This window comes from Psittacula echo (genome assembly GCF_963264785.1).
Source record: "Psittacula echo genome assembly, chromosome: 19".
Taxonomy (NCBI): domain Eukaryota; kingdom Metazoa; phylum Chordata; class Aves; order Psittaciformes; family Psittacidae; genus Psittacula; species Psittacula echo.
The window spans coordinates 311749-450732 of NC_137755.1; positions in this window are offsets into that span (position 1 = coordinate 311749).

The window sequence follows — 138984 nt, forward strand, 5'->3', positions numbered from 1 at the left end:
TCTACTCCCTGGGACGCTGGTCAGCCGAGCACGGGTGCCAAAGAGGTTCCATTGTAATGGACTTTGAGTTGGGAAATCGAGGAGCGACAGCCATGCGGATGGCAGCGTTGCAAAGCTGACTTTCTGCAGAAGAGGCACAGCTCAAGTTTTTTGCCCTGGCTCTTCGGCTGTGGGAGCAGAGGCCAACCATTCGTGCTCTACTCCCTGGGATGCTGGGCAGCCGAGCACGGGTGCCAAAGAGGTTCCATTGTAATGGACTTTGAGTTGGGAAATGGAGGAGCGACAGCAATGCGGATGGCACCGTTGCAAAGCTGACTTTCTGCAGAAGAGGCCCAGCTCAAGTTTTTTGCCCTGGCTCTTCGGCTGTGGGAGCAGAGGCCAACCGTTCGTGCTCTACTCCCTGGGATGCTGGGCAACCGAGCACGGGTGCCAAAGAGGTTCCATTGTAATGGACTTTGAGTTGGGAAATCGAGGAGCGACAGCCATGTGGATGGCAGCGTTGCAAAGCTGACTTTCTGCAGAAGAGGCCCAGCTCAAGTTTTTTGCCCTGGCTCTTCGGCTGTGGGAGCAGAGGCCAACCGTTCGTGCTCTACTCCCTGGGATGCTGGGCAGCCCAGCACGGGTGCCAAAGAGGTTCCATTGTAATGGACTTTGAGTTGGGAAATCGAGGAGCGACAGCCATGCGGATGGCACCGTTGCAAAGCTGACTTTCTGCAGAAGAGGCACAGCTCAAGTTTTTTGCCCCGGCTCTTCGGCTGTGGGAGCAGAGGCCAACCATTCGTGCTCTACTCCCTGGGATGCTGGGCAGCCGAGCACGGGTGCCAAAGAGGTTCCATTGTAATGGACTTTGAGTTGTGAAATCGAGGAGCGACAGCAATGCGGATGGCAGCGTTGCAAAGCTGACTTTCTGCAGAAGAGGCACAGCTCAAGTTTTTTGCCCTGGCTCTTCGGCTGTGGGAGCAGAGGCCAACCGTTCGTGCTCTACTCCCTGGGATGCTGGGCAGCCGGGCACGGGTGCCAAAGAGGTTCCATTGTAATGGACTTTGAGTTGGGAAATCGATGAGCGACAGCAATGCGGATGGCACCGTTGCAAAGCTGACTCTCTGCAGAAGAGGCACAGCTCAAGTTTTTTGCCCTGGCTCTTCGGCTGTGGGAGCAGAGGCCAACCGTTCGTGCTCTACTCCCTGGGATGCTGGGCAGCCGAGCACGGGTGCCAAAGAGGTTCCATTGTAATGGACTTTGAGTTGGGAAATCGAGGAGCAACAGCCATGCGGATGGCACCGTTGCAAAGCTGACTTTCTGCAGAAGAGGCACAGCTCAAGTTTTTTGCCCTGGCTCTTTGGCTGTGGGAGCAGAGGCCAACCGTTCGTGCTCTACTCCCTGGGATGCTGGGCAGCCCAGCACGGGTGCCAAAGAGGTTCCATTGTAATGGACTTTGAGTTGGGAAATCGAGGAGCGACAGCAATGAGGATGGCAGCGTTGCAAAGCTGACTTTCTGCAGAAGAGGCACAGCTCAAGTTTTTTGCCCTGGCTCTTCGGCTGTGGGAGCAGAGGCCAACCGTTCGTGCTCTACTCCCTGGGATGCTGGGCAGCCCAGCACGGGTGCCAAAGAGGTTCCAATGTAATGGACTTTGAGTTGGGAAATCAAGGAGCGACAGCAATGCGGATGGCAGCGTTGCAAAGCTGACTTTCTGCAGAAGAGGCCCAGCTCAAGTTTTTTGCCCTGGCTCTTCGGCTGTGGGAGCAGAGGCCAACCGTTCGTGCTCTACTCCCTGGGATGCTGGGCAGCCGAGCACCGGTGCCAAAGAGGTTCCATTGTAATGGACTTTGAGTTGGGAAATCGAGGAGCGACAGCAATGCGGATGGCAGCGTTGCAAAGCTGACTTTCTTCAGAAGAGGCACAGCTCAAGTTTTTTGCCCTGGCTCTTCGGCTGTGGGAGCAGAGGCCAACCGTTCGTGCTCTACTCCCTGGGATGCTGGGCAGCCCAGCACGGGTGCCAAAGAGGTTCCATTGTAATGGACTTTGAGTTGGGAAATGGAGGAGCGACAGCAATGCGGATGGCAGCGTTGCAAAGCTGACTTTCTGCAGAAGAGGCACAGCTCAAGTTTTTTGCCCTGGCTCTTCGGCTGTGGGAGCAGAGGCCAACCGTTCGTGCTCTACTCCCTGGGATGCTGGGCAGCCCAGCACGGGTGCCAAAGAGGTTCCATTGTAATGGACTTTGAGTTGGGAAATCGAGGAGCGACAGCAATGCGGATGGCACCGTTGCAAAGCTGACTTTCTGCAGAAGAGGCAGAGCACAAGTTTTTTGCCCTGGCTCTTCGGCTGTGGGAGCAGAGGCCGAATGTTCGTGCTCTACTCCCTGGGATGCTGGGCAGCCCAGCACGGGTGCCAAAGAGGTTCCATTGTAATGGACTTTGAGTTGGGAAATCGAGGAGCGACAGCAATGCGGATGGCAGCGTTGCAAAGCTGACTTTCTGCAGAAGAGGCCCAGCTCAAGTTTTTTGCCCTGGCTCTTTGGCTGTGGGAGCAGAGGCCAACCGTTCGTGCTCTACTCCCTGGGATGCTGGGCAGCCGAGCACGGGTGCCAAAGAGGTTCCATTGTAATGGACTTTGAGTTGGGAAATCGAGGAGCGACAGCAATGAGGATGGCAGCGTTGCAAAGCTGACTTTCTGCAGAAGAGGCACAGCTCAAGTTTTTTGCCCTGGCTCTTCGGCTGTGGGAGCAGAGGCCAACCGTTCGTGCTCTACTCCCTGGGATGCTGGGCAGCCCAGCACGGGTGCCAAAGAGGTTCCAATGTAATGGACTTTGAGTTGGGAAATCAAGGAGCGACAGCAATGCGGATGGCAGCGTTGCAAAGCTGACTTTCTGCAGAAGAGGCCCAGCTCAAGTTTTTTGCCCTGGCTCTTCGGCTGTGGGAGCAGAGGCCAACCGTTCGTGCTCTACTCCCTGGGATGCTGGGCAGCCGAGCACGGGTGCCAAAGAGGTTCCATTGTAATGGACTTTGAGTTGGGAAATCGAGGAGCGACAACAATGCGGATGGCAGCGTTGCAAAGCTGACTTTCTGCAGAAGAGGCACAGCTCAAGTTTTTTGCCCTGGCTCTTCGGCTGTGGGAGCAGAGGCCAACCGTTCATGCTCTACTCCCTGGGATGCTGGGCAGCCCAGCACGGGTGCCAAAGAGGTTCCATTGTAATGGACTTTGAGTTGGGAAATGGAGGAGCGACAGCAATGCGGATGGCAGCGTTGCAAAGCTGACTTTCTGCAGAAGAGGCACAGCTCAAGTTTTTTGCCCTGGCTCTTCGGCTGTGGGAGCAGAGGCCAACCGTTCGTGCTCTACTCCCTGGGACGCTGGTCAGCCGAGCACGGGTGCCAAAGAGGTTCCATTGTAATGGACTTTGAGTTGGGAAATCGAGGAGCGACAGCCATGCGGATGGCAGCGTTGCAAAGCTGACTTTCTGCAGAAGAGGCACAGCTCAAGTTTTTTGCCCTGGCTCTTCGGCTGTGGGAGCAGAGGCCAACCATTCGTGCTCTACTCCCTGGGATGCTGGGCAGCCGAGCACGGGTGCCAAAGAGGTTCCATTGTAATGGACTTTGAGCTGGGAAATCGAGGAGCGACAGCAATGCGGATGGCACCGTTGCAAAGCTGACTTTCTGCAGAAGAGGCACAGCTCAAGTTTTTTGCCCTGGCTCTTCGGCTGTGGGAGCAGAGGCCAACCGTTCGTGCTCTACTCCCTGGGATGCTGGGCAACCGAGCACGGGTGCCAAAGAGGTTCCATTGTAATGGACTTTGAGTTGGGAAATCGAGGAGCGACAGCAATGTGGATGGCAGCGTTGCAAAGCTGACTTTCTGCAGAAGAGGCACAGCTCAAGTTTTTTGCCCTGGCTCTTCGGCTGTGGGAGCAGAGGCCAACCATTCGTGCTCTACTCCCTGGGATGCTGGGCAGCCCAGCACGGGTGCCAAAGAGGTTCCATTGTAATGGACTTTGAGTTGGGAAATCGAGGAGCGACAGCAATGCGGATGGCAGCGTTGCAAAGCTGACTTTCTGCAGAAGAGGCACAGCTCAAGTTTTTTGCCCTGGCTCTTCGGCTGTGGGAGCAGAGGCCAACCGTTCGTGCTCTACTCCCTGGGATGCTGGGCAGCCGGGCACGGGTGCCAAAGAGGTTCCATTGTAATGGACTTTGAGTTGGGAAATCGATGAGCGACAGCAATGCGGATGGCACCGTTGCAAAGCTGACTCTCTGCAGAAGAGGCACAGCTCAAGTTTTTTGCCCTGGCTCTTCGGCTGTGGGAGCAGAGGCCAACCGTTCGTGCTCTACTCCCTGGGATGCTGGGCAGCCGAGCACGGGTGCCAAAGAGGTTCCATTGTAATGGACTTTGAGTTGGGAAATCGAGGAGCAACAGCCATGCGGATGGCACCGTTGCAAAGCTGACTTTCTGCAGAAGAGGCACAGCTCAAGTTTTTTGCCCTGGCTCTTCGGCTGTGGGAGCAGAGGCCGAATGTTCGTGCTCTACTCCCTGGGATGCTGGGCAGCCCAACACGGGTGCCAAAGAGGTTCCATTGTAATGGACTTTGAGTTGGGAAATCGAGGAGCGACAGCAATGCGGATGGCAGCGTTGCAAAGCTGACTTCCTGCAGAAGAGGCACAGCTCAAGTTTTTTGCCCTGGCTCTTCGGCTGTGGGAGCAGAGGCCAACCGTTCGTGCTCTACTCCCTGGGATGCTGGGCAGCCCAGCACGGGTGCCAAAGAGGTTCCATTGTAATGGACTTTGAGTTGGGAAATCGAGGAGCGACAGCCATGCGGATGGCACCGTTGCAAAGCTGACTTTCTGCAGAAGAGGCACAGCTCAAGTTTTTTGCCCTGGCTCTTCGGCTGTGGGAGCAGAGGCCAACCGTTCGTGCTCTACTCCCTGGGATGCTGGGCAGCCCAGCACGGGTGCCAAAGAGGTTCCATTGTAATGGACTTTGAGTTGGGAAATCGAGGAGCGACAGCAATGCGGATGGCACCTTTGCAAAGTTGACTTTCTGCAGAAGAGGCACAGCTCAAGTTTTTTGCCCTGGCTCTTCGGCTGTGGGAGCAGAGGCCGAATGTTCGTGCTCTACTCCCTGGGATGCTGGGCAGCCGAGCACGGGTGCCAAAGAGGTTCCATTGTAATGGACTTTGAGTTGGGAAATCGAGGAGCGACAGCAATGCGGATGGCAGCGTTGCAAAGCTGACTTTCTGCAGAAGAGGCACAGCACAAGTTTTTTGCCCTGGCTCTTCGGCTGTGGGAGCAGAGGCCGAATGTTCGTGCTCTACTCCCTGGGATGCTGGGCAGCCCAGCACGGGTGCCAAAGAGGTTCCATTGTAATGGACTTTGAGTTGGGAAATCGAGGAGCGACAGCAATGCGGATGGCAGCGTTGCAAAGCTGACTTTCTGCAGAAGAGGCACAGCTCAAGTTTTTTGCCCTGGCTCTTCGGCTGTGGGAGCAGAGGCCAACCGTTCGTGCTCTACTCCCTGGGATGCTGGGCAGCCCAGCACGGGTGCCAAAGAGGTTCCATTGTAATGGACTTTGAGTTGGGAAATCGAGGAGCGACAGCAATGTGGATGGCAGCGTTGCAAAGCTGACTTTCTGCAGAAGAGGCACAGCTCAAGTTTTTTGCCCTGGCTCTTCGGCTGTGGGAGCAGAGGCCAACCGTTCGTGCTCTACTCCCTGGGATGCTGGGCAGCCCAGCACGGGTGCCAAAGAGGTTCCATTGTAATGGACTTTGAGTTGTGAAATCGAGGAGCGACAGCCATGCGGATGGCACCGTTGCAAAGCTGACTTTCTGCAGAAGAGGCACAGCTCAAGTTTTTTGCCCTGGCTCTTCGGCTGTGGGAGCAGAGGCCGAATGTTCATGATCTACTCCCTGGGATGCTGGGCAGCCGAGCACGGGTGCCAAAGAGGTTCCATTGTAATGGACTTTGAGTTGGGAAATCGAGGAGCGACAGCCATGCGGATGGCAGCGTTGCAAAGCTGACTTTCTGCAGAAGAGGCCCAGCTCAAGTTTTTTGCCCTGGCTCTTCGGCTGTGGGAGCAGAGGCCAACCGTTCGTGCTCTACTCCCTGGGATGCTGGGCAGCCGAGCACGGGTGCCAAAGAGGTTCCATTGTAATGGACTTTGAGTTGGGAAATCGAGGAGCGACAACAATGCGGATGGCACCGTTGCAAAGCTGACTTTCTGCAGAAGAGGCACAGCTCAAGTTTTTTGCCCTGGCTCTTCGGCTGTGGGAGCAGAGGCCAACCGTTCGTGCTCTACTCCCTGGGATGCTGGGCAGCCCAGCACGGGTGCCAAAGAGGTTCCATTGTAATGGACTTTGAGTTGGGAAATGGAGGAGCGACAGCAATGCGGATGGCAGCGTTGCAAAGCTGACTTTCTGCAGAAGAGGCACAGCTCAAGTTTTTTGCCCTGGCTCTTCGGCTGTGGGAGCAGAGGCCAACCGTTCGTGCTCTACTCCCTGGGATGCTGGGCAGCCCAGCACGGGTGCCAAAGAGGTTCCATTGTAATGGACTTTGAGTTGGGAAATCGAGGAGCGACAACAATGCGGATGGCACCGTTGCAAAGCTGACTTTCTGCAGAAGAGGCACAGCTCAAGTTTTTTGCCCTGGCTCTTCGGCTGTGGGAGCAGAGGCCAACCGTTCATGCTCTACTCCCTGGGATGCTGGGCAGCCCAGCACGGGTGCCAAAGAGGTTCCATTGTAATGGACTTTGAGTTGGGAAATCGAGGAGCGGCAGCAATGCGGATGGCAGCGTTGCAAAGCTGACTTTCTGCAGAAGAGGCACAGCTCAAGTTTTTTGCCCTGGCTCTTTGGCTGTGGGAGCAGAGGCCAACCGTTCGTGCTCTACTCCCTGGGATGCTGGGCAGCCGAGCACGGGTGCCAAAGAGGTTCCATTGTAATGGACTTTGAGTTGGGAAATCGAGGAGCGACAGCAATGCGGATGGCACCGTTGCAAAGCTGACTTTCTGCAGAAGAGGCACAGCTCAAGTTTTTTGCCCTGGCTCTTCGGCTGTGGGAGCAGAGGACGAATGTTCGTGCTCTACTCCCTGGGATGCCTGGCAGCCCAGCACGGGTGCCAAAGAGGTTCCATTGTAATGGACTTTGAGTTGGGAAATCGAGGAGCGACAGCAATGCGGATGGCACCGTTGCAAAGCTGACTTTCTGCAGAAGAGGCACAGCACAAGTTTTTTGCCCTGGCTCTTCGGCTGTGGGAGCAGAGGCCGAATGTTCGTGCTCTACTCCCTGGGATGCTGGGCAGCCCAGCACGGGTGCCAAAGAGGTTCCATTGTAATGGACTTTGAGTTGGGAAATCGAGGAGCGACAGCAATGCGGATGGCACCGTTGCAAAGCTGACTTTCTGCAGAAGAGGCACAGCTCAAGTTTTTTGCCCTGGCTCTTCAGCTGTGGGAGCAGAGACCAACCGTTCGTGCTCTACTCCCTGGGATGCTGGGCAGCCCAGCACGGGTGCCAAAGAGGTTCCATTGTAATGGACTTTGAGTTGGGAAATCGAGGAGCGACAGCAATGCGGATGGCAGCGTTGCAAAGCTGACTTTCTGCAGAAGAGGCACAGCTCAAGTTTTTTGCCCTGGCTCTTCGGCTGTGGGAGCAGAGGCCAACCGTTCGTGCTCTACTCCCTGGGATGCTGGGCAGCCCAGCACGGGTGCCAAAGAGGTTCCATTGTAATGGACTTTGAGTTGGGAAATCGAGGAGCGACAGCAATGCGGATGGCACCGTTGCAAAGCTGACTCTCTGCAGAAGAGGCACAGCTCAAGTTTTTTGCCCTGGCTCTTCGGCTGTGGGAGCAGAGGCCAACCGTTCGTGCTCTACTCCCTGGGATGCCTGGCAGCCCAGCACGGGTGCCAAAGAGGTTCCATTGTAATGGACTTTGAGTTGGGAAATCGAGGAGCAACAGCCATGCGGATGGCAGCGTTGCAAAGCTGACTTTCTGCAGAAGAGGCACAGCTCAAGTTTTTTGCCCTGGCTCTTCGGCTGTGGGAGCAGAGGCCGAATGTTCGTGCTCTACTCCCTGGGATGCTGGGCAGCCCAGCACGGGTGCCAAAGAGGTTCCATTGTAATGGACTTTGAGTTGGGAAATCGATGAGCGACAGCAATGCGGATGGCACCGTTGCAAAGCTGACTTTCTGCAGAAGAGGCCCAGCTCAAGTTTTTTGCCCTGGCTCTTCGGCTGTGGGAGCAGAGGCCAACCGTTCGTGCTCTACTCCCTGGGATGCTGGGCAGCCGAGCACGGGTGCCAAAGAGGTTCCATTGTAATGGACTTTGAGTTGGGAAATGGAGGAGCGACAGCAATGCGGATGGCAGCGTTGCAAAGCTGACTTTCTGCAGAAGAGGCACAGCTCAATTTTTTTGCCCTGGCTCTTCGGCTGTGGGAGCAGAGGCCAACCGTTCGTGCTCTACTCCCTGGGATGCTGGGCAGCCCAGCACGGGTGCCAAAGAGGTTCCATTGTAATGGACTTTGAGTTGGGAAATCGAGGAGCGACAGCAATGCGGATGGCACCGTTGCAAAGCTGACTTTCTGCAGAAGAGGCACAGCTCAAGTTTTTTGCCCTGGCTCTTCGGCTGTGGGAGCAGAGGCCAACCGTTCGTGCTCTACTCCCTGGGATGCTGGGCAGCCCAGCACGGGTGCCAAAGAGGTTCCATTGTAATGGACTTTGAGTTGTGAAATCGAGGAGCGACAGCCATGCGGATGGCACCGTTGCAAAGCTGACTTTCTGCAGAAGAGGCACAGCTCAAGTTTTTTGCCCTGGCTCTTCGGCTGTGGGAGCAGAGGCCGAATGTTCGTGCTCTACTCCCTGGGATGCTGGGCAGCCGAGCACGGGTGCCAAAGAGGTTCCATTGTAATGGACTTTGAGTTGGGAAATCGAGGAGCGACAGCCATGCGGATGGCAGCGTTGCAAAGCTGACTTTCTGCAGAAGAGTCACAGCTCAAGTTTTTTGCCCTGGCTCTTCGGCTGTGGGAGCAGAGGCCAACCGTTCGTGCTCTACTCCCTGGGATGCTGGGCAGCCGAGCACGGGTGCCAAAGAGGTTCCATTGTAATGGACTTTGAGTTGGGAAATCGAGGAGCGACAGCAATGTGGATGGCAGCGTTGCAAAGCTGACTTTCTGCAGAAGAGGCACAGCTCAAGTTTTTTGCCCTGGCTCTTCGGCTGTGGGAGCAGAGGCCAACCGTTCGTGCTCTACTCCCTGGGATGCTGGGCAGCCCAGCACGGGTGCCAAAGAGGTTCCATTGTAATGGACTTTGAGTTGGGAAATCAAGGAGCGACAGCCATGCGGATGGCAGCGTTGCAAAGCTGACTTTCTGCAGAAGAGGCACAGCTCAAGTTTTTTGCCCTGGCTCTTCGGCTGTGGGAGCAGAGGCCAACCGTTCGTGCTCTACTCCCTGGGATGCTGGGCAGCCGGGCACGGGTGCCAAAGAGGTTCCATTGTAATGGACTTTGAGTTGGGAAATCGAGGAGCGACAGCAATGCGGATGGCACCGTTGCAAAGCTGACTTTCTGCAGAAGAGGCCCAGCTCAAGTTTTTTGCCCTGGCTCTTCGGCTGTGGGAGCAGAGGACGAATGTTCGTGCTCTACTCCCTGGGATGCCTGGCAGCCCAGCACGGGTGCCAAAGAGGTTCCATTGTAATGGACTTTGAGTTGGGAAATCGATGAGCGACAGCAATGCGGATGGCACCGTTGCAAAGCTGACTCTCTGCAGAAGAGGCACAGCTCAAGTTTTTTGCCCTGCCTCTTCGGCTGTGGGAGCAGAGGCCAACCGTTCGTGCTCTACTCCCTGGGATGCTGGGCAGCCGAGCACGGGTGCCAAAGAGGTTCCATTGTAATGGACTTTGAGTTGGGAAATCGAGGAGCAACAGCCATGCGGATGGCACCGTTGCAAAGCTGACTTTCTGCAGAAGAGGCACAGCTCAAGTTTTTTGCCCTGGCTCTTCGGCTGTGGGAGCAGAGGCCGAATGTTCGTGCTCTACTCCCTGGGATGCTGGGCAGCCCAACACGGGTGCCAAAGAGGTTCCATTGTAATGGACTTTGAGTTGGGAAATCGAGGAGCGACAGCAATGCGGATGGCAGCGTTGCAAAGCTGACTTCCTGCAGAAGAGGCACAGCTCAAGTTTTTTGCCCTGGCTCTTCGGCTGTGGGAGCAGAGGCCAACCGTTCGTGCTCTACTCCCTGGGATGCTGGGCAGCCCAGCACGGGTGCCAAAGAGGTTCCATTGTAATGGACTTTGAGTTGGGAAATCGAGGAGCGACAGCCATGCGGATGGCACCGTTGCAAAGCTGACTTTCTGCAGAAGAGGCACAGCTCAAGTTTTTTGCCCTGGCTCTTCGGCTGTGGGAGCAGAGGCCAACCGTTCGTGCTCTACTCCCTGGGATGCTGGGCAGCCCAGCACGGGTGCCAAAGAGGTTCCATTGTAATGGACTTTGAGTTGGGAAATCGAGGAGCGACAGCAATGCGGATGGCACCTTTGCAAAGTTGACTTTCTGCAGAAGAGGCACAGCTCACGTTTTTTGCCCTGGCTCTTCGGCTGTGGGAGCAGAGGCCGAATGTTCGTGCTCTACTCCCTGGGATGCTGGGCAGCCGAGCACGGGTGCCAAAGAGGTTCCATTGTAATGGACTTTGAGTTGGGAAATCGAGGAGCGACAGCAATGCGGATGGCAGCGTTGCAAAGCTGACTTTCTGCAGAAGAGGCACAGCACAAGTTTTTTGCCCTGGCTCTTCGGCTGTGGGAGCAGAGGCCGAATGTTCGTGCTCTACTCCCTGGGATGCTGGGCAGCCCAGCACGGGTGCCAAAGAGGTTCCATTGTAATGGACTTTGAGTTGGGAAATCGAGGAGCGACAGCAATGCGGATGGCAGCGTTGCAAAGCTGACTTTCTGCAGAAGAGGCACAGCTCAAGTTTTTTGCCCTGGCTCTTCGGCTGTGGGAGCAGAGGCCAACCGTTCGTGCTCTACTCCCTGGGATGCTGGGCAGCCCAGCACGGGTGCCAAAGAGGTTCCATTGTAATGGACTTTGAGTTGGGAAATCGAGGAGCGACAGCAATGTGGATGGCAGCGTTGCAAAGCTGACTTTCTGCAGAAGAGGCACAGCTCAAGTTTTTTGCCCTGGCTCTTCGGCTGTGGGAGCAGAGGCCAACCGTTCGTGCTCTACTCCCTGGGATGCTGGGCAGCCCAGCACGGGTGCCAAAGAGGTTCCATTGTAATGGACTTTGAGTTGTGAAATCGAGGAGCGACAGCCATGCGGATGGCACCGTTGCAAAGCTGACTTTCTGCAGAAGAGGCACAGCTCAAGTTTTTTGCCCTGGCTCTTCGGCTGTGGGAGCAGAGGCCGAATGTTCATGATCTACTCCCTGGGATGCTGGGCAGCCGAGCACGGGTGCCAAAGAGGTTCCATTGTAATGGACTTTGAGTTGGGAAATCGAGGAGCGACAGCCATGCGGATGGCAGCGTTGCAAAGCTGACTTTCTGCAGAAGAGGCCCAGCTCAAGTTTTTTGCCCTGGCTCTTCGGCTGTGGGAGCAGAGGCCAACCGTTCGTGCTCTACTCCCTGGGATGCTGGGCAGCCGAGCACGGGTGCCAAAGAGGTTCCATTGTAATGGACTTTGAGTTGGGAAATCGAGGAGCGACAACAATGCGGATGGCACCGTTGCAAAGCTGACTTTCTGCAGAAGAGGCACAGCTCAAGTTTTTTGCCCTGGCTCTTCGGCTGTGGGAGCAGAGGCCAACCGTTCGTGCTCTACTCCCTGGGATGCTGGGCAGCCCAGCACGGGTGCCAAAGAGGTTCCATTGTAATGGACTTTGAGTTGGGAAATGGAGGAGCGACAGCAATGCGGATGGCAGCGTTGCAAAGCTGACTTTCTGCAGAAGAGGCACAGCTCAAGTTTTTTGCCCTGGCTCTTCGGCTGTGGGAGCAGAGGCCAACCGTTCGTGCTCTACTCCCTGGGATGCTGGGCAGCCCAGCACGGGTGCCAAAGAGGTTCCATTGTAATGGACTTTGAGTTGGGAAATCGAGGAGCGACAACAATGCGGATGGCACCGTTGCAAAGCTGACTTTCTGCAGAAGAGGCACAGCTCAAGTTTTTTGCCCTGGCTCTTCGGCTGTGGGAGCAGAGGCCAACCGTTCATGCTCTACTCCCTGGGATGCTGGGCAGCCCAGCACGGGTGCCAAAGAGGTTCCATTGTAATGGACTTTGAGTTGGGAAATCGAGGAGCGGCAGCAATGTGGATGGCAGCGTTGCAAAGCTGACTTTCTGCAGAAGAGGCACAGCTCAAGTTTTTTGCCCTGGCTCTTTGGCTGTGGGAGCAGAGGCCAACCGTTCGTGCTCTACTCCCTGGGATGCTGGGCAGCCCAGCACGGGTGCCAAAGAGGTTCCATTGTAATGGACTTTGAGTTGGGAAATCGAGGAGCGACAGCAATGCGGATGGCACCGTTGCAAAGCTGACTTTCTGCAGAAGAGGCACAGCTCAAGTTTTTTGCCCTGGCTCTTCGGCTGTGGGAGCAGAGGACGAATGTTCGTGCTCTACTCCCTGGGATGCCTGGCAGCCCAGCACGGGTGCCAAAGAGGTTCCATTGTAATGGACTTTGAGTTGGGAAATCGAGGAGCGACAGCAATGCGGATGGCACCGTTGCAAAGCTGACTTTCTGCAGAAGAGGCACAGCACAAGTTTTTTGCCCTGGCTCTTCGGCTGTGGGAGCAGAGGCCGAATGTTCGTGCTCTACTCCCTGGGATGCTGGGCAGCCCAGCACGGGTGCCAAAGAGGTTCCATTGTAATGGACTTTGAGTTGGGAAATCGAGGAGCGACAGCAATGCGGATGGCACCGTTGCAAAGCTGACTTTCTGCAGAAGAGGCACAGCTCAAGTTTTTTGCCCTGGCTCTTCAGCTGTGGGAGCAGAGACCAACCGTTCGTGCTCTACTCCCTGGGATGCTGGGCAGCCGAGCACGGGTGCCAAAGAGGTTCCATTGTAATGGACTTTGAGTTGGGAAATCGAGGAGCGACAGCAATGCGGATGGCAGCGTTGCAAAGCTGACTTTCTGCAGAAGAGGCACAGCTCAAGTTTTTTGCCCTGGCTCTTCGGCTGTGGGAGCAGAGGCCAACCGTTCGTGCTCTACTCCCTGGGATGCTGGGCAGCCCAGCACGGGTGCCAAAGAGGTTCCATTGTAATGGACTTTGAGTTGGGAAATCGAGGAGCGACAGCAATGAGGATGGCACCGTTGCAAAGCTGACTCTCTGCAGAAGAGGCACAGCTCAAGTTTTTTGCCCTGGCTCTTCGGCTGTGGGAGCAGAGGCCAACCGTTCGTGCTCTACTCCCTGGGATGCCTGGCAGCCCAGCACGGGTGCCAAAGAGGTTCCATTGTAATGGACTTTGAGTTGGGAAATCGAGGAGCAACAGCCATGCGGATGGCACCGTTGCAAAGCTGACTTTCTGCAGAAGAGGCACAGCTCAAGTTTTTTGCCCTGGCTCTTCGGCTGTGGGAGCAGAGGCCGAATGTTCGTGCTCTACTCCCTGGGATGCTGGGCAGCCCAGCACGGGTGCCAAAGAGGTTCCATTGTAATGGACTTTGAGTTGGGAAATCGATGAGCGACAGCAATGCGGATGGCACCGTTGCAAAGCTGACTTTCTGCAGAAGAGGCCCAGCTCAAGTTTTTTGCCCTGGCTCTTCGGCTGTGGGAGCAGAGGCCAACCGTTCGTGCTCTACTCCCTGGGATGCTGGGCAGCCGAGCACGGGTGCCAAAGAGGTTCCATTGTAATGGACTTTGAGTTGGGAAATCGAGGAGCGACAGCAATGCGGATGGCAGCGTTGCAAAGCTGACTTTCTGCAGAAGAGGCACAGCTCAATTTTTTTGCCCTGGCTCTTCGGCTGTGGGAGCAGAGGCCAACCGTTCGTGCTCTACTCCCTGGGATGCTGGGCAGCCCAGCACGGGTGCCAAAGAGGTTCCATTGTAATGGACTTTGAGTTGGGAAATCGAGGAGCGACAGCAATGCGGATGGCACCGTTGCAAAGCTGACTTTCTGCAGAAGAGGCACAGCTCAAGTTTTTTGCCCTGGCTCTTCGGCTGTGGGAGCAGAGGCCAACCGTTCGTGCTCTACTCCCTGGGATGCTGGGCAGCCCAGCACGGGTGCCAAAGAGGTTCCATTGTAATGGACTTTGAGTTGTGAAATCGAGGAGCGACAGCCATGCGGATGGCACCGTTGCAAAGCTGACTTTCTGCAGAAGAGGCACAGCTCAAGTTTTTTGCCCTGGCTCTTCGGCTGTGGGAGCAGAGGCCGAATGTTCGTGCTCTACTCCCTGGGATGCTGGGCAGCCGAGCACGGGTGCCAAAGAGGTTCCATTGTAATGGACTTTGAGTTGGGAAATCGAGGAGCGACAGCCATGCGGATGGCAGCGTTGCAAAGCTGACTTTCTGCAGAAGAGTCACAGCTCAAGTTTTTTGCCCTGGCTCTTCGGCTGTGGGAGCAGAGGCCAACCGTTCGTGCTCTACTCCCTGGGATGCTGGGCAGCCCAGCACGGGTGCCAAAGAGGTTCCATTGTAATGGACTTTGAGTTGGGAAATCGAGGAGCGACAGCAATGTGGATGGCAGCGTTGCAAAGCTGACTTTCTGCAGAAGAGGCACAGCTCAAGTTTTTTGCCCTGGCTCTTCGGCTGTGGGAGCAGAGGCCAACCGTTCGTGCTCTACTCCCTGGGATGCTGGGCAGCCCAGCACGGGTGCCAAAGAGGTTCCATTGTAATGGACTTTGAGTTGGGAAATCAAGGAGCGACAGCCATGCGGATGGCAGCGTTGCAAAGCTGACTTTCTGCAGAAGAGGCACAGCTCAAGTTTTTTGCCCTGGCTCTTCGGCTGTGGGAGCAGAGGCCAACCGTTCGTGCTCTACTCCCTGGGATGCTGGGCAGCCCAGCACGGGTGCCAAAGAGGTTCCATTGTAATGGACTTTGAGTTGGGAAATCGAGGAGCGACAGCCATGCGGATGGCAGCGTTGCAAAGCTGACTTTCTGCAGAAGAGGCACAGCTCAAGTTTTTTGCCCTGGCTCTTCGGCTGTGGGAGCAGAGGCCAACCGTTCGTGCTCTACTCCCTGGGATGCTGGGCAGCCCAGCACGGGTGCCAAAGAGGTTCCATTGTAATGGACTTTGAGTTGGGAAATCGAGGAGCGACAGCAATGCGGATGGCACCGTTGCAAAGCTGACTCTCTGCAGAAGAGGCACAGCTCAAGTTTTTTGCCCCTGCTCTTCGGCTGTGGGAGCAGAGGCCAATCGTTCGTGCTCTACTCCCTGGGATGCTGGGCAGCCCAGCACGGGTGCCAAAGAGGTTCCATTGTAATGGACTTTGAGTTGGGAAATCGAGGAGCGACAGCAATGCGGATGGCACCGTTGCAAAGCTGACTTTCTGCAGAAGAGGCACAGCACAAGTTTTTTGCCCTGGCTCTTCGGCTGTGGGAGCAGAGGCCAACCGTTCGTGCTCTACTCCCTGGGATGCTGGGCAGCCCAGCACGGGTGCCAAAGAGGTTCCATTGTAATGGACTTTGAGTTGGGAAATCGAGGAGCGACAGCAATGCGGATGGCACCGTTGCAAAGCTGACTTTCTGCAGAAGAGGCCCAGCTCAAGTTTTTTGCCCTGGCTCTTCGGCTGTGGGAGCAGAGGACGAATGTTCGTGCTCTACTCCCTGGGATGCCTGGCAGCCCAGCACGGGTGCCAAAGAGGTTCCATTGTAATGGACTTTGAGTTGGGAAATCGAGGAGCGACAGCAATGCGGATGGCACCGTTGCAAAGCTGACTTTCTGCAGAAGAGGCACAGCACAAGTTTTTTGCCCTGGCTCTTCGGCTGTGGGAGCAGAGGCCGAATGTTCGTGCTCTACTCCCTGGGATGCTGGGCAGCCGAGCACGGGTGCCAAAGAGGTTCCATTGTAATGGACTTTGAGTTGGGAAATCGAGGAGCGACAGCAATGCGGATGGCACCGTTGCAAAGCTGACTTTCTGCAGAAGAGGCACAGCTCAAGTTTTTTGCCCTGGCTCTTCAGCTGTGGGAGCAGAGACCAACCGTTCGTGCTCTACTCCCTGGGATGCTGGGCAGCCCAGCACGGGTGCCAAAGAGGTTCCATTGTAATGGACTTTGAGTTGGGAAATCGAGGAGCGACAGCAATGCGGATGGCAGCGTTGCAAAGCTGACTTTCTGCAGAAGAGGCACAGCTCAAGTTTTTTGCCCCTGCTCTTCGGCTGTGGGAGCAGAGGCCAATCGTTCGTGCTCTACTCCCTGGGATGCTGGGCAGCCCAGCACGGGTGCCAAAGAGGTTCCATTGTAATGGACTTTGAGTTGGGAAATCGAGGAGCGACAGCAATGCGGATGGCACCGTTGCAAAGCTGACTTTCTGCAGAAGAGGCACAGCACAAGTTTTTTGCCCTGGCTCTTCGGCTGTGGGAGCAGAGGCCAACCGTTCGTGCTCTACTCCCTGGGATGCTGGGCAGCCCAGCACGGGTGCCAAAGAGGTTCCATTGTAATGGACTTTGAGTTGGGAAATCGAGGAGCGACAGCAATGCGGATGGCACCGTTGCAAAGCTGACTTTCTGCAGAAGAGGCCCAGCTCAAGTTTTTTGCCCTGGCTCTTCGGCTGTGGGAGCAGAGGACGAATGTTCGTGCTCTACTCCCTGGGATGCCTGGCAGCCCAGCACGGGTGCCAAAGAGGTTCCATTGTAATGGACTTTGAGTTGGGAAATCGAGGAGCGACAGCAATGCGGATGGCACCGTTGCAAAGCTGACTTTCTGCAGAAGAGGCACAGCACAAGTTTTTTGCCCTGGCTCTTCGGCTGTGGGAGCAGAGGCCGAATGTTCGTGCTCTACTCCCTGGGATGCTGGGCAGCCGAGCACGGGTGCCAAAGAGGTTCCATTGTAATGGACTTTGAGTTGGGAAATCGAGGAGCGACAGCAATGCGGATGGCACCGTTGCAAAGCTGACTTTCTGCAGAAGAGGCACAGCTCAAGTTTTTTGCCCTGGCTCTTCAGCTGTGGGAGCAGAGACCAACCGTTCGTGCTCTACTCCCTGGGATGCTGGGCAGCCCAGCACGGGTGCCAAAGAGGTTCCATTGTAATGGACTTTGAGTTGGGAAATCGAGGAGCGACAGCAATGCGGATGGCAGCGTTGCAAAGCTGACTTTCTGCAGAAGAGGCACAGCTCAAGTTTTTTGCCCTGGCTCTTCGGCTGTGGGAGCAGAGGCCAACCGTTCGTGCTCTACTCCCTGGGATGCTGGGCAGCCCAGCACGGGTGCCAAAGAGGTTCCATTGTAATGGACTTTGAGTTGGGAAATCGAGGAGCGACAGCAATGCGGATGGCACCGTTGCAAAGCTGACTCTCTGCAGAAGAGGCACAGCTCAAGTTTTTTGCCCTGGCTCTTCGGCTGTGGGAGCAGAGGCCAACCGTTCGTGCTCTACTCCCTGGGATGCTGGGCAGCCCAGCACGGGTGCCAAAGAGGTTCCATTGTAATGGACTTTGAGTTGGGAAATCGAGGAGCAACAGCCATGCGGATGGCACCGTTGCAAAGCTGACTTTCTGCAGAAGAGGCACAGCTCAAGTTTTTTGCCCTGGCTCTTCGGCTGTGGGAGCAGAGGCCAACCGTTCGTGCTCTACTCCCTGGGATGCTGGGCAGCCCAGCACGGGTGCCAAAGAGGTTCCATTGTAATGGACTTTGAGTTGGGAAATCGAGGAGCGACAGCAATGCGGATGGCACCGTTGCAAAGCTGACTTTCTGCAGAAGAGGCCCAGCTCAAGTTTTTTGCCCTGGCTCTTCGGCTGTGGGAGCAGAGGCCAACCGTTCGTGCTCTACTCCCTGGGATGCTGGGCAGCCGAGCACGGGTGCCAAAGAGGTTCCATTGTAATGGACTTTGAGTTGGGAAATGGAGGAGCGACAGCAATGCGGATGGCAGCGTTGCAAAGCTGACTTTCTGCAGAAGAGGCACAGCTCAATTTTTTTGCCCTGGCTCTTCGGCTGTGGGAGCAGAGGCCAACCGTTCGTGCTCTACTCCCTGGGATGCTGGGCAGCCCAGCACGGGTGCCAAAGAGGTTCCATTGTAATGGACTTTGAGTTGGGAAATCGAGGAGCGACAGCAATGCGGATGGCACCGTTGCAAAGCTGACTTTCTGCAGAAGAGGCACAGCTCAAGTTTTTTGCCCTGGCTCTTCGGCTGTGGGAGCAGAGGCCAACCGTTCGTGCTCTACTCCCTGGGATGCTGGGCAGCCCAGCACGGGTGCCAAAGAGGTTCCATTGTAATGGACTTTGAGTTGTGAAATCGAGGAGCGACAGCCATGCGGATGGCACCGTTGCAAAGCTGACTTTCTGCAGAAGAGGCACAGCTCAAGTTTTTTGCCCTGGCTCTTCGGCTGTGGGAGCAGAGGCCGAATGTTCGTGCTCTACTCCCTGGGATGCTGGGCAGCCGAGCACGGGTGCCAAAGAGGTTCCATTGTAATGGACTTTGAGTTGGGAAATCGAGGAGCGACAGCCATGCGGATGGCAGCGTTGCAAAGCTGACTTTCTGCAGAAGAGTCACAGCTCAAGTTTTTTGCCCTGGCTCTTCGGCTGTGGGAGCAGAGGCCAACCGTTCGTGCTCTACTCCCTGGGATGCTGGGCAGCCGAGCACGGGTGCCAAAGAGGTTCCATTGTAATGGACTTTGAGTTGGGAAATCGAGGAGCGACAGCAATGTGGATGGCAGCGTTGCAAAGCTGACTTTCTGCAGAAGAGGCACAGCTCAAGTTTTTTGCCCTGGCTCTTCGGCTGTGGGAGCAGAGGCCAACCGTTCGTGCTCTACTCCCTGGGATGCTGGGCAGCCCAGCACGGGTGCCAAAGAGGTTCCATTGTAATGGACTTTGAGTTGGGAAATCAAGGAGCGACAGCCATGCGGATGGCAGCGTTGCAAAGCTGACTTTCTGCAGAAGAGGCACAGCTCAAGTTTTTTGCCCTGGCTCTTCGGCTGTGGGAGCAGAGGCCAACCGTTCGTGCTCTACTCCCTGGGATGCTGGGCAGCCCAGCACGGGTGCCAAAGAGGTTCCATTGTAATGGACTTTGAGTTGGGAAATCGAGGAGCGACAGCCATGCGGATGGCAGCGTTGCAAAGCTGACTTTCTGCAGAAGAGGCACAGCTCAAGTTTTTTGCCCTGGCTCTTCGGCTGTGGGAGCAGAGGCCAACCGTTCGTGCTCTACTCCCTGGGATGCTGGGCAGCCGAGCACGGGTGCCAAAGAGGTTCCATTGTAATGGACTTTGAGTTGGGAAATCGAGGAGCGACAGCAATGCGGATGGCACCGTTGCAAAGCTGACTCTCTGCAGAAGAGGCACAGCTCAAGTTTTTTGCCCCTGCTCTTCGGCTGTGGGAGCAGAGGCCAACCGTTCGTGCTCTACTCCCTGGGATGCTGGGCAGCCCAGCACGGGTGCCAAAGAGGTTCCATTGTAATGGACTTTGAGTTGGGAAATCGAGGAGCGACAGCAATGCGGATGGCACCGTTGCAAAGCTGACTTTCTGCAGAAGAGGCACAGCACAAGTTTTTTGCCCTGGCTCTTCGGCTGTGGGAGCAGAGGCCAACCGTTCGTGCTCTACTCCCTGGGATGCTGGGCAGCCGAGCACGGGTGCCAAAGAGGTTCCATTGTAATGGACTTTGAGTTGGGAAATCGAGGAGCGACAGCAATGCGGATGGCACCGTTGCAAAGCTGACTTTCTGCAGAAGAGGCACAGCTCAAGTTTTTTGCCCTGGCTCTTCGGCTGTGGGAGCAGAGGCCAACCGTTCGTGCTCTACTCCCTGGGATGCTGGGCAGCCCAGCACGGGTGCCAAAGAGGTTCCATTGTAATGGACTTTGAGTTGGGAAATCGAGGAGCGACAGCAATGTGGATGGCACCGTTGCAAAGCTGACTTTCTGCAGAAGAGGCACAGCTCAAGTTTTTTGCCCTGGCTCTTCGGCTGTGGGAGCAGAGGCCAACCGTTCGTGCTCTACTCCCTGGGATGCTGGGCAGCCCAGCACGGGTGCCAAAGAGGTTCCATTGTAATGGACTTTGAGTTGGGAAATCGAGGAGCGACAGCCATGCGGATGGCACCGTTGCAAAGCTGACTTTCTGCAGAAGAGGCACAGCACAAGTTTTTTGCCCTGGCTCTTCGGCTGTGGGAGCAGAGGCCGAATGTTCATGATCTACTCCCTGGGATGCTGGGCAGCCGAGCACGGGTGCCAAAGAGGTTCCATTGTAATGGACTTTGAGTTGGGAAATCGAGGAGCGACAGCCATGCGGATGGCAGCGTTGCAAAGCTGACTTTCTGCAGAAGAGGCACAGCTCAAGTTTTTTGCCCTGGCTCTTCGGCTGTGGGAGCAGAGGCCAACCGTTCGTGCTCTACTCCCTGGGATGCTGGGCAGCCCAGCACGGGTGCCAAAGAGGTTCCATTGTAATGGACTTTGAGTTGGGAAATGGAGGAGCGACAGCAATGCGGATGGCAGCGTTGCAAAGCTGACTCTCTGCAGAAGAGGCACAGCTCAAGTTTTTTGCCCTGGCTCTTCGGCTGTGGGAGCAGAGGCCAACCGTTCGTGCTCTACTCCCTGGGATGCTGGGCAGCCCAGCACGGGTGCCAAAGAGGTTCCATTGTAATGGACTTTGAGTTGGGAAATCGAGGAGCGACAGCAATGCGGATGGCACCGTTGCAAAGCTGACTCTCTGCAGAAGAGGCACAGCTCAAGTTTTTTGCCCTGGCTCTTCGGCTGTGGGAGCAGAGGCCAACCGTTCGTGCTCTACTCCCTGGGATGCTGGGCAGCCGAGCACGGGTGCCAAAGAGGTTCCATTGTAATGGACTTTGAGTTGGGAAATCGAGGAGCAACAGCAATGCGGATGGCACCGTTGCAAAGCTGACTTTCTGCAGAAGAGGCACAACTCAAGTTTTTTGCCCTGGCTCTTCGGCTGTGGGAGCAGAGGCCGAATGTTCGTGCTCTACTCCCTGGGATGCTGGGCAGCCCAGCACGGGTGCCAAAGAGGTTCCATTGTAATGGACTTTGAGTTGGGAAATCGAGGAGCGACAGCAATGCGGATGGCACCGTTGCAAAGCTGACTTTCTGCAGAAGAGGCACAGCTCAAGTTTTTTGCCCTGGCTCTTCGGCTGTGGGAGCAGAGGCCAACCGTTCGTGCTCTACTCCCTGGGATGCTGGGCAGCCCAGCACGGGTGCCAAAGAGGTTCCATTGTAATGGACTTTGAGTTGGGAAATCGAGGAGCGACAGCAATGTGGATGGCAGCGTTGCAAAGCTGACTTTCTGCAGAAGAGGCACAGCTCAAGTTTTTTGCCCTGGCTCTTCGGCTGTGGGAGCAGAGGCCAACCGTTCGTGCTCTACTCCCTGGGATGCTGGGCAGCCCAGCACGGGTGCCAAAGAGGTTCCATTGTAATGGACTTTGAGTTGGGAAATCAAGGAGCGACAGCCATGCGGATGGCAGCGTTGCAAAGCTGACTTTCTGCAGAAGAGGCACAGCTCAAGTTTTTTGCCCTGGCTCTTCGGCTGTGGGAGCAGAGGCCAACCGTTCGTGCTCTACTCCCTGGGATGCTGGGCAGCCGAGCACGGGTGCCAAAGAGGTTCCATTGTAATGGACTTTGAGTTGGGAAATCGAGGAGCGACAGCCATGCGGATGGCAGCGTTGCAAAGCTGACTTTCTGCAGAAGAGGCACAGCTCAAGTTTTTTGCCCTGGCTCTTCGGCTGTGGGAGCAGAGGCCAACCGTTCGTGCTCTACTCCCTGGGATGCTGGGCAGCCCAGCACGGGTGCCAAAGAGGTTCCATTGTAATGGACTTTGAGTTGGGAAATCGAGGAGCGACAGCAATGCGGATGGCAGCGTTGCAAAGCTGACTTTCTGCAGAAGAGGCACAGCTCAAGTTTTTTGCCCTGGCTCTTCGGCTGTGGGAGCAGAGGCCGAATGTTCGTGCTCTACTCCCTGGGATGCTGGGCAGCCCAGCACGGGTGCCAAAGAGGTTCCATTGTAATGGACTTTGAGTTGGGAAATCGAGGAGCGACAGCAATGCGGATGGCACCGTTGCAAAGCTGACTTTCTGCAGAAGAGGCACAGCTCAAGTTTTTTGCCCTGGCTCTTCGGCTGTGGGAGCAGAGGCCGAATTTTCGTGCTCTACTCCCTGGGATGCTGGGCAGCCGAGCACGGGTGCCAAAGAGGTTCCATTGTAATGGACTTTGAGTTGGGAAATCGAGGAGCGACAGCCATGCGGATGGCACCGTTGCAAAGCTGACTTTCTGCAGAAGAGGCACAGCTCAAGTTTTTTGCCCTGGCTCTTCGGCTGTGGGAGCAGAGGCCGAATGTTCGTGCTCTACTCCCTGGGATGCTGGGCAGCCGAGCACGGGTGCCAAAGAGGTTCCATTGTAATGGACTTTGAGTTGGGAAATCGAGGAGCGACAGCCATGCGGATGGCAGCGTTGCAAAGCTGACTTTCTGCAGAAGAGTCACAGCTCAAGTTTTTTGCCCTGGCTCTTCGGCTGTGGGAGCAGAGGCCAACCGTTCGTGCTCTACTCCCTGGGATGCTGGGCAGCCGAGCACGGGTGCCAAAGAGGTTCCATTGTAATGGACTTTGAGTTGGGAAATCGAGGAGCGACAGCAATGTGGATGGCAGCGTTGCAAAGCTGACTTTCTGCAGAAGAGGCACAGCTCAAGTTTTTTGCCCTGGCTCTTCGGCTGTGGGAGCAGAGGCCAACCGTTCGTGCTCTACTCCCTGGGATGCTGGGCAGCCCAGCACGGGTGCCAAAGAGGTTCCATTGTAATGGACTTTGAGTTGGGAAATCAAGGAGCGACAGCCATGCGGATGGCAGCGTTGCAAAGCTGACTTTCTGCAGAAGAGGCACAGCTCAAGTTTTTTGCCCTGGCTCTTCGGCTGTGGGAGCAGAGGCCAACCGTTCGTGCTCTACTCCCTGGGATGCTGGGCAGCCCAGCACGGGTGCCAAAGAGGTTCCATTGTAATGGACTTTGAGTTGGGAAATCGAGGAGCGACAGCCATGCGGATGGCAGCGTTGCAAAGCTGACTTTCTGCAGAAGAGGCACAGCTCAAGTTTTTTGCCCTGGCTCTTCGGCTGTGGGAGCACAGGCCAACCGTTCGTGCTCTACTCCCTGGGATGCTGGGCAGCCGAGCACGGGTGCCAAAGAGGTTCCATTGTAATGGACTTTGAGTTGGGAAATCGAGGAGCGACAGCAATGCGGATGGCACCGTTGCAAAGCTGACTCTCTGCAGAAGAGGCACAGCTCAAGTTTTTTGCCCCTGCTCTTCGGCTGTGGGAGCAGAGGCCAACCGTTCGTGCTCTACTCCCTGGGATGCCTGGCAGCCCAGCACGGGTGCCAAAGAGGTTCCATTGTAATGGACTTTGAGTTGGGAAATCGAGGAGCGACAGCAATGCGGATGGCACCGTTGCAAAGCTGACTTTCTGCAGAAGAGGCACAGCACAAGTTTTTTGCCCTGGCTCTTCGGCTGTGGGAGCAGAGGCCGAATGTTCATGATCTACTCCCTGGGATGCTGGGCAGCCGAGCACGGGTGCCAAAGAGGTTCCATTGTAATGGACTTTGAGTTGGGAAATCGAGGAGCGACAGCCATGCGGATGGCAGCGTTGCAAAGCTGACTTTCTGCAGAAGAGGCACAGCTCAAGTTTTTTGCCCTGGCTCTTCGGCTGTGGGAGCAGAGGCCAACCGTTCGTGCTCTACTCCCTGGGATGCTGGGCAGCCCAGCACGGGTGCCAAAGAGGTTCCATTGTAATGGACTTTGAGTTGGGAAATGGAGGAGCGACAGCAATGCGGATGGCAGCGTTGCAAAGCTGACTCTCTGCAGAAGAGGCACAGCTCAAGTTTTTTGCCCTGGCTCTTCGGCTGTGGGAGCAGAGGCCAACCGTTCGTGCTCTACTCCCTGGGATGCTGGGCAGCCCAGCACGGGTGCCAAAGAGGTTCCATTGTAATGGACTTTGAGTTGGGAAATCGAGGAGCGACAGCAATGCGGATGGCACCGTTGCAAAGCTGACTCTCTGCAGAAGAGGCACAGCTCAAGTTTTTTGCCCTGGCTCTTCGGCTGTGGGAGCAGAGGCCAACCGTTCGTGCTCTACTCCCTGGGATGCTGGGCAGCCGAGCACGGGTGCCAAAGAGGTTCCATTGTAATGGACTTTGAGTTGGGAAATCGAGGAGCAACAGCAATGCGGATGGCACCGTTGCAAAGCTGACTTTCTGCAGAAGAGGCACAACTCAAGTTTTTTGCCCTGGCTCTTCGGCTGTGGGAGCAGAGGCCGAATGTTCGTGCTCTACTCCCTGGGATGCTGGGCAGCCCAGCACGGGTGCCAAAGAGGTTCCATTGTAATGGACTTTGAGTTGGGAAATCGAGGAGCGACAGCAATGCGGATGGCACCGTTGCAAAGCTGACTTTCTGCAGAAGAGGCACAGCTCAAGTTTTTTGCCCTGGCTCTTCGGCTGTGGGAGCAGAGGCCAACCGTTCGTGCTCTACTCCCTGGGATGCTGGGCAGCCCAGCACGGGTGCCAAAGAGGTTCCATTGTAATGGACTTTGAGTTGGGAAATCGAGGAGCGACAGCAATGTGGATGGCAGCGTTGCAAAGCTGACTTTCTGCAGAAGAGGCACAGCTCAAGTTTTTTGCCCTGGCTCTTCGGCTGTGGGAGCAGAGGCCAACCGTTCGTGCTCTACTCCCTGGGATGCTGGGCAGCCCAGCACGGGTGCCAAAGAGGTTCCATTGTAATGGACTTTGAGTTGGGAAATCAAGGAGCGACAGCCATGCGGATGGCAGCGTTGCAAAGCTGACTTTCTGCAGAAGAGGCACAGCTCAAGTTTTTTGCCCTGGCTCTTCGGCTGTGGGAGCAGAGGCCAACCGTTCGTGCTCTACTCCCTGGGATGCTGGGCAGCCGAGCACGGGTGCCAAAGAGGTTCCATTGTAATGGACTTTGAGTTGGGAAATCGAGGAGCGACAGCCATGCGGATGGCAGCGTTGCAAAGCTGACTTTCTGCAGAAGAGGCACAGCTCAAGTTTTTTGCCCTGGCTCTTCGGCTGTGGGAGCAGAGGCCAACCGTTCGTGCTCTACTCCCTGGGATGCTGGGCAGCCCAGCACGGGTGCCAAAGAGGTTCCATTGTAATGGACTTTGAGTTGGGAAATCGAGGAGCGACAGCAATGCGGATGGCAGCGTTGCAAAGCTGACTTTCTGCAGAAGAGGCACAGCTCAAGTTTTTTGCCCTGGCTCTTCGGCTGTGGGAGCAGAGGCCGAATGTTCGTGCTCTACTCCCTGGGATGCTGGGCAGCCCAGCACGGGTGCCAAAGAGGTTCCATTGTAATGGACTTTGAGTTGGGAAATCGAGGAGCGACAGCAATGCGGATGGCACCGTTGCAAAGCTGACTTTCTGCAGAAGAGGCACAGCTCAAGTTTTTTGCCCTGGCTCTTCGGCTGTGGGAGCAGAGGCCGAATTTTCGTGCTCTACTCCCTGGGATGCTGGGCAGCCGAGCACGGGTGCCAAAGAGGTTCCATTGTAATGGACTTTGAGTTGGGAAATCGAGGAGCGACAGCAATGCGGATGGCAGCGTTGCAAAGCTGACTTTCTGCAGAAGAGTCACAGCTCAAGTTTTTTGCCCTGGCTCTTCGGCTGTGGGAGCAGAGGCCAACCGTTCGTGCTCTACTCCCTGGGATGCTGGGCAGCCGAGCACGGGTGCCAAAGAGGTTCCATTGTAATGGACTTTGAGTTGGGAAATCGAGGAGCAACAGCAATGCGGATGGCACCGTTGCAAAGCTGACTTTCTGCAGAAGAGGCACAACTCAAGTTTTTTGCCCTGGCTCTTCGGCTGTGGGAGCAGAGGCCGAATGTTCGTGCTCTACTCCCTGGGATGCTGGGCAGCCCAGCACGGGTGCCAAAGAGGTTCCATTGTAATGGACTTTGAGTTGGGAAATCGAGGAGCGACAGCAATGCGGATGGCACCGTTGCAAAGCTGACTTTCTGCAGAAGAGGCACAGCTCAAGTTTTTTGCCCTGGCTCTTCGGCTGTGGGAGCAGAGGCCAACCGTTCGTGCTCTACTCCCTGGGATGCTGGGCAGCCCAGCACGGGTGCCAAAGAGGTTCCATTGTAATGGACTTTGAGTTGGGAAATCGAGGAGCGACAGCAATGTGGATGGCAGCGTTGCAAAGCTGACTTTCTGCAGAAGAGGCACAGCTCAAGTTTTTTGCCCTGGCTCTTCGGCTGTGGGAGCAGAGGCCAACCGTTCGTGCTCTACTCCCTGGGATGCTGGGCAGCCCAGCACGGGTGCCAAAGAGGTTCCATTGTAATGGACTTTGAGTTGGGAAATCAAGGAGCGACAGCCATGCGGATGGCAGCGTTGCAAAGCTGACTTTCTGCAGAAGAGGCACAGCTCAAGTTTTTTGCCCTGGCTCTTCGGCTGTGGGAGCAGAGGCCAACCGTTCGTGCTCTACTCCCTGGGATGCTGGGCAGCCCAGCACGGGTGCCAAAGAGGTTCCATTGTAATGGACTTTGAGTTGGGAAATCGAGGAGCGACAGCCATGCGGATGGCAGCGTTGCAAAGCTGACTTTCTGCAGAAGAGGCACAGCTCAAGTTTTTTGCCCTGGCTCTTCGGCTGTGGGAGCAGAGGCCAACCGTTCGTGCTCTACTCCCTGGGATGCTGGGCAGCCCAGCACGGGTGCCAAAGAGGTTCCATTGTAATGGACTTTGAGTTGGGAAATCGAGGAGCGACAGCAATGCGGATGGCAGCGTTGCAAAGCTGACTTTCTGCAGAAGAGGCACAGCTCAAGTTTTTTGCCCTGGCTCTTCGGCTGTGGGAGCAGAGGCCGAATGTTCGTGCTCTACTCCCTGGGATGCTGGGCAGCCCAGCACGGGTGCCAAAGAGGTTCCATTGTAATGGACTTTGAGTTGGGAAATCGAGGAGCGACAGCAATGCGGATGGCACCGTTGCAAAGCTGACTTTCTGCAGAAGAGGCACAGCTCAAGTTTTTTGCCCTGGCTCTTCGGCTGTGGGAGCAGAGGCCGAATTTTCGTGCTCTACTCCCTGGGATGCTGGGCAGCCGAGCACGGGTGCCAAAGAGGTTCCATTGTAATGGACTTTGAGTTGGGAAATCGAGGAGCGACAGCAATGCGGATGGCAGCGTTGCAAAGCTGACTTTCTGCAGAAGAGTCACAGCTCAAGTTTTTTGCCCTGGCTCTTCGGCTGTGGGAGCAGAGGCCAACCGTTCGTGCTCTACTCCCTGGGATGCTGGGCAGCCGAGCACGGGTGCCAAAGAGGTTCCATTGTAATGGACTTTGAGTTGGGAAATCGAGGAGCGACAGCAATGTGGATGGCAGCGTTGCAAAACTGACTTTCTGCAGAAGAGGCACAGCTCAAGTTTTTTGCCCTGGCTCTTCGGCTGTGGGAGCAGAGGCCAACCGTTCGTGCTCTACTCCCTGGGATGCTGGGCAGCCCAGCACGGGTGCCAAAGAGGTTCCATTGTAATGGACTTTGAGTTGGGAAATCAAGGAGCGACAGCCATGCGGATGGCAGCGTTGCAAAGCTGACTTTCTGCAGAAGAGGCACAGCACAAGTTTTTTGCCCTGACTCTTCGGCTGTGGGAGCAGAGGCCAACCGTTCGTGCTCTACTCCCTGGGATGCTGGGCAGCCCAGCACGGGTGCCAAAGAGGTTCCATTGTAATGGACTTTGAGTTGGGAAATCGAGGAGCGACAGCAATGCGGATGGCACCGTTGCAAAGCTGACTTTCTGCAGAAGAGGCACAGCTCAAGTTTTTTGCCCTGGCTCTTCGGCTGTGGGAGCAGAGGCCAACCGTTCGTGCTCTACTCCCTGGGATGCTGGGCAGCCGAGCACGGGTGCCAAAGAGGTTCCATTGTAATGGACTTTGAGTTGGGAAATCGAGGAGCGACAGCAAGGCGGATGGCAGCGTTGCAAAGCTGACTTTCTGCAGAAGAGGCACAGCTCAAGTTTTTTGCCCTGGCTCTTCGGCTGTGGGAGCAGAGGCCGAATGTTCGTGCTCTACTCCCTGGGATGCTGGGCAGCCGAGCACGGGTGCCAAAGAGGTTCCATTGTAATGGACTTTGAGTTGGGAAATGGAGGAGCGACAGCAATGCGGATGGCAGCGTTGCAAAGCTGACTTTCTGCAGAAGAGGCCCAGCTCAAGTTTTTTGCCCTGGCTCTTCGGCTGTGGGAGCAGAGGCCAACCGTTCGTGCTCTACTCCCTGGGATGCTGGGCAGCCCAGCACGGGTGCCAAAGAGGTTCCATTGTAATGGACTTTGAGTTGGGAAATCGAGGAGCGACAGCAATGTGGATGGCAGCGTTGCAAAGCTGACTTTCTGCAGAAGAGGCACAGCTCAAGTTTTTTGCCCTGGCTCTTCGGGTGTGGGAGCACAGGCCAACCGTTCGTGCTCTACTCCCTGGGATGCTGGGCAGCCCAGCACGGGTGCCAAAGAGGTTCCATTGTAATGGACTTTGAGTTGGGAAATCGAGGAGCGACAGCAATGCGGATGGCACCGTTGCAAAGCTGACTCTCTGCAGAAGAGGCACAGCTCAAGTTTTTTGCCCTGGCTCTTCGGCTGTGGGAGCAGAGGCCAACCGTTCGTGCTCTACTCCCTGGGATGCTGGGCAGCCGAGCACGGGTGCCAAAGAGGTTCCATTGTAATGGACTTTGAGTTGGGAAATCGAGGAGCGACAGCCATGCGGATGGCACCGTTGCAAAGCTGACTTTCTGCAGAAGAGGCACAGCTCAAGTTTTTTGCCCTGGCTCTTCGGCTGTGGGAGCAGAGGCCAACCGTTCGTGCTCTACTCCCTGGGATGCTGGGCAGCCCAGCACGGGTGCCAAAGAGGTTCCATTGTAATGGACTTTGAGTTGGGAAATCGAGGAGCGACAGCAATGCGGATGGCACCGTTGCAAAGCTGACTTTCTGCAGAAGAGGCACAGCTCAAGTTTTTTGCCCTGGCTCTTCGGCTGTGGGAGCACAGGCCGAATGTTCGTGCTCTACTCCCTGGGATGCTGGGCAGCCGAGCACGGGTGCCAAAGAGGTTCCATTGTGATGGACTTTGAGTTGGGAAATCGAGGAGCGACAGCAATGCGGATGGCAGCGTTGCAAAGCTGACTTTCTGCAGAAGAGGCACAGCTCAAGTTTTTTGCCCTGGCTCTTCGGCTGTGGGAGCAGAGGCCAACCGTTCGTGCTCTACTCCCTGGTATGCTGGGCAGCCGAGCACGGGTGCCAAAGAGGTTCCATTGTAATGGACTTTGAGTTGGGAAATCAAGGAGCGACAGCAATGCGGATGGCACCGTTGCAAAGCTGACTTTCTGCAGAAGAGGCACAGCTCAAGTTTTTTGCCCTGGCTCTTCGGCTGTGGGAGCAGAGGCCGAATGTTCGTGCTCTACTCCCTGGGATGCTGGGCAGCCCAGCACGGGTGCCAAAGATGTTCCATTGTAATGGACTTTGAGTTGGGAAATCGAGGAGCGACAGCAATGCGGATGGCACCGTTGCAAAGCTGACTTTCTGCAGAAGAGGCACAGCTCAAGTTTTTTGCCCTGGCTCTTCGGCTGTGGGAGCAGAGGCCGAATGTTCGTGCTCTACTCCCTGGGATGCTGGGCAGCCGGGCACGGGTGCCAAAGAGGTTCCATTGTAATGGACTTTGAGTTGGGAAATCGAGGAGCGACAGCCATGCGGATGGCAGCGTTGCAAAGCTGACTTTCTGCAGAAGAGGCACAGCTCAAGTTTTTTGCCCTGGCTCTTCGGCTGTGGGAGCAGAGGCCAACCGTTCATGCTCTACTCCCTGGGATGCTGGGCAGCCCAGCACGGGTGCCAAAGAGGTTCCATTGTAATGGACTTTGAGTTGGGAAATCGAGGAGCGACAGCAATGCGGATGGCAGCGTTGCAAAGCTGACTTTCTGCAGAAGAGGCACAGCTCAAGTTTTTTGCCCTGGCTCTTCGGCTGTGGGAGCAGAGGCCAACAGTTCGTGCTCTACTCCCTGGGATGCTGGGCAGCCGAGCACCGGTGCCAAAGAGGTTCCATTGTAATGGACTTTGACTTGGGAAATCGAGGAGCAACAGCCATGCGGATGGCAGCGTTGCAAAGCTGACTTTCTGCAGAAGAGGCACAGCTCAAGTTTTTTGCCCTGGCTCTTCGGCTGTGGGAGCAGAGGCCAACCGTTCGTGCTCTACTCCCTGGGATGCTGGGCAGCCGAGCACCGGTGCCAAAGAGGTTCCATTGTAATGGACTTTGAGTTGGGAAATCGAGGAGCGACAACAATGCGGATGGCACCGTTGCAAAGCTGACTTTCTGCAGAAGAGGCACAGCACAAGTTTTTTGCCCTGGCTCTTCGGCTGTGGGAGCAGAGGCCAACCGTTCGTGCTCTACTCCCTGGGATGCTGGGCAGCCCAGCACGGGTGCCAAAGAGGTTCCATTGTAATGGACTTTGAGTTGGGAAATCGAGGAGCGACAGCAATGCGGATGGCACCGTTGCAAAGCTGACTTTCTGCAGAAGAGGCACAGCTCAAGTTTTTTGCCCTGGCTCTTTGGCTGTGGGAGCAGAGGCCAACCGTTCGTGCTCTACTGCCTGGGATGCTGGGCAGCCGAGCACGGGTGCCAAAGAGGTTCCATTGTAATGGACTTTGAGTTGGGAAATCGAGGAGCGACAGCCATGCGGATGGCACCGTTGCAAAGCTGACTTTCTGCAGAAGAGGCCCAGCACAAGTTTTTTGCCCTGGCTCTTCGGCTGTGGGAGCAGAGGCCAACCGTTCGTGCTCTACTCCCTGGGATGCTGGGCAGCCCAGCACGGGTGCCAAAGAGGTTCCATTGTAATGGACTTTGAGTTGGGAAATCGAGGAGCGACAGCCATGCGGATGGCAGCGTTGCAAAGCTGACTTTCTGCAGAAGAGGCCCAGCTCAAGTTTTTTGCCCTGGCTCTTCGGCTGTGGGAGCAGAGGCCGAATGTTCGTGCTCTACTCCCTGGGATGCTGGGCAGCCCAGCACGGGTGCCAAAGAGGTTCCATTGTAATGGACTTTGAGTTGGGAAATGGAGGAGCGACAGCAATGCGAATGGCACCGTTGCAAAGCTGACTTTCTGCAGAAGAGGCACAGCTCAAGTTTTTTGCCCTGGCTCTTTGGCTGTGGGAGCAGAGGCCAACCGTTCGTGCTCTACTCCCTGGGATGCTGGGCAGCCGAGCACGGGTGCCAAAGAGGTTCCATTGTAATGGACTTTGAGTTGGGAAATCGAGGAGCGACAGCAATGTGGATGGCAGCGTTGCAAAGCTGACTTTCTGCAGAAGAGGCCCAGCTCAAGTTTTTTGCCCTGGCTCTTCGGCTGTGGGAGCAGAGGCCAACCGTTCGTGCTCTACTCCCTGGGATGCTGGGCAGCCCAGCACGGGTGCCAAAGAGGTTCCATTGTAATGGACTTTGAGTTGGGAAATCGAGGAGCGACAGCCATGCGGATGGCACCGTTGCAAAGCTGACTTTCTGCAGAAGAGGCACAGCTCAAGTTTTTTGCCCTGGCTCTTCGGCTGTGGGAGCAGAGGCCGAATGTTCATGATCTACTCCCTGGGATGCTGGGCAGCCCAGCACGGGTGCCAAAGAGGTTCCATTGTAATGGACTTTGAGTTGGGAAATCGAGGAGCGACAGCAATGCGGATGGCAGCGTTGCAAAGCTGACTTTCTGCAGAAGAGGCACAGCTCAAGTTTTTTGCCCTGGCTCTTCGGCTGTGGGAGCAGAGGCCAACCGTTCGTGCTCTACTCCCTGGGATGCTGGGCAGCCCAGCACGGGTGCCAAAGAGGTTCCATTGTAATGGACTTTGAGTTGGGAAATCAAGGAGCGACAGCCATGCGGATGGCACCGTTGCAAAGCTGACTTTCTGCAGAAGAGGCACAGCTCAAGTTTTTTGCCCTGGCTCTTCGGCTGTGGGAGCAGAGGCCAACCGTTCGTGCTCTACTCCCTGGGATGCTGGTCAGCCCAGCACGGGTGCCAAAGAGGTTCCATTGTAATGGACTTTGAGTTGGGAAATCGAGGAGCGACAGCCATGCGGATGGCAGCGTTGCAAAGCTGACTTTCTGCAGAAGAGGCACAGCTCAAGTTTTTTGCCCTGGCTCTTCGGCTGTGGGAGCAGAGGCCAACCGTTCGTGCTCTACTCCCTGGGATGCTGGGCAGCCGAGCACGGGTGCCAAAGAGGTTCCATTGTAATGGACTTTGAGTTGGGAAATCGAGGAGCGACAGCAATGCGGATGGCACCGTTGCAAAGCTGACTCTCTGCAGAAGAGGCACAGCTCAAGTTTTTTGCCCTGGCTCTTCGGCTGTGGGAGCACAGGCCAACCGTTCGTGCTCTACTCCCTGGGATGCTGGGCAGCCCAGCACGGGTGCCAAAGAGGTTCCATTGTAATGGACTTTGAGTTGGGAAATCGAGGAGCGACAGCAATGCGGATGGCAGCGTTGCAAAGCTGACTTTCTGCAGAAGAGGCACAGCTCAAGTTTTTTGCCCTGGCTCTTCGGCTGTGGGAGCAGAGGCCAACCGTTCGTGCTCTACTCCCTGGGATGCTGGGCAGCCGAGCACGGGTGCCAAAGAGGTTCCATTGTAATGGACTTTGAGTTGGGAAATCGAGGAGCGACAGCCATGCGGATGGCAGCGTTGCAAAGCTGACTTTCTGCAGAAGAGGCCCAGCTCAAGTTTTTTGCCCTGGCTCTTCGGCTGTGGGAGCAGAGGCCAACCGTTCGTGCTCTACTCCCTGGGATGCTGGGCAGCCCAGAACGGGTGCCAAAGAGGTTCCATTGTAATGGACTTTGAGTTGGGAAATCAAGGAGCGACAGCCATGCGGATGGCACCGTTGCAAAGCTGACTTTCTGCAGAAGAGGCACAGCACAAGTTTTTTGCCCTGGCTCTTCGGCTGTGGGAGCAGAGGCCGAATGTTCATGATCTACTCCCTGGGATGCTGGGCAGCCGAGCACGGGTGCCAAAGAGGTTCCATTGTAATGGACTTTGAGTTGGGAAATCGAGGAGCGACAGCCATGCGGATGGCAGCGTTGCAAAGCTGACTTTCTGCAGAAGAGGCACAGCTCAAGTTTTTTGCCCTGGCTCTTCGGCTGTGGGAGCAGAGGCCAACCGTTCGTGCTCTACTCCCTGGGATGCTGGGCAGCCCAGCACGGGTGCCAAAGAGGTTCCATTGTAATGGACTTTGAGTTGGGAAATCGAGGAGCGACAGCAATGCGGATGGCACCGTTGCAAAGCTGACTCTCTGCAGAAGAGGCACAGCTCAAGTTTTTTGCCCTGGCTCTTCGGCTGTGGGAGCAGAGGCCAACCGTTCGTGCTCTACTCCCTGGGATGCTGGGCAGCCCAGCACGGGTGCCAAAGAGGTTCCATTGTAATGGACTTTGAGTTGGGAAATCGAGGAGCGACAGCAATGCGGATGGCAGCGTTGCAAAGCTGACTTTCTGCAGAAGAGGCACAGCTCAAGTTTTTTGCCCTGGCTCTTCGGCTGTGGGAGCAGAGGCCAACCGTTCGTGCTCTACTCCCTGGGATGCTGGGCAGCCCAGCACGGGTGCCAAAGAGGTTCCATTGTAATGGACTTTGAGTTGGGAAATCGAGGAGCGACAGCAATGCGGATGGCACCGTTGCAAAGCTGACTTTCTGCAGAAGAGGCACAGCACAAGTTTTTTGCCCTGGCTCTTCGGCTGTGGGAGCAGAGGCCGAATGTTCGTGCTCTACTCCCTGGGATGCTGGGCAGCCCAGCACGGGTGCCAAAGAGGTTCCATTGTGATGGACTTTGAGTTGGGAAATCGAGGAGCGACAGCAATGCGGATGGCAGCGTTGCAAAGCTGACTTTCTGCAGAAGAGGCACAGCTCAAGTTTTTTGCCCTGGCTCTTCGGCTGTGGGAGCAGAGGCCAACCGTTCGTGCTCTACTCCCTGGTATGCTGGGCAGCCCAGCACGGGTGCCAAAGAGGTTCCATTGTAATGGACTTTGAGTTGGGAAATCGAGGAGCGACAGCAATGCGGATGGCACCGTTGCAAAGCTGACTTTCTGCAGAAGAGGCACAGCTCAAGTTTTTTGCCCTGGCTCTTCGGCTGTGGGAGCAGAGGCCGAATGTTCGTGCTCTACTCCCTGGGATGCTGGGCAGCCCAGCACGGGTGCCAAAGAGGTTCCATTGTAATGGACTTTGAGTTGGGAAATCGAGGAGCGACAGCCATGCGGATGGCACCGTTGCAAAGCTGACTTTCTGCAGAAGAGGCACAGCTCAAGTTTTTTGCCCTGGCTCTTAGGCTGTGGGAGCAGAGGCCGAATGTTCGTGCTCTACTCCCTGGGATGCTGGGCAGCCGGGCACGGGTGCCAAAGAGGTTCCATTGTAATGGACTTTGAGTTGGGAAATCGAGGAGCGACAGCCATGCGGATGGCACCGTTGCAAAGCTGACTTTCTGCAGAAGAGGCCCAGCTCAAGTTTTTTGCCCTGGCTCTTCGGCTGTGGGAGCAGAGGCCAACCGTTCGTGCTCTACTCCCTGGGATGCTGGGCAGCCGAGCACCGGTGCCAAAGAGGTTCCATTGTAATGGACTTTGAGTTGGGAAATCGAGGAGCGACAACAATGCGGATGGCACCGTTGCAAAGCTGACTTTCTGCAGAAGAGGCACAGCTCAAGTTTTTTGCCCTGGCTCTTCGGCTGTGGGAGCAGAGGCCAACCGTTCGTGCTCTACTCCCTGGGATGCTGGGCAGCCGAGCACGGGTGCCAAAGAGGTTCCATTGTAATGGACTTTGAGTTGGGAAATCGAGGAGCGACAGCCATGCGGATGGCAGCGTTGCAAAGCTGACTTTCTGCAGAAGAGGCCCAGCTCAAGTTTTTTGCCCTGGCTCTTCGGCTGTGGGAGCAGAGGCCGAATGTTCGTGCTCTACTCCCTGGGATGCTGGGCAACCCAGCACGGGTGCCAAAGAGGTTCCATTGTAATGGACTTTGAGTTGGGAAATGGAGGAGCGACAGCAATGCGAATGGCACCGTTGCAAAGCTGACTTTCTGCAGAAGAGGCACAGCTCAAGTTTTTTGCCCTGGCTCTTTGGCTGTGGGAGCAGAGGCCAACCGTTCGTGCTCTACTCCCTGGGATGCTGGGCAGCCGGGCACAGGTGCCAAAGAGGTTCCATTGTAATGGACTTTGAGTTGGGAAATCGAGGAGCGACAGCCATGCGGATGGCACCGTTGCAAAGCTGACTTTCTGCAGAAGAGGCCCAGCTCAAGTTTTTTGCCCTGGCTCTTCGGCTGTGGGAGCAGAGGCCAACCGTTCGTGCTCTACTCCCTGGGATGCTGGGCAGCCCAGCACGGGTGCCAAAGAGGTTCCATTGTAATGGACTTTGAGTTGGGAAATCGAGGAGCGACAGCAATGCGGATGGCACCGTTGCAAAGCTGACTTTCTGCAGAAGAGGCACAGCTCAAGTTTTTTGCCCTGGCTCTTCGACTGTGGGAGCAGAGGCCGAATGTTCGTGCTCTACTCCCTGGGATGCTGGGCAGCCGAGCACGGGTGCCAAAGAGGTTCCATTGTAATGGACTTTGAGTTGGGAAATCGAGGAGCGACAGCAATGCGGATGGCAGCGTTGCAAAGCTGACTTTCTGCAGAAGAGGCACAGCTCAAGTTTTTTGCCCTGGCTCTTCGGCTGTGGGAGCAGAGGCCAACCGTTCGTGCTCTACTCCCTGGGATGCTGGGCAGCCCAGCACGGGTGCCAAAGAGGTTCCATTGTAATGGACTTTGAGTTGGGAAATCGAGGAGCGACAGCAATGTGGATGGCAGCGTTGCAAAGCTGACTTTCTGCAGAAGAGTCACAGCTCAAGTTTTTTGCCCTGGCTCTTCGGCTGTGGGAGCAGAGGCCAACCGTTCGTGCTCTACTCCCTGGGATGCTGGGCAGCCGGGCACGGGTGCCAAAGAGCTTCCATTGTAATGGACTTTGAGTTGGGAAATCGAGGAGCGACAGCCATGCGGATGGCACCGTTGCAAAGCTGACTTTCTGCAGAAGAGGCACAGCACAAGTTTTTTGCCCTGGCTCTTCGGCTGTGGGAGCAGAGGCCGAATGTTCATGATCTACTCCCTGGGATGCTGGGCAGCCGAGCACGGGTGCCAAAGAGGTTCCATTGTAATGGACTTTGAGTTGGGAAATCGAGGAGCGACAGCCATGCGGATGGCAGCGTTGCAAAGCTGACTTTCTGCAGAAGAGGCACAGCTCAAGTTTTTTGCCCTGGCTCTTCGGCTGTGGGAGCAGAGGCCAACCGTTCGTGCTCTACTCCCTGGGATGCTGGGCAGCCCAGCACGGGTGCCAAAGAGGTTCCATTGTAATGGACTTTGAGTTGGGAAATCGAGGAGCGACAGCCATGCGGATGGCACCGTTGCAAAGCTGACTTTCTGCAGAAGAGGCACAGCACAAGTTTTTTGCCCTGGCTCTTCGGCTGTGGGAGCAGAGGCCGAATGTTCATGATCTACTCCCTGGGATGCTGGGCAGCCCAGCACGGGTGCCAAAGAGGTTCCATTGTAATGGACTTTGAGTTGGGAAATCGAGGAGCGACAGCCATGCGGATGGCAGCGTTGCAAAGCTGACTTTCTGCAGAAGAGGCACAGCTCAAGTTTTTTGCCCTGGCTCTTCGGCTGTGGGAGCAGAGGCCAACCGTTCGTGCTCTACTCCCTGGGATGCTGGGCAGCCCAGCACGGGTGCCAAAGAGGTTCCATTGTAATGGACTTTGAGTTGGGAAATCGAGGAGCGACAGCCATGCGGATGGCACCGTTGCAAAGCTGACTTTCTGCAGAAGAGGCACAGCTCAAGTTTTTTGCCCTGGCTCTTCGGCTGTGGGAGCAGAGGCCAACCGTTCGTGCTCTACTCCCTGGGATGCTGGTCAGCCCAGCACGGGTGCCAAAGAGGTTCCATTGTAATGGACTTTGAGTTGGGAAATCGAGGAGCGACAGCCATGCGGATGGCACCGTTGCAAAGCTGACTTTCTGCAGAAGAGGCACAGCTCAAGTTTTTTGCCCTGGCTCTTCGGCTGTGGGAGCAGAGGCCAACCGTTCGTGCTCTACTCCCTGGGATGCTGGGCAGCCCAGCACGGGTGCCAAAGAGGTTCCATTGTAATGGACTTTGAGTTGGGAAATCGAGGAGCGACAGCAATGCGGATGGCAGCGTTGCAAAGCTGACTTTCTGCAGAAGAGGCACAGCTCAAGTTTTTTGCCCTGGCTCTTCGGCTGTGGGAGCAGAGGCCGAATGTTCGTGCTCTACTCCCTGGGATGCTGGGCAGCCGAGCACGGGTGCCAAAGAGGTTCCATTGTAATGGACTTTGAGTTGGGAAATCGAGGAGCGACAGCAATGCGGATGGCAGCGTTGCAAAGCTGACTTTCTGCAGAAGAGGCACAGCTCAAGTTTTTTGCCCTGGCTCTTCGGCTGTGGGAGCAGAGGCCAACCGTTCGTGCTCTACTCCCTGGGATGCTGGGCAGCCCAGCACGGGTGCCAAAGAGGTTCCATTGTAATGGACTTTGAGTTGGGAAATCGAGGAGCGACAGCAATGCGGATGGCACCGTTGCAAAGCTGACTTTCTGCAGAAGAGGCACAGCTCAAGTTTTTTGCCCTGGCTCTTCGGCTGTGGGAGCAGAGGCCGAATGTTCGTGCTCTACTCCCTGGGATGCTGGGCAGCCCAGCACGGGTGCCAAAGAGGTTCCATTGTAATGGACTTTGAGTTGGGAAATCGAGGAGCGACAGCCATGCGGATGGCACCGTTGCAAAGCTGACTTTCTGCAGAAGAGGCACAGCACAAGTTTTTTGCCCTGGCTCTTCGGCTGTGGGAGCAGAGGCCGAATGTTCATGATCTACTCCCTGGGATGCTGGGCAGCCGAGCACGGGTGCCAAAGAGGTTCCATTGTAATGGACTTTGAGTTGGGAAATCGAGGAGCGACAGCCATGCGGATGGCAGCGTTGCAAAGCTGACTTTCTGCAGAAGAGGCACAGCTCAAGTTTTTTGCCCTGGCTCTTCGGCTGTGGGAGCAGAGGCCAACCGTTCGTGCTCTACTCCCTGGGATGCTGGGCAGCCGAGCACGGGTGCCAAAGAGGTTCCATTGTAATGGACTTTGAGTTGGGAAATCGAGGAGCGACAGCAATGTGGATGGCAGCGTTGCAAAGCTGACTTTCTGCAGAAGAGGCCCAGCTCAAGTTTTTTGCCCTGGCTCTTCGGCTGTGGGAGCAGAGGCCAACCGTTCGTGCTCTACTCCCTGGGATGCTGGGCAGCCCAGCACGGGTGCCAAAGAGGTTCCATTGTAATGGACTTTGAGTTGGGAAATCGAGGAGCGACAGCAATGCGGATGGCACCGTTGCAAAGCTGACTTTCTGCAGAAGAGGCACAGCTCAAGTTTTTTGCCCTGGCTCTTCGGCTGTGGGAGCAGAGGCCAACCGTTCGTGCTCTACTCCCTGGGATGCTGGGCAGCCCAGCACGGGTGCCAAAGAGGTTCCATTGTAATGGACTTTGAGTTGGGAAATCGAGGAGCGACAGCAATGCGGATGGCACCGTTGCAAAGCTGACTTTCTGCAGAAGAGGCACAGCTCAAGTTTTTTGCCCTGGCTCTTCGGCTGTGGGAGCAGAGGCCGAATGTTCGTGCTCTACTCCCTGGGATGCTGGGCAGCCGAGCACGGGTGCCAAAGAGGTTCCATTGTGATGGACTTTGAGTTGGGAAATCGAGGAGCGACAGCAATGCGGATGGCAGCGTTGCAAAGCTGACTTTCTGCAGAAGAGGCACAGCTCAAGTTTTTTGCCCTGGCTCTTCGGCTGTGGGAGCAGAGGCCAACCGTTCGTGCTCTACTCCCTGGGATGCTGGGCAGCCCAGCACGGGTGCCAAAGAGGTTCCATTGTAATGGACTTTGAGTTGGGAAATCAAGGAGCGACAGCAATGCGGATGGCACCGTTGCAAAGCTGACTTTCTGCAGAAGAGGCACAGCTCAAGTTTTTTGCCCTGGCTCTTCGGCTGTGGGAGCAGAGGCCGAATGTTCGTGCTCTACTCCCTGGGATGCTGGGCAGCCCAGCACGGGTGCCAAAGAGGTTCCATTGTAATGGACTTTGAGTTGGGAAATCGAGGAGCGACAGCCATGCGGATGGCACCGTTGCAAAGCTGACTTTCTGCAGAAGAGGCACAGCTCAAGTTTTTTGCCCTGGCTCTTAGGCTGTGGGAGCAGAGGCCGAATGTTCGTGCTCTACTCCCTGGGATGCTGGGCAGCCCAGCACGGGTGCCAAAGAGGTTCCATTGTAATGGACTTTGAGTTGGGAAATCGAGGAGCGACAGCCATGCGGATGGCACCGTTGCAAAGCTGACTTTCTGCAGAAGAGGCCCAGCTCAAGTTTTTTGCCCTGGCTCTTCGGCTGTGGGAGCAGAGGCCAACCGTTCGTGCTCTACTCCCTGGGATGCTGGGCAGCCCAGCACGGGTGCCAAAGAGGTTCCATTGTAATGGACTTTGAGTTGGGAAATCGAGGAGCGACAGCAATGCGGATGGCACCGTTGCAAAGCTGACTTTCTGCAGAAGAGGCACAGCTCAAGTTTTTTGCCCTGGCTCTTCGGCTGTGGGAGCAGAGGCCGAATGTTCGTGCTCTACTCCCTGGGATGCTGGGCAGCCCAGCACGGGTGCCAAAGAGGTTCCATTGTAATGGACTTTGAGTTGGGAAATGGAGGAGCGACAGCAATGCGGATGGCACCGTTGCAAAGCTGACTTTCTGCAGAAGAGGCACAGCTCAAGTTTTTTGCCCTGGCTCTTTGGCTGTGGGAGCAGAGGCCAACCGTTCGTGCTCTACTCCCTGGGATGCTGGGCAGCCGGGCACGGGTGCCAAAGAGGTTCCATTGTAATGGACTTTGAGTTGGGAAATCGAGGAGCGACAGCCATGCGGATGGCACCGTTGCAAAGCTGACTTTCTGCAGAAGAGGCCCAGCTCAAGTTTTTTGCCCTGGCTCTTCGGCTGTGGGAGCAGAGGCCAACCGTTCGTGCTCTACTCCCTGGGATGCTGGGCAGCCCAGCACGGGTGCCAAAGAGGTTCCATTGTAATGGACTTTGAGTTGGGAAATCGAGGAGCGACAGCAATGCGGATGGCACCGTTGCAAAGCTGACTTTCTGCAGAAGAGGCACAGCTCAAGTTTTTTGCCCTGGCTCTTCGGCTGTGGGAGCAGAGGCCGAATGTTCGTGCTCTACTCCCTGGGATGCTGGGCAGCCGAGCACGGGTGCCAAAGAGGTTCCATTGTAATGGACTTTGAGTTGGGAAATCGAGGAGCGACAGCAATGCGGATGGCAGCGTTGCAAAGCTGACTTTCTGCAGAAGAGGCACAGCTCAAGTTTTTTGCCCTGGCTCTTCGGCTGTGGGAGCAGAGGCCAACCGTTCGTGCTCTACTCCCTGGGATGCTGGGCAGCCCAGCACGGGTGCCAAAGAGGTTCCATTGTAATGGACTTTGAGTTGGGAAATCGAGGAGCGACAGCAATGTGGATGGCAGCGTTGCAAAGCTGACTTTCTGCAGAAGAGGCACAGCTCAAGTTTTTTGCCCTGGCTCTTCGGCTGTGGGAGCAGAGGCCAACCGTTCGTGCTCTACTCCCTGGGATGCTGGGCAGCCCAGCACGGGTGCCAAAGAGGTTCCATTGTAATGGACTTTGAGTTGGGAAATCGAGGAGCGACAGCCATGCGGATGGCACCGTTGCAAAGCTGACTTTCTGCAGAAGAGGCACAGCACAAGTTTTTTGCCCTGGCTCTTCGGCTGTGGGAGCAGAGGCCGAATGTTCATGATCTACTCCCTGGGATGCTGGGCAGCCGAGCACGGGTGCCAAAGAGGTTCCATTGTAATGGACTTTGAGTTGGGAAATCGAGGAGCGACAGCCATGCGGATGGCACCGTTGCAAAGCTGACTTTCTGCAGAAGAGGCACAGCTCAAGTTTTTTGCCCTGGCTCTTCGGCTGTGGGAGCAGAGGCCAACCGTTCGTGCTCTACTCCCTGGGATGCTGGGCAGCCCAGCACGGGTGCCAAAGAGGTTCCATTGTAATGGACTTTGAGTTGGGAAATCGAGGAGCGACAGCAATGCGGATGGCACCGTTGCAAAGCTGACTCTCTGCAGAAGAGGCACAGCTCAAGTTTTTTGCCCTGGCTCTTCGGCTGTGGGAGCAGAGGCCAACCGTTCGTGCTCTACTCCCTGGGATGCTGGGCAGCCGAGCACGGGTGCCAAAGAGGTTCCATTGTAATGGACTTTGAGTTGGGAAATCGAGGAGCGACAGCCATGCGGATGGCACTGTTGCAAAGCTGACTTTCTGCAGAAGAGGCACAGCTCAAGTTTTTTGCCCTGGCTCTTCGGCTGTGGGAGCAGAGGCCAACCGTTCGTGCTCTACTCCCTGGGATGCTGGGCAGCCCAGCACGGGTGCCAAAGAGGTTCCATTGTAATGGACTTTGAGTTGGGAAATCGAGGAGCGACAGCAATGCGGATGGCACCGTTGCAAAGCTGACTTTCTGCAGAAGAGGCACAGCACAAGTTTTTTGCCCTGGCTCTTCGGCTGTGGGAGCACAGGCCGAATGTTCGTGCTCTACTCCCTGGGATGCTGGTCAGCCCAGCACGGGTGCCAAAGAGGTTCCATTGTGATGGACTTTGAGTTGGGAAATCGAGGAGCGACAGCAATGCGGATGGCAGCGTTGCAAAGCTGACTTTCTGCAGAAGAGGCACAGCTCAAGTTTTTTGCCCTGGCTCTTCGGCTGTGGGAGCAGAGGCCAACCGTTCGTGCTCTACTGCCTGGGATGCTGGGCAGCCCAGCACGGGTGCCAAAGAGGTTCCATTGTAATGGACTTTGAGTTGGGAAATCAAGGAGCGACAGCAATGCGGATGGCACCGTTGCAAAGCTGACTTTCTGCAGAAGAGGCACAGCTCAAGTTTTTTGCCCTGGCTCTTCGGCTGTGGGAGCAGAGGCCGAATGTTCGTGCTCTACTCCCTGGGATGCTGGGCAGCCGGGCACGGGTGCCAAAGAGGTTCCATTGTAATGGACTTTGAGTTGGGAAATCGAGGAGCGACAGCCATGCGGATGGCACCGTTGCAAAGCTGACTTTCTGCAGAAGAGGCACAGCTCAAGTTTTTTGCCCTGGCTCTTAGGCTGTGGGAGCAGAGGCCGAATGTTCGTGCTCTACTCCCTGGGATGCTGGGCAGCCCAGCACGGGTGCCAAAGAGGTTCCATTGTAATGGACTTTGAGTTGGGAAATCGAGGAGCGACAGCCATGCGGATGGCAGCGTTGCAAAGCTGACTTTCTGCAGAAGAGGCACAGCTCAAGTTTTTTGCCCTGGCTCTTCGGCTGTGGGAGCAGAGGCCAACCGTTCGTGCTCTATTCCCTGGGATGCTGGGCAGCCCAGCACCGGTGCCAAAGAGGTTCCATTGTAATGGACTTTGAGTTGGGAAATCGAGGAGCGACAACAATGCGGATGGCACCGTTGCAAAGCTGACTTTCTGCAGAAGAGGCACAGCTCAAGTTTTTTGCCCTGGCTCTTCGGCTGTGGGAGCAGAGGCCAACCGTTCATGCTCTACTCCCTGGGATGCTGGGCAGCCCAGCACGGGTGCCAAAGAGGTTCCATTGTAATGGACTTTGAGTTGGGAAATCGAGGAGCGACAGCAATGAGGATGGCAGGGTTGCAAAGCTGACTTTCTGCAGAAGAGGCCCAGCTCAAGTTTTTTGCCCTGGCTCTTCGGCTGTGGGAGCAGAGGCCAACCGTTCGTGCTCTACTCCCTGGGATGCTGGGCAGCCGAGCACGGGTGCCAAAGAGGTTCCATTGTAATGGACTTTGAGTTGGGAAATCGAGGAGCAACAGCAATGCGGATGGCACCATTGCAAAGCTGACTTTCTGCAGAAGAGGCACAGCTCAAGTTTTTTGCCCTGGCTCTTCGGCTGTGGGAGCAGAGGCCAACCGTTCGTGCTCTACTCCCTGGGATGCTGGGCAGCCGAGCACGGGTGCCAAAGAGGTTCCATTGTAATGGACTTTGAGTTGGGAAATCAAGGAGCGACAGCAATGCGGATGGCAGCGTTGCAAAGCTGACTTTCTGCAGAAGAGGCCCAGCTCAAGTTTTTTGCCCTCGCTTTTCGGCTGTGGGAGCAGAGGCCAACCGTTCGTGCTCTACTCCCTGGGATGCTGGGCAGCCCAGCACGGGTGCCAAAGAGGTTCCATTGTAATGGACTTTGAGTTGGGAAATCGAGGAGCGACAGCAATGTGGATGGCAGCGTTGCAAAGCTGACTTTCTGCAGAAGAGGCACAGCTCAAGTTTTTTGCCCTGGCTCTTCGGCTGTGGGAGCAGAGGCCAACCGTTCGTGCTCTACTCCCTGGGATGCTGGGCAGCCCAGCACGGGTGCCAAAGAGGTTCCATTGTAATGGACTTTGAGTTGGGAAATCGAGGAGCGACAGCAATGCGGATGGCACCGTTGCAAAGCTGACTTTCTGCAGAAGAGGCACAGCTCAAGTTTTTTGCCCTGGCTCTTCGGCTGTGGGAGCAGAGGCCAACCGTTCGTGCTCTACTCCCTGGGATGCTGGGCAGCCGAGCACGGGTGCCAAAGAGGTTCCATTGTAATGGACTTTGAGTTGGGAAATCGAGGAGCGACAGCCATGCGGATGGCACCGTTGCAAAGCTGACTTTCTGCAGAAGAGGCACAGCTCAAGTTTTTTGCCCTGGCTCTTCGGCTGTGGGAGCAGAGGCCAACCGTTCGTGCTCTACTCCCTGGGATGCTGGGCAGCCGAGCACGGGTGCCAAAGAGGTTCCATTGTAATGGACTTTGAGTTGGGAAATCGAGGAGCGACAGCAATGCGGATGGCACCATTGCAAAGCTGACTTTCTGCAGAAGAGGCCCAGCTCAAGTTTTTTGCCCTGGCTCTTCGGCTGTGGGAGCAGAGGCCAACCGTTCGTGCTCTACTCCCTGGGATGCTGGGCAGCCGAGCACGGGTGCCAAAGAGGTTCCATTGTAATGGACTTTGAGTTGGGAAATCGAGGAGCGACAGCAATGCGGATGGCAGCGTTGCAAAGCTGACTTTCTGCAGAAGAGGCCCAGCTCAAGTTTTTTGCCCTCGCTTTTCGGCTGTGGGAGCAGAGGCCAACCGTTCGTGCTCTACTCCCTGGGATGCTGGGCAGCCCAGCACGGGTGCCAAAGAGGTTCCATTGTAATGGACTTTGAGTTGGGAAATCGAGGAGCGACAGCCATGCGGATGGCAGCGTTGCAAAGCTGACTTTCTGCAGAAGAGGCCCAGCTCAAGTTTTTTGCCCTGGCTCTTCGGCTGTGGGAGCAGAGGCCGAATGTTCGTGCTCTACTCCCTGGGATGCTGGGCAGCCCAGCACGGGTGCCAAAGAGGTTCCATTGTAATGGACTTTGAGTTGGGAAATCGAGGAGCGACAGCCATGCGGATGGCACCGTTGCAAAGCTGACTTTCTGCAGAAGAGGCACAGCTCAAGTTTTTTGCCCTGGCTCTTCGGCTGTGGGAGCAGAGGCCAACCGTTCGTGCTCTACTCCCTGGGATGCTGGGCAGCCCAGCACGGGTGCCAAAGAGGTTCCATTGTAATGGACTTTGAGTTGGGAAATCGAGGAGCGACAGCAATGCGGATGGCACCATTGCAAAGCTGACTTTCTGCAGAAGAGGCACAGCTCAAGTTTTTTGCCCTGGCTCTTCGGCTGTGGGAGCAGAGGCCAACCGTTCGTGCTCTACTCCCTGGGATGCTGGGCAGCCCAGCACGGGTGCCAAAGAGGTTCCATTGTAATGGACTTTGAGTTGGGAAATCGAGGAGCGACAGCAATGCAGATGGCAGCGTTGCAAAGCTGACTTTCTGCAGAAGAGGCACAGCTCAAGTTTTTTGCCCTCGCTTTTCGGCTGTGGGAGCAGAGGCCAACCGTTCGTGCTCTACTCCCTGGGATGCTGGGCAGCCCAGCACGGGTGCCAAAGAGGTTCCATTGTAATGGACTTTGAGTTGGGAAATCGAGGAGCGACAGCCATGCGGATGGCACCGTTGCAAAGCTGACTTTCTGCAGAAGAGGCACAGCTCAAGTTTTTTGCCCTGGCTCTTCGGCTGTGGGAGCAGAGGCCGAATGTTCGTGCTCTACTCCCTGGGATGCTGGGCAGCCGGGCACGGGTGCCAAAGAGGTTCCATTGTAATGGACTTTGAGTTGGGAAATCGAGGAGCGACAGCAATGCGGATGGCACCGTTGCAAAGCTGACTTTCTGCAGAAGAGGCACAGCTCAAGTTTTTTGCCCTGGCTCTTCGGCTGTGGGAGCAGAGGCCAACCGTTCGTGCTCTACTCCCTGGGATGCTGGGCAGCCCAGCAAGGGTGCCAAAGAGGTTCCATTGTAATGGACTTTGAGTTGGGAAATCGAGGAGCGACAGCCATGCGGATGGCAGCGTTGCAAAGCTGACTTTCTGCAGAAGAGGCACAGCTCAAGTTTTTTGCCCTGGCTCTTCGTCTGTGGGAGCAGAGGCCAACCGTTCGTGCTCTACTCCCTGGGATGCTGGGCAGCCGAGCACGGGTGCCAAAGAGGTTCCATTGTAATGGACTTTGAGTTGGGAAATCGAGGAGCGACAGCCATGCGAATGGCACCGTTGCAAAGCTGACTTTCTGCAGAAGAGGCACAGCTCAAGTTTTTTGCCCTGGATCTTCGGCTGTGGGAGCAGAGGCCAACCGTTCGTGCTCTACTCCCTGGGATGCTGGGCAGCCGAGCACGGGTGCCAAAGAGGTTCCATTGTAATGGACTTTGAGTTGGGAAATGTTGGAGCGACAGCAATGCGGATGGCACCGTTGCAAAGCTGACTTTCTGCAGAAGAGGCACAGCTCAAGTTTTTTGCCCCGGCTCTTCGGCTGTGGGAGCAGAGGCCAACCGTTCGTGCTCTACTCCCTGGGATGCTGGGCAGCCCAGCACGGGTGCCAAAGAGGTTCCATTGTAATGGACTTTGAGTTGGGAAATCGAGGAGCGACAACAATGCGGATGGCACCGTTGCAAAGCTGACTTTCTGCAGAAGAGGCCCAGCTGAAGTTTTTTGCCCTGGCTCTTCGGCTGTGGGAGCAGAGGCCAACCGTTCGTGCTCTACTCCCTGGGATGCTGGGCAGCCCAGCACGGGTGCCAAAGAGGTTCCATTGTAATGGACTTTGAGTTGGGAAATCGAGGAGCGACAGCAATGCGGATGGCAGCGTTGCAAAGCTGACTTTCTGCAGAAGAGGCACAGCTCAAGTTTTTTGCCCTGGCTCTTCGGCTGTGGGTGCAGAGGCCAACCGTTCGTGCTCTACTCCCTGGGATGCTGGGCAGCCGAGCACGGGTGCCAAAGAGGTTCCATTGTAATGGACTTTGAGTTGGGAAATCGAGGAGCGACAGCAATGCGGATGGCACCGTTGCAAAGCTGACTTTCTGCAGAAGAGGCACAGCTCAAGTTTTTTGCCCTGGCTCTTCGGCTGTGGGAGCAGAGGCCGAATGTTCGTGCTCTACTCCCTGGGATGCTGGGCAGCCGAGCACGGGTGCCAAAGAGGTTCCATTGTAATGGACTTTGAGTTGGGAAATCGAGGAGCGACAGCAATGCGGATGGCACCGTTGCAAAGCTGACTTTCTGCAGAAGAGGCACAGCTCAAGTTTTTTGCCCTGGCTCTTCGGCTGTGGGAGCAGAGGCCAACCGTTCGTGCTCTACTCCCTGGGATGCTGGGCAGCCGAGCATGTGTGCCAAAGAGGTTCCATTGTAATGGACTTTGAGTTGGGAAATCGAGGAGCGACAACAATGCGGATGGCACCGTTGCAAAGCTGACTTTCTGCAGAAGAGGCACAGCTCAAGTTTTTTGCTTTGGCTCTTCGGCTGTGGGAGCAGAGGCCAACCGTTCGTGCTCTACTCCCTGGGATGCTGGGCAGCCCAGCACGGGTGCCAAAGAGGTTCCATTGTAATGGACTTTGAGTTGGGAAATCGAGGAGCGACAGCAATGAGGATGGCAGCGTTGCAAAGCTGACTTTCTGCAGAAGAGGCCCAGCTCAAGTTTTTTGCCCTGGCTCTTCGGCTGTGGGAGCAGAGGCCAACCGTTCGTGCTCTACTCCCTGGGATGCTGGGCAGCCGAGCACGGGTGCCAAAGAGGTTCCATTGTAATGGACTTTGAGTTGGGAAATCGAGGAGCGACAGCAATGCGGATGGCACCGTTGCAAAGCTGACTTTCTGCAGAAGAGGCACAGCTCAAGTTTTTTGCCCTGGCTCTTCGGCTGTGGGAGCAGAGGCCAACCGTTCGTGCTCTACTCCCTGGGATGCTGGGCAGCCGAGCACGGGTGCCAAAGAGGTTCCATTGTAATGGACTTTGAGTTGGGAAATCGAGGAGCGACAGCAATGCGGATGGCAGCGTTGCAAAGCTGACTTTCTGCAGAAGAGGCCCAGCCCAAGTTTTTTGCCCTGGCTTTTCGGCTGTGGGAGCAGAGGCCAACCGTTCGTGCTCTACTCCCTGGGATGCTGGGCAGCCCAGCACGGGTGCCAAAGAGGTTCCATTGTAATGGACTTTGAGTTGGGAAATCGAGGAGCGACAGCCATGCGGATGGCACCGTTGCAAAGCTGACTTTCTGCAGAAGAGGCACAGCTCAAGTTTTTTGCCCTGGCTCTTCGGCTGTGGGAGCAGAGGCCGAATGTTCGTGCTCTACTCCCTGGGATGCTGGGCAGCCGAGCACGGGTGCCAAAGAGGTTCCATTGTAATGGACTTTGAGTTGGGAAATCGAGGAGCGACAGCAATGCGGATGGCAGCGTTGCAAAGCTGACTTTCTGCAGAAGTGGCACAGCTCAAGTTTTTTGCCCTGGCTCTTTGGCTGTGGGAGCAGAGGCCAACCGTTCGTGCTCTACTCCCTGGGATGCTGGGCAGCCGAGCACGGGTGCCAAAGAGGTTCCATTGTAATGGACTTTGAGTTGATAAATGTTGGAGCGACAGCAATGCGGATGGCAGCGTTGCAAAGCTGACTTTCTGCAGAAGAGGCCCAGCTGAAGTTTTTTGCCCTGGCTCTTCGGCTGTGGGAGCAGAGGCCAACCGTTTGTGCTCTACTCCCTGGGATGCTGGGCAGCCGAGCACGGGTGCCAAAGAGGTTCCATTGTAATGGACTTTGAGTTGGGAAATGTTGGAGCGACAGCAATGCGGATGGCACCGTTGCAAAGCTGACTTTCTGCAGAAGAGGCACAGCTCAAGTTTTTTGCCCTGGCTCTTTGGCTGTGGGAGCAGAGGCCAACCGTTCGTGCTCTACTCCCTGGGATGCTGGGCAGCCGAGCACGGGTGCCAAAGAGGTTCCATATTAATGGACTTTGAGTTGGGAAATCGAGGAGCGACAGCAATGCAGATGGCACCGTTGAAAAGCTGACTTTCTGCAGAAGAGGCACAGCTCAAGTTTTTTGCCCTGGCTCTTCGGCTGTGGGAGCAGAGGCCGAATGTTCGTGCTCTACTCCCTGGGATGCTGGGCAGCCGAGCACGGGTGCCAAAGAGGTTCCATTGTAATGGACTTTGAGTTGGGAAATGGAGGAGCGACAGCAATGTGGATGGCACCGTTGCAAAGCTGACTTTCTGCAGAAGAGGCACAGCTCAAGTTTTTTGCCCTGGCTCTTCGGCTGTGGGAGCACAGGCCAACCGTTCGTGCTCTACTCCCTGGGATGCTGGGCAGCCGAGCACGGGTGCCAAAGAGGTTCCATTGTAATGGACTTTGAGTTGGGAAATCGAGGAGCGACAGCCATGCGGATGGCACCGTTTCAAAGCTGACTTTCTGCAGAAGAGGCACAGCTCAAGTTTTTTGCCCTGGCTCTTTGGCTGTGGGAGCAGAGGCCAACCGTTCGTGCTCTACTCCCTGGGATGCTGGGCAGCCCAGCACGGGTGCCAAAGAGGTTCCATTGTAATGGACTTTGAGTTGGGAAATCGAGGAGCGACAGCCATGCGGATGGCACCGTTGCAAAGCTGACTTTCTGCAGAAGAGGCACAGCTCAAGTTTTTTGCCCCGGCTCTTCGGCTGTGGGAGCAGAGGCCAACCGTTTGTGCTCTACTCCCTGGGATGCTGGGTAGCCGAGCACGGGTGCCAAAGAGGTTCCATATTAATGGACTTTGAGTTGGGAAATCGAGGAGCGACAGCCATGCGGATGGCACCGTTGCAAAGCTGACTTTCTGCAGAAGAGGCACAGCTCAAGTTTTTTGCCCCGGCTCTTCGGCTGTGGGAGCAGAGGCCAACCGTTTGTGCTCTACTCCCTGGGATGCTGGGCAGCCGAGCACGGGTGCCAAAGAGGTTCCATTGTAATGGACTTTGAGTTGGGAAATCGAGGAGCGACAGCAATGCGGATGGCACCGTTGCAAAGCTGACTTTCTGCAGAAGAGGCACAGCTCAAGTTTTTTGCCCTGGCTCTTCGGCTGTGGGAGCAGAGGCCAACCGTTCGTGCTCTACTCCCTGGGATGCTGGGCAGCCGAGCACGGGTGCCAAAGAGGTTCCATTGTAATGGACTTTGAGTTGGGAAATCGAGGAGCGACAGCCATGCGGATGGCACCGTTGCAAAGCTGACTTTCTGCAGAAGAGGCACAGCTCAAGTTTTTTGCCCTGGCTCTTTGGCTGTGGGAGCAGAGGCCAACCGTTCGTGCTCTACTCCCTGGGATGCTGGGCAGCCGAGCACGGGTGCCAAAGAGGTTCCATTGTAATGGACTTTGAGTTGGGAAATGGAGGAGCGACAACAATGCGGATGGCACCGTTGCAAAGCTGACTTTCTGCAGAAGAGGCACAGCTCAAGTTTTTTGCCCTGGCTCTTCGGCTGTGGGAGCAGAGGCCAACCGTTCGTGCTCTACTCCCTGGGATGCTGGGCAGCCGAGCACGGGTGCCAAAGAGGTTCCATTGTAATGGACTTTGAGTTGGGAAATCGAGGAGCGACAGCCATGCGGATGGCACCGTTTCAAAGCTGACTTTCTGCAGAAGAGGCACAGCTCAAGTTTTTTGCCCTGGCTCTTTGGCTGTGGGAGCAGAGGCCAACCGTTCGTGCTCTACTCCCTGGGATGCTGGGCAGCCCAGCACGGGTGCCAAAGAGGTTCCATTGTAATGGACTTTGAGTTGGGAAATCGAGGAGCGACAGCAAAGCGGATGGCACCGTTGCAAAGCTGACTTTCTGCAGAAGAGGCACAGCTCAAGTTTTTTGCCCCGGCTCTTCGGCTGTGGGAGCAGAGGCCAACCGTTCGTGCTCTACTCCCTGGGATGCTGGGCAGCCGAGCACGGGTGCCAAAGAGGTTCCATATTAATGGACTTTGAGTTGGGAAATCGAGGAGCGACAACAATGCGGATGGCACCATTGCAAAGCTGACTTTCTGCAGAAGAGGCACAGCTCAAGTTTTTTGCCCTGGCTCTTCGGCTGTGGGAGCAGAGGCCAACCGTTCGTGCTCTACTCCCTGGGATGCTGGGCAGCCCAGCACGGGTGCCAAAGAGGTTCCATTGTAATGGACTTTGAGTTGGGAAATCGAGGAGCGACAGCAATGCGGATGGCAGCGTTGCAAAGCTGACTTTCTGCAGAAGAGGCACAGCTCAAGTTTTTTGCCCTGGCTCTTCGGCTGTGGGTGCAGAGGCCAACCGTTCGTGCTCTACTCCCTGGGATGCTGGGCAGCCGAGCACGGGTGCCAAAGAGGTTCCATTGTAATGGACTTTGAGTTGGGAAATCGAGGAGCGACAGCAATGCGGATGGCACCGTTGCAAAGCTGACTTTCTGCAGAAGAGGCACAGCTCAAGTTTTTTGCCCTGGCTCTTCGGCTGTGGGAGCAGAGGCCGAATGTTTGTGCTCTACTCCCTGGGATGCTGGGCAGCCCAGCACGGGTGCCAAAGAGGTTCCATTGTAATGGACTTTGAGTTGGGAAATCGAGGAGCGACAGCAATGCGGATTCCACCGTTGCAAAGCTGACTTTCTGCAGAAGAGGCACAGCTCAAGTTTTTTGCCCTGGCTCTTCGGCTGTGGGAGCAGAGGCCGAATGTTCGTGCTCTACTCCCTGGGATGCTGGGCAGCCGAGCACGGGTGCCAAAGAGGTTCCATTGTAATGGACTTTGAGTTGGGAAATCGAGGAGCGACAGCAATGCGGATGGCAGCGTTGCAAAGCTGACTTTCTGCAGAAGAGGCACAGCTCAAGTTTTTTGCCCTGGCTCTTCGGCTGTGGGAGCAGAGGCCAACCGTTCGTGCTCTACTCCCTGGGATGCTGGGCAGCCCAGCACGGGTGCCAAAGAGGTTCCATTGTAATGGACTTTGAGTTGGGAAATCGAGGAGCGACAGCCATGCGGATGGCAGCGTTGCAAAGCTGACTTTCTGCAGAAGAGGCCCAGCTCAAGTTTTTTGCCCTGGCTCTTCGGCTGTGGGAGCAGAGGCCAACCGTTCGTGCTCTACTCCCTGGGATGCTGGGCAGCTGAGCACGGGTGCCAAAGAGGTTCCATTGTAATGGACTTTGAGTTGGGAAATCGAGGAGCGACAACAATGCGGATGGCACCGTTGCAAAGCTGACTTTCTGCAGAAGAGGCACAGCTCAAGTTTTTTGCCCTGGCTCTTCGGCTGTGGGAGCAGAGGCCAACCGTTCGTGCTCTACTCCCTGGGATGCTGGGCAGTCCAGCACGGGTGCCAAAGAGGTTCCGTTGTAATGGACTTTGAGTTGGGAAATCGAGGAGCGACAGCAATGAGGATGGCAGCGTTGCAAAGCTGACTTTCTGCAGAAGAGGCACAGCTCAAGTTTTTTGCCCTGGCTCTTCGGCTGTGGGAGCAGAGGCCAACCGTTCGTGCTCTACTCCCTGGGATGCTGGGCAGCCCAGCACCGGTGCCAAAGAGGTTCCATTGTAATGGACTTTGAGTTGGGAAATCGAGGAGCGACAGCAAAGCGGATGGCACCGTTGCAAAGCTGACTTTCTGCAGAAGAGGCACAGCTCAAGTTTTTTGCCCCGGCTCTTCGGCTGTGGGAGCAGAGGCCGAATGTTCGTGCTCTACTCCCTGGGATGCTGGGCAGCCCAGCACGGGTGCCAAAGAGGTTCCATTGTAATGGACTTTGAGTTGGGATATCGAGGAGCGACAGCAATGCGGATGGCACCGTTGCAAAGCTGACTTTCTGCAGAAGAGGCACAGCTCAAGTTTTTTGCCCTGGCTCTTCGGCTGTGGGAGCAGAGGCCGAATGTTCGTGCTCTACTCCCTGGGATGCTGGGCAGCCCAGCACGGGTGCCAAAGAGGTTCCATTGTAATGGACTTTGAGTTGGGAAATCGAGGAGCGACAGCAATGCGGATGGCAGCGTTGCAAAGCTGACTTTCTGCAGAAGAGGCCCAGCTCAAGTTTTTTGCCCTGGCTCTTCGGCTGTGGGAGCAGAGGCCAACCGTTCGTGCTCTACTCCCTGGGATGCTGGGCAGCCGAGCACGGGTGCCAAAGAGGTTCCATTGTAATGGACTTTGAGTTGGGAAATCGAGGAGCGACAGCCATGCGGATGGCAGCGTTGCAAAGCTGACTTTCTGCAGAAGAGGCACAGCTCAAGTTTTTTGCCCTGGCTCTTCGGCTGTGGGAGCACAGGCCAACCGTTCGTGCTCTACTCCCTGGGATGCTGGGAAGCTGAGCACGGGTGCCAAAGAGGTTCCATTGTAATGGACTTTGAGTTGGGAAATCGAGGAGCGACAACAATGCGGATGGCAGCGTTGCAAAGCTGACTTTCTGCAGAAGAGGCACAGCTCAAGTTTTTTGCCCTGGCTCTTCGGCTGTGGGAGCAGAGGCCAACCGTTCGTGCTCTACTCCCTGGGATGCTGGGCAGCCCAGCACGGGTGCCAAAGAGGTTCCGTTGTAATGGACTTTGAGTTGGGAAATCGAGGAGCGACAGCAATGAGGATGGCAGCGTTGCAAAGCTGACTTTCTGCAGAAGAGGCACAGCTCAAGTTTTTTGCCCTGGCTCTTCGGCTGTGGGAGCAGAGGCCGAATGTTCGTGCTCTACTCCCTGGGATGCTGGGCAGCCCAGCACGGGTGCCAAAGAGGTTCCATTGTAATGGACTTTGAGTTGGGAAATCGAGGAGCGACAGCAATGCGAATGGCACCGTTGCAAAGCTGCCTTTCTGCAGAAGAGGCACAGCTCAAGTTTTTTGCCCTGGCTCTTTGGCTGTGGGAGCAGAGGCCAACCGTTCGTGCTCTACTCCCTGGGATGCTGGGCAGCCGAGCACGGGTGCCAAAGAGGTTCCATTGTAATGGACTTTGAGTTGGGAAATCGAGGAGCGACAGCAATGCGGATGGCACCGTTGCAAAGCTGACTTTCTGCAGAAGAGGCACAGCTCAAGTTTTTTGCCCTGGCTCTTCGGCTGTGGGAGCAGAGGTCGAATGTTCGTGCTCTACTCCCTGGGATGCTGGGCAGCCCAGCACGGGTGCCAAAGAGGTTCCATTGTAATGGACTTTGAGTTGGGATATCGAGGAGCGACAGCAATGCGGATGGCAGCGTTGCAAAGCTGACTTTCTGCAGAAGAGGCACAGCTCAAGTTTTTTGCCCTGGCTCTTCGGCTGTGGGAGCAGAGGCCGAATGTTCGTGCTCTACTCCCTGGGATGCTGGGCAGCCCAGCACGGGTGCCAAAGAGGTTCCATTGTAATGGACTTTGAGTTGGGAAATCGAGGAGCGACAGCAATGCGGATGGCAGCGTTGCAAAGCTGACTTTCTGCAGAAGAGGCCCAGCTCAAGTTTTTTGCCCTGGCTCTTCGGCTGTGGGAGCAGAGGCCAACCGTTCGTGCTCTACTCCCTGGGATGCTGGGCAGCCGAGCACGGGTGCCAAAGAGGTTCCATTGTAATGGACTTTGAGTTGGGAAATCGAGGAGCGACAGCCATGCGGATGGCAGCGTTGCAAAGCTGACTTTCTGCAGAAGAGGCACAGCTCAAGTTTTTTGCCCTGGCTCTTCGGCTGTGGGAGCACAGGCCAACCGTTCGTGCTCTACTCCCTGGGATGCTGGGAAGCTGAGCACGGGTGCCAAAGAGGTTCCATTGTAATGGACTTTGAGTTGGGAAATCGAGGAGCGACAACAATGCGGATGGCAGCGTTGCAAAGCTGACTTTCTGCAGAAGAGGCACAGCTCAAGTTTTTTGCCCTGGCTCTTCGGCTGTGGGAGCAGAGGCCAACCGTTCGTGCTCTACTCCCTGGGATGCTGGGCAGCCCAGCACGGGTGCCAAAGAGGTTCCGTTGTAATGGACTTTGAGTTGGGAAATCGAGGAGCGACAGCAATGAGGATGGCAGCGTTGCAAAGCTGACTTTCTGCAGAAGAGGCACAGCTCAAGTTTTTTGCCCTGGCTCTTCGGCTGTGGGAGCAGAGGCCGAATGTTCGTGCTCTACTCCCTGGGATGCTGGGCAGCCCAGCACGGGTGCCAAAGAGGTTCCATTGTAATGGACTTTGAGTTGGGAAATCGAGGAGCGACAGCAATGCGAATGGCACCGTTGCAAAGCTGCCTTTCTGCAGAAGAGGCACAGCTCAAGTTTTTTGCCCTGGCTCTTTGGCTGTGGGAGCAGAGGCCAACCGTTCGTGCTCTACTCCCTGGGATGCTGGGCAGCCGAGCACGGGTGCCAAAGAGGTTCCATTGTAATGGACTTTGAGTTGGGAAATCGAGGAGCGACAGCAATGCGGATGGCACCGTTGCAAAGCTGACTTTCTGCAGAAGAGGCACAGCTCAAGTTTTTTGCCCTGGCTCTTCGGCTGTGGGAGCAGAGGCCGAATGTTCGTGCTCTACTCCCTGGGATGCTGGGCAGCCCAGCACGGGTGCCAAAGAGGTTCCATTGTAATGGACTTTGAGTTGGGAAATCGAGGAGCGACAGCCATGTGAATGGCACCGTTGCAAAGCTGACTTTCTGCAGAAGAGGCACAGCTCAATTTTTTTGCCCTGGCTCTTCGGCTGTGGGAGCAGAGGCCAACCGTTCGTGCTCTACTCCCTGGGATGCTGGGCAGCCCAGCACGGGTGCCAAAGAGGTTCCATTGTAATGGACTTTGAGTTGGGAAATCGAGGAGCGACAGCAATGCGGATGGCACCGTTGCAAAGCTGACTTTCTGCAGAAGAGGCACAGCTCAAGTTTTTTGCCCTGGCTCTTCGGCTGTGGGAGCAGAGGTCGAATGTTCGTGCTCTACTCCCTGGGATGCTGGGCAGCCGAGCACGGGTGCCAAAGAGGTTCCATTGTAATGGACTTTGAGTTGGGAAATCGAGGAGCAACAGCAATGCGGATGGCACCGTTGCAAAGCTGACTTTCTGCAGAAGAGGCACAGCTCAAGTTTTTTGCCCTGGCTCTTCGGCTGTGGGAGCAGAGGCCAACCGTTCGTGCTCTACTCCCTGGGATGCTGGGCAGCCGAGCATGTGTGCCAAAGAGGTTCCATTGTAATGGACTTTGAGTTGGGAAATCGAGGAGCGACAACAATGCGGATGGCACCGTTGCAAAGCTGACTTTCTGCAGAAGAGGCACAGCTCAAGTTTTTTGCCCTGGCTCTTTGGCTGTGGGAGCAGAGGCCAACCGTTCGTGCTCTACTCCCTGGGATGCTGGGCAGCCGAGCACGGGTGCCAAAGAGGTTCCATTGTAATGGACTTTGAGTTGGGAAATCGAGGAGCGACAGCCATGCGAATGGCACCGTTGCAAAGCTGACTTTCTGCAGAAGAGGCACAGCTCAATTTTTTTGCCCTGGCTCTTCGGCTGTGGGAGCAGAGGCCGAATGTTCGTGCTCTACTCCCTGGGATGCTGGGCAGCCCAGCACGGGTGCCAAAGAGGTTCCATTTTAATGGACTTTGAGTTGGGAAATCGAGGAGCGACAGCAATGCGGATTCCACCGTTGCAAAGCTGACGTTCTGCAGAAGAGGCACAGCTCAAGTTTTTTGCCCTGGCTCTTCGGCTGTGGGAGCAGAGGCCAACCGTTCGTGCTCTACTCCCTGGGATGCTGGGCAGCCGAGCACGGGTGCCAAAGAGGTTCCATTGTAATGGACTTTGAGTTGGGAAATCGTGGAGCGACAGCAATGTGAATGGCACCGTTGCAAAGCTGACTTTCTGCAGAAGAGGCACAGCTCAAGTTTTTTGCCCTGGCTCTTTGGCTGTGGGAGCAGAGGCCAACCGTTCGTGCTCTACTCCCTGGGATGCTGGGCAGCCGAGCACGGGTGCCAAAGAGGTTCCATATTAATGGACTTTGAGTTGGGAAATCGAGGAGCGACAGCAATGCGGATGGCAGCGTTGCAAAGCTGACTTTCTGCAGAAGAGGCACAGCTCAAGTTTTTTGCCCTGCCTCTTCGGCTGTGGGAGCAGAGGCCGAATGTTCGTGCTCTACTCCCTGGGATGCTGGGCAGCCGAGCACGGGTGCCAAAGAGGTTCCATTGTAATGGACTTTGAGTTGGGAAATCGAGGAGCAACAGCAATGCGGATGGCACCGTTGCAAAGCTGACTCTCTGCGGAAGAGGCACTGCTCAAGTTTTTTGCCCTGGCTCTTCGGCTGTGGGAGCAGAGGCCAACCGTTCGTGCTCTACTCCCTGGGATGCTGGGCAGCCCAGCACGGGTGCCAAAGAGGTTCCATTGTAATGGACTTTGAGTTGGGAAATCGAGGAGCGACAGCAATGCGGATGGCACCGTTGCAAAGCTGACTTTATGCAGAAGAGGCACAGCTCAAGTTTTTTGCCCTGGCTCTTCGGCTGTGGGAGCACAGGCCAACCGTTCGTGCTCTACTCCCTGGGATGCTGGGCAGCCGAGCACGGGTGCCAAAGAGGTTCCATTGTAATGGACTTTGAGTTGGGAAATCGAGGAGCGACAGCCATGTGAATGGCACCGTTGCAAAGCTGACTTTCTGCAGAAGAGGCACAGCTCAAGTTTTTTGCCCTGGCTCTTCGGCTGTGGGAGCAGAGGCCAACCGTTCGTGCTCTACTCCCTGGGATGCTGGGCAGCCGGGCACGGGTGCCAAAGAGGTTCCATTGTAATGGACTTTGAGTTGGGAAATCGAGGAGCGACAGCAATGCGGATGGCACCGTTGCAAAGCCGACTTTCTGCAGAAGAGGCACAGCTCAAGTTTTTTGCCCTGGCTCTTAGGCTGTGGGAGCAGAGGTCGAATGTTCGTGCTCTACTCCCTGGGATGCTGGGCAGCCGAGCACGGGTGCCAAAGAGGTTCCATTGTAATGGACTTTGAGTTGGGAAATCGAGGAGCGACAGCAATGCGGATTCCACCGTTGCAAAGCTGACTTTCTGCAGAAGAGGCACAGCTCAAGTTTTTTGCCCTGGCTCTTCGGCTGTGGGAGCAGAGGCCAACCGTTCGTGCTCTACTCCCTGGGATGCTGGGCAGCCGAGCATGTGTGCCAAAGAGGTTCCATTGTAATGGACTTTGAGTTGGGAAATCGAGGAGCGACAACAATGCGGATGGCACTGTTGCAAAGCTGACTTTCTGCAGAAGAGGCACAACTCAAGTTTTTTGCCCTGGCTCTTTGGCTGTGGGAGCAGAGGCCAACCGTTCGTGCTCTACTCCCTGGGATGCTGGGCAGCCCAGCACGGGTGCCAAAGAGGTTCCATTGTAATGGACTTTGAGTTGGGAAATCGAGGAGCGACAGCCATGCGAATGGCACCGTTGCAAAGCTGACTTTCTGCAGAAGAGGCACAGCTCAAGTTTTTTGCCCTGGCTCTTCGGCTGTGGGAGCAGAGGCCAACCGTTCGTGCTCTACTCCCTGGGATGCTGGGCAGCCGAGCACGGGTGCCAAAGAGGTTCCATTTTAATGGACTTTGAGTTGGGAAATCGAGGAGCGACAGCAATGCGGATTCCACCGTTGCAAAGCTGACGTTCTGCAGAAGAGGCACAGCTCAAGTTTTTTGCCCTGGCTCTTCGGCTGTGGGAGCAGAGGCCAACCGTTCGTGCTCTACTCCCTGGGATGCTGGGCAGCCCAGCACGGGTGCCAAAGAGGTTCCATTGTAATGGACTTTGAGTTGGGAAATCGAGGAGCGACAGCCATGCGGATGGCACCGTTGCAAAGCTGACTCTCTGCAGAAGAGGCACAGCTGACGTTTTTTGCCCTGGCTCTTCGGCTGTGGGAGCAGAGGCCAACCGTTCGTGCTCTACTCCCTGGGATGCTGGGCAGCCCAGCACGGGTGCCAAAGAGGTTCCATTGTAATGGACTTTGAGTTGGGAAATCGAGGAGCGACAGCAATGCGGATGGCACCGTTGCAAAGCTGACTTTATGCAGAAGAGGCACAGCTCAAGTTTTTTGCCCTGGCTCTTCGGCTGTGGGAGCACAGGCCAACCGTTCGTGCTCTACTCCCTGGGATGCTGGGCAGCCCAGCACGGGTGCCAAAGAGGTTCCATTGTAATGGACTTTGAGTTGGGAAATCGAGGAGCGACAGCCATGCGGATGGCAGCGTTGCAAAGCTGACTTTCTGCAGAAGAGGCACAGCTCAAGTTTTTTGCCCTGGCTCTTCTGCTGTGGGAGCAGAGGCCGAATGTTCGTGCTCTACTCCCTGGGATGCTGGGCAGTCGAGCACGGGTGCCAAAGAGGTTTCATTGTAATGGACTTTGAGTTGGGAAATCGAGGAGCGACAGCAATGCGGATGGCACCGTTGCAAAGCTGACTTTCTGCAGAAGAGGCACAGCTCAAGTTTTTTGCCCTGGCTCTTCGGCTGTGGGAGCAGAGGCCAACCGTTCGTGCTCTACTCCCTGGGATGCTGGGCAGCCGAGCACGGGTGCCAAAGAGGTTCCATTGTAATGGACTTTGAGTTGGGAAATCGAGGAGCGACAGCCATGCGGATGGCACCGTTGCAAAGCTGACTTTCTGCAGAAGAGGCACAGCTCAAGTTTTTTGCCCTGGCTCTTCGGGTGTGGGAGCACAGGCCAACCGTTCGTGCTCTACTCCCTGGGATGCTGGGCAGCCCAGCACGGGTGCCAAAGAGGTTCCATTGTAATGGACTTTGAGTTGGGAAATCGAGGAGCGACAGCCATGTGAATGGCACCGTTGCAAAGCTGACTTTCTGCAGAAGAGGCACAGCTCAAGTTTTTTGCCCTGGCTCTTCGGCTGTGGGAGCAGAGGCCAACCGTTCGTGCTCTACTCCCTGGGATGCTGGGCAGCCCAGCACGGGTGCCAAAGAGGTTCCATTGTAATGGACTTTGAGTTGGGAAATCGAGGAGCGACAGCAATGCGGATGGCACCGTTGCAAAGCTGACTTTATGCAGAAGAGGCACAGCTCAAGTTTTTTGCCCTGGCTCTTCGGCTGTGGGAGCAGAGGTCGAATGTTCGTGCTCTACTCCCTGGGATGCTGGGCAGCCGAGCACGGGTGCCAAAGAGGTTCCATTGTAATGGACTTTGAGTTGGGAAATCGAGGAGCGACAGCAATGCGGATGGCACCGTTGCAAAGCTGACTTTCTGCAGAAGAGGCACAGCTCAAGTTTTTTGCCCTGGCTCTTCGGCTGTGGGAGCAGAGGCCAACCGTTCGTGCTCTACTCCCTGGGATGCTGGGCAGCCGAGCACGGGTGCCAAAGAGGTTCCATTGTAATGGACTTTGAGTTGGGAAATCGAGGAGCGACAGCCATGCGGATGGCACCGTTGCAAAGCTGACTTTCTGCAGAAGAGGCACAGCTCAAGTTTTTTGCCCTGGCTCTTCGGGTGTGGGAGCACAGGCCAACCGTTCGTGCTCTACTCCCTGGGATGCTGGGCAGCCCAGCACGGGTGCCAAAGAGGTTCCATTGTAATGGACTTTGAGTTGGGAAATCGAGGAGCGACAGCCATGTGAATGGCACCGTTGCAAAGCTGACTTTCTGCAGAAGAGGCACAGCTCAAGTTTTTTGCCCTGGCTCTTCGGCTGTGGGAGCAGAGGCCAACCGTTCGTGCTCTACTCCCTGGGATGCTGGGCAGCCCAGCACGGGTGCCAAAGAGGTTCCATTGTAATGGACTTTGAGTTGGGAAATCGAGGAGCGACAGCAATGCGGATGGCACCGTTGCAAAGCTGACTTTATGCAGAAGAGGCACAGCTCAAGTTTTTTGCCCTGGCTCTTCGGCTGTGGGAGCAGAGGTCGAATGTTCGTGCTCTACTCCCTGGGATGCTGGGCAGCCGAGCACGGGTGCCAAAGAGGTTCCATTGTAATGGACTTTGAGTTGGGAAATCGAGGAGCGACAGCAATGCGGATTCCACCGTTGCAAAGCTGACTTTCTGCAGAAGAGGCACAGCACAAGTTTTTTGCCCTGGCTCTTCGGCTGTGGGAGCAGAGGCCAACCGTTCGTGCTCTACGCCCTGGGATGCTGGGCAGCCGAGCATGTGTGCCAAAGAGGTTCCATTGTAATGGACTTTGAGTTGGGAAATCGAGGAGCGACAACAATGCGGATGGCACCGTTGCAAAGCTGACTTTCTGCAGAAGAGGCACAGCTCAAGTTTTTTGCCCTGGCTCTTCGGCTGTGGGAGCAGAGGCCAACCGTTCGTGCTCTACTCCCTGGGATGCTGGGCAGCCCAGCACGGGTGCCAAAGAGGTTCCATTGTAATGGACTTTGAGTTGGGAAATCGAGGAGCGACAGCAATGCGGATGGCAGCGTTGCAAAGCTGACTTTCTGCAGAAGAGGCACAGCTCAAGTTTTTTGCCCTGGCTCTTCGGCTGTGGGAGCAGAGGCCAACCGTTCGTGCTCTACTCCCTGGGATGCTGGGCAGCCCAGCACGAGTGCCAAAGAGGTTCCATTGTAATGGACTTTGAGTTGGGAAATGGAGGAGCGACAGCAATGCGGATGGCAGTGTTGCAAAGCTGACTTTCTGCAGAAGAGGCACAGCTCAAGTTTTTTGCCCTGGCTCTTCGGCTGTGGGAGCAGAGGCCAACCGTTCGTGCTCTACTCCCTGGGATGCTGGGCAGCCGAGCACGGGTGCCAAAGAGGTTCCATTGTAATGGACTTTGAGTTGGGAAATGGAGGAGCGACAGCAATGTGGATGGCAGCGTTGCAAAGCTGACTTTCTGCAGAAGAGGCACAGCTCAAGTTTTTTGCCCTGGCTCTTCGGCTGTGGGAGCAGAGGCCAACCGTTCGTGCTCTACTCCCTGGGATGCTGGGCAGCCGAGCATGGGTGCCAAAGAGGTTCCATTGTAATGGACTTTGAGTTGGGAAATGGAGGAGCGACAGCAATGCGGATGGCACCGTTGCAAAGCTGACTTTCTGCAGAAGAGGCACAGCTCAAGTTTTTTGCCCTGGCTCTTCGGCTGTGGGAGCAGAGGCCAACCGTTCGTGCTCTACTCCCTGGGATGCTGGGCATCCGAGCACGGGTGCCAAAGAGGTTCCATTGTAATGGACTTTATGTTGGGAAATCGAGGAGCGACAGCCATGCGGATGGCAGCGTTGCAAAGCTGACTTTCTGCAGAAGAGGCACAGCTCAAGTTTTTTGCCCTGGCTCTTCGGCTGTGGGAGCAGAGGCCAACCGTTCGTGCTCTATTCCCTGGGATGCTGGGCAGCCCAGCACGGGTGCCAAAGAGGTTCCATTGTAATGGACTTTGAGTTGGGAAATCGAGGAGCGACAGCAATGCGGATGGCACCGTTGCAAAGCTGACTTTCTGCAGAAGAGGCACAGCTCAAGTTTTTTTGCCCTGGCTCTTCGGCTGTGGGAGCAGAGGCCAACCGTTCGTGCTCTACTCCCTGGGATGCTGGGCAGCCCAGCACCGGTGCCAAAGAGGTTCCATTGTAATGGACTTTGAGTTGGGAAATCGAGGAGCGACAGCAATGCGGATGGCACCGTTGCAAAGCTGACTTTCTGCAGAAGAGGCACAGCTCAAGTTTTTTGCCCTGGCTCTTCGGCTGTGGGAGCAGAGGCCAACCGTTCGTGCTCTACTCCCTGGGATGCTGGGCAGCCGAGCACGGGTGCCAAAGAGGTTCCATTGTAATGGACTTTGAGTTGGGAAATGGAGGAGCGACAGCCATGCGGATGGCAGCGTTGCAAAGCTGACTTTCTGCAGAAGAGGCACAGCTCAAGTTTTTTGCCCTGGCTCTTCGGCTGTGGGAGCAGAGGCCAACCGTTCGTGCTCTACTCCCTGGGATGCTGGGCAGCCCAGCACGGGTGCCAAAGAGGTTCCATTGTAATGTACTTTGAGTTGGGAAATGGAGGAGCGACAACAATGCGGATGACAGCGTTGCAAAGCTGACTTTCTGCAGAAGAGGCACAGCTCAAGTTTTTTGCCCTGGCTCTTCGGCTGTGGGAGCAGAGGCCAACCGTTCGTGCTCTATTCCCTGGGATGCTGGGCAGCCCAGCACGGGTGCCAAAGAGGTTCCATTGTAATGGACTTTGAGTTGGGAAATCGAGGAGCGACAGCAATGCGGATGGCAGCGTTGCAAAGCTGACTTTCTGCAGAAGAGGCACAGCTCAAGTTTTTTGCCCTGGCTCTTCTGCTGTGGGAGCAGAGGCCGAATGTTCGTGCTCTACTCCCTGGGATGCTGGGCAGCCCAGCACGGGTGCCAAAGAGGTTCCATTATAATGGACTTTGAGTTGGGAAATCGAGGAGCGACAGCAATGCGGATGGCACCGTTGCAAAGCTGACTTTCTGCAGAAGAGGCACAGCTCAAGTTTTTTGCCCTGGCTATTCGGCTGTGGGAGCAGAGGCCAACCGTTCGTGCTCTACTCCCTGGGATGCTGGGCAGCCCAGCATGTGTGCCAAAGAGGTTCCATTGTAATGGACTTTGAGTTGGGAAATCGAGGAGCGACAGCAATGCGGATGGCAGCGTTGCAAAGCTGACTTTCTGCAGAAGAGGCACAGCTCAAGTTTTTTGCCCTGGCTCTTCGGCTGTGGGAGCACAGGCCAACCGTTGGTGCTCTACTCCCTGGGATGCTGGGCAGCCGAGCACGGGTGCCAAAGAGGTTCCATTGTAATGGACTTTGAGTTGGGAAATCGAGGAGCGACAGCCATGCGAATGGCACCGTTGCAAAGCTGACGTTCTGCAGAAGAGGCACAGCTCAAGTTTTTTGCCCTGGCTCTTCGGCTGTGGGAGCAGAGGCCGAATGTTCGTGCTCTACTCCCTGGGATGCTGGGCAGCCGGGCACGGGTGCCAAAGAGGTTCCATTGTAATGGACTTTGAGTTGGGAAATCGAGGAGCAACAGCAATGCGGATTCCACCGTTGCAAAGCTGACTTTCTGCAGAAGAGGCACAGCTCAAGTTTTTTGCCCTGGCTCTTCGGCTGTGGGAGCAGAGGCCAACCGTTCGTGCTCTACTCCCTGGGATGCTGGGCAGCCCAGCACGGGTGCCAAAGAGGTTCCATTGTAATGGACTTTGAGTTGGGAAATCGAGGAGCGACAGCCATGCGGATGGCAGCGTTGCAAAGCTGACTTTCTGCAGAAGAGGCCCAGCTCAAGTTTTTTGCCCTGGCTCTTCGGCTGTGGGAGCAGAGGCCAACCGTTCGTGCTCTATTCCCTGGGATGCTGGGCAGCCCAGCACGGGTGCCAAAGAGGTTCCATTGTAATGGACTTTGAGTTGGGAAATCGAGGAGCGACAGCCATGCGGATGGCACCGTTGCAAAGCTGACTTTCTGCAGAAGAGGCACAGCTCAAGTTTTTTGCCCTGGCTCTTCGGCTGTGGGAGCAGAGGCCAACCGTTCGTGCTCTACTCCCTGGGATGCTGGGCAGCCGAGCACGGGTGCCAAAGAGGTTCCATTGTAATGGACTTTGAGTTGGGAAATCGAGGAGCGACAGCAATGCGGATGGCACCGTTGCAAAGCTGACTTTCTGCAGAAGAGGCACAGCTCAAGTTTTTTGCCCTGGCTCTTCGGCTGTGGGAGCAGAGGCCAACCGTTCGTGCTCTACTCCCTGGGATGCTGGGCAGCCCAGCATGTGTGCCAAAGAGGTTCCATTGTAATGGACTTTGAGTTGGGAAATCGAGGAGCGACAGCAATGCGGATGGCACCGTTGCAAAGCTGACTTTCTGCAGAAGAGGCACAGCTCAAGTTTTTTGCCCTGGCTCTTCGGCTGTGGGAGCAGAGGCCAACCGTTCGTGCTCTACTCCCTGGCATGCTGGGCAGCCCAGCACGGGTGCCAAAGAGGTTCCATTGTAATGGACTTTGAGTTGGGAAATCGAGGAGCGACAGCCATGCGGATGGCACCGTTGCAAAGCTGACTTTCTGCAGAAGAGGCACAGCTCAAGTTTTTTGCCCTGGCTCTTCGGCTGTGGGAGCAGAGGCCAACCGTTCGTGCTCTACTCCCTGGGATGCTGGGCAGCCGGGCACGGGTGCCAAAGAGGTTCCATTGTAATGGACTTTGAGTTGGGAAATCGAGGAGCGACAGCAATGCGGATGGCAGCGTTGCAAAGCTGACTTTCTGCAGAAGAGGCACAGCTCAAGTTTTTTGCCCTGGCTCTTCGGCTGTGGGAGCAGAGGCCGAATGTTCGTGCTCTACTCCCTGGGATGCTGGGCAGCCCAGCACGGGTGCCAAAGAGGTTCCATTGTAATGGACTTTGAGTTGGGAAATCGAGGAGCGACAGCAATGCGGATTCCACCGTTGCAAAGCTGACTTTCTGCAGAAGAGGCACAGCTCAAGTTTTTTGCCCTGGCTCTTCGGCTGTGGGAGCAGAGGCCAACCGTTCGTGCTCCACTCCCTGGGATGCTGGGCAGCCGAGCACGGGTGCCAAAGAGGTTCCATTGTAATGGACTTTGAGTTGGGAAATCGAGGAGCGACAGCAATTTGGATGGCAGCATTGCAAAGCTGACTTTCTGCAGAAGAGGCACAGCTCAAGTTTTTTGCCCTGGCTCTTCGGCTGTGGGAGCAGAGGCCAACCGTTCGTGCTCTACTCCCTGGGATGCTGGGCAGCCGAGCATGTGTGCCAAAGAGGTTCCATTGTAATGGACTTTGAGTTGGGAAATCGAGGATCGACAACAATGCGGATGGCACCGTTGCAAAGCTGACTTTCTGCAGAAGAGGCACAGCTCAAGTTTTTTGCCCTGGCTCTTCGGCTGTGGGAGCAGAGGCCAACCGTTCGTGCTCTACTCCCTGGGATGCTGGGCAGCCGAGCACGGGTGCCAAAGAGGTTCCATTGTAATGGACTTTGAGTTGGGAAATGGAGGAGCGACAGCAATGCGGATGGCACCGTTGCAAAGCTGACTTTCTGCAGAAGAGGCACAGCTCAAGTTTTTTGCCCTGGCTCTTCGGCTGTGGGAGCAGAGGCCAACCGTTCGTGCTCTACTCCCTGGGATGCTGGGCAGCCGAGCATGTGTGCCAAAGAGGTTCCATTGTAATGGACTTTGAGTTGGGAAATCGAGGATCGACAACAATGCGGATGGCAGCGTTGCAAAGCTGACTTTCTGCAGAAGAGGCACAGCTCAAGTTTTTTGCCCTGGCTCTTCGGCTGTGGGAGCAGAGGCCAACCGTTCGTGCTCTACTCCCTGGGATGCTGGGCAGCCCAGCACGGGTGCCAAAGAGGTTCCATTGTAATAGACTTTGAGTTGGGAAATCGAGGAGCGACAGCAATGCGGATGGCAGCGTTGCAAAGCTGACTTTCTGCAGAAGAGGCACAGCTCAAGTTTTTTGCCCTGGCTCTTCGGCTGTGGGAGCAGAGGCCAACCGTTCGTGCTCTACTCCCTGGGATGCTGGGCAGCCGGGCACGGGTGCCAAAGAGGTTCCATTGTAATGGACTTTGAGTTGGGAAATGGAGGAGCGACAGCCATGCGGATGGCAGCGTTGCAAAGCTGACTTTCTGCAGAAGAGGCACAGCTCAAGTTTTTTGCCCTGGCTCTTCGGCTGTGGGAGCACAGGCCAACCGTTCGTGCTCTACTCCCTGGGATGCTGGGCAGCCCAGCACGGGTGCCAAAGAGGTTCCATTGTAATGGACTTTGAGTTGGGAAATCGAGGAGCGACAGCCATGCGGATGGCACCGTTGCAAAGCTGACTTTCTGCAGAAGAGGCACAGCTCAAGTTTTTTGCCCTGGCTCTTCGGCTGTGGGAGCAGAGGCCAACCGTTCGTGCTCTATTCCCTGGGATGCTGGGCAGCCGAACATGGGTGCCAAAGAGGTTCCATTGTAATGGACTTTGAGTTGGGAAATCGAGGAGCGACAGCAATGCGGATGGCAGCGTTGCAAAGCTGACTTTCTGCAGAAGAGGCACAGCTCAAGTTTTTTGCCCTGGCTCTTCGGCTGTGGGAGCAGAGGCCGAATGTTCGTGCTCTACTCCCTGGGATGCTGGGCAGCCGGGCACGGGTGCCAAAGAGGTTCCATTATAATGGACTTTGAGTTGGGAAATCGAGGAGCGACAGCCATGCGGATGGCACCGTTGCAAAGCTGACTTTCTGCAGAAGAGGCACAGCTCAAGTTTTTTGCCCTGGCTCTTCGGCTGTGGGAGCAGAGGCCAACCGTTCGTGCTCTACTCCCTGGGATGCTGGGCAGCCGAGCACCGGTGCCAAAGAGGTTCCATTGTAATGGACTTTGAGTTGGGAAATCGAGGAGCGACAGCAATGCGGATGGCAGCGTTGCAAAGCTGACTTTCTGCAGAAGAGGCCCAGCTCAAGTTTTTTGCCCTGGCTCTTCGGCTGTGGGAGCAGAGGTCGAATGTTCGTGCTCTACTCCCTGGGATGCTGGGCAGCCCAGCACGGGTGCCGAAGAGGTTCCATTGTAATGGACTTTGAGTTGGGAAATCGAGGAGCGACAGCAATGCGGATGGCACCGTTGCAAAGCTGACTTTCTGCAGAAGAGGCCCAGCTCAAGTTTTTTGTCCTGGCTCTTCGGCTGTGGGAGCAGAGGCCAACCGTTCGTGCTCTACTCCCTGGGATGCTGGGCAGCCGAGCACGGGTGCCAAAGAGGTTCCATTGTAATGGACTTTGAGTTGGGAAATTGAGGAGTGACAGCAATGCGGATGGCAGTGTTGCAAAGCTGACTTTTTGCAGAAGAGGCACAGCTGACGTTTTTTGCCCTGGCTCTTCGGCTGTGGGAGCAGAGGCCAACCGTTCGTGCTCTATTCCCTGGGATGCTGGGCAGCCGAGCACGGGTGCCAAAGAGGTTCCATTGTAATGGACTTTGAGTTGGGAAATGGAGGAGCGACAGCAATGCGGATGGCACCGTTGCAAAGCTGACTTTTTGCAGAAGAGGCACAGCTCAAGTTTTTTGCCCTGGCTCTTCGGCTGTGGGAGCAGAGGCCAACCGTTCGTGCTCTACTGCCTGGGATGCTGGGCAGCCGAGCACGGGTGCCAAAGAGGTTCCATTGTAATGGACTTTGAGTTGGGAAATCGAGGAGCGACAGCAATGCGGATGGCAGCGTTGCAAAGCTGACTTTCTGCAGAAGAGGCCCAGCTCAAGTTTTTTGCCCTGGCTCTTCGGCTGTGGGAGCAGAGGTCGAATGTTCGTGCTCTACTCCCTGGGATGCTGGTCAGCCCAGCACGGGTGCCGAAGAGGTTCCATTGTAATGGACTTTGAGTTGGGAAATCGAGGAGCGACAGCAATGCGGATGGCACCGTTGCAAAGCTGACTTTCTGCAGAAGAGGCACAGCTCAAGTTTTTTGTCCTGGCTCTTCGGCTGTGGGAGCAGAGGCCAACCGTTCGTGCTCTACTCCCTGGGATGCTGGGCAGCCGAGCACGGGTGCCAAAGAGGTTCCATTGTAATGGACTTTGAGTTGGGAAATTGAGGAGTGACAGCAATGCGGATGGCAGTGTTGCAAAGCTGACTTTTTGCAGAAGAGGCACAGCTGACGTTTTTTGCCCTGGCTCTTCGGCTGTGGGAGCAGAGGCCAACCGTTCGTGCTCTACTCCCTGGGATGCTGGGCAGCCCAGCACGGGTGCCAAAGAGGTTCCATTGTAATGGACTTTGAGTTGGGAAATGGAGGAGCGACAGCAATGCGGATGGCACCGTTGCAAAGCTGACTTTTTGCAGAAGAGGCACAGCTCAAGTTTTTTGCCCTGGCTCTTCGGCTGTGGGAGCAGAGGCCAACCGTTCGTGCTCTACTCCCTGGGATGCTGGGCAGCCCAGCACGGGTGCCAAAGAGGTTCCATTGTAATGGACTTTGAGTTGGGAAATCGAGGAGCGACAGCAATGCGGATGGCACCGTTGCAAAGCTGACTTTCTGCAGAAGAGGCACAGCTCAAGTTTTTTGCCCTGGCTCTTCGGCTGTGGGAGCAGAGGCCAACCGTTCGTGCTCTATTCCCTGGGATGCTGGGCAGCCGAGCACGGGTGCCAAAGAGGTTCCATTGTAATGGACTTTGAGTTGGGAAATCGAGGAGCGACAGCAATGCGGATGGCAGCGTTGCAAAGCTGACTTTCTGCAGAAGAGGCCCAGCTCAACATTTTTGCCCTGGCTCTTCGGCTGTGGGAGCAGAGGCCAACCGTTCGTGCTCTATTCCCTGGGATGCTGGGCAGCCGAACACGGGTGCCAAAGAGGTTCCATTGTAATGGACTTTGAGTTGGGAAATCGAGGAGCGACAGCAATGCGGATGGCAGCGTTGCAAAGCTGACTTTCTGCAGAAGAGGCACAGCTCAAGTTTTTTGCCCTGGCTCTTCGGCTGTGGGAGCAGAGGCCGAATGTTCGTGCTCTACTCCCTGGGATGCTGGGCAGCCGAGCACGGGTGCCAAAGAGGTTCCATTATAATGGAATTTGAGTTGGGAAATCGAGGAGCGACAGCAATGCGGATGGCACCGTTGCAAAGCTGACTTTCTGCAGAAGAGGCACAGCTCAAGTTTTTTGCCCTGGCTCTTCGGCTGTGGGAGCAGAGGCCAACCGTTCGTGCTCTACTCCCTGGGATGCTGGGCAGCCGAGCACCGGTGCCAAAGAGGTTCCATTGTAATGGACTTTGAGTTGGGAAATCGAGGAGCGACAGCAATGCGGATGGCAGCGTTGCAAAGCTGACTTTCTGCAGAAGAGGCACAGCTCAAGTTTTTTGCCCTGGCTCTTCGGCTGTGGGAGCAGAGGCCAACCGTTCGTGCTCTACTCCCTGGGATGCTGGGCAGCCCAGCATGTGTGCCAAAGAGGTTCCATTGTAATGGACTTTGAGTTGGGAAATCGAGGAGCGACAGCAATGCGGATGGCACCGTTGCAAAGCTGACTTTCTGCAGAAGAGGCACAGCTCAAGTTTTTTGCCCTGGCTCTTCGGCTGTGGGAGCAGAGGCCAGCCGTTCGTGCTCTACTCCCTGGGATGCTGGGCAGCCGAGCACGGGTGCCAAAGAGGTTCCATTGTAATGGACTTTGAGTTGGGAAATCGAGGAGCGACAGCAATGCGGATGGCACCGTTGCAAAGCTGACTTTCTGCAGAAGAGGCCCAGCTCAAGTTTTTTGCCCTGGCTCTTCGGCTGTGGGAGCAGAGGCCAACCGTTCGTGCTCTATTCCCTGGGATGCTGGGCAGCCCAGCACGGGTGCCAAAGAGGTTCCATTGTAATGGACTTTGAGTTGGGAAATCGAGGAGCGACAGCAATGTGGATGGCAGCGTTGCAAAGCTGACTTTCTGCAGAAGAGGCACAGCTCAAGTTTTTTACCCTGGCTCTTCGGCTGTGGGAGCAGAGGCCAACCGTTCGTGCTCTACTCCCTGGGATGCTGGGCAGCCCAGCACGGGTGCCAAAGAGGTTCCATTGTAATGGACTTTGAGTTGGGAAATGGAGGAGCGACAGCAATGCGGATGGCACCGTTGCAAAGCTGACTTTCTGCAGAAGAGGCACAGCTCAAGTTTTTTGCCCTGGCTCTTCGGCTGTGGGAGCAGAGGCCAACCGTTCGTGCTCTACTCCCTGGGATGCTGGGCAGCCCAGCATGTGTGCCAAAGAGGTTCCATTGTAATGGACTTTGAGTTGGGAAATCGAGGAGCGACAGCAATGCGGATGGCACCGTTGCAAAGCTGACTTTCTGCAGAAGAGGCCCAGCTCAAGTTTTTTGCCCTGGCTCTTCGGCTGTGGGAGCAGAGGCCAACCGTTCGTGCTCTACTCCCTGGGATGCTGGGCAGCCCAGCACGGGTGCCAAAGAGGTTCCATTGTAATGGACTTTGAGTTGGGAAATCGAGGAGCGACAGCCATGTGAATGGCACCGTTGCAAAGCTGACTTTCTGCAGAAGAGGCACAGCTCAAGTTTTTTGCCCTGGCTCTTCGGCTGTGGGAGAAGAGGCCAACCGTTCGTGCTCTACTCCCTGGGATGCTGGGCAGCCCAGCACGGGTGCCAAAGAGGTTCCATTGTAATGGACTTTGAGTTGGGAAATCGAGGAGCGACAGCAATGCGGATGGCACCGTTGCAAAGCTGACTTTCTGCAGAAGAGGCACAGCTCAAGTTTTTTGCCCTGGCTCTTCGGCTGTGGGAGCAGAGGCCAACCGTTCGTGCTCTACTCCCTGGGATGCTGGGCAGCCGAGCACTGGTGCCAAAGAGGTTCCATTGTAATGGACTTTGAGTTGGGAAATCGAGGAGCAACAGCAATGCGGATTCCACCGTTGCAAAGCTGACTTTCTGCAGAAGAGGCACAGCTCAAGTTTTTTGCCCTGGCTCTTCGGCTGTGGGAGCAGAGGCCGAATGTTCGTGCTCCACTCCCTGGGATGCTGGGCAGCCGAGCACGGGTGCCAAAGAGGTTCCATTGTAATGGACTTTGAGTTGGGAAATCAAGGAGCGACAGCCATGCGGATGGCACCGTTGCAAAGCTGACTTTCTGCAGAAGAGGCACAGCTCAAGTTTTTTGCCCTGGCTCTTCGGCTGTGGGAGCAGAGGCCAACCGTTCGTGCTCTATTCCCTGGGATGCTGGGCAGCCGAGCACGGGTGCCAAAGAGGTTCCATTGTAATGGACTTTGAGTTGGGAAATCAAGGAGCGACAGCCATGCGGATGGCACCGTTGCAAAGCTGACTTTCTGCAGAAGAGGCACAGCTCAAGTTTTTTGCCCTGGCTCTTCGGCTGTGGGAGCAGAGGCCAACCGTTCGTGCTCTATTCCCTGGGATGCTGGGCAGCCGAGCACGGGTGCCAAAGAGGTTCCATTGTAATGGACTTTGAGTTGGGAAATCGAGGAGCGACAGCAATGCGGATGGCACCGTTGCAAAGCTGACTTTCTGCAGAAGAGGCACAGCTCAAGTTTTTTGCCCTGGCTCTTCAGCTGTGGGAGCAGAGGCCAACCGTTCGTGCTCTACTCCCTGGGATGCTGGGCAGCCGAGCATGTGTGCCAAAGAGGTTCCATTATAATGGACTTTGAGTTGGGAAATCGAGGAGCGACAGCAATGCGGATGGCACCGTTGCAAAGCTGACTTTCTGCAGAAGAGGCCCAGCTCAAGTTTTTTGCCCTGGCTCTTCAGCTGTGGGAGCACAGGCCGAATGTTCGTGCTCTACTCCCTGGGATGCTGGGCAGCCCAGCACGGGTGCCAAAGAGGTTCCATTGTAATGGACTTTGAGTTGGGAAATCGAGGAGCGACAGCAATGCGGATGGCACCGTTGCAAAGCTGACTTTCTGCAGAAGAGGCACAGCTCAAGTTTTTTGTCCTGGCTCTTTGGCTGTGGGATCAGAGGCCAACCGTTCGTGCTCTACTAACTGGGATGCTGGGCAGCCGAGCACGGGTGCCAAAGAGGTTCCATTGTAATGGACTTTGAGTTGGGAAATCGAGGAGCGACAGCCATGCGGATGGCACCGTTGCAAAGCTGACTTTCTGCAGAAGAGGCACAGCTCAAGTTTTTTGCCCTGGCTCTTCGGCTGTGGGAGCAGAGGCCAACCGTTCGTGCTCTACTCCCTGGGATGCTGGGCAGCCGAGCACGGGTGCCAAAGAGGTTTCATTGTAATGGACTTTGAGTTGGGAAATCGAGGAGCGACAGCCATGCGGATGGCACCGTTGCAAAGCTGACTTTCTGCAGAAGAGGCACAGCTCAAGTTTTTTGCCCTGGCTCTTCGGCTGTGGGAGCAGAGGCCAACCGTTCGTGCTCTACTCCCTGGGATGCTGGGCAGCCGAGCACGGGTGCCAAAGAGGTTCCATTGTAATGGACTTTGAGTTGGGAAATGGAGGAGCGACAGCAATGCGGATGGCACCGTTGCAAAGCTGACTTTCTGCAGAAGAGGCCCAGCTGAAGTTTTTTGCCCTGGCTCTTCGGCTGTGGGAGCAGAGGCCAACCGTTCGTGCTCTACTCCCTGGGATGCTGGGCAGCCCAGCACGGGTGCCAAAGAGGTTCCATTGTAATGGACTTTGAGTTGGGAAATCGAGGAGCGACAGCAATGCGGATGGCACCGTTGCAAAGCTGACTTTTTGCAGAAGAGGCACAGCTCAATTTTTTTGCCCTGGCTCTTCGGCTGTGGGAGCAGAGGCCAACCGTTCGTGCTCTATTCCCTGGGATGCTGGGCAGCCGAGCACGGGTGCCAAAGAGGTTCCATTGTAATGGACTTTGAGTTGGGAAATCGAGGAGCGACAGCAATGCGGATGGCACCGTTGCAAAGCTGACTTTTTGCAGAAGAGGCACAGCTCAAGTTTTTTGCCCTGGCTCTTCGGCTGTGGGAGCAGAGGCCAACCGTTCGTGCTCTACTCCCTGGGATGCTGGGCAGCCGAGCACGGGTGCCAAAGAGGTTCCATTGTAATGGACTTTGAGTTGGGAAATGGAGGAGCGACAGCAATGCGGATGGCACCGTTGCAAAGCTGACTTTCTGCAGAAGAGGCACAGCTCAAGTTTTTTGCCCTGGCTCTTCGGCTGTGGGAGCAGAGGCCGAATGTTCGTGCTCTACTCCCTGGGATGCTGGGCAGCCGAGCACGGGCGCCAAAGAGGTTCCATTGTAATGGACTTTGAGTTGGGAAATCGAGGAGCGACAGCCATGCGGATGGCAGCGTTGCAAAGCTGACTTTCTGCAGAAGAGGCACAGCTCAAGTTTTTTGCCCTGGCTCTTCGGCTGTGGGAGCAGAGGCCAGCCGTTCGTGCTCTACTCCCTGGGATGCTGGGCAGCCGAGCACGGGTGCCAAAGAGGTTCCATTGTAATGGACTTTGAGTTGGGAAATCGAGGAGCGACAGCAATGCGGATGGCAGCGTTGCAAAGCTGACTTTCTGCAGAAGAGGCACAGCTCAAGTTTTTTGCCCTGGCTCTTCGGCTGTGGGAGCAGAGGCCGAATGTTCGTGCTCTACTCCCTGGGATGCTGGGCAGCCCAGCACGGGTGCCAAAGAGGTTCCATTGTAATGGACTTTGAGTTGGGAAATCGAGGAGCGACAGCAATGCGGATGGCACCGTTGCAAAGCTGACTTTCTGCAGAAGAGGCACAGCTCAAGTTTTTTGCCCTGGCTCTTCGGCTGTGGGAGCAGAGGCCAACCGTTCGTGCTCTACTCCCTGGGATGCTGGGCAGCTGAGCACGGGTGCCAAAGAGGTTCCATTGTAATGGACTTTGAGTTGGGAAATCGAGGAGCGACAGCAATGCGGATGCCACCGTTGCAAAGCTGACTTTCTGCAGAAGAGGCACAGCTCAAGTTTTTTGCCCTGGCTCTTCGGCTGTGGGAGCAGAGGCCAACCGTTCGTGCTCTATTCCCTGGGATGCTGGGCAGCCCAGCACGGGTGCCAAAGAGGTTCCATTGTAATGGACTTTGAGTTGGGAAATCGAGGAGCGACAGCAATGCGCATGGCACCGTTGCAAAGCTGACTTTCTGCAGAAGAGGCACAGCTCAAGTTTTTTGCCCTGGCTCTTCGGCTGTGGGAGCAGAGGCCAACCGTTCGTGCTCTACTCCCTGGGATGCTGGGCAGCCCAGCACGGGTGCCAAAGAGGTTCCATTGTAATGGACTTTGAGTTGGGAAATGGAGGAGCGACAGCAATGCGGATGGCACCGTTGCAAAGCTGACTTTCTGCAGAAGAGGCCCAGCTCAAGTTTTTTGCCCTGGCTCTTCGGCTGTGGGAGCAGAGGCCGAATGCTCGTGCTCTACTCCCTGGGATGCTGGGCAGCCGAGCACGGGTGCCAAAGAGGTTCCATTGTAATGGACTTTGAGTTGGGAAATCGAGGAGCGACAGCCATGCGGATGGCACCGTTGCAAAGCTGACTTTCTGCAGAAGAGGCACAGCTCAAGTTTTTTGCCCTGGCTCTTCGGCTGTGGGAGCAGAGGCCAACCGTTCGTGCTCTACTCCCTGGGATGCTGGGCAGCCGAGCACGGGTGCCAAAGAGGTTCCATTGTAATGGACTTTGAGTTGGGAAATCGAGGAGCGACAGCAATGCGGATGGCACCGTTGCAAAGCTGACTTTCTGCAGAAGAGGCACAGCTCAAGTTTTTTGCCCTGGCTCTTCGGCTGTGGGAGCAGAGGCCGAATGTTCGTGCTCTACTCCCTGGGATGCTGGGCAGCCGAGCACGGGCGCCAAAGAGGTTCCATTGTAATGGACTTTGAGTTGGGAAATCGAGGAGCGACAGCCATGCGGATGGCAGCGTTGCAAAGCTGACTTTCTGCAGAAGAGGCACAGCTCAAGTTTTTTGCCCTGGCTCTTCGGCTGTGGGAGCAGAGGCCAGCCGTTCGTGCTCTACTCCCTGGGATGCTGGGCAGCCGAGCACGGGTGCCAAAGAGGTTCCATTGTAATGGACTTTGAGTTGGGAAATCGAGGAGCGACAGCAATGCGGATGGCAGCGTTGCAAAGCTGACTTTCTGCAGAAGAGGCACAGCTCAAGTTTTTTGCCCTGGCTCTTCGGCTGTGGGAGCAGAGGCCGAATGTTCGTGCTCTACTCCCTGGGATGCTGGGCAGCCCAGCACGGGTGCCAAAGAGGTTCCATTGTAATGGACTTTGAGTTGGGAAATCGAGGAGCGACAGCAATGCGGATGGCACCGTTGCAAAGCTGACTTTCTGCAGAAGAGGCACAGCTCAAGTTTTTTGCCCTGGCTCTTCGGCTGTGGGAGCAGAGGCCAACCGTTCGTGCTCTACTCCCTGGGATGCTGGGCAGCCGAGCACGGGTGCCAAAGAGTTTCCATTGTAATGGACTTTGAGTTGGGAAATCGAGGAGCGACAGCAATGCGGATGGCACCGTTGCAAAGCTGACTTTCTGCAGAAGAGGCCCAGCTCAAGTTTTTTGCCCTGGCTCTTCGGCTGTGGGAGCAGAGGCCAACCGTTCGTGCTCTACTCCCTGGGATGCTGGGCAGCCGAGCACGGGTGCCAAGAGGTTCCATTGTAATGGACTTTGAGTTGGGAAATCGAGGAGCGACAGCAATGCGGATGCCACCGTTGCAAAGCTGACTTTCTGCAGAAGAGGCCCAGCTCAAGTTTTTTGCCCTGGCTCTTCGGCTGTGGGAGCAGAGGCCAACCGTTCGTGCTCTATTCCCTGGGATGCTGGGCAGCCCAGCACGGGTGCCAAAGAGGTTCCATTGTAATGGACTTTGAGTTGGGAAATGGAGGAGCGACAGCAATGCGGATGGCACCGTTGCAAAGCTGACTTTCTGCAGAAGAGGCACAGCTCAAGTTTTTTGCCCTGGCTCTTCGGCTGTGGGAGCAGAGGCCAACCGTTCGTGCTCTACTCCCTGGGATGCTGGGCAGCCGGGCACGGGTGCCAAAGAGGTTCCATTGTAATGGACTTTGAGTTGGGAAATGGAGGAGCGACAGCAATGCGGATGGCACCGTTGCAAAGCTGACTTTCTGCAGAAGAGGCCCAGCTCAAGTTTTTTGCCCTGGCTCTTCGGCTGTGGGAGCAGAGGCCGAATGCTCGTGCTCTACTCCCTGGGATGCTGGGCAGCCGGGCACGGGTGCCAAAGAGGTTCCATTGTAATGGACTTTGAGTTGGGAAATCGAGGAGCGACAGCAATGCGGATGGCACCGTTGCAAAGCTGACTTTCTGCAGAAGAGGCACAGCTCAAGTTTTTTGCCCTGGCTCTTCGGCTGTGGGAGCAGAGGCCAACCGTTCGTGCTCTACTCCCTGGGATGCTGGGCAGCCGAGCACGGGTGCCAAAGAGGTTCCATTGTAATGGACTTTGAGTTGGGAAATCGAGGAGCGACAGCAATGCGGATGGCACCGTTGCAAAGCTGACTTTCTGCAGAAGAGGCACAGCTCAAGTTTTTTGCCCTGGCTCTTCGGCTGTGGGAGCAGAGGCCAACCGTTCGTGCTCTACTCCCTGGGATGCTGGGCAGCCCAGCACGGGTGCCAAAGAGGTTCCATTGTAATGGACTTTGAGTTGGGAAATCGAGGAGCGACAGCCATGCGGATGGCAGCGTTGCAAAGCTGACTTTCTGCAGAAGAGGCACAGCTCAAGTTTTTTGCCCTGGCTCTTCGGCTGTGGGAGCAGAGGCCAACCGTTCGTGCTCTATTCCCTGGGATGCTGGGCAGCCGAGCACGGGTGCCAAAGAGGTTCCATTGTAATGGACTTTGAGTTGGGAAATGGAGGAGCGACAGCAATGCGGATGGCACCGTTGCAAAGCTGACTTTTTGCAGAAGAGGCACAGCTCAAGTTTTTTGCCCTGGCTCTTCGGCTGTGGGAGCAGAGGCCAACCGTTCGTGCTCTACTCCCTGGGATGCTGGGCAGCCCAGCACGGGTGCCAAAGAGGTTCCATTGTAATGGACTTTGAGTTGGGAAATGGAGGAGCGACAGCAATGCGGATGGCACCGTTGCAAAGCTGACTTTCTGCAGAAGAGGCACAGCTCAAGTTTTTTGCCCTGGCTCTTCGGCTGTGGGAACAGAGGCCGAATGTTCGTGCTCTACTCCCTGGGATGCTGGGCAGCCCAGCACGGGCGCCAAAGAGGTTCCATTGTAATGGACTTTGAGTTGGGAAATCGAGGAGCGACAGCCATGCGGATGGCAGCGTTGCAAAGCTGACTTTCTGCAGAAGAGGCACAGCTCAAGTTTTTTGCCCTGGCTCTTCGGCTGTGGGAGCAGAGGCCAGCCGTTCGTGCTCTACTCCCTGGGATGCTGGGCAGCCGAGCACGGGTGCCAAAGAGATTCCATTGTAATGGACTTTGAGTTGGGAAATCGAGGAGCGACAGCCATGCGGATGGCAGCGTTGCAAAGCTGACTTTCTGCAGAAGAGGCACAGCTCAAGTTTTTTGCCCTGGCTCTTCGGCTGTGGGAGCAGAGGCCGAATGTTCGTGCTCTATTCCCTGGGATGCTGGGCAGCCGAGCATGGGTGCCAAAGAGGTTCCATTGTAATGGACTTTGAGTTGGGAAATCGAGGAGCGACAGCAATGCGGATGGCACCGTTGCAAAGCTGACTTTCTGCAGAAGAGGCCCAGCTCAAGTTTTTTGCCCTGGCTCTTCGGCTGTGGGAGCAGAGGCCAACCGTTCGTGCTCTACTCCCTGGGATGCTGGGCAGCCGAGCACGGGTGCCAAAGAGGTTCCATTGTAATGGACTTTGAGTTGGGAAATCGAGGAGCGACAGCAATGCGGATGGCACCGTTGCAAAGCTGACTTTCTGCAGAAGAGGCACAGCTCAAGTTTTTTGCCCTGGCTCTTCGGCTGTGGGAGCAGAGGCCAACTGTTCGTGCTCTACTCCCTGGGATGCTGGGCAGCCGAGCACGGGTGCCAAAGAGGTTCCATTGTAATGGACTTTGAGTTGGGAAATCGAGGAGCGACAGCCATGCGGATGGCAGCGTTGCAAAGCTGACTTTCTGCAGAAGAGGCACAGCTCAAGTTTTTTGCCCTGGCTCTTCGGCTGTGGGAGCAGAGGCCGAATGTTCGTGCTCTACTCCCTGGGATGCTGGGCAGCCCAGCACGGGTGCCAAAGAGATTCCATTGTAATGGACTTTGAGTTGGGAAATCGAGGAGCGACAGCAATGAGGATGGCACCGTTGTAAAGCTGACTTTCTGCAGAAGAGGCACAGCTCAAGTTTTTTGCCCTGGCTCTTCGGCTGTGGGAGCAGAGGCCAACCGTTCGTGCTCTACTCCCTGGGATGCTGGGCAGCCCAGCACGGGTGCCAAAGAGGTTCCATTGTAATGGACTTTGAGTTGGCAAATCGAGGAGCGACAGCAATGCGGATGGCACCGTTGCAAAGCTGACTTTCTGCAGAAGAGGCACAGCTCAAGTTTTTTGCCCTGGCTCTTCGGCTGTGGGAGCAGAGGCCAACCGTTCGTGCTCTACTCCCTGGGATGCTGGGCAGCCGAGCACGGGTGCCAAAGAGGTTCCATTGTAATGGACTTTGAGTTGGGAAATCGAGGAGCGACAGCAATGCGGATGGCAGCGTTGCAAAGCTGACTTTCTGCAGAAGAGGCACAGCTCAAGTTTTTTGCCCTGGCTCTTCGGCTGTGGGAGCAGAGGCCAACCGTTCGTGCTCTATTCCCTGGGATGCTGGGCAGCCGAGCACGGGTGCCAAAGAGGTTCCATTGTAATGGACTTTGAGTTGGGAAATCGAGGAGCGACAGCAGTGCGGATGGCACCGTTACAAAGCTGACTTTCTGCAGAAGAGGCACAGCTCAAGTTTTTTGCCCTGGCTCTTCGGCTGTGGGAGCAGAGGCCAGCCGTTCCTGCTCTACTCCCTGGGATGCTGGGCAGCCCAGCACGGGTGCCAAAGAGGTTCCATTGTAATGGACTTTGAGTTGGGAATTCGAGGAGCGACAGCAATGCGGATGGCACCGTTGCAAAGCTGACTTTCTGCAGAAGAGGCACAGCTCAAGTTTTTTGCCCTGGCTCTTCGGCTGTGGGAGCAGAGGCCAACCGTTCGTGCTCTACTCCCTGGGATGCTGGGCAGCCGGGCACGGGTGCCAAAGAGGTTCCATTGTAATGGACTTTGAGTTGGGAAATCGAGGAGCGACAGCAATGCGGATGGCACCGTTGCAAAGCTGACTTTCTGCAGAAGAGGCACAGCTCAAGTTTTTTGCCCTGGCTCTTCGGCTGTGGGAGCAGAGGCCAACCGTTCGTGCTCTACTCCCTGGGATGCAGGGCAGCCGAGCACGGGTGCCAAAGAGGTTCCATTGTAATGGACGTTGAGTTGGGAAATCGAGGAGCGACAGCCATGCGGATGGCAGCGTTGCAAAGCTGACTTTCTGCAGAAGAGGCACAGCTCAAGTTTTTTGCCCTGGCTCTTCGGCTGTGGGAGCAGAGGCCAACCGTTCGTGCTCTACTCCCTGGGATGCTGGGCAGCCCAGCACGGGTGCCAAAGAGGTTCCATTGTAATGGACTTTGAGTTGGCAAATCGAGGAGCGACAGCCATGCGGATGGCAGCGTTGCAAAGCTGACTTTCTGCAGAAGAGGCACAGCTCAAGTTTTTTGCCCTGGCTCTTCGGCTGTGGGAGCAGAGGCCAACCGTTCGTGCTCTACTCCCTGGGATGCTGGGCAGCCCAGCACGGGTGCCAAAGAGGTTCCATTGTAATGGACTTTGTGTTGGGAAATCGAGGAGCGACAGCAATGCGGATGGCAGCGTTGCAAAGCTGACTTTCTGCAGAAGAGGCACAGCTCAAGTTTTTTGCCCTGGCTCTTCGGCTGTGGGAGCAGAGGCCAACCGTTCGTGCTCTATTCCCTGGGATGCTGGGCAGCCGAGCACGGGTGCCAAAGAGGTTCCATTGTAATGGACTTTGAGTTGGGAAATGGAGGAGCGACAGCAATGCGGATGGCACCGTTGCAAAGCTGACTTTTTGCAGAAGAGGCACAGCTCAAGTTTTTTGCCCTGGCTCTTCGGCTGTGGGAGCAGAGGCCAACCGTTCGTGCTCTACTCCCTGGGATGCTGGGCAGCCCAGCACGGGTGCCAAAGAGGTTCCATTGTAATGGACTTTGAGTTGGGAAATCGAGGAGCGACAGCAATGCGGATGGCACCGTTGCAAAGCTGACTTTCTGCAGAAGAGGCACAGCTCAAGTTTTTTGCCCTGGCTCTTCGGCTGTGGGAGCAGAGGCCGAATGTTCGTGCTCTACTCCCTGGGATGCTGGGCAGCCCAGCACGGGCGCCAAAGAGGTTCCATTGTAATGGACTTTGAGTTGGGAAATCGAGGAGCGACAGCCATGCGGATGGCAGCGTTGCAAAGCTGACTTTCTGCAGAAGAGGCACAGCTCAAGTTTTTTGCCCTGGCTCTTCGGCTGTGGGAGCAGAGGCCAACCGTTCGTGCTCTACTCCCTGGGATGCTGGGCAGCCGAGCACGGGTGCCAAAGAGGTTCCATTGTAATGGACTTTGAGTTGGGAAATCGAGGAGCGACAGCAATGCGGATGGCAGCGTTGCAAAGCTGACTTTCTGCAGAAGAGGCACAGCTCAAGTTTTTTGCCCTGGCTCTTCGGCTGTGGGAGCAGAGGCCGAATGTTCGTGCTCTACTCCCTGGGATGCTGGTCAGCCCAGCACGGGTGCCAAAGAGGTTCCATTGTAATGGACTTTGAGTTGGGAAATCGAGGAGCGACAGCAATGCGGATGGCACCGTTGCAAAGCTGACTTTCTGCAGAAGAGGCACAGCTCAAGTTTTTTGCCCTGGCTCTTCGGCTGTGGGAGCAGAGGCCAACCGTTCGTGCTCTACTCCCTGGGATGCTGGGCAGCCCAGCACCGGTGCCAAAGAGGTTCCATTGTAATGGACTTTGAGTTGGGAAATCGAGGAGCGACAGCCATGCGGATGGCACCGTTGCAAAGCTGACTTTCTGCAGAAGAGGCCCAGCTCAAGTTTTTTGCCCTGGCTCTTCGGCTGTGGGAGCAGAGGCCAACCGTTCGTGCTCTACTCCCTGGGATGCTGGGCAGCCCAGCACGGGTGCCAAAGAGGTTCCATTGTAATGGACTTTGAGTTGGGAAATCGAGGAGCGACAGCCATGCGGATGGCACCGTTGCAAAGCTGACTTTCTGCAGAAGAGGCACAGCTCAAGTTTTTTGCCCTGGCTCTTCGGCTGTGGGAGCAGAGGCCAACCGTTCGTGCTCTATTCCCTGGGATGCTGGGCAGCCGAGCACGGGTGCCAAAGAGGTTCCATTGTAATGGACTTTGAGTTGGGAAATCGAGGAGCGACAGCAATGCGGATGGCACCGTTGCAAAGCTGACTTTCTGCAGAAGAGGCACAGCTCAAGTTTTTTGCCCTGGCTCTTCGGCTGTGGGAGCAGAGGCCAACCGTTCGTGCTCTACTCCCTGGGATGCTGGGCAGCCCAGCACGGGTGCCAAAGAGGTTCCATTGTAATGGACTTTGAGTTGGGAAATCGAGGAGTGACAGCAATGCGGATGGCAGCGTTGCAAAGCTGACTTTCTGCAGAAGAGGCACAGCTCAAGTTTTTTGCCCTGGCTCTTCGGCTGTGGGAGCAGAGGCCAACCGTTCGTGCTCTACTCCCTGGGATGCTGGGCAGCCGGGCACGGGTGCCAAAGAGGTTCCATTGTAATGGACTTTGAGTTGGGAAATGGAGGAGCGACAGCAATGCGGATGGCACCGTTGCAAAGCTGACTTTCTGCAGAAGAGGCCCAGCTCAAGTTTTTTGCCCTGGCTCTTCGGCTGTGGGAGCAGAGGCCGAATGCTCGTGCTCTACTCCCTGGGATGCTGGGCAGCCGAGCACGGGTGCCAAAGAGGTTCCATTGTAATGGACTTTGAGTTGGGAAATCGAGGAGCGACAGCAATGCGGATGGCAGCGTTGCAAAGCTGACTTTCTGCAGAAGAGGCACAGCTCAAGGTTTTTGCCCTGGGTCTTCGGCTGTGGGAGCAGAGGCCAACCGTTCGTGCTCTACTCCCTGGGATGCTGGGCAGCCCAGCACGGGTGCCAAAGAGGTTCCATTGTAATGGACTTTGAGTTGGGAAATCGAGGAGCGACAGCAATGCGGATGGCAGCGTTGCAAAGCTGACTTTCTGCAGAAGAGGCCCAGCTCAAGTTTTTTGCCCTGGCTCTTCGGCTGTGGGAGCAGAGGCCGAATGTTCGTGCTCTACTCCCTGGGATGCTGGGCAGCCCAGCACGGGTGCCAAAGAGATTCCATTGTAATGGACTTTGAGTTGGGAAATCGAGGAGCGACAGCAATGAGGATGGCACCGTTGTAAAGCTGACTTTCTGCAGAAGAGGCACAGCTCAAGTTTTTTGCCCTGGCTCTTCGGCTGTGGGAGCAGAGGCCGAATGTTCGTGCTCTACTCCCTGGGATGCTGGGCAGCCCAGCACGGGTGCCAAAGAGGTTCCATTGTAATGGACTTTGAGTTGGGAAATCGAGGAGCGACAGCCATGCGGATGGCAGCGTTGCAAAGCTGACTTTCTGCAGAAGAGGCCCAGCTCAAGTTTTTTGCCCTGGCTCTTCGGCTGTGGGAGTAGAGGCCAACCGTTCGTGCTCTACTCCCTGGGATGCTGGGCAGCCGAGCACGGGTGCCAAAGAGGTTCCATTGTAATGGACTTTGAGTTGGGAAATCGAGGAGCGACAGCCATGCGGATGGCACCGTTGCAAAGCTGACTTTCTGCAGAAGAGGCACAGCTCAAATTTTTTGTCCTGGCTCTTCGGCTGTGGGAGCAGAGGCCGAATGTTCGTGCTCTACTCCCTGGGATGCTGGGCAGCCGAGCACGGGTGCCAAAGAGGTTCCATTGTAATGGACTTTGAGTTGGGAAATCGAGGAGTGACAGCAATGCGGATGGCAGCGTTGCAAAGCTGACTTTCTGCAGAAGAGGCCCAGCTCAAGTTTTTTGCCCTGGCTCTTCGGCTGTGGGAGGAGAGGCCAACCGTTCGTGCTCTACTCCCTGGGATGCTGGGCAGCCCAGCACGGGTGCCAAAGAGGTTCCATTGTAATGGACTTTGAGTTGGGAAATCGAGGAGCGACAGCAATGCGGATGGCACCGTTGCAAAGCTGACTTTCTGCAGAAGAGGCACAGCTCAAGTTTTTTGCCCTGGCTCTTCGGCTGTGGTAGCAGAGGCCAGCCGTTCGTGCTCTACTCCCTGGGATGCTGGGCAGCCCAGCACGGGTGCCAAAGAGGTTCCATTGTAATGGACTTTGAGTTGGGAATTCGAGGAGCGACAGCAATGCGGATGGCACTGTTGCAAAGCTGACTTTCTGCAGAAGAGGCACAGCTCAAGTTTTTTGCCCTGGCTCTTCGGCTGTGGGAGCAGAGGCCAACCGTTCGTGCTCTACTCCCTGGGATGCTGGGCAGCCGAGCACGGGTGCCAAAGAGGTTCCATTGTAATGGACTTTGAGTTGGGAAATCGAGGAGCGACAGCAATGCGGATGGCACGGTTGCAAAGCTGACTTTCTGCAGAAGAGGCACAGCTCAAGTTTTTTGCCCTGGCTCTTCGGCTGTGGGAGCAGAGGCCAACCGTTCGTGCTCTACTCCCTGGGATGCAGGGCAGCCGAGCACGGGTGCCAAAGAGGTTCCATTGTAATGGACGTTGAGTTGGGAAATCGAGGAGTGACAGCCATGCGGATGGCAGCGTTGCAAAGCTGACTTTCTGCAGAAGAGGCACAGCTCAAGTTTTTTGCCCTGGCTCTTCGGCTGTGGGAGCAGAGGCCAACCGTTCGTGCTCTACTCCCTGGGATGCTGGGCAGCCCAGCACGGGTGCCAAAGAGGTTCCATTGTAATGGACTTTGAGTTGGGAAATCGAGGAGCAACAGCCATGCGGATGGCAGCGTTGCAAAGCTGACTTTCTGCAGAAGAGGCACAGCTCAAGTTTTTTGCCCTGGCTCTTCGGCTGTGGGAGCAGAGGCCAACCGTTCGTGCTCTACTCCCTGGGATGCTGGGCAGCCGAGCACGGGTGCCAAAGAGGTTCCATTGTAATGGACTTTGAGTTGGGAAATCGAGGAGCGACAGCAATGCGGATGGCAGCGTTGCAAAGCTGACTTTCTGCAGAAGAGGCACAGCTCAAGTTTTTTGCCCTGGCTCTTCGGCTGTGGGAGCAGAGGCCAACCGTTCGTGCTCTACTCCCTGGGATGCTGGGCAGCCCAGCACGGGTGCCAAAGAGGTTCCATTGTAATGGACTTTGAGTTGGGAAATCGAGGAGCGACAGCAATGCGGATGGCACCGTTGCAAAGCTGACTTTCTGCAGAAGAGGCACAGCTCAAGTTTTTTGCCCTGGCTCTTCGGCTGTGGGAGCAGAGGCCAACCGTTCGTGCTCTACTACCTGGGATGCTGGGCAGCCGAGCACGGGTGCCAAAGAGGTTCCATTGTAATGGACTTTGAGTTGGGAAATCGAGGAGCGACAGCAATGCGGATGGCACCGTTGCAAAGCTGACTTTCTGCAGAAGAGGCACAGCTCAAGTTTTTTGTCCTGGCTCTTCGGCTGTGGGAGCAGAGGCTGAATGTTCGTGCTCTACTCCCTGGGATGCTGGGCAGCCAAGCACGGGTGCCAAAGAGGTTCCATTGTAATGGACTTTGAGTTGGGAAATCGAGGAGCGACGGCAATGCGGATGGCACCGTTGCAAAGCTGACTTTCTGCAGAAGAGGCACAGCTCAAGTTTTTTGTCCTGGCTCTTCGGCTGTGGGAGCAGAGGCCAACCGTTCGTGCTCTACTCCCTGGGATGCTGGGCAGCCGAGCACGGGTGCCAAAGAGGTTCCATTGTAATGGACTTTGAGTTGGGAAATCGAGGAGCGACAGCCATGCGGATGCCACCGTTGCAAAGCTGACTTTCTGCAGAAGAGGCACAGCTCAAGTTTTTTGCCCTGGCTCTTCGGCTGTGGGAGCAGAGGCCAACCGTTCGTGCTCTACTCCCTGGGATGCAGGGCAGCCGAGCACGGGTGCCAAAGAGGTTCCATTGTAATGGACTTTGAGTTGGGAAATCGAGGAGCGACAGCCATGCGGATGGCAGCGTTGCAAAGCTGACTTTCTGCAGAAGAGGCACAGCTCAAGTTTTTTGTCCTAGCTCTTCGGCTGTGGGAGCAGAGGCCAACCGTTCGTGCTCTACTCCCTGGGATGCTGGGCAGCCCAGCACGGGTGCCAAAGAGGTTCCATTGTAATGGACTTTGAGTTGGCAAATCGAGGAGCAACAGCCATGCGGATGGCAGCGTTGCAAAGCTGACTTTCTGCAGAAGAGGCACAGCTCAAGTTTTTTGCCCTGGCTCTTCGGCTGTGGGAGCAGAGGCCAACCGTTCGTGCTCTACTCCCTGGGATGCTGGGCAGCTGAGCACGGGTGCCAAAGAGGTTCCATTGTAATGGACTTTGAGTTGGGAAATCGAGGAGCGACAGCCATGCGGATGGCACCGTTGCAAAGCTGACTTTCTGCAGAAGAGGCACAGCTCAAGTTTTTTGCCCTGGCTCTTCGGCTGTGGGAGCAGAGGCCAACCGTTCGTGCTCTACTCCCTGGGATGCTGGGCAGCCGGGCACGGGTGCCAAAGAGGTTCCATTGTAATGGACTTTGAGTTGGGAAATCGAGGAGCGACAGCAATGCGGATGGCACCGTTGCAAAGCTGACTTTCTGCAGAAGAGGCACAGCTCAAGTTTTTTGCCCTGGCTCTTCGGCTGTGGGAGCAGAGGCCAACTGTTCGTGCTCTACTCCCTGGGATGCTGGGCAGCCCAGCACGGGTGCCAAAGAGGTTCCATTGTAATGGACTTTGAGTTGGGAAATCGAGGAGCGACAGCAATGCGGATGGCACCGTTGCAAAGCTGACTTTCTGCAGAAGAGGCACAGCTCAAGTTTTTTGCCCTGGCTCTTCGGCTGTGGGAGCAGAGGCCAACCGTTCGTGCTCTACTCCCTGGGATGCTGGGCAGCCCAGCACGGGTGCCAAAGAGGTTCCATTGTAATGGACTTTGAGTTGGGAAATCGAGGAGCGACAGCAATGCGGATGGCACCGATGCAAAGCTGACTTTCTGCAGAAGAGGCACAGCTCAAGTTTTTTGTCCTGGCTCTTCGGCTGTGGGAGCAGAGGCTGAATGTTCGTGCTCTACTCCCTGGGATGCTGGGCAGCCCAGCACCGGTGCCAAAGAAGTTCCATTGTAATGGACTTTGAGTTGGGAAATCGAGGAGTGACAGCAATGCGGATGGCACCGTTGCAAAGCTGACTTTCTGCAGAAGAGGCACAGCTGACGTTTTTTGCCCTGGCTCTTCGGCTGTGGGAGCAGAGGCCAACCGTTCGTGCTCTACTCCCTGGCATGCTGGGCAGCCCAGCACGGGTGCCAAAGAGGTTCCACTGTAATGGACTTTGAGTTGGGAAATTGAGGAGCGACAGCCATGCGGATGGCACCGTTGAAAAGCTGACTTTCTGCAGAAGAGGCCCAGCTCAAGATTTTTGCCCTGGCTCTTCGGCTGTGGGAGCAGAGGCCAACCGTTCGTGCTCTACTCCCTGGGATGCTGGGCAGCCCAGCACGGGTGCCAAAGAGGTTCCATTGTAATGGACTTTGAGTTGGGAAATCGAGGAGCGACAGCAATGCGGATGGCACCGTTGCAAAGCTTACTTTCTGCAGAAGAGGCACAGCTCAAGTTTTTTGCCCTGGCTCTTCGGCTGTGGGAGCAGAGGCCGAATGTTCGTGATCTACTCCCTGGGATGCAGGGCAGCCGAGCACGGGTGCCAAAGAGGTTCCATTGTAATGGACTTTGAGTTGGCAAATCGAGGAGCGACAGCAATGCGGATGGCACCGTTGCAAAGCTGACTTTCTGCAGAAGAGGCACAGCTCAAGTTTTTTGCCCTGGCTCTTCGGCTGTGGGAGCAGAGGCCAACCGGTCATGCTCTACTCCCTGGGATGCTGGGCAGCCGAACACGGGTGCCAAAGAGGTTCCATTGTAATGGATTTTGAGTTGGGAAATTGAGGAGCGACAGCAAAGCGGATGGCACCGTTGCAAAGCTGACTTTCTGCAGAAGAGGCACAGCTCAAGATTTTTGCCCTGGCTCTTCGGCTGTGGGAGCAGAGGCCAACCGTTCGTGCTCTACTCCCTGGGATGCTGGGCAGCCGGGCACGGGTGCCAAAGAGGTTCCATTGTAATGGACTTTGAGTTGGGAAATCGAGGAGCGACAGCCATGCGGATGGCACCGTTGCAAAGCTGACTTTCTGCAGAAGAGGCACAGCTCAAGTTTTTTGCCCTGGCTCTTCGGCTGTGGGAGCAGAGGCCAGCCGTTCGTGCTCTACTCCCTGGGATGCTGGGCAGCCGAGCACGGGTGCCAAAGAGGTTCCATTGTAATGGACTTTGAGTTGGGAAATCGAGGAGCGACAGCCATGCAGATGGCACCGTTGCAAAGCTGACTTTCTGCAGAAGAGGCACAGCTCAAGTTTTTTGCCCTGGCTCTTCGGCTGTGGGAGCAGAGGCCAACCGTTCGTGCTCTACTCCCTGGGATGCTGGGCAGCCGGGCACGGGTGCCAAAGAGATTCCATTGTAATGGACTTTGAGTTGGGAAATGGAGGAGCGACAGCAATGAGGATGGCACCGTTGTAAAGCTGACTTTCTGCAGAAGAGGCACAGCTCAAGTTTTTTGCCCTGGCTCTTCGGCTGTGGGAGCAGAGGCCAACCGTTCGTGCTCTACTCCCTGGGATGCTGGGCAGCCCAGCACGGGTGCCAAAGAGGTTCCATTGTAATGGACTTTGAGTTGGGAAATCGAGGAGCGACAGCCATGCGGATGGCAGCGTTGCAAAGCTGACTTTCTGCAGAAGAGGCACAGCTCAAGTTTTTTGCCCTGGCTCTTCGGTTGTGGGAGCAGAGGCCAACCGTTCGTGCTCTACTCCCTGGGATGCTGGGCAGCCCAGCACGGGTGCCAAAGAGGTTCCATTGTAATGGACTTTGAGTTGGGAAATCGAGGAGCGACAGCAATGCGGATGGCACCGTTGCAAAGCTGACTTTCTGCAGAAGAGGCACAGCTCAAGTTTTTTGCCCTGGCTCTTCGGCTGTGGGAGCAGAGGCCAACCGTTCGTGCTCTACTCCCTGGGATGCTGGGCAGCCGGGCACGGGTGCCAAAGAGGTTCCATTGTAATGGACTTTGAGTTGGGAAATCGAGGAGCGACAGCAATGCGGATGGCACCGTTGCAAAGCTGACTTTCTGCAGAAGAGGCACAGCTCAAGTTTTTTGCCCTGGCTCTTCGGCTGTGGGAGCAGAGGCCAACCGTTCGTGCTCTACTACCTGGGATGCTGGGCAGCCGAGCACGGGTGCCAAAGAGGTTCCATTGTAATGGACTTTGAGTTGGGAAATCGAGGAGCGACAGCAATGCGGATGGCACCGATGCAAAGCTGACTTTCTGCAGAAGAGGCACAGCTCAAGTTTTTTGTCCTGGCTCTTCGGCTGTGGGAGCAGAGGCTGAATGTTCGTGCTCTACTCCCTGGGATGCTGGGCAGCCCAGCACGGGTGCCAAAGAGGTTCCATTGTAATGGACTTTGAGTTGGGAAATCGAGGAGCGACGGCAATGCGGATGGCACCGTTGCAAAGCTGACTTTCTGCAGAAGAGGCACAGCTCAAGTTTTTTGCCCTGGCTCTTCGGCTGTGGGAGCAGAGGCCAACCGTTCGTGCTCTACTCCCTGGGATGCTGGGCAGCCCAGCACGGGTGCCAAAGAGGTTCCATTGTAATGGACTTTGAGTTGGGAAATCGAGGAGCGACAGCAATGCGGATGGCACCGTTGCAAAGCTGACTTTCTGCAGAAGAGGCACAGCTCAAGTTTTTTGCCCTGGCTCTTCGGCTGTGGGAGCAGAGGCCAACCGTTCGTGCTCTACTCCCTGGGATGCAGGGCAGCCGAGCACGGGTGCCAAAGAGGTTCCATTGTAATGGACTTTGAGTTGGGAAATCGAGGAGCGACAGCCATGCGGATGGCAGCGTTGCAAAGCTGACTTTCTGCAGAAGAGGCACAGCTCAAGTTTTTTGTCCTAGCTCTTCGGCTGTGGGAGCAGAGGCCAACCGTTCGTGCTCTACTCCCTGGGATGCTGGGCAGCCCAGCACGGGTGCCAAAGAGGTTCCATTGTAATGGACTTTGAGTTGGCAAATCGAGGAGCAACAGCCATGCGGATGGCACCGTTGCAAAGCTGACTTTCTGCAGAAGAGGCACAGCTCAAGTTTTTTGTCCTGGCTCTTCGGCTGTGGGAGCAGAGGCTGAATGTTCGTGCTCTACTCCCTGGGATGCTGGGCAGCTGAGCACGGGTGCCAAAGAAGTTCCATTGTAATGGACTTTGAGTTGGGAAATCGAGGAGCGACAGCAATGCGGATGGCACCGTTGCAAAGCTGACTTTCTGCAGAAGAGGCACAGCTGACGTTTTTTGCCCTGGCTCTTCGGCTGTGGGAGCAGAGGCCAACCGTTCGTGCTCTACTCCCTGGCATGCTGGGCAGCCCAGCACGGGTGCCAAAGAGGTTCCACTGTAATGGACTTTGAGTTGGGAAATCGAGGAGCGACAGCCATGCGGATGGCACCGTTGAAAAGCTGACTTTCTGCAGAAGAGGCCCAGCTCAAGATTTTTGCCCTGGCTCTTCGGCTGTGGGAGCAGAGGCCAACCGTTCGTGCTCTACTCCCTGGGATGCTGGGCAGCCGAGCACGGGTGCCAAAGAGGTTCCATTGTAATGGACTTTGAGTTGGGAAATCGAGGAGCGACAGCAATGCGGATGGCACCGTTGCAAAGCTTACTTTCTGCAGAAGAGGCACAGCTCAAGTTTTTTGCCCTGGCTCTTCGGCTGTGGGAGCAGAGGCCGAATGTTCGTGATCTACTCCCTGGGATGCAGGGCAGCCGAGCACGGGTGCCAAAGAGGTTCCATTGTAATGGACTTTGAGTTGGGAAATCGAGGAGCGACAGCAATGCGGATGGCACCGTTGCAAAGCTGACTTTCTGCAGAAGAGGCACAGCTCAAGTTTTTTGCCCTGGCTCTTCGGCTGTGGGAGCAGAGGCCAACCGGTCATGCTCTACTCCCTGGGATGCTGGGCAGCCGAACACGGGTGCCAAAGAGGTTCCATTGTAATGGATTTTGAGTTGGGAAATTGAGGAGCGACAGCAAAGCGGATGGCACCGTTGCAAAGCTGACTTTCTGCAGAAGAGGCACAGCTCAAGATTTTTGCCCTGGCTCTTCGGCTGTGGGAGCAGAGGCCAACCGTTCGTGCTCTACTCCCTGGGATGCTGGGCAGCCGGGCACGGGTGCCAAAGAGGTTCCATTGTAATGGACTTTGAGTTGGGAAATCGAGGAGCGACAGCAATGCGGATGGCACCGTTGCAAAGCTGACTTTCTGCAGAAGAGGCACAGCTCAAGTTTTTTGCCCTGGCTCTTCGGCTGTGGGAGCAGAGGCCAACCGTTCGTGCTCTACTCCCTGGGATGCTGGGCAGCCGGGCACGGGTGCCAAAGAGATTCCATTGTAATGGACTTTGAGTTGGGAAATCGAGGAGCGACAGCAATGAGGATGGCACCGTTGTAAAGCTGACTTTCTGCAGAAGAGGCACAGCTCAAGTTTTTTGCCCTGGCTCTTCGGCTGTGGGAGCAGAGGCCAACCGTTCGTGCTCTACTCCCTGGGATGCTGGGCAGCCCAGCACGGGTGCCAAAGAGGTTCCATTGTAATGGACTTTGAGTTGGGAAATCGAGGAGCGACAGCCATGCGGATGGCAGCGTTGCAAAGCTGACTTTCTGCAGAAGAGGCACAGCTCAAGTTTTTTGCCCTGGCTCTTCGGTTGTGGGAGCAGAGGCCAACCGTTCGTGCTCTACTCCCTGGGATGCTGGGCAGCCCAGCACGGGTGCCAAAGAGGTTCCATTGTAATGGACTTTGAGTTGGGAAATCGAGGAGCAACAGCAATGCGGATGGCACCGTTGCAAAGCTGACTTTCTGCAGAAGAGGCACAGCTCAAGTTTTTTGCCCTGGCTCTTCGGCTGTGGGAGCAGAGGCCAACCGTTCGTGCTCTACTCCCTGGGATGCTGGGCAGCCCAGCACGGGTGCCAAAGAGGTTCCATTGTAATGGACTTTGAGTTGGGAAATCGAGGAGCGACAGCAATGCGGATGGCACCGTTGCAAAGCTGACTTTCTGCAGAAGAGGCACAGCTCAAGTTTTTTGCCCTGGCTCTTCGGCTGTGGGAGCAGAGGCCAACCGTTCGTGCTCTACTACCTGGGATGCTGGGCAGCCGAGCACGGGTGCCAAAGAGGTTCCATTGTAATGGACTTTGAGTTGGGAAATCGAGGAGCGACAGCAATGCGGATGGCACCGATGCAAAGCTGACTTTCTGCAGAAGAGGCACAGCTCAAGTTTTTTGTCCTGGCTCTTCGGCTGTGGGAGCAGAGGCTGAATGTTCGTGCTCTACTCCCTGGGATGCTGGGCAGCCCAGCACGGGTGCCAAAGAGGTTCCATTGTAATGGACTTTGAGTTGGGAAATCGAGGAGCGACGGCAATGCGGATGGCACCGTTGCAAAGCTGACTTTCTGCAGAAGAGGCACAGCTCAAGTTTTTTGCCCTGGCTCTTCGGCTGTGGGAGCAGAGGCCAACCGTTCGTGCTCTACTCCCTGGGATGCTGGGCAGCCCAGCACGGGTGCCAAAGAGGTTCCATTGTAATGGACTTTGAGTTGGGAAATCGAGGAGCGACAGCAATGCGGATGGCACCGTTGCAAAGCTGACTTTCTGCAGAAGAGGCACAGCTCAAGTTTTTTGCCCTGGCTCTTCGGCTGTGGGAGCAGAGGCCAACCGTTCGTGCTCTACTCCCTGGGATGCTGGGCAGCCGGGCACGGGTGCCAAAGAGGTTCCATTGTAATGGACTTTGAGTTGGGAAATCGAGGAGCGACAGCCATGCGGATGGCACCGTTGCAAAGCTGACTTTCTGCAGAAGAGGCACAGCTCAAGTTTTTTGCCCTGGCTCTTCGGCTGTGGGAGCAGAGGCCAACCGTTCGTGCTCTACTCCCTGGGATGCTGGGCAGCCCAGCACGGGTGCCAAAGAGGTTCCATTGTAATGGACTTTGAGTTGGCAAATCGAGGAGCAACAGCAATGCGGATGGCACCGTTGCAAAGCTGACTTTCTGCAGAAGAGGCCCAGCTCAAGTTTTTTGCCCTGGCTCTTCGGCTGTGGGAGCAGAGGCCAACTGTTCGTGCTCTACTCCCTGGGATGCTGGGCAGCCCAGCACGGGTGCCAAAGAGGTTCCATTGTAATGGACTTTGAGTTGGGAAATCGAGGAGCAACAGCAATGCGGATGGCACCGTTGCAAAGCTGACTTTCTGCAGAAGAGGCACAGCTCAAGTTTTTTGCCCTGGCTCTTCGGCTGTGGGAGCAGAGGCCAACCGTTCGTGCTCTACTCCCTGGGATGCTGGGCAGCCGAGCACGGGTGCCAAAGAGGTTCCATTGTAATGGACTTTGAGTTGGGAAATCGAGGAGCGACAGCAATGCGGATGGCACCGATGCAAAGCTGACTTTCTGCAGAAGAGGCACAGCTCAAGTTTTTTGTCCTGGCTCTTCGGCTGTGGGAGCAGAGGCTGAATGTTCGTGCTCTACTCCCTGGGATGCTGGGCAGCCCAGCACGGGTGCCAAAGAAGTTCCATTGTAATGGACTTTGAGTTGGGAAATCGAGGAGCGACAGCAATGCGGATGGCACCGTTGCAAAGCTGACTTTCTGCAGAAGAGGCACAGCTGACGTTTTTTGCCCTGGCTCTTCGGCTGTGGGAGCAGAGGCCAACCGTTCGTGCTCTACTCCCTGGCATGCTGGGCAGCCCAGCACGGGTGCCAAAGAGGTTCCACTGTAATGGACTTTGAGTTGGGAAATCGAGGAGCGACAACAATGCGGATGGCACCGTTGAAAAGCTGACTTTCTGCAGAAGAGGCCCAGCTCAAGTTTTTTGCCCTGGCTCTTCGGCTGTGGGAGCAGAGGCCAACCGTTCGTGCTCTACTCCCTGGGATGCTGGGCAGCCCAGCACGGGTGCCAAAGAGGTTCCATTGTAATGGACTTTGAGTTGGGAAATCGAGGAGCGACAGCAATGCAGATGGCACCGTTGCAAAGCTGACTTTCTGCAGAAGAGGCACAGCTCAAGTTTTTTGCCCTGGCTCTTCGGCTGTGGGAGCAGAGGCCGAATGTTCGTGATCTACTCCCTGGGAAGCAGGGCAGCCGAGCACGGGTGCCAAAGAGGTTCCATTGTAATGGACTTTGAGTTGGGAAATCGAGGAGCGACAGCAATGCGGATGGCACCGTTGCAAAGCTGACTTTCTGCAGAAGAGGCACAGCTCAAGTTTTTTGCCCTGGCTCTTCGGCTGTGGGAGCAGAGGCCAACCGGTCATGCTCTAATCCCTGGGATGCTGGGCAGCCGAACACGGGTGCCAAAGAGGTTCCATTGTAATGGATTTTGAGTTGGGAAATCGAGGAGCGACAGCAAAGCGGATGGCACCGTTGCAAAGCTGACTTTCTGCAGAAGAGGCACAGCTCAAGATTTTTGCCCTGGCTCTTCGGCTGTGGGAGCAGAGGCCAACCGTTCGTGCTCTACTCCCTGGGATGCTGGGCAGCCGGGCACGGGTGCCAAAGAGGTTCCATTGTAATGGACTTTGAGTTGGGAAATCGAGGAGCGACAGCAATGCGGATGGCACCGTTGCAAAGCTGACTTTCTGCAGAAGAGGCACAGCTCAAGTTTTTTGCCCTGGCTCTTCGGCTGTGGGAGCAGAGGCCAACCGTTCGTGCTCTACTCCCTGGGATGCTGGGCAGCCCAGCACGGGTGCCAAAGAGGTTCCATTGTAATGGACTTTGAGTTGGGAAATCGAGGAGCGACAGCCATGCAGATGGCACCGTTGCAAAGCTGACTTTCTGCAGAAGAGGCACAGCTCAAGTTTTTTGCCCTGGCTCTTCGGCTGTGGGAGCAGAGGCCAACCGTTCGTGCTCTACTCCCTGGGATGCTGGGCAGCCGGGCACGGGTGCCAAAGAGATTCCATTGTAATGGACTTTGAGTTGGGAAATCGAGGAGCGACAGCAATGAGGATGGCACCGTTGCAAAGCTGACTTTCTGCAGAAGAGGCACAGCTCAAGTTTTTTGCCCTGGCTCTTCGGCTGTGGGAGCAGAGGCCAACCGTTCGTGCTCTACTCCCTGGGATGCTGGGCAGCCCAGCACTGGTGCCAAAGAGGTTCCATTGTAATGGACTTTGAGTTGGGAAATCGAGGAGCGACAGCCATGCGGATGGCAGCGTTGCAAAGCTGACTTTCTGCAGAAGAGGCACAGCTCAAGTTTTTTGCCCTGGCTCTTCGGCTGTGGGAGCAGAGGCCAACCGTTCGTGCTCTACTCCCTGGGATGCTGGGCAGCCCAGCACGGGTGCCAAAGAGGTTCCATTGTAATGGACTTTGAGTTGGGAAATCGAGGAGCGACAGCAATGCGGATGGCACCGTTGCAAAGCTGACTTTCTGCAGAAGAGGCACAGCTCAAGTTTTTTGCCCTGGCTCTTCGGCTGTGGGAGCAGAGGCCAACCGTTCGTGCTCTACTCCCTGGGATGCTGGGCAGCCCAGCACGGGTGCCAAAGAGGTTCCATTGTAATGGACTTTGAGTTGGGAAATGGAGGAGCGACAGCAATGTGGATGGCAGCGTTGCAAAGCTGACTTTCTGCAGAAGAGGCACAGCTCAAGTTTTTTGCCCTGGCTCTTCGGCTGTGGGAGCAGAGGCCAACCGTTCGTGCTCTGCTCCCTGGGATGCTGGGCAGCCCAGCACGGGTGCCAAAGAGGTTCCATTGTAATGGACTTTGAGTTGGGAAATCGAGGAGCGACAGCAATGCGGATGGCACCGTTGCAAAGCTGACTTTCTGCAGAAGAGGCACAGCTCAAGTTTTTTGCCCTGGCTCTTCGGCTGTGGGAGCAGAGGCCAACCGTTCGTGCTCTACTCCCTGGGATGCTGGGCAGCCGGGCACGGGTGCCAAAGAGGTTCCATTGTAATGGACTTTGAGTTGGGAAATCGAGGAGCGACAGCAATGCGGATGGCACCGTTGCAAAGCTGACTTTCTGCAGAAGAGGCACAGCTCAAGTTTTTTGCCCTGGCTCTTCGGCTGTGGGAGCAGAGGCCAACCGTTCGTGCTCTACTCCCTGGGATGCTGGGCAGCCCAGCACGGGTGCCAAAGAGGTTCCATTGTAATGGACTTTGAGTTGGGAAATGGAGGAGCGACAGCAATGCGGATGGCACCGATGCAAAGCTGACTTTCTGCAGAAGAGGCACAGCTCAAGTTTTTTGCCCTGGCTCTTCGGCTGTGGGAGCAGAGGCCAACCGTTCGTGCTCTACTCCCTGGGATGCTGGGCAGCCCAGCACGGGTGCCAAAGAGGTTCCATTGTAATGGACTTTGAGTTGGGAAATCGAGGAGCGACAGCAATGCGGATGGCACCGTTGCAAAGCTGACTTTCTGCAGAAGAGGCACAGCTCAAGTTTTTTGCCCTGGCTCTTCGGCTGTGGGAGCAGAGGCCAACCGTTCGTGCTCTACTCCCTGGGATGCTGGGCAGCCGAGCACGGGTGCCAAAGAGGTTCCATTGTAATGGACTTTGAGTTGGCAAATCGAGGAGCGACAGCAATGTGGACGGCACTGTTGAAAAGCTGACTTTCTGCAGAAGAGGCCCAGCTCAAGTTTTTTGCCCTGGCTCTTCGGCTGTGGGAGCAGAGGCCAGCCGTTCGTGCTCTACTCCCTGGGATGCTGGGCAGCCCAGCACGGGTGCCAAAGAGGTTCCATTGTAATGGACTTTGAGTTGGCAAATCGAGGAGCGACAGCAATGCGGATGGCACCGTTGCAAAGCTGACTTTCTGTAGAAGAGGCACAGCTCAAGTTTTTTGCCCTGGCTCTTCGGCTGTGGGAGCAGAGGCCGAATGTTCGTGCTCTACTCCCTGGGATGCTGGGCAGCCGGGCACGGGTGCCAAAGAGGTTCCATTGTAATGGACTTTGAGTTGGGAAATCGAGGAGCGACAGCAATGCGGATGGCACCGTTGCAAAGCTGACTTTCTGCAGAAGAGGCACAGCTCAAGTTTTTTGCCCTGGCTCTTCGGCTGTGGGAGCAGAGGCCAAACGGTCATGCTCTACTCCCTGGGATGCTGGGCAGCCGAACACGGGTGCCAAAGAGGTTCCATTGTAATGGATTTTGAGTTGGGAAATCGAGGAGCGACAGCAAAGCGGATGGCACCGTTGCAAAGCTGACTTTCTGCAGAAGAGGCACAGCTCAAGATTTTTGCCCTGGCTCTTCGGCTGTGGGAGCAGAGGCCAACCGTTCGTGCTCTACTCCCTGGGATGCTGGGCAGCCCAGCATGGGTGCCAAAGAGGTTCCATTGTAATGGACTTTGAGTTGGGAAATCGAGGAGCGACAGCCATGCGGATGGCACCGATGCAAAGCTGACTTTCTGCAGAAGAGGCAGAGCTCAAGTTTTTTGCCCTGGCTCTTCGGCTGTGGGAGCAGAGGCTGAATGTTCGTGCTCTACTCCCTGGGATGGTGGGCAGCCGGGCACAGGTGCCAAAGAGGTTCCATTGTAATGGACTTTGAGTTGGGAAATCGAGGAGCGACAGCAATGCGGATGGCCGCGTTGCAAAGCTGACTTTCTGCAGAAGAGGCACAGCTCAAGTTTTTTGCCCTGGCTCTTCGGCTGTGGGAGCAGAGGCCAACCGTTCGTGCTCTACTCCCTGGGATGCTGGGCAGCTCAGCACGGGTGCCAAAGAGGTTCCATTGTAATGGACTTTGAGTTGGGAAATCGAGGAGCGACAGCCATGCGGATGGCACCATTGCAAAGCTGACTTTCTGCAGAAGAGGCACAGCTCAAGTTTTTTGCCCTGGCTCTTCGGCTGTGGGAGCAGAGGCCAACCGTTCGTGCTCTACTCCCTGGGATGCTGGGCAGCCCAGCACGGGTGCCAAAGAGGTTCCATTGTAATGGACTTTGAGTTGGGAAATGGAGGAGCGACAGCCATGCGGATGGCAGCGTTGCAAAGCTGACTTTCTGCAGAAGAGGCACAGCTCAAGTTTTTTGCCCTGGCTCTTCGGCTGTGGGAGCAGAGGCCAACCGTTCGTGCTCTACTCCCTGGGATGCAGGGCAGCCGAGCACGGGTGCCAAAGAGGTTCCATTGTAATGGACTTTGAGTTGGGAAATCGAGGAGCGACAGCCATGCGGATGGCACCGTTGCAAAGCTGACTTTCTGCAGAAGAGGCACAGCTCAAGTTTTTTGCCCTGGCTCTTCGGCTGTGGGAGCAGAGGCCAACCGTTCGTGCTCTACTCCCTGGGATGCTGGGCAGCCCAGCACGGGTGCCAAAGAGGTTCCATTGTAATGGACTTTGAGTTGGGAAATGGAGGAGCGACAGCAATGCGGATGGCACCGATGCAAAGCTGACTTTCTGCAGAAGAGGCACAGCTCAAGTTTTTTGCCCTGGCTCTTCGGCTGTGGGAGCAGAGGCTGAATGTTCGTGCTCTACTCCCTGGGATGCTGGGCAGCCGGGCACGGGTGCCAAAGAGGTTCCATTGTAATGGACTTTGAGTTGGGAAATCGAGGAGCGACAGCAATGCGGATGGCACCGATGCAAAGCTGACTTTCTGCAGAAGAGGCACAGCTCAAGTTTTTTGCCCTGGCTCTTCGGCTGTGGGAGCAGAGGCTGAATGTTCGTGCTCTACTCCCTGGGATGCTGGGCAGCCGGGCACGGGTGCCAAAGAGGTTCCATTGTAATGGACTTTGAGTTGGGAAATCGAGGAGCGACAGCAATGCGGATGGCAGCGTTGCAAAGCTGACTTTCTGCAGAAGAGGCACAGCTCAAGTTTTTTGCCCTGGCTCTTCGGCTGTGGGAGCAGAGGCCAACCGTTCGTGCTCTACTCCCTGGGATGCTGGGCAGCCGAGCACGGGTGCCAAAGAGGTTCCATTGTAATGGACTTTGAGTTGGCAAATCGAGGAGCCACAGCAATGCGGATGGCACCGTTGAAAAGCTGACTTTCTGCAGAAGAGGCACAGCTCAAGTTTTTTGCCCTGGCTCTTCGGCTGTGGGAGCAGAGGCCGAATGTTCGTGCTCTACTCCCTGGGATGCTGGGCAGCCGAGCACGGGTGCCAAAGAGGTTCCATTGTAATGGACTTTGAGTTGGCAAATCGAGGAGCGACAGCAATGCGGATGGCAGCGTTGCAAAGCTGACTTTCTGTAGAAGAGGCACAGCTCAAGTTTTTTGCCCTGGCTCTTCGGCTGTGGGAGCAGAGGCCGAATGTTCGTGCTCTACTCCCTGGGATGGTGGGCAGCCCAGCACGGGTGCCAAAGAGGTTCCATTGTAATGGACTTTGAGTTGGGAAATCGAGGAGCGACAGCCATGCGGATGGCACCGTTGCAAAGCTGACTTTCTGCAGAAGAGGCACAGCTCAAGTTTTTTGCCCTGGCTCTTCGGCTGTGGGAGCAGAGGCCAACCGGTCCTGCTCTACTCCCTGGGATGCTGGGCAGCCGGGCACGGGTGCCAAAGAGGTTCCATTGTAATGGATTTTGAGTTGGGAAATCGAGGAGCGACAGCAAAGCGGATGGCACCGTTGCAAAGCTGACTTTCTGCAGAAGAGGCACAGCTCAAGATTTTTGCCCTGGCTCTTCGGCTGTGGGAGCAGAGGCCAACCGTTCGTGCTCTACTCCCTGGGATGCTGGGCAGCCGGGCACGGGTGCCAAAGAGGTTCCATTGTAATGGACTTTGAGTTGGGAAATCAAGGAGCGACAGCAATGCGGATTGCACCGTTGCAAAGCTGACTTTCTGCAGAAGAGGCCCAGCTCAAGTTTTTTGCCCTGGCTCTTTGGCTGTGGGAGCAGAGGCCAACCGTTCGTGCTCTACTCCCTGGGATGCTGGGCAGCCCAGCACGGGTGCCAAAGAGGTTCCATTGTAATGGACTTTGAGTTGGGAAATCGAGGAGCGACAGCAATGCGGATGGCACCGTTGCAAAGCTGACTTTCTGCAGAAGAGGCAGAGCTCAAGTTTTTTGCCCTGGCTCTTCGGCTGTGGGAGCAGAGGCTGAATGTTCGTGCTCTACTCCCTGGGATGGTGGGCAGCCCAGCACGGGTGCCAAAGAGGTTCCATTGTAATGGACTTTGAGTTGGGAAATCGAGGAGCGACAGCAATGCGGATGGCCGCGTTGCAAAGCTGACTTTCTGCAGAAGAGGCACAGCTCAAGTTTTTTGCCCTGGCTCTTCGGCTGTGGGAGCAGAGGCCAACCGTTCGTGCTCTACTCCCTGGGATGCTGGGCAGCCCAGCACGGGTGCCAAAGAGGTTCCATTGTAATGGACTTTGAGTTGGGAAATGGAGGAGCGACAGCAATGCGGATGGCACCGTTGCAAAGCTGACTTTCTGCAGAAGAGGCACAGCTCAAGTTTTTTGCCCTGGCTCTTCGGCTGTGGGAGCAGAGGCCAACCGTTCGTGCTCTACTCCCTGGGATGCTGGGCAGCCCAGCACGGGTGCCAAAGAGGTTCCATTGTAATGGACTTTGAGTTGGGAAATCGAGGAGCGACAGCAATGCGGATGGCACCGTTGCAAAGCTGACTTTCTGCAGAAGAGGCACAGCTCAAGTTTTTTGCCCTGGCTCTTCGGCTGTGGGAGCAGAGGCCAACCGTTCGTGCTCTACTCCCTGGGATGCTGGGCAGCCCAGCACGGGTGCCAAAGAGGTTCCATTGTAATGGACTTTGAGTTGGGAAATCGAGGAGCGACAGCCATGCGGATGGCACCGTTGCAAAGCTGACTTTCTGCAGAAGAGGCACAGCTCAAGTTTTTTGCCCTGGCTCTTCGGCTGTGGGAGCAGAGGCCAACCGTTCGTGCTCTACTCCCTGGGATGCTGGGCAGCCCAGCACGGGTGCCAAAGAGGTTCCATTGTAATGGACTTTGAGTTGGGAAATCAAGGAGCGACAGCAATGCGGATGGCACCGTTGCAAAGCTGACTTTCTGCAGAAGAGGCACAGCTCAAGTTTTTTGCCCTGGCTCTTCGGCTGTGGGAGCAGAGGCCAGCCGTTCGTGCTCTACTCCCTGGGATGCTGGGCAGCCGGGCACGGGTGCCAAAGAGGTTCCATTGTAATGGACTTTGAGTTGGGAAATCGAGGAGCGACAGCAATGCGGATGGCACCGATGCAAAGCTGACTTTCTGCAGAAGAGGCACAGCTCAAGTTTTTTGCCCTGGCTCTTCGGCTGTGGGAGCAGAGGCTGAATGTTCGTGCTCTACTCCCTGGGATGCTGGGCAGCCCAGCACGGGTGCCAAAGAGGTTCCATTGTAATGGACTTTGAGTTGGGAAATCGAGGAGCGACAGCAATGCGGATGGCACCGTTGCAAAGCTGACTTTCTGCAGAAGAGGCACAGCTCAAGTTTTTTGCCCTGGCTCTTCGGCTGTGGGAGCAGAGGCCAACCGTTCGTGCTCTACTCCCTGGGATGCTGGGCAGCCGAGCACGGGTGCCAAAGAGGTTCCATTGTAATGGACTTTGAGTTGGCAAATCGAGGAGCGACAGCAATGCGGATGGCACCGTTGAAAAGCTGACTTTCTGCAGAAGAGGCACAGCTCAAGTTTTTTGCCCTGGCTCTTCGGCTGTGGGAGCAGAGGCCGAATGTTCGTGCTCTACTCCCTGGGATGCTGGGCAGCCCAGCACGGGTGCCAAAGAGGTTCCATTGTAATGGACTTTGAGTTGGGAAATCGAGGAGCCACAGCAATGCGGATGGCACCGTTGCAAAGCTGACTTTCTGCAGAAGAGGCACAGCTCAAGTTTTTTGCCCTGGCTCTTCGGCTGTGGGAGCAGAGGCCGAATGTTCGTGCTCTACTCCCTGGGATGCTGGGCAGCCGAGCACGGGTGCCAAAGAGGTTCCATTGTAATGGACTTTGAGTTGGGAAATCGAGGAGCGACAGCAATGCGGATGGCAGCGTTGCAAAGCTGACTTTCTGCAGAAGAGGCACAGCTCAAGTTTTTTGCCCTGGCTCTTCGGCTGTGGGAGCAGAGGCCAACCGGTCATGCTCTACTCCCTGGGATGCTGGGCAGCCGAACACGGGTGCCAAAGAGGTTCCATTGTAATGGATTTTGAGTTGGGAAATCGAGGAGCGACAGCAAAGCGGATGGCACCGTTGCAAAGCTGACTTTCTGCAGAAGAGGCACAGCTCAAGATTTTTGCCCTGGCTCTTCGGCTGTGGGAGCAGAGGCCAACCGTTTGTGCTCTACTCCCTGGGATGCTGGGCAGCCCAGCACGGGTGCCAAAGAGGTTCCATTGTAATGGACTTTGAGTTGGGAAATCGAGGAGCGACAGCCATGCGGATGGCACCGTTGCAAAGCTGACTTTCTGCAGAAGAGGCACAGCTCAAGTTTTTTGCCCTGGCTCTTCAGCTGTGGGAGCAGAGGCCAACCGTTCGTGCTCTACTCCCTGGGATGCTGGGCAGCCGAGCACGGGTGCCAAAGAGGTTCCATTGTAATGGACTTTGAGTTGGGAAATCGAGGAGCGACAGCAATGCGGATGGCACCGTTGCAAAGCTGACTTTCTGCAGAAGAGGCACAGCTCAAGTTTTTTGCCCTGGCTCTTCGACTGTGGGAGCAGAGGCCAACCGTTCGTGCTCTACTCCCTGGGATGCTGGGCAGCCGAGCACGGGTGCCAAAGAGGTTCCATTTTAATGGACTTTGAGTTGGGAAATCAAGGAGCGACAGCAATGCGGATGGCACCGTTGCAAAGCTGACTTTCTGCAGAAGAGGCACAGCTCAAGTTTTTTGCCCTGGCTCTTCGGCTGTGGGAGCAGAGGCCAACCGTTCGTGCTCTACTCCCTGGGATGCTGGGCAGCCCAGCACGGGTGCCAAAGAGGTTCCATTGTAATGGACTTTGAGTTGGGAAATCGAGGAGCGACAGCCATGCGGATGGCACCGTTGCAAAGCTGACTTTCTGCAGAAGAGGCACAGCTCAAGTTTTTTGCCCTGGCTCTTCGGCTGTGGGAGCAGAGGCCAACCGTTCGTGCTCTACTCCCTGGGATGCTGGGCAGCCCAGCACGGGTGCCAAAGAGGTTCCATTGTAATGGACTTTGAGTTGGCAAATCGAGGAGCGACAGCAATGCGGATGGCACCGTTGAAAAGCTGACTTTCTGCAGAAGAGGCACAGCTCAAGTTTTTTGCCCTGGCTCTTCGGCTGTGGGAGCAGAGGCCGAATGTTCGTGCTCTACTCCCTGGGATGCTGGGCAGCCGAGCACGGGTGCCAAAGAGGTTCCATTGTAATGGACTTTGAGTTGGCAAATCGAGGAGCGACAGCAATGCGGATGGCAGCGTTGCAAAGCTGACTTTCTGCAGAAGAGGCACAGCTCAAGTTTTTTGCCCTGGCTCTTCGGCTGTGGGAGCACAGGCCAACCGGTCATGCTCTACTCCCTGGGATGCTGGGCAGCCGAACACGGGTGCCAAAGAGGTTCCATTGTAATGGATTTTGAGTTGGGAAATCGAGGAGCGACAGCAAAGCGGATGGCACCGTTGCAAAGCTGACTTTCTGCAGAAGAGGCACAGCTCAAGATTTTTGCCCTGGCTCTTCGGCTGTGGGAGCAGAGGCCAACCGTTCGTGCTCTACTCCCTGGGATGCTGGGCAGCCGAGCACGGGTGCCAAAGAGGTTCCATTGTAATGGACTTTGAGTTGGGAAATCGAGGAGCGACAGCCATGCGGATGGCAGCGTTGCAAAGCTGACTTTCTGCAGAAGAGGCACAGCTCAAGTTTTTTGCCCTGGCTCTTCGGCTGTGGGATCAGAGGCCAACCTTTCATGCTCTACTCCCTGGGATGCTGGGCAGCCGAGCACGGGTGCCAAAGAGGTTCCATTGTAATGGACTTTGAGTTGGGAAATCGAGGAGCGACAGCAATGCGGATGGCACCGTTGCAAAGCTGACTTTCTGCAGAAGAGGCACAGCTCAAGTTTTTTGCCCTGGCTCTTCGACTGTGGGAGCAGAGGCCAACCGTTCGTGCTCTACTCCCTGGGATGCTGGGCAGCCGGGCACGGGTGCCAAAGAGGTTCCATTGTAATGGACTTTGAGTTGGGAAATCGAGGAGCGACAGCAATGCGGATGGCACGGTTGCAAAGCTGACTTTCTGCAGAAGAGGCACAGCTCAAGTTTTTTGCCCTGGCTCTTCGGCTGTGGGAGCAGAGGCCAACCGTTCGTGCTCTACTCCCTGGGATGCTGGGCAGCCGGGCACGGGTGCCAAAGAGGTTCCATTGTAATGGATTTTGAGTTGGGAAATCGAGGAGCGACAGCAATGCGGATGGCACCGTTGCAAAGCTGACTTTCTGCAGAAGAGGCACAGCTCAAGTTTTTTGCCCTGGCTCTTCGGCTGTGGGAGCAGAGGCCGAATGTTCGTGCTCTACTCCCTGGGATGCTGGGCAGCCCAGCACGGGTGCCAAAGAGGTTCCATTGTAATGGACTTTGAGTTGGGAAATCGAGGAGCGACAGCCATGCGGATGGCACCGTTGCAAAGCTGACTTTCTGCAGAAGAGGCACAGCTCAAGTTTTTTGCCCTGGCTCTTCGGCTGTGGGAGCAGAGGCCAACCGTTCGTGCTCTACTCCCTGGGATGCTGGGCAGCCCAGCACGGGTGCCAAAGAGGTTCCATTGTAATGGACTTTGAGTTGGGAAATCGAGGAGCGACAGCAATGCGGATGGCAGCGTTGCAAAGCTGACTTTCTGCAGAAGAGGCACAGCTCAAGTTTTTTGCCCTGGCTCTTCGGCTGTGGGAGCAGAGGCCAACCGTTCGCGCTCTACTCCTTGGGATGCTGGGCAGCCGGGCACGGGTGCCGAAGAGGTTCCATTGTAATGGACTTTGAGTTGGGAAATCGAGGAGCGACAGCCATGCGGATGGCACCGTTGCAAAGCTGACTTTCTGCAGAAGAGGCACAGCTCAAGTTTTTTGCCCTGGCTCTTCGGCTGTGGGAGCAGAGGCCAACCGTTCGTGCTCTACTCCCTGGGATGCTGGGCAGCCGGGCACGGGTGCCAAAGAGGTTCCATTGTAATGGACTTTGAGTTGGGAAATGGAGGAGCGACAGCCATGCGGATGGCACCGTTGCAAAGCTGACTTTCTGCAGAAGAGGCACAGCTCAAGTTTTTTGCCCTGGCTCTTCGGCTGTGGGAGCAGAGGCCAACCGTTCGTGCTCTACTCCCTGGGATGCTGGGCAGCCCAGCACGGGTGCCAAAGAGGTTCCATTGTAATGGACTTTGAGTTGGGAAATCGAGGAGCGACAGCAATGCGGATGGCACCGTTGCAAAGCTGACTTTCTGCAGAAGAGGCACAGCTCAAGGTTTTTGCCCTGGCTCTTCGACTGTGGGAGCAGAGGCCAACCGTTCGTGCTCTACTCCCTGGGATGCTGGGCAGCCCAGCACGGGTGCCAAAGAGGTTCCATTGTAATGGACTTTGAGTTGGGAAATGGAGGAGCGACAGCAATGCGGATGGCACCGTTGCAAAGCTGACTTTCTGCAGAAGAGGCACAGCTCAAGTTTTTTGCCCTGGCTCTTCGGCTGTGGGAGCAGAGGCCAACCGTTCGTGCTCTACTCCCTGGGATGCTGGGCAGCCCAGCACGGGTGCCAAAGAGGTTCCATTGTAATGGACTTTGAGTTGGCAAATCGAGGAGCGACAGCAATGCGGATGGCACCGTTGCAAAGCTGACTTTCTGCAGAAGAGGCACAGCTCAAGTTTTTTGCCCTGGCTCTTCGGCTGTGGGAGCAGAGGCCGAATGTTCGTGCTCTACTCCCTGGGATGCTGGGCAGCCGAGCACGGGTGCCAAAGAGGTTCCATTGTAATGGACTTTGAGTTGGGAAATCGAGGAGCGACAGCAATGCGGATGGCACCGTTGCAAAGTTGACTTTCTGCAGAAGAGGCACAGCTCAAGTTTTTTGCCCTGGCTCTTCGGCTGTGGGAGCAGAGGCCAACCGTTCGTGCTCTACTCCCTGGGATGCTGGGCAGCCCAGCACGGGTGCCAAAGAGGTTCCATTGTAATGGACTTTGAGTTGGGAAATCGAGGAGCGACAGCAATGCGGATGGCAGCGTTGCAAAGCTGACTTTCTGCAGAAGAGGCACAGCTCAAGTTTTTTGCCCTGGCTCTTCGGCTGTGGGAGCAGAGGCCAACCGTTCGCGCTCTACTCCTTGGGATGCTGGGCAGCCGGGCACGGGTGCCGAAGAGGTTCCATTGTAATGGACTTTGAGTTGGGAAATCGAGGAGCGACAGCCATGCGGATGGCACCGTTGCAAAGCTGACTTTCTGCAGAAGAGGCACAGCTCAAGTTTTTTGCCCTGGCTCTTCGGCTGTGGGAGCAGAGGCCAACCGTTCGTGCTCTACTCCCTGGGATGCTGGGCAGCCGGGCACGGGTGCCAAAGAGGTTCCATTGTAATGGACTTTGAGTTGGGAAATCGAGGAGCGACAGCCATGCGGATGGCACCGTTGCAAAGCTGACTTTCTGCAGAAGAGGCACAGCTCAAGTTTTTTGCCCTGGCTCTTCGGCTGTGGGAGCAGAGGCCAACCGTTCGTGCTCTACTCCCTGGGATGCTGGGCAGCCGGGCACGGATGCCAAAGAGGTTCCATTGTAATGGACTTTGAGTTGGGAAATCAAGGAGCGACAGCAATGCGGATGGCACCGTTGCAAAGCTGACTTTCTGCAGAAGAGGCCCAGCTCAAGTTTTTTGCCCTGGCTCTTCGGCTGTGGGAGCAGAGGCCAACCGTTCGTGCTCTACTCCCTGGGATGCTGGGCAGCAGAGCACGGGTGCCAAAGATGTTCCATTGTAATGGACTTTGAGTTGGGAAATCAAGGAGCGACAGCAATGCGGATGGCAGCGTTGCAAAGCTGACTTTCTGCAGAAGAGGCACAGCTCAAGTTTTTTGCCCTGGCTCTTCGGCTGTGGGAGCAGAGGCCAACCGTACGTGCTCTACTCCCTGGGATGCTGGGCAGCCCAGCACGGGTGCCAAAGAGGTTCCATTGTAATGGACTTTGAGTTGGGAAATCGAGGAGCGACAGCCATGCGGATGGCACCGTTGCAAATCTGACTTTCTGCAGAAGAGGCACAGCTCAAGTTTTTTGCCCTGGCTCTTCGGCTGTGGGAGCAGAGGCTGAATGTTCGTGCACTACTCCCTGGGATGCTGGGCAGCCGGGCACGGGTGCCAAAGAGGTTCCATTGTAATGGACTTTGAGTTGGGAAATCGAGGAGCGACAGCCATGCGGATGGCACCGTTGCAAAGCTGACTTTCTGCAGAAGAGGCACAGCTCAAGTTTTTTGCCCTGGCTCTTCGGCTGTGGGAGCAGAGGCCAACCGTTCGTGCTCTACTCCCTGGGATGCTGGGCAGCCGGGCACGGGTGCCAAAGAGGTTCCATTGTAATGGACTTTGAGTTGGGAAATCGAGGAGCGACAGCAATGCGGATGGCACCGTTGCAAAGCTGACTTTCTGCAGAAGAGGCACAGCTCAAGTTTTTTGCCCTGGCTCTTCGGCTGTGGGAGCAGAGGCCAACCGTTCGTGCTCTACTCCCTGGGATGCTGGGCAGCCCAGCACGGGTGCCAAAGAGGTTCCATTGTAATGGACTTTGAGTTGGGAAATCGAGGAGCGACAGCAATGCGGATGGCACCGTTGCAAAGCTGACTTTCTGCAGAAGAGGCACAGCTCAAGTTTTTTGCCCTGGCTCTTCGGCTGTGGGAGCAGAGGCCAACCGTTCGTGCTCTACTCCCTGGGATGCTGGGCAGCCCAGCACGGGTGCCAAAGAGGTTCCATTGTAATGGACTTTGAGTTGGGAAATCGAGGAGCGACAGCCATGCGGATGGCACCGTTGCAAAGCTGACTTTCTGCAGAAGAGGCACAGCTCAAGTTTTTTGCCCTGGCTCTTCGGGTGTGGGAGCAGAGGCCGAATGTTCGTGCTCTACTCCCTGGGATGCTGGGCAGCCGAGCACGGGTGCCAAAGAGGTTCCATTGTAATGGACTTTGAGTTGGGAAATCGAGGAGCGACAGCAATGCCGATGGCACCGTTGCAAAGCTGACTTTCTGCAGAAGAGGCACAGCTCAAGTTTTTTGCCCTGGCTCTTCGGCTGTGGGAGCAGAGGCCAACCGTTCGTGCTCTACTCCCTGGGATGCTGGGCAGCCCAGCACGGGTGCCAAAGAGGTTCCATTGTAATGGACTTTGAGTTGGGAAATCGAGGAGCGACAGCAATGCGGATGGCACCGTTGCAAAGCTGACTTTCTGCAGAAGAGGCACAGCTCAAGTTTTTTGCCCTGGCTCTTCGGCTGTGGGAGCAGAGGCCAACCGTTCGTGCTCTATTCCCTGGGATGCTGGGCAGCCGAGCACGGGTGCCAAAGAGGTTCCATTGTAATGGACTTTGAGTTGGGAAATCGAGGAGCGACAGCCATGCGAATGGCACCGTTGCAAAGCCGACTTTCTGCAGAAGAGGCACAGCTCAAGTTTTTTGCCCTGGCTCTTCGGCTGTGGGAGCAGAGGCCAACCGTTCGTGCTCTATTCCCTGGGATGCTGGGCAGCCGGGCACGGGTGCCAAAGAGGTTCCATTGTAATGGACTTTGAGTTGGGAAATCGAGGAGCAACAGCCATGCGGATGGCAGCGTTGCAAAGCTGACTTTCTGCAGAAGAGGCCCAGCTCAAGTTTTTTGCCCTGGCTCTTCAGCTGTGGGATCAGAGGCCAACCGTTCGTGCTGTACTCCCTGGGATGCTGGGCAGCCGAGCACGGGTGCCAAAGAGGTTCCATTGTAATGGACTTTGAGTTGGGAAATTGAGGAGCGACAGCCATGCGGATGGCACCGTTGCAAAGCCGACTTTCTGCAGAAGAGGCACAGCTCAAGTTTTTTGCCCTGGCTCTTCGGCTGTGGGAGCAGAGGCCAACCGTTCGTGCTCTACTCCTTGGGATGCTGGGCAGCCGAGCACGGGTGCCAAAGAGGTTCCATTTTAATGGACTTTGAGTTGGCAAATCGAGGAGCAACAGCAATGCGGATGGCACCGTTGCAAAGCTGACTTTCTGCAGAAGAGGCACAGCTCAAGTTTTTTGCCCTGGCTCTTCGGCTGTGGGAGCAGAGGCCAACCGTTCGTGCTCTACTCCCTGGGATGCTGGGCAGCCGAGCACGGGTGCCAAAGAGGTTCCATTGTAATGGACTTTGAGTTGGGAAATCGAGGAGCGACAGCAATGCGGATGGCAGCGTTGCAAAGCTGACTTTCTGCAGAAGAGGCACAGCTCCAGTTTTTTCCCTGGCTCTTTGGCTGTGGGAGCAGAGGCCGAATGTTCGTGCTCTACTCCCTGGGATGCTGGGCAGCCCAGCACGGGTGCCAAAGAGGTTCCATTGTAATGGACTTTGAGTTGGGAAATGGAGGAGCGACAGCAATGCGGATGGCACCGTTGCAAAGCTGACTTTCTGCAGAAGAGGCACAGCTCAAGTTTTTTGCCCTGGCTCTTCGGCTGTGGGAGCAGAGGCCAACCGTTCGTGCTTTACTCCCTGGGATGCTGGGCAGCCGAGCACGGGTGCCAAAGAGGTTCCATTGTAATGGACTTTGAGTTGGGAAATCGAGGAGCGACAGCAATGCGGATGGCACCGTTGCAAAGCTGACTTTCTGCAGAAGAGGCACAGCTCAAGTTTTTTGCCCTGGCTCTTCGGCTGTGGGAGCAGAGGCCGAATGTTCGTGCTCTACTCCCTGGGATGCTGGGCAGCCGAGCACGGGTGCCAAAGAGGTTCCATTGTAATGGACTTTGAGTTGGCAAATCGAGGAGCGACAGCTATGCGGATGGCACCGTTGCAAAGCTGACTTTCTGCAGAAGAGGCACAGCTCAAGTTTTTTGCCCTGGCTCTTCGGCTGTGGGAGCAGAGGCCGAATGTTCGTGCTCTACTCCCTGGGATGCTGGGCAGCCGAGCACGGGTGCCAAAGAGGTTCCATATTAATGGACTTTGAGTTGGGAAATCGAGGAGCGACAGCAATGCGGATGGCAGCGTTGCAAAGCTGACTTTCTGCAGAAGAGGCACAGCTCAAGTTTTTTGCCCTGGCTCTTCGGCTGTGGGAGCAGAGGCCAACCGTTCGTGCTCTACTCCCTGGGATGCTGGGCAGCCGGGCACGGGTGCCAAAGAGGTTCCATTGTAATGGACTTTGAGTTGGGAAATCGAGGAGCGACAGCAATGCGGATGGCAGCGTTGCAAAGCTGACTTTCTGCAGAAGAGGCACAGCTCAAGTTTTTTGCCCTGGCTCTTCGGCTGTGGGAGCAGAGGCCAACCGTTCGTGCTCTACTCCTTGGGATGCTGGGCAGCCGGGCACGGGTGCCGAAGAGGTTCCATTGTAATGGACTTTGAGTTGGCAAATCGAGGAGCAACAGCCATGCGGATGGCACCGTTGCAAAGCTGACTTTCTGCAGAAGAGGCACAGCTCAAGTTTTTTGCCCTGGCTCTTCGGCTGTGGGAGCAGAGGCCAACCGTTCATGCTCTACTCCCTGGGATGCTGGGCAGCCCAGCACGGGTGCCAAAGAGGTTCCATTGTAATGGACTTTGAGTTGGGAAATCGAGGAGCGACAGCCATGCGGATGGCACCGTTGCAAAGCTGACTTTCTGCAGAAGAGGCACAGCTCAAGTTTTTTGCCCTGGCTCTTCGGCTGTGGGAGCAGAGGCCAACCGTTCGTGCTCTACTCCCTGGGATGCTGGGCAGCCGGGCACGGATGCCAAAGAGGTTCCATTGTAATGGACTTTGAGTTGGGAAATCGAGGAGCGACAACAATGCGGATGGCAGCGTTGCAAAGCTGACTTTCTGCAGAAGAGGCACAGCTCAAGTTTTTTGCCCTGGCTCTTCGGCTGTGGGAGCAGAGGCCAACCGTTCGTGCTCTACTCCATGGGATGCTGGGCAGCCGAGCACGGGTGCCAAAGAGGTTCCATTGTAATGGACTTTGAGTTGGGAAATGGAGGAGCAACAGCAATGCGGATGGCACCGTTGCAAAGCTGACTTTCTGCAGAAGAGGCACAGCTCAAGTTTTTTGCCCTGGCTCTTCGGCTGTGGGAGCAGAGGCCAACCGTACGTGCTCTACTCCCTGGGATGCTGGGCAGCCCAGCACGGGTGCCAAAGAGGTTCCATTGTAATGGACTTTGAGTTGGCAAATCGAGGAGCGACAGCCATGCGGATGGCACCGTTGCAAATCTGACTTTCTGCAGAAGAGGCACAGCTCAAGTTTTTTGCCCTGCCTCTTCGGCTGTGGGAGCAGAGGCTGAATGTTCGTGCACTACTCCCTGGGATGCTGGGCAGCCGGGCACGGGTGCCAAAGAGGTTCCATTGTAATGGACTTTGAGTTGGGAAATCGAGGAGCGACAGCCATGCGGATGGCACCGTTGCAAAGCTGACTTTCTGCAGAAGAGGCACAGCTCAAGTTTTTTGCCCTGGCTCTTCGGCTGTGGGAGCAGAGGCCAACCGTTCGTGCTCTACTCCCTGGGATGCTGGGCAGCCCAGCACGGGTGCCAAAGAGGTTCCATTGTAATGGACTTTGAGTTGGGAAATCGAGGAGCGACAGCCATGCGGATGGCACCGTTGCAAAGCTGACTTTCTGCAGAAGAGGCACAGCTCAAGTTTTTTGCCCTGGCTCTTCGGCTGTGGGAGCAGAGGCCAACCGTTCGTGCTCTACTCCCTGGGATGCTGGGCAGCCGAGCACGGGTGCCAAAGAGGTTCCATTGTAATGGACTTTGAGTTGGGAAATCGAGGAGCGACAGCAATGCGGATGGCACCATTGCAAAGCTGACTTTCTGCAGAAGAGGCACAGCTCAAGTTTTTTGCCCTGGCTCTTCGGCTGTGGGAGCAGAGGCCAACCGTTCGTGTTCTACTCCCTGGGATGCTGGGCAGCCGAGCACGGGTGCCAAAGAGGTTCCATTGTAATGGACTTTGAGTTGGGAAATCGAGGAGCGACAGCCATGCGGATGGCACCGTTGCAAAGCTGACTTTCTGCAGAAGAGGCACAGCTCAAGTTTTTTGCCCTGGCTCTTCGGGTGTGGGAGCAGAGGCCGAATGTTCGTGCTCTACTCCCTGGGATGCTGGGCAGCCGAGCACGGGTGCCAAAGAGGTTCCATTGTAATGGACTTTGAGTTGGGAAATCGAGGAGCGACAGCAATGCGGATGGCACCGTTGCAAAGCTGACTTTCTGCAGAAGAGGCACAGCTCAAGTTTTTTGCCCTGGCTCTTCGGCTGTGGGAGCAGAGGCCAACCGTTCGTGCTCTACTCCCTGGGATGCTGGGCAGCCCAGCACGGGTGCCAAAGAGGTTCCATTTTAATGGACTTTGAGTTGGGAAATCGAGGAGCGACAGCAATGTGGATGGCACCGTTGCAAAGCTGACTTTCTGCAGAAGAGGCACAGCTCAAGTTTTTGCCCTGGCTCTTCGGCTGTGGGAGCAGAGGCCAACCGTTCGTGCTCTACTCCCTGGGATGCTGGGCAGCCCAGCACGGGTGCCAAAGAGGTTCCATTGTAATGGACTTTGAGTTGGCAAATCGAGGAGCGACAGCAATGCGGATGGCACCGTTGCAAAGCTGACTTTCTGCAGAAGAGGCACAGCTCAAGTTTTTTCCCTGGCTCTTCGGCTGTGGGAGCAGAGGCCGAATGTTCGTGCTCTACTCCCTGGGATGCTGGGCAGCCCAGCACGGGTGCCAAAGAGGTTCCATTGTAATGGACTTTGAGTTGGCAAATCGAGGAGCGACAGCAATGCGGATGGCACCGTTGCAAAGCTGACTTTCTGCAGAAGAGGCACAGCTCAAGTTTTTTGCCCTGGCTCTTCGGCTGTGGGAGCAGAGGCCAACCGTTCGTGCTTTACTCCCTGGTATGCTGGGCAGCCGAGCACGGGTGCCAAAGAGGTTCCATTGTAATGGACTTTGAGTTGGGAAATCGAGGAGCGACAGCAATGCGGATGGCACCGTTGCAAAGCTGACTTTCTGCAGAAGAGGCACAGCTCAAGTTTTTTGCCCTGGCTCTTCGGCTGTGGGAGCAGAGGCCGAATGTTCGTGCTCTACTCCCTGGGATGCTGGGCAGCCGAGCACGGGTGCCAAAGAGGTTCCATTGTAGTGGACTTTGAGTTGGGAAATCGAGGAGCGACAGCAATGCGGATGGCAGCGTTGCAAAGCCGACTTTCTGCAGAAGAGGCACAGCTCAAGTTTTTTGCCCTGGCTCTTCGGCTGTGGGAGCAGAGGCCAACCGTTCGTGCTCTACTCCCTGGGATGCTGGGCAGCCCAGCACGGGTGCCAAAGAGGTTCCATTGTAATGGACTTTGAGTTGGGAAATCGAGGAGCGACAGCAATGCGGATGGCACCGTTGCAAAGTTGACTTTCTGCAGAAGAGGCCCAGCTCAAGTTTTTTGCCCTGCCTATTCGGCTGTGGTAGCAGAGGCCAGCCGTTCGTGCTCTACTCCCTGGGATGCTGGGCAGCCGAGCACGGGTGCCAAAGAGGTTCCATTGTAATGGACTTTGAGTTGGGAAATCGAGGAGCGACAGCAATGCGGATGGCACCGTTGCAAAGCTGACTTTCTGCAGAAGAGGCACAGCTCAAGTTTTTTGCCCTGCCTATTCGGCTGTGGTAGCAGAGGCCAGCCGTTCGTGCTCTACTCCCTGGGATTCTGGGCAGCCGAGCACGGGTGCCAAAGAGGTTCCATTGTAATGGACTTTGAGTTGGGAAATCGAGGAGCGACAGCAATGCGGATGACAGCGTTGCAAAGCTGACTTTCTGCAGAAGAGGCACAGCTCAAGTTTTTTGCCCTGCCTCTTCGGCTGTGGGAGCAGAGGCCAACCGTTCGTGCTCTACTCCCTGGGATGCTGGGCAGCCGGGCACGGGTGCCGAAGAGGTTCCATTGTAATGGACTTTGAGTTGGCAAATCGAGGAGCAACAGCAATGCGGATGGCACCGTTGCAAAGCTGACTTTCTGCAGAAGAGGCACAGCTCAAGTTTTTTGCCCTGGCTCTTCGGCTGTGGGAGCAGAGGCCAACCGTTCGTGCTCTACTCCCTGGGATACTGGGCAGCCCAGCACGGGTGCCAAAGAGGTTCCATTGTAATGGACTTTGAGTTGGGAAATCGAGGAGCGACAGCAATGTGGATGGCACCGTTGCAAAGCTGACTTTCTGCAGAAGAGGCACAGCTCAAGTTTTTGCCCTGGCTCTTCGGCTGTGGGAGCAGAGGCCAACCGTTCGTGCTCTACTCCCTGGGATGCTGGGCAGCCGGGCACGGGTGCCAAAGAGGTTCCATTGTAATGGACTTTGAGTTGGGAAATCGAGGAGCGACAGCAATGCGGATGGCACCGTTGCAAAGCTGACTTTCTGCAGAAGAGGCACAGCTCAAGTTTTTTGCCCTGGCTCTTCGGCTGTGGGAGCAGAGGCCAACCGTTCGTGCTCTACTCCCTGGGATGCTGGGCAGCCCAGCACGGGTGCCAAAGAGGTTCCATTGTAATGGACTTTGAGTTGGGAAATCGAGGAGCGACAGCAATGCGGATGGCAGCGTTGCAAAGCTGACTTTCTGCAGAAGAGGCACAGCTCAAGTTTTTTGCCCTGGCTCTTCGGCTGTGGGAGCAGAGGCCAACCGTTCGCGCTCTACTCCTTGGGATGCTGGGCAGCCGGGCACGGGTGCCGAAGAGGTTCCATTGTAATGGACTTTGAGTTGGGAAATCGAGGAGCGACAGCAATGCGGATGGCACCGTTGCAAAGCTGACTTTCTGCAGAAGAGGCACAGCTCAAGTTTTTTGCCCTGGCTCTTCGGCTGTGGGAGCAGAGGCTGAATGTTCGTGCACTACTCCCTGGGATGCTGGGCAGCCGGGCACGGGTGCCAAAGAGGTTCCATTGTAATGGACTTTGAGTTGGGAAATCGAGGAGCGACAGCAATGCGGATGGCACTGTTGCAAAGCTGACTTTCTGCAGAAGAGGCACAGCTCAAGTTTTTTGCCCTGGCTCTTCGGCTGTGGGAGCAGAGGCCAACCGTTCGTGCTCTACTCCCTAGGATGCTGGGCAGCCGAGCACGGGTGCCAAAGAGGTTCCATTGTAATGGACTTTGAGTTGGGAAATGGAGGAGCGACAGCAATGCGGATGGCAGCGTTGCAAAGCTGACTTTCTGCAGAAGAGGCACAGCTCAAGTTTTTTGCCCTGGCTCTTCGGCTGTGGGAGCAGAGGCCAACCGTTCGTGCTCTACTCCCTGGGATGCTGGGCAGCCGAGCACGGGTGCCAAAGAGGTTCCATTGTAATGGACTTTGAGTTGGGAAATCGAGGAGCAACAGCCATGCGGATGGCAGCGTTGCAAAGCTGACTTTCTGCAGAAGAGGCACAGCTCAAGTTTTTTGCCCTGGCTCTTCAGCTGTGGGATCAGAGGCCAACCGTTCGTGCTGTACTCCCTGGGATGCTGGGCAGCCGAGCACGGGTGCCAAAGAGGTTCTATTGTAATGGACTGTGAGTTGGGAAATTGAGGAGCGACAGCCATGCGGATGGCACCGTTGCAAAGCCGACTTTCTGCAGAAGAGGCACAGCTCAAGTTTTTTGCCCTGGCTCTTCGGCTGTGGGAGCAGAGGCCAACCGTTCGTGCTCTACTCCTTGGGATGCTGGGCAGCCGAGCACGGGTGCCAAAGAGGTTCCATTTTAATGGACTTTGAGTTGGCAAATCGAGGAGCAACAGCCATGCGGATGGCACCGTTGCAAAGCTGACTTTCTGCAGAAGAGGCACAGCTCAAGTTTTTTGCCCTGGCTCTTCGGCTGTGGGAGCAGAGGCCAACCGTTCGTGCTCTACTCCCTGGGATGCTGGGCAGCCCAGCACGGGTGCCAAAGAGGTTCCATTGTAATGGACTTTGAGTTGGGAAATCGAGGAGCAACAGCCATGCGGATGGCAGCGTTGCAAAGCTGACTTTCTGCAGAAGAGGCACAGCTCAAGTTTTTTGCCCTGGCTCTTCAGCTGTGGGATCAGAGGCCAACCGTTCGTGCTGTACTCCCTGGGATGCTGGGCAGCCGAGCACGGGTGCCAAAGAGGTTCTATTGTAATGGACTTTGAGTTGGGAAATTGAGGAGCGACAGCCATGCGGATGGCACCGTTGCAAAGCCGACTTTCTGCAGAAGAGGCACAGCTCAAGTTTTTTGCCCTGGCTCTTCGTCTGTGGGAGCAGAGGCCAACCGTTCGTGCTCTACTCCTTGGGATGCTGGGCAGCCGAGCACGGGTGCCGAAGAGGTTCCATTTTAATGGCCTTTGAGTTGGCAAATCGAGGAGCAACAGCCATGCGGATGGCACCGTTGCAAAGCTGACTTTCTGCAGAAGAGGCACAGCTCAAGTTTTTTGCCCTGGCTCTTCGGCTGTGGGAGCAGAGGCCAACCGTTCGTGCTTTACTCCCTGGGATGCTGGGCAGCCCAGCACGGGTGCCAAAGAGGTTCCATTGTAATGGACTTTGAGTTGGGAAATCGAGGAGCGACGGCAATGCGGATGGCACCGTTGCAAAGCTGACTTTCTGCAGAAGAGGCACAGCTCAAGTTTTTTGCCCTGGCTCTTCGGCTGTGGGAGCAGAGGCCGAATGTTCGTGCTCTACTCCCTGGGATGCTGGGCAGCCGAGCACGGGTGCCAAAGAGGTTCCATTGTAGTGGACTTTGAGTTGGGAAATCGAGGAGCGACAGCAATGCGGATGGCAGCGTTGCAAAGCCGACTTTCTGCAGAAGAGGCACAGCTCAAGTTTTTTGCCCTGGCTCTTCGGCTGTGGGATCAGAGGCCAACCGTTCGTGCTCTACTCCCTGGGATGCTGGGCAGCCCAGCACGGGTGCCAAAGAGGTTCCATTGTAATGGACTTTGAGTTGGGAAATCGAGGAGCAACAGCAATGCGGATGGCACCGTTGCAAAGTTGACTTTCTGCAGAAGAGGCCCAGCTCAAATTTTTTGCCCTGCCTATTCGGCTGTGGTAGCAGAGGCCAGCCGTTCGTGCTCTACTCCCTGGGATGCTGGGCAGCCGAGCACGGGTGCCAAAGAGGTTCCATTGTAATGGACTTTGAGTTGGGAAATCGAGGAGCGACAGCAATGCGGATGGCACCGTTGCAAAGCTGACTTTCTGCAGAAGAGGCACAGCTCAAGTTTTTTGCCCTGGCTCTTCGGCTGTGGTAGCAGAGGCCAGCCGTTCGTGCTCTACTCCCTGGGATGCTGGGCAGCCGAGCACGGGTGCCAAAGAGGTTCCATTGTAATGGACTTTGAGTTGGGAAATCGAGGAGCGACAGCAATGCGGATGGCACCGTTGCAAAGCTGACTTTCTGCAGAAGAGGCACAGCTCAAGTTTTTTGCCCTGGCTCTTCGGCTGTGGGAGCAGAGGCCAACCGTTCGTGCTCTACTCCCTGGGATGCAGGGCAGCCTGGCACGGGTGCCGAAGAGGTTCCATTGTAATGGACTTTGAGTTGGCAAATCGAGGAGCAACAGCAATGCGGATGGCAGCGTTGCAAAGCTGACTTTCTGCAGAAGAGGCACAGCTCAAGTTTTTTGCCCTGGCTCTTCGGCTGTGGGAGCAGAGGCCAACCGTTCGTGCTCTACTCCCTGGGATGCTGGGCAGCCGGGCACGGGTGCCAAAGAGGTTCCATTGTAATGGACTTTGAGTTGGGAAATCGAGGAGCGACAGCCATGCGGATGGCACCGTTGCAAAGCTGACTTTCTGCAGAAGAGGCACAGCTCAAGTTTTTTGCCCTGGCTCTTCGGCTGTGGGAGCAGAGGCCAACCGTTCGTGCTCTACTCCCTGGGATGCTGGGCAGCCGAGCACGGGTGCCAAAGAGGTTCCATTGTAATGGACTTTGAGTTGGGAAATCGAGGAGCGACAGCAATGCGGATGGCAGCGTTGCAAAGCTGACTTTCTGCAGAAGAGGCACAGCTCAAGTTTTTTGCCCTGGCTCTTCGGCTGTGGGAGCAGAGGCCAACCGTTCGTGCTCTACTCCTTGGGATGCTGGGCAGCCGGGCACGGGTGCCGAAGAGGTTCCATTGTAATGGACTTTGAGTTGGCAAATCGAGGAGCAACAGCCATGCGGATGGCACCGTTGCAAAGCTGACTTTCTGCAGAAGAGGCACAGCTCAAGTTTTTTGCCCTGGCTCTTCGGCTGTGGGAGCAGAGGCCAACCGTTCGTGCTCTACTCCCTGGGATGCTGGGCAGCCGAGCACGGGTGCCAAAGAGGTTCCATTGTAATGGACTTTGAGTTGGGAAATGGAGGAGCGACAGCAATGCGGATGGCACCGTTGCAAAGCTGACTTTCTGCAGAAGAGGCACAGCTCAAGTTTTTTGCCCTGGCTCTTCGGCTGTGGGAGCAGAGGCCAACCGTTCGTGCTCTACTCCCTGGGATGCTGGGCAGCCGAGCACGGGTGCCAAAGAGGTTCCATTGTAATGGACTTTGAGTTGGGAAATCGAGGAGCGACAGCAATGCGGATGGCAGCGTTGCAAAGCTGACTTTCTGCAGAAGAGGCACAGCTCAAGTTTTTTGCCCTGGCTCTTCGGCTGTGGGAGCAGAGGCCAACCGTTCGTGCTCTACTCCCTGGGATGCTGGGCAGCCCAGCACGGGTGCCAAAGAGGTTCCATTGTAATGGACTTTGAGTTGGCAAATCGAGGAGCAACAGCCATGCGGATGGCAGCGTTGCAAAGCTGACTTTCTGCAGAAGAGGCACAGCTCAAGTTTTTTGCCCTGGCTCTTCAGCTGTGGGATCAGAGGCCAACCGTTCGTGCTGTACTCCCTGGGATGCTGGGCAGCCGAGCACGGGTGCCAAAGAGGTTCTATTGTAATGGACTTTGAGTTGGGAAATTGAGGAGCGACAGCCATGCGGATGGCACCGTTGCAAAGCCGACTTTCTGCAGAAGAGGCACAGCTCAAGTTTTTTGCCCTGGCTCTTCGGCTGTGGGAGCAGAGGCCAACCGTTCGTGCTCTACTCCTTGGGATGCTGGGCAGCCGAGCACGGGTGCCGAAGAGGTTCCATTTTAATGGACTTTGAGTTGGCAAATCGAGGAGCAACAGCCATGCGGATGGCACCGTTGCAAAGCTGACTTTCTGCAGAAGAGGCACAGCTCAAGTTTTTTGCCCTGGCTCTTCGGCTGTGGGAGCAGAGGCCAACCGTTCGTGCTTTACTCCCTGGGATGCTGGGCAGCCGAGCACGGGTGCCAAAGAGGTTCCATTGTAATGGACTTTGAGTTGGGAAATCGAGGAGCGACAGCAATGCGGATGGCACCGTTGCAAAGCTGACTTTCTGCAGAAGAGGCCCAGCTCAAGTTTTTTGCCCTGGCTCTTCGGCTGTGGGAGCAGAGGCCGAATGTTCGTGCTCTACTCCCTGGGATGCTGGGCAGCCGAGCACGGGTGCCAAAGAGGTTCCATTGTAGTGGACTTTGAGTTGGGAAATCGAGGAGCGACAGCAATGCGGATGGCAGCGTTGCAAAGCTGACTTTCTGCAGAAGAGGCACAGCTCAAGTTTTTTGCCCTGGCTCTTCGGCTGTGGGAGCAGAGGCCAACCGTTCGTGCTCTACTCCCTGGGATGCTGGGCAGCCGAGCACGGGTGCCAAAGAGGTTCCATTGTAATGGACTTTGAGTTGGGAAATCGAGGAGCAACAGCAATGCGGATGGCACCGTTGCAAAGTTGACTTTCTGCAGAAGAGGCCCAGCTCAAGTTTTTTGCCCTGCCTATTCGGCTGTGGTAGCAGAGGCCAGCCGTTCGTGCTCTACTCCCTGGGATGCTGGGCAGCCGAGCACGGGTGCCAAAGAGGTTCCATTGTAATGGACTTTGAGTTGGGAAATCGAGGAGCGACAGCAATGCGGATGGCACCGTTGCAAAGTTGACTTTCTGCAGAAGAGGCCCAGCTCAAGTTTTTTGCCCTGGCTCTTCGGCTGTGGTAGCAGAGGCCAGCCGTTCGTGCTCTACTCCCTGGGATGCTGGGCAGCCGAGCACGGGTGCCAAAGAGGTTCCATTGTAATGGACTTTGAGTTGGGAAATCGAGGAGCGACAGCAATGCGGATGGCAGCGTTGCAAAGCTGACTTTCTGCAGAAGAGGCACAGCTCAAGTTTTTTGCCCTGGCTCTTTGGCTGTGGGAGCAGAGGCCAACCGTTCGTGCTCTACTCCCTGGGATGCAGGGCAGCCTGGCACGGGTGCCGAAGAGGTTCCATTGTAATGGACTTTGAGTTGGCAAATCGAGGAGCAACAGCAATGCGGATGGCAGCGTTGCAAAGCTGACTTTCTGCAGAAGAGGCACAGCTCAAGTTTTTTGCCCTGGCTCTTCGGCTGTGGGAGCAGAGGCCAACCGTTCGTGCTCTACTCCCTGGGATGCTGGGCAGCCGGGCACGGGTGCCAAAGAGGTTCCATTGTAATGGACTTTGAGTTGGGAAATCGAGGAGCGACAGCAATGCGGATGGCAGCGTTGCAAAGCTGACTTTCTGCAGAAGAGGCACAGCTCAAGTTTTTTGCCCTGGCTCTTCGGCTGTGGGAGCAGAGGCCAACCGTTCGTGCTCTACTCCCTGGGATGCTGGGCAGCCGAGCACGGGTGCCAAAGAGGTTCCATTGTAATGGACTTTGAGTTGGGAAATCGAGGAGCGACAGCAATGCGGATGGCAGCGTTGCAAAGCTGACTTTCTGCAGAAGAGGCACAGCTCAAGTTTTTTGCCCTGGCTCTTCGGCTGTGGGAGCAGAGGCCAACCGTTCGTGCTCTACTCCTTGGGATGCTGGGCAGCCGGGCACGGGTGCCGAAGAGGTTCCATTTTAATGGACTTTGAGTTGGCAAATCGAGGAGCAACAGCCATGCGGATGGCACCGTTGCAAAGCTGACTTTCTGCAGAAGAGGCACAGCTCAAGTTTTTTGCCCTGGCTCTTCAGCTGTGGGAGCAGAGGCCAACCGTTCGTGCTCTACTCCCTGGGATGCTGGGCAGCCGAGCACGGGTGCCAAAGAGGTTCCATTGTAATGGACTTTGAGTTGGGAAATCGAGGAGCGACAGCAATGCGGATGGCAGCGTTGCAAAGCTGACTTTCTGCAGAAGAGGCACAGCTCAAGTTTTTTGCCCTGGCTCTTCGGCTGTGGGAGCAGAGGCCGAATGTTCGTGCTCTACTCCCTGGGATGCTGGGCAGCCGAGCACGGGTGCCAAAGAGGTTCCATTGTAATGGACTTTGAGTTGGCAAATCGAGGAGCGACAGCAATGCGGATGGCACCGTTGCAAAGTTGACTTTCTGCAGAAGAGGGCCAGCTCAAGTTTTTTGCCCTGCCTATACGGCTGTGGTAGCAGAGGCCAGCCGTTCGTGCTCTACTCCCTGGGATGCTGGGCAGCCGAGCACGGGTGCCAAAGAGGTTCCATTGTAATGGACTTTGAGTTGGGAAATCGAGGAGCGACAGCAATGCGGATGGCAGCGTTGCAAAGCTGACTTTCTGCAGAAGAGGCACAGCTCAAGTTTTTTGCCCTGCCTCTTCGGCTGTGGGAGCAGAGGCCAACCGTTCGTGCTCTACTCCCTGGGATGCTGGGCAGCCGGGCACGGGTGCCGAAGAGGTTCCATTGTAATGGACTTTGAGTTGGCAAATCGAGGAGCGACAGCCATGCGGATGGCAGCGTTGCAAAGCTGACTTTCTGCAGAAGAGGCCCAGCTCAAGTTTTTTGCCCTGGCTCTTCGGCTGTGGGAGCAGAGGCCAACCGTTCGTGCTCTACTCCCTGGGATACTGGGCAGCCGGGCACGGGTGCCAAAGAGGTTCCATTGTAATGGACTTTGAGTTGGGAAATCGAGGAGCGACAGCAATGTGGATGGCAGCGTTGCAAAGCTGACTTTCTGCAGAAGAGGCACAGCTCAAGTTTTTTGCCCTGGCTCTTCGGCTGTGGGAGCAGAGGCCAACCGTACGTGCTCTACTCCCTGGGATGCTGGGCAGCCGGGCACGGGTGCCAAAGAGGTTCCATTGTAATGGACTTTGAGTTGGGAAATCGAGGAGCGACAGCCATGCGGATGGCACCGTTGCAAAGCTGACTTTCTGCAGAAGAGGCACAGCTCAAGTTTTTTGCCCTGGCTCTTCGGCTGTGGGAGCAGAGGCCAACCGTTCGTGCTCTACTCCCTGGGATGCTGGGCAGCCCAGCACGGGTGCCAAAGAGGTTCCATTGTAATGGACTTTGAGTTGGGAAATCGAGGAGCGACAGCAATGCGGATGGCAGCGTTGCAAAGCTGACTTTCTGCAGAAGAGGCACAGCTCAAGTTTTTTGCCCTGCCTCTTCGGCTGTGGGAGCAGAGGCCAACCGTTCGTGCTCTACTCCTTGGGATGCTGGGCAGCCGGGCACGGGTGCCGAAGAGGTTCCATTGTAATGGACTTTGAGTTGGCAAATCGAGGAGCAACAGCCATGCGGATGGCACCGTTGCAAAGCTGACTTTCTGCAGAAGAGGCACAGCTCAAGTTTTTTGCCCTGGCTCTTCGGCTGTGGGAGCAGAGGCCAACCGTTCGTGCTCTACTCCCTGGGATGCTGGGCAGCCGAGCACGGGTGCCAAAGAGGTTCCATTGTAATGGACTTTGAGTTGGCAAATCGAGGAGCGACAGCAATGCGGATGGCACCGTTGCAAAGTTGACTTTCTGCAGAAGAGGGCCAGCTCAAGTTTTTTGCCCTGCCTATACGGCTGTGGTAGCAGAGGCCAGCCGTTCGTGCTCTACTCCCTGGGATGCTGGGCAGCCGAGCACGGGTGCCAAAGAGGTTCCATTGTAATGGACTTTGAGTTGGGAAATCGAGGAGCGACAGCAATGCGGATGGCAGCGTTGCAAAGCTGACTTTCTGCAGAAGAGGCACAGCTCAAGTTTTTTGCCCTGCCTCTTCGGCTGTGGGAGCAGAGGCCAACCGTTCGTGCTCTACTCCCTGGGATGCTGGGCAGCCGGGCACGGGTGCCGAAGAGGTTCCATTGTAATGGACTTTGAGTTGGCAAATCGAGGAGCGACAGCCATGCGGATGGCAGCGTTGCAAAGCTGACTTTCTGCAGAAGAGGCACAGCTCAAGTTTTTTGCCCTGGCTCTTCGGCTGTGGGAGCAGAGGCCAACCGTTCGTGCTCTACTCCCTGGGATACTGGGCAGCCGGGCACGGGTGCCAAAGAGGTTCCATTGTAATGGACTTTGAGTTGGGAAATCGAGGAGCGACAGCAATGTGGATGGCAGCGTTGCAAAGCTGACTTTCTGCAGAAGAGGCACAGCTCAAGTTTTTTGCCCTGGCTCTTCGGCTGTGGGAGCAGAGGCCAACCGTACGTGCTCTACTCCCTGGGATGCTGGGCAGCCGGGCACGGGTGCCAAAGAGGTTCCATTGTAATGGACTTTGAGTTGGGAAATCGAGGAGCGACAGCCATGCGGATGGCACCGTTGCAAAGCTGACTTTCTGCAGAAGAGGCACAGCTCAAGTTTTTTGCCCTGGCTCTTCGGCTGTGGGAGCAGAGGCCAACCGTTCGTGCTCTACTCCCTGGGATGCTGGGCAGCCCAGCACGGGTGCCAAAGAGGTTCCATTGTAATGGACTTTGAGTTGGGAAATCGAGGAGCGACAGCAATGCGGATGGCAGCGTTGCAAAGCTGACTTTCTGCAGAAGAGGCACAGCTCAAGTTTTTTGCCCTGGCTCTTCGGCTGTGGGAGCAGAGGCCAACCGTTCGTGCTCTACTCCTTGGGATGCTGGGCAGCCGGGCACGGGTGCCGAAGAGGTTCCATTGTAATGGACTTTGAGTTGGCAAATCGAGGAGCAACAGCCATGCGGATGGCACCGTTGCAAAGCTGACTTTCTGCAGAAGAGGCACAGCTCAAGTTTTTTGCCCTGGCTCTTCGGCTGTGGGAGCAGAGGCCAACCGTTCGTGCTCTACTCCCTGGGATGCTGGGCAGCCCAGCACGGGTGCCAAAGAGGTTCCATTGTAATGGACTTTGAGTTGGGAAATCGAGGAGCGACAGCCATGCGGATGGCACCGTTGCAAAGCTGACTTTCTGCAGAAGAGGCACAGCTCAAGTTTTTTGCCCTGGCTCTTCGGCTGTGGGAGCAGAGGCCAACTGTTCGTGCTCTACTCCCTGGGATGCTGGGCAGCCGGGCACGGGTGCCAAAGAGGTTCCATTGTAATGGACTTTGAGTTGGGAAATCGAGGAGCGACAGCAATGCGGATGGCACCGTTGCAAAGCTGACTTTCTGCAGAAGAGGCACAGCTCAAGTTTTTTGCCCTGGCTCTTCGGCTGTGGGAGCAGAGGCCAACCGTTCGTGCTCTACTCCCTGGGATGCTGGGCAGCCTGGCACGGGTGCCGAAGAGGTTCCATTGTAATGGACTTTGAGTTGGCAAATCGAGGAGCGACAGCAATGCGGATGGCAGCGTTGCAAAGCTGACTTTCTGCAGAAGAGGCACAGCTCAAGTTTTTTGCCCTGGCTCTTCGGCTGTGGGAGCAGAGGCCAACCGTTCGTGCTCTACTCCCTGGGATGCTGGGCAGCCGGGCACGGGTGCCAAAGAGGTTCCATTGTAATGGACTTTGAGTTGGGAAATCGAGGAGCGACAGCCATGCGGATGGCACCGTTGCAAAGCTGACTTTCTGCAGAAGAGGCACAGCTCAAGTTTTTTGCCCTGGCTCTTCGGCTGTGGGAGCAGAGGCCAACCGTTCGTGCTCTACTCCCTGGGATGCTGGGCAGCCGAGCACGGGTGCCAAAGAGGTTCCATTGTAATGGACTTTGAGTTGGGAAATCGAGGAGCGACAGCAATGCGGATGGCAGCGTTGCAAAGCTGACTTTCTGCAGAAGAGGCACAGCTCAAGTTTTTTGCCCTGGCTCTTCGGCTGTGGGAGCAGAGGCCAACCGTTCGTGCTCTACTCCTTGGGATGCTGGGCAGCCGGGCACGGGTGCCGAAGAGGTTCCATTGTAATGGACTTTGAGTTGGCAAATCGAGGAGCAACAGCCATGCGGATGGCACCGTTGCAAAGCTGACTTTCTGCAGAAGAGGCACAGCTCAAGTTTTTTGCCCTGGCTCTTCGGCTGTGGGAGCAGAGGCCAACCGTTCGTGCTCTACTCCCTGGGATGCTGGGCAGCCGAGCACGGGTGCCAAAGAGGTTCCATTGTAATGGACTTTGAGTTGGGAAATCGAGGAGCGACAGCAATGCGGATGGCACCGTTGCAAAGCTGACTTTCTGCAGAAGAGGCACAGCTCAAGTTTTTTGCCCTGGCTCTTCGGCTGTGGGAGCAGAGGCTGAATGTTCGTGCACTACTCCCTGGGATGCTGGGCAGCCGGGCACGGGTGCCAAAGAGGTTCCATTGTAATGGACTTTGAGTTGGGAAATCGAGGAGCGACAGCAATGCGGATGGCACCGTTGCAAAGCTGACTTTCTGCAGAAGAGGCACAGCTCAAGTTTTTTGCCCTGGCTCTTCGGCTGTGGGAGCAGAGGCCAACCGTTCGTGCTCTACTCCCTAGGATGCTGGGCAGCCGAGCACGGGTGCCAAAGAGGTTCCATTGTAATGGACTTTGAGTTGGGAAATCGAGGAGCGACAGCAATGCGGATGGCACCGTTGCAAAGCTGACTTTCTGCAGAAGAGGCACAGCTCAAGTTTTTTGCCCTGGCTCTTCGGCTGTGGGAGCAGAGGCCAACCGTTCGTGCTCTACTCCCTGGGATGCTGGGCAGCCCAGCACGGGTGCCAAAGAGGTTCCATTGTAATGGACTTTGAGTTGGGAAATCGAGGAGCAACAGCCATGCGGATGGCAGCGTTGCAAAGCTGATTTTCTGCAGAAGAGGCACAGCTCAAGTTTTTTGCCCTGGCTCTTCAGCTGTGGGATCAGAGGCCAACCGTTCGTGCTGTACTCCCTGGGATGCTGGGCAGCCCAGCACGGGTGCCAAAGAGGTTCTATTGTAATGGACTGTGAGTTGGGAAATTGAGGAGCGACAGCCATGCGGATGGCACCGTTGCAAAGCCGACTTTCTGCAGAAGAGGCACAGCTCAAGTTTTTTGCCCTGGCTCTTCGGCTGTGGGAGCAGAGGCCAACCGTTCGTGCTCTACTCCCTGGGATGCTGGGCAGCCGGGCACGGGTGCCGAAGAGGTTCCATTTTAATGGACTTTGAGTTGGCAAATCGAGGAGCAACAGCCATGCGGATGGCACCGTTGCAAAGCTGACTTTCTGCAGAAGAGGCACAGCTCAAGTTTTTTGCCCTGGCTCTTCAGCTGTGGGAGCAGAGGCCAACCGTTCGTGCTCTACTCCCTGGGATGCTGGGCAGCCGAGCACGGGTGCCAAAGAGGTTCCATTGTAATGGACTTTGAGTTGGGAAATCGAGGAGCGACAGCAATGCGGATGGCAGCGTTGCAAAGCTGACTTTCTGCAGAAGAGGCACAGCTCAAGTTTTTTGCCCTGGCTCTTCGGCTGTGGGAGCAGAGGCCGAATGTTCGTGCTCTACTCCCTGGGATGCTGGGCAGCCGAGCACGGGTGCCAAAGAGGTTCCATTGTAATGGACTTTGAGTTGGCAAATCGAGGAGCGACAGCAATGCGGATGGCACCGTTGCAAAGTTGACTTTCTGCAGTAGAGGGCCAGCTCAAGTTTTTTGCCCTGCCTATTCGGCTGTGGTAGCAGAGGCCAGCCGTTCGTGCTCTACTCCCTGGGATGCTGGGCAGCCGAGCACGGGTGCCAAAGAGGTTCCATTGTAATGGACTTTGAGTTGGGAAATCGAGGAGCGACAGCAATGTGGATGGCAGCGTTGCAAAGCTGACTTTCTGCAGAAGAGGCACAGCTCAAGTTTTTTGCCCTGGCTCTTCGGCTGTGGGAGCAGAGGCCAACCGTACGTGCTCTACTCCCTGGGATGCTGGGCAGCCGGGCACGGGTGCCAAAGAGGTTCCATATTAATGGACTTTGAGTTGGGAAATCGAGGAGCGACAGCCATGCGGATGGCACCGTTGCAAAGCTGACTTTCTGCAGAAGAGGCACAGCTCAAGTTTTTTGCCCTGGCTCTTCGGCTGTGGGAGCAGAGGCCAACCGTTCGTGCTCTACTCCCTGGGATGCTGGGCAGCCCAGCACGGGTGCCAAAGAGGTTCCATTGTAATGGACTTTGAGTTGGGAAATCGAGGAGCGACAGCAATGCGGATGGCAGCGTTGCAAAGCTGACTTTCTGCAGAAGAGGCACAGCTCAAGTTTTTTGCCCTGGCTCTTCGGCTGTGGGAGCAGAGGCCAACCGTTCGTGCTCTACTCCTTGGGATGCTGGGCAGCCGGGCACGGGTGCCGAAGAGGTTCCATTGTAATGGACTTTGAGTTGGCAAATCGAGGAGCAACAGCCATGCGGATGGCACCGTTGCAAAGCTGACTTTCTGCAGAAGAGGCAGAGCTCAAGTTTTTTGCCCTGGCTCTTCGGCTGTGGGAGCAGAGGCCAACCGTTCGTGCTCTACTCCCTGGGATGCTGGGCAGCCCAGCACGGGTGCCAAAGAGGTTCCATTGTAATGGACTTTGAGTTGGGAAATCGAGGAGCGACAGCCATGCGGATGGCACCGTTGCAAAGCTGACTTTCTGCAGAAGAGGCACAGCTCAAGTTTTTTGCCCTGGCTCTTCGGCTGTGGGAGCAGAGGCCAACTGTTCGTGCTCTACTCCCTGGGATGCTGGGCAGCCGGGCACGGGTGCCAAAGAGGTTCCATTGTAATGGACTTTGAGTTGGGAAATCGAGGAGCAACAGCAATGCGGATGGCACCGTTGCAAAGCTGACTTTCTGCAGAAGAGGCACAGCTCAAGTTTTTTGCCCTGGCTCTTCGGCTGTGGGAGCAGAGGCCAACCGTTCGTGCTCTACTCCCTGGGATGCTGGGCAGCCCAGCACGGGTGCCAAAGAGGTTCCATTGTAATGGACTTTGAGTTGGCAAATCGAGGAGCGACAGCAATGCGGATGGCACCGTTGCAAAGCTGACTTTCTGCAGAAGAGGCACAGCTCAAGTTTTTTGCCCTGGCTCTTCGGCTGTGGGAGCAGAGGCCGAATGTTCGTGCTCTACTCCCTGGGATGCTGGGCAGCCGAGCACGGGTGCCAAAGAGGTTCCATTGTAGTGGACTTTGAGTTGGGAAATCGAGGAGCGACAGCAATGCGGATGGCAGCGTTGCAAAGCTGACTTTCTGCAGAAGAGGCACAGCTCAAGTTTTTTGCCCTGGCTCTTCGGCTGTGGGAGCAGAGGCCAACCGTTCGTGCTCTACTCCCTGGGATGCTGGGCAGCCGAGCACGGGTGCCAAAGAGGTTCCATTGTAATGGACTTTGAGTTGGGAAATCGAGGAGCGACAGCAATGCGGATGGCACCGTTGCAAAGTTGACTTTCTGCAGAAGAGGCTCAGCTCAAGTTTTTTGCCCTGCCTATTCGGCTGTGGTAGCCGAGGCCAGCCGTTCGTGCTCTACTCCCTGGGATGCTGGGCAGCCGAGCAGGGGTGCCAAAGAGGTTCCATTGTAATGGACTTTGAGTTGGGAAATCGAGGAGCGACAGCAATGCGGATGGCACCGTTGCAAAGTTGACTTTCTGCAGAAGAGGCACAGCTCAAGTTTTTTGCCCTGCCTCTTCGGCTGTGGGAGCAGAGGCCAACCGTTCGTGCTCTACTCCCTGGGATGCTGGGCAGCCGAGCACGGGTGCCAAAGAGGTTCCATTGTAATGGACTTTGAGTTGGGAAATCGAGGAGCGACAGCAATGCGGATGGCACCGTTGCAAAGCTGACTTTCTGCAGAAGAGGCACAGCTCAAGTTTTTTGCCCTGGCTCTTCGGCTGTGGGAGCAGAGGCCAACCGTTCGTGCTCTACTCCCTGGGATGCTGGGCAGCCCAGCACGGGTGCCAAAGAGGTTCCATTGTAATGGACTTTGAGTTGGGAAATCGAGGAGCGACAGCAATGCGGATGGCCGCGTTGCAAAGCTGACTTTCTGCAGAAGAGGCCCAGCTCAAGTTTTTTGCCCTGGCTCTTCGGCTGTGGGAGCAGAGGCCGAATGTTCGTGCTCTACTCCCTGGGATGCTGGGCAGCTGAGCACGGGTGCCAAAGAGGTTCCATTGTAATGGACTTTGAGTTGGGAAATCGAGGAGCGACAGCAATGCGGATGGCACCGTTGCAAAGCTGACTTTCTGCAGAAGAGGCACAGCTCAAGTTTTTTGCCCTGGCTCTTCGGCTGTGGGAGCAGAGGCCAACCGTTCGTGCTCTACTCCCTGGGATGCTGGGCAGCCGGGCACGGGTGCCAAAGAGGTTCCATTGTAATGGACTTTGAGTTGGGAAATCAAGGAGCGACAGCAATGCAGATGGCACCGTTGCAAAGTTGACTTTCTGCAGAAGAGGCCCAGCTCAAGTTTTTTGCCCTGCCTATTCGGCTGTGGTAGCAGAGGCCAACCGTTCGTGCTCTACTCCCTGGGATGCTGGGCAGCCGAGCACGGGTGCCAAAGAGGTTCCATTGTAATGGACTTTGAGTTTTGAAATCGAGGAGCGACAGGAATGCGGATGGCAGCGTTGCAAAGCTGACTTTCTGCAGAAGAGGCACAGCTCAAGTTTTTTGCCCTGGCTCTTCGGCTGTGGGAGCAGAGGCCAACCGTTCGTGCTCTACTCCCTGGGATGCTGGGCAGCCGGGCACGGGTGCCGAAGAGGTTCCATTGTAATGGACTTTGAGTTGGCAAATCGAGGAGAAACAGCCATGCGGATGGCAGCGTTGCAAAGCTGACTTTCTGCAGAAGAGGCACAGCTCAAGTTTTTTGCCCTGGCTCTTCGGCTGTGGGAGCAGAGGCCAACCGTTCGTGCTCTACTCCCTGGGATGCTGGGCAGCCGGGCACGGGTGCCAAAGAGGTTCCATTGTAATGGACTTTGAGTTGGCAAATCGAGGAGCAACAGCCATGCGGATGGCACCGTTGCAAAGCTGACTTTCTGCAGAAGAGGCACAGCTCAAGTTTTTTGCCCTGGCTCTTCAGCTGTGGGATCAGAGGCCAACCGTTCGTGCTGTACTCCCTGGGATGCTGGGCAGCCGAGCACGGGTGCCAAAGAGGTTCCATTGTAATGGACTTTGAGTTGGGAAATCGAGGAGCGACAGCAATGCGGATGGCACCGTTGCAAAGCTGACTTTCTGCAGAAGAGGCACAGCTCAAGTTTTTTGCCCTGGCTCTTCGGCTGTGGGAGCAGAGGCCAACCGTTCGTGCTCTACTCCCTGGGATGCTGGGCAGCCGAGCACGGGTGCCAAAGAGGTTCCATTGTAATGGACTTTGAGTTGGGAAATCGAGGAGCGACAGCAATGCGGATGGCAGCGTTGCAAAGCTCACTTTCTGCAGAAGAGGCACAGCTCAAGTTTTTTGCCCTGGCTCTTCGGCTGTGGGAGCAGAGGCCAACCGTTCGTGCTCTACTCCCTGGGATGCTGGGCAGCCGAGCACGGGTGCCAAAGAGGTTCCATTGTAGTGGACTTTGAGTTGGGAAATCGAGGAGCGACAGCAATGCGGATGGCAGCGTTGCAAAGCCGACTTTCTGCAGAAGAGGCACAGCTCAAGTTTTTTGCCCTGGCTCTTCGGCTGTGGGAGCAGAGGCCAACCGTTCGTGCTCTACTCCCTGGGATGCTGGGCAGCCGAGCACGGGTGCCAAAGAGGTTCCATTGTAATGGACTTTGAGTTGGGAAATCGAGGAGCGACAGCAATGCGGATGGCCGCGTTGCAAAGCTGACTTTCTGCAGAAGAGGCACAGCTCAAGTTTTTTGCCCTGGCTCTTCGGCTGTGGGAGCAGAGGCCGAATGTTCGTGCTCTACTCCCTGGGATGCTGGGCAGCCGAGCACGGGTGCCAAAGAGGTTCCATTGTAATGGACTTTGAGTTGGGAAATGGAGGAGCGACAGCAATGCCGATGGCACCGTTGCAAAGCTGACTTTCTGCAGAAGAGGCACAGCTCAAGTTTTTTGCCCTGGCTCTTCGGCTGTGGGAGCAGAGGCCAACCGTTCGTGCTCTACTCCCTGGGATGCTGGGCAGCCGAGCACGGGTGCCAAAGAGGTTCCATTGTAATGGACTTTGAGTTGGGAAATCGAGGAGCGACAGCAATGCGGATGGCACCGTTGCAAAGTTGACTTTCTGCAGAAGAGGCCCAGCTCAAGTTTTTTGCCCTGCCTATTCGGCTGTGGTAGCAGAGGCCAGCCGTTCGTGCTCTACTCCCTGGGATGCTGGGCAGCCGAGCACGGGTGCCAAAGAGGTTCCATTGTAATGGACTTTGAGTTGGGAAATCGAGGAGCGACAGCAATGCGGATGGCACCGTTGCAAAGCTGACTTTCTGCAGAAGAGGCACAGCTCAAGTTTTTTGCCCTGGCTCTTCGGCTGTGGGAGCAGAGGCCAACCGTTCGTGCTCTACTCCTTGGGATGCTGGGCAGCCGGGCACGGGTGCCGAAGAGGTTCCATTGTAATGGACTTTGAGTTGGCAAATCGAGGAGCAACAGCCATGCGGATGGCAGCGTTGCAAAGCTGACTTTCTGCAGAAGAGGCACAGCTCAAGTTTTTTGCCCTGGCTCTTCAGCTGTGGGATCAGAGGCCAACCGTACGTGCTCTACTCCCTGGGATGCTGAGCAGCCGAGCACGGGTGCCAAAGAGGTTCCACTGTAATGGACTTTGAGTTGGGAAATGGAGGAGCGACAGCCATGCGGATGGCACCGTTGCAAAGCTGACTTTCTGCAGAAGAGGCACAGCTCAAGTTTTTTGCCCCGGCTCTTCAGCTGTGGGAGCAGAGGCCAACCGTTCGTGCTCTACTCCCTGGGATGCTGGGCAGCCGAGCACGGGTGCCAAAGAGGTTCCATTGTAGTGGACTTTGAGTTGGGAAATCGAGGAGCGACAGCAATGCGGATGGCCGCGTTGCAAAGCCGACTTTCTGCAGAAGAGGCACAGCTCAAGTTTTTTGCCCTGGCTCTTCGGCTGTGGGAGCAGAGGCCAACCGTTCGTGCTCTACTCCTTGGGATGCTGGGCAGCCCAGCACGGGTGCCGAAGAGGTTCCATTGTAATGGACTTTGAGTTGGCAAATCGAGGAGCGACAGCCATGCGGATGGCACCGTTGCAAAGCTGACTTTCTGCAGAAGAGGCACAGCTCAAGATTTTATTGATCTGGCTCTTCAGCTGTGGGAGCAGAGGCTAACCGTTCGTGCTCTATTCCCTGGGATGCTGGGCAGCCCAGCACGGGTGCCAAAGAGGTTCCATTGTAATGGACTTTGAGTTGGGAAATCGAGGAGCGACAGCAATGCGGATGGCACCGTTGCAAAGCTGACTTTCTGCAGAAGAGGCACAGCTCAAGTTTTTTGCCCTGGCTCTTCGGCTGTGGGAGCAGAGGCCAACCGTTCGTGCTCTACTCCCTGGGATGCTGGGCAGCCCAGCACGGGTGCCAAAGAGGTTCCATTGTAATGGACTTTGAGTTGGGAAATCGAGGAGCGACAGCAATGCGGATGGCACCGTTGCAAAGCTGACTTTCTGCAGAAGAGGCCCAGCTCAAGTTTTTTGCCCTGGCTCTTCGGCTGTGGGAGCAGAGGCCAACCGTTCGTGCTCTACTCCCTGGGATGCTGGGCAGCCCAGCACGGGTGCCAAAGAGGTTCCATTGTAATGGACTTTGAGTTGGGAAATCGAGGAGCGACAGCAATGCGGATGGCACCGTTGCAAAGCTGACTTTCTGCAGAAGAGGCACAGCTCAAGTTTTTTGCCCTGGCTCTTCGGCTGTGGGAGCAGAGGCCAACCGTTCGTGCTCTACTCCCTGGGATGCTGGGCAGCCGAGCACGGGTGCCAAAGAGGTTCCATTGTAATGGACTTTGAGTTGGGAAATCGAGGAGCGACAGCAATGCGGATGGCACCGTTGCAAAGCTGACTTTCTGCAGAAGAGGCACAGCTCAAGTTTTTTGCCCTGCCTCTTTGGCTGTGGTAGCAGAGGCCAGCCGGTCGTGCTCTACTCCCTGGGATGCTGGGCAGCCGAGCACGGGCGCCAAAGAGGTTCCATTGTAATGGACTTTGAGTTGGGAAATGGAGGAGCGACAGCAATGCGGATGGCACCGTTGCAAAGCTGACTTTCTGCAGAAGAGGCACAGCTCAAGTTTTTTGTCCTGGCTCTTCGGCTGTGGGAGCAGAGGCCAACCGTTCGTGCTTTACTCCCTGGGATGCTGGGCAGCCCAGCACGGGTGCCAAAGAGGTTCCATTGTAATGGACTTTGAGTTGGCAAATCGAGGAGCGACAGCAATGCGGATGGCACCGTTGCAAAGCTGACTTTCTGCAGAAGAGGCACAGCTCAAGTTTTTTGCCCTGGCTCTTTGGCTGTGGGAGCAGAGGCCAACCGTTCGTGCTCTACTCCCTGGGATGCTGGGCAGCCCAGCACGGGTGCCAAAGAGGTTCCATTGTAATGGACTTTGAGTTGGGAAATGGAGGAGCGACAGCAATGCGGATGGCAGCGTTGCAAAGCTGACTTTCTGCAGAAGAGGCACAGCTCAAGTTTTTTGCCCTGGCTCTTCGGCTGTGGGAGCAGAGGCCAACCGTTCGTGCTCTACTCCCTGGGATGCTGGGCAGCCGAGCACGGGTGCCAAAGAGGTTCCATTGTAATGGACTTTGAGTTGGGAAATCGAGGAGCGACAGCAATGCGGATGGCACCGTTGCAAAGCTGACTTTCTGCAGAAGAGGCACAGCTCAAGTTTTTTGTCCTGGCTCTTCGGCTGTGGGAGCAGAGGCCAACCGTTCGTGCTTTACTCCCTGGGATGCTGGGCAGCCCAGCACGGGTGCCAAAGAGGTTCCATTGTAATGGACTTTGAGTTGGCAAATCGAGGAGCGACAGCAATGCGGATGGCACCGTTGCAAAGCTGACTTTCTGCAGAAGAGGCACAGCTCAAGTTTTTTGCCCTGGCTCTTCGGCTGTGGGAGCAGAGGCCAACCGTTCGTGCTCTACTCCCTGGGATGCTGGGCAGCCGAGCACGGGTGCCAAAGAGGTTCCATTGTAATGGACTTTGAGTTGGGAAATGGAGGAGCGACAGCAATGCGGATGGCAGCGTTGCAAAGCTGACTTTCTGCAGAAGAGGCACAGCTCAAGTTTTTTGCCCTGCCTCTTCGGCTGTGGGAGCAGAGGCCAACTGTTCGTGCTCTACTCCCTGGGATGCTGGGCAGCCCAGCACGGGTGCCAAAGAGGTTCCATTGTAATGGACTTTGAGTTGGGAAATGGAGGAGTGACAGCAATGCGGATGGCAGCGTTGCAAAGCTGACTTTCTGCAGAAGAGGCACAGCTCAAGTTTTTTGCCCTGGCTCTTCGGCTGTGGGAACAGAGGCCAACCGTTCGTGCTCTACTCCCTGGGATGCTGGGCAGCCCAGCACGGGTGCCAAAGAGGTTCCATTGTAATGGACTTTGAGTTGGGAAATCGAGGAGCAACAGCCATGCGGATGGCACCGTTGCAAAGCTGACTTTCTGCAGAAGAGGCACAGCTCAAGTTTTTTGCCCTGGCTCTTCGGCTGTGGGAGCAGAGGCCAACCGTTCGTGCTCTACTCCCTGGGATGCTGGGCAGCCGAGCACGGGTGCCAAAGAGGTTCCATTGTAATGGACTTTGAGTTGGGAAATGGAGGAGCGACAGCCATGCGGATGGCAGCGTTGCAAAGCTGACTTTCTGCAGAAGAGGCACAGCTCAAGTTTTTTGCCCTGGCTCTTCGGCTGTGGGAGCAGAGGCCAACCGTTCGTGCTCTACTCCCTGGGATGCTGGGCAGCCCAGCACGGGTGCCAAAGAGGTTCCATTGTAATGGACTTTGAGTTGGGAAATCGAGGAGCGACAGCAATGCGGATGGCAGCGTTGCAAAGCTGACTTTCTGCAGAAGAGGCACAGCTCAAGTTTTTTGCCCTGGCTCTTCGGCTGTGGGAGCAGAGGCCAACCGTTCGTGCTCTACTCCCTGGGATGCTGGGCAGCCGAGCACGGGTGCCAAAGAGGTTCCATTGTAATGGACTTTGAGTTGGGAAATCGAGGAGCGACAGCCATGCGGATGGCAGCGTTGCAAAGCTGACTTTCTGCAGAAGAGGCACAGCTCAAGTTTTTTGCCCTGGCTCTTCGGCTGTGGGAGCAGAGGCCAACCGTTCGTGCTCTACTCCCTGGGATGCTGGGCAGCCGGGCACGGGTGCCAAAGAGGTTCCATTGTAATGGACTTTGAGTTGGGAAATGGAGGAGCGACAGCAATGCGGATGGCACCGTTGCAAAGCTGACTTTCTGCAGAAGAGGCACAGCTCAAGTTTTTTGCCCTGGCTCTTCGGCTGTGGGAGCAGAGGCCAACCGTTCGTGCTCTACTCCCTGGGATGCTGGGCAGCCGGGCACGGGTGCCAAAGAGGTTCCATTGTAATGGACTTTGAGTTGGGAAATCGAGGAGCGACAGCAATGCGGATGGCACCGTTGCAAAGCTGACTTTCTGCAGAAGAGGCCCAGCTCAAGTTTTTTGCCCTGGCTCTTCGGCTGTGGGAGCAGAGGCCAACCGTTCGTGCTCTACTCCCTGGGATGCTGGGCAGCCGGGCACGGGTGCCAAAGAGGTTCCATTGTAATGGACTTTGAGTTGGAAAATCGAGGAGCGACAGCAATGCGGATGGCAGCGTTGCAAAGCTGACTTTCTGCAGAAGAGGCACAGCTCAAGTTTTTTGCCCTGGCTCTTCGGCTGTGGGAGCAGAGGCCGAATGTTCGTGCTCTACTCCCTCGGATGCTGGGCAGCCCAGCACGGGTGCCAAAGAGGTTCCATTGTAATGGACTTTGAGTTGGGAAATCGAGGAGCGACAGCAATGCGGATGGCAGCGTTGCAAAGCTGACTTTCTGCAGAAGAGGCACAGCTCAATTTTTTTGCCCTGGCTCTTCGGCTGTGGGAGCAGAGGCCAACCGTTCGTGCTCTACTCCCTGGGATGCTGGGCAGCCGAGCACGGGTGCCAAAGAGGTTCCATTGTAATGGACTTTGAGTTGGGAAATCGAGGAGCGACAGCAATGCGGATGGCACCGTTGCAAAGCTGACTTTCTGCAGAAGAGGCACAGCTCAAGTTTTTTGCCCTGGCTCTTTGGCTGTGGGAGCAGAGGCCAACCGTTCGTGCTCTACTCCCTGGGATGCTGGGCAGCCGAGCACGGGTGCCAAAGAGGTTCCATTGTAATGGACTTTGAGTTGGGAAATCGAGGAGCGACAGCAATGCGGATGGCAGCGTTGCAAAGCTGACTTTCTGCAGAAGAGGCACAGCTCAAGTTTTTTGCCCTGGCTCTTTGGCTGTGGGAGCAGAGGCCAACCGTTCGTGCTCTACTCCCTGGGATGCTGGGCAGCCGAGCACGGGTGCCAAAGAGGTTCCATTGTAATGGACTTTGAGTTGGGATATCGAGGAGCGACAGCCATGCGGATGGCACCGTTGCAAAGCTGACTTTCTGTAGAAGAGGCACAGCTCAACATTTTTGCCCTGGATCTTCGGCTGTGGCAGCAGAGGCCAACCGTTCGTGCTCTACTCCCTGGGATGCTGGGCAGCCGGGCACGGGTGCCAAAGAGGTTCCATTGTAATGGACTTTGAGTTGGCAAATCGAGGAGCGACAACAATGCGGATGGCAGCGTTGCAAAGCTGACTTTCTGCAGAAGAGGCACAGCTCAAGTTTTTTGCCCTGGCTCTTCGGCTGTGGGAGCAGAGGCCAACCGTTCGTGCTCTACTCCCTGGGATGCTGGGCAGCCGAGCACGGGTGCCAAAGAGGTTCCATTGTAATGGACTTTGAGTTGGGAAATCGAGGAGCGACAGCAATGCGGATGGCACCGTTGCAAAGCTGACTTTCTGCAGAAGAGGCACAGCTCAAGTTTTTTGCCCTGGCTCTTCGGCTGTGGGAGCAGAGGCCGAATGTTCGTGCTCTATTCCCTGGGATGCTGGGCAGACCAGCACGGGTGCCAAAGAGGTTCCATTGTAATGGACTTTGAGTTGGCAAATCGAGGAGCGACAGCAATGCGGATGGCAGCGTTGCAAAGCTGACTTTCTGCAGAAGAGGCACAGCTCAAGTTTTTTGCCCTGGCTCTTCGGCTGTGGGAGCAGAGGCCGAATGTTCGTGCTCTACTCCCTGGGATGCTGGGCAGCCCAGCACGGGTGCCAAAGAGGTTCCATTGTAATGGACTTTGAGTTGGGAAATCGAGGAGCGACAGCAATGCGGATGGCAGCGTTGCAAAGCTGACTTTCTGCAGAAGAGGCACAGCTCAAGTTTTTTGCCCTGGCTCTTCGGCTGTGGGAGCAGAGGCCGAATGTTCGTGCTCTACTCCCTCGGATGCTGGGCAGCCCAGCACGGGTGCCAAAGAGGTTCCATTGTAATGGACTTTGAGTTGGGAAATCGAGGAGCGACAGCAATGCGGATGGCAGCGTTGCAAAGCTGACTTTCTGCAGAAGAGGCACAGCTCAAGTTTTTTGCCCTGGCTCTTCGGCTGTGGGAGCAGAGGCCAACCGTTCGTGCTCTACTCCCTGGGATGCTGGGCAGCCGAGCACGGGTGCCAAAGAGGTTCCATTGTAATGGACTTTGAGTTGGGAAATCGAGGAGCGACAGCAATGCGGATGGCACCGTTGCAAAGCTGACTTTCTGCAGAAGAGGCACAGCTCAAGTTTTTTGCCCTGGCTCTTCGGCTGTGGGAGCAGAGGCCAACCGTTCGTGCTCTACTCCCTGGGATTCTGGGCAGCCGGGCACGGGTGCCAAAGAGGTTCCATTGTAATGGACTTTGAGTTGGGAAATCGAGGAGTGACAGCAATGCGGATGGCAGCGTTGCAAAGCTGACTTTCTGCAGAAGAGGCACAGCTCAAGTTTTTTGCCCTGGCTCTTCGGCTGTGGGAGCAGAGGCCAACCGTTCGTGCTCTACTCCCTGGGATGCTGGGCAGCCGAGCACGGGTGCCAAAGAGGTTCCATTGTAATGGACTTTGAGTTGGGAAATCGAGGAGCAACAGCAATGCGGATGGCACCGTTGCAAAGCTGACTTTCTGCAGAAGAGGCACAGCTCAAGTTTTTTGCCCTGGCTCTTCGGCTGTGGGAACAGAGGCCAACCGTTCGTGCTCTACTCCCTGGGATGCTGGGCAGCCGGGCACGGGTGCCAAAGAGGTTCCATTGTAATGGACTTTGAGTTGGGAAATCGAGGAGCGACAGCAATGCGGATGGCAGCGTTGCAAAGCTGACTTTCTGCAGAAGAGGCACAGCTCAAGTTTTTTGCCCTGGCTCTTCGGCTGTGGGAGCAGAGGCCAACCGTTCGTGCTCTACTCCCTGGGATGCTGGGCAGCCGAGCACGGGTGCCAAAGAGGTTCCATTCTAATGGACTTTGAGTTGGGAAATCGAGGAGTGACAGCCATGCGGATGGCACCGTTGCAAAGCTGAATTTCTGCAGAAGAGGCACAGCTCAAGTTTTTTGCCCTGGCTCTTTGGCTGTGGGAGCAGAGGCCTACCGTTCGTGCTCTACTCCATGGGATGCTGGGCAGCTGAGCATGTGTGCCAAAGAGGTTCCATTGTAATGGACTTTGAGTTGGGATATCGAGGAGCGACAGCCATGCGGATGGCACCGTTGCAAAGCTGACTTTCTGTAGAAGAGGCACAGCTCAACATTTTTGCCCTGGATCTTCGGCTGTGGGAGCAGAAGCCAACCGTTCGTGCTCTACTCCCTGGGATGCTGGGCAACCCAGCACGGGTGCCAAAGAGGTTCCATTGTAATGGACTTTGAGTTGGCAAATCGAGGAGCGACAACAATGCGGATGGCAGCGTTGCAAAGCTGACTTTCTGCAGAAGAGGCACAGCTCAAGTTTTTTGCCCTGGCTCTTCGGCTGTGGGAGCAGAGGCCAACCGTTCGTGCTCTACTCCCTGGGATGCTGGGCAGCCGAGCACGGGTGCCAAAGAGGTTCCATTGTAATGGACTTTGAGTTGGGAAATCGAGGAGCGACAGCAATGCGGATGGCACCGTTGCAAAGCTGACTTTCTGCAGAAGAGGCCCAGCTCAAGTTTTTTGCCCTGGCTCTTCGGCTGTGGGAGCAGAGGCCGAATGTTCGTGCTCTATTCCCTGGGATGCTGGGCAGCCCAGCACGGGTGCCAAAGAGGTTCCATTGTAATGGACTTTGAGTTGGGAAATCGAGGAGCGACAGCAATGCGGATGGCACCGTTGCAAAGCTGACTTTCTGCAGAAGAGGCACAGCTCAAGTTTTTTGCCCTGGATCTTCGGCTGTGGGAGCAGAGGCCGAATGTTCGTGCTCTACTCCCTGGGATGCTGGGCAGCCCAGCACGGGTGCCAAAGAGGTTCCATTGTAATGGACTTTGAGTTGGGAAATCGAGGAGCGACAGCAATGCGGATGGCAGCGTTGCAAAGCTGACTTTCTGCAGAAGAGGCACAGCTCAAGTTTTTTGCCCTGGCTCTTCGGCTGTGGGAGCAGAGGCCAACCGTTCGTGCTCTACTCCCTGGGATGCTGGGCAGCCCAGCACGGGTGCCAAAGAGGTTCCATTGTAATGGACTTTGAGTTGGGAAATCGAGGAGCGACAGCAATGCGGATGGCAGCGTTGCAAAGCTGAATTTCTGCAGAAGAGGCACAGCTCAAGTTTTTTGCCCTGCCTCTTCGGCTGTGGGAGCAGAGGCCAACCGTTCGTGCTCTACTCCCTGGGATGCTGGGCAGCCGAGCACGGGTGCCAAAGAGGTTCCATTGTAATGGACTTTGAGTTGGGAAATGGAGGAGCGACAGCAATGCGGATGGCACCGTTGCAAAGCTGACTTTCTGCAGAAGAGGCACAGCTCAAGTTTTTTGCCCTGGCTCTTCGGCTGTGGGAGCAGAGGCCAACCGTTCGTGCTCTACTCCCTGGGATGCTGGGCAGCCCAGCACGGGTGCCAAAGAGGTTCCATTGTAATGGACTTTGAGTTGGGAAATCGAGGAGCGACAGCAATGCGGATGGCACCGTTGCAAAGCTGACTTTCTGCAGAAGAGGCCCAGCTCAAGTTTTTTGCCCTGGCTCTTCGGCTGTGGGAGCAGAGGCCAACCGTTCGTGCTCTACTCCCTGGGATGCTGGGCAGCCCAGCACGGGTGCCAAAGAGGTTCCATTGTAATGGACTTTGAGTTGGAAAATCGAGGAGCGACAGCAATGCGGATGGCACCGTTGCAAAGCTGACTTTCTGCAGAAGAGGCACAGCTCAAGTTTTTTGCCCTGGCTCTTTGGCTGTGGGAGCAGAAGCCGAATGTTCGTGCTCTACTCCCTGGGATGCTGGGCAGCCCAGCACGGGTGCCAAAGAGGTTCCATTGTAATGGACTTTGAGTTGGGAAATCGAGGAGCGACAGCAATGCGGATGGCAGCGTTGCAAAGCTGACTTTCTGCAGAAGAGGCACAGCTCAAGTTTTTTGCCCTGGCTCTTCGGCTGTGGGAGCAGAGGCCAACCGTTCGTGCTCTACTCCCTGGGATGCTGGGCAGCCGAGCACGGGTGCCAAAGAGGTTCCATTGTAATGGACTTTGAGTTGGGAAATGGAGGAGCGACAGCAATGCGGATGGCACCGTTGCAAAGCTGACTTTCTGCAGAAGAGGCACAGCTCAAGTTTTTTGCCCTGGCTCTTTGGCTGTGGGAGCAGAGGCCAACCGTTCGTGCTCTACTCCCTGGGATGCTGGGCAGCCGAGCACGGGTGCCAAAGAGGTTCCATTGTAATGGACTTTGAGTTGGGAAATCGAGGAGCGACAGCAATGCGGATGGCAGCGTTGCAAAGCTGACTTTCTGCAGAAGAGGCACAGCTCAAGTTTTTTGCCCTGGCTCTTCGGCTGTGGGAGCAGAGGCCAACCGTTCGTGCTCTACTCCCTGGGATGCTGGGC